This window comes from Cajanus cajan, chromosome 7 (assembly GCF_000230855.2).
Source record: "Cajanus cajan strain Asha chromosome 7, NIPB_CcT2T_4, whole genome shotgun sequence".
In the NCBI taxonomy this organism is placed as follows: Eukaryota; Viridiplantae; Streptophyta; class Magnoliopsida; order Fabales; family Fabaceae; genus Cajanus; species Cajanus cajan.
The window spans coordinates 53,931,124-54,075,302 of record NC_138523.1 but is presented as its reverse complement, the minus strand read 5'-3'; the positions used below and the strand labels follow the sequence as shown (position 1 = coordinate 54,075,302).

The following is a 144,179-nucleotide window of genomic DNA, read 5'->3' as shown; positions in this document are numbered from 1 at the left end:
CCAACTTTCTCACATTAGATTTGGATCAAACCCGTCCATAAATTCTAACAATAAAAGTGAAAAATGTAAAATAAAATTAAGAATGACAAAAATATTTGTATTTCTAATTATCCGTAGATAAAATCTGCCACAAATAATAAATAAAATATCCTAAATAAATACTTGCAAAACACAAGTATGAGTATTATTTTAACCGTTTATAAATGAGAAGGGACAGGTACGGTAGTATAATATCCGTGAATAATTGTTACTATGTTTACTATTCTACTCAATTGTCATAATTATATCATGATCTAATGACACCAATTATGTTACTCGTTCATTCTTATCAGCATTAGCAGAATCATTGAGAAGTATCGTCAATGCTGCTTCGACATGTCTCAAACTGGCGACATAGCTGAACATCGATCGCAGCAGGTTTTCTCTTCTCTCTATCCAGTAATATTGTGTTCTGAATACGTTGAGAGGGGAAAAGTATTAGATATCGTGAAGCTAGCTAATTTCCAGTTACTCAAGATAGAGATTCATAATAAGTAACAATTGCGCATTGCATTGCTTATACCAGGAGCTTTTAATATTAAGAAGCAAATACGAATCACTCCAACGAACGCAAAGGTAAAGATTAATTCTAATGAGATGATACGAAGAAAGAAAGAGAAAAATCTTGTCAAGTCCAAGTTAGATGATACTTATCTATTTCGTTTCTCTTTGTGTTTGAAGGAATCTTACGGGAGAAGAACTTGAGCCACTTAGCATGAAAGAATTGCATAGTTTAGAGAAACAACTTGATAGAACGCTTGCACAAGCTCGGAAGCACCTAGTACTAATTTGCACTTATTTTGAGTATCTTATTAATGAACATACATAAACTCTAATTAACACGGATGCATGAAATAATTAAGACTAACTAGTGTTCTTGATAAACAACTAGACTACACTTAAGGATTTTTAATTAAGATTACATTCTCCTTCAACTCACTTTGATCAAATGGAGGGATATAAATAAGTTGCACACTACTTCCAACCTTTTTACACATTTTTGTAGCTTCAATGTTCGTATTTTTTTCCTTAAAATATTACAAAAGCATTACACCTATGTTATATGCAATATCCATGATCCTGCCTTATAAATGCAGACGCAGAAGTTGACGTCACGAATTGATGAATTACACGGAAAGGTATGTTATTATTAAATTAAACACAGTAATTGAAGGTTGCTAAAGTATTGATGAATTTAATTTGATCCATGTGAACCCTTTCAATATTGTATTGGCTTAGTTTCTCATCTTTCTTGACCAATTTCTTGCTCAACGCATTGTAATTTTAGAGAGCATAGAAAGCACATATATGAAAAATACATAACTTTTATTTGAAGCTAAAATAACACTTTTTATTTCAGAAAGTTAATCTCGCTTAATGTTTTCTCTTGTCACTTAATGTTATTTCATTGTCTCTATAAATCACTTTTCTAAAGGGATTCTTGTTTAGTGTGGCCAAGGTCTCACTTTAGCAAGACATACAACGTCTCACGCTTTCTTCTAGAAAGGGATTTTTCCTAAGCATGGCGAAAGACTAAAGACTAAAAGTTTAAACTTCATAGATTTCCCTTTCGCTTAGTGCATCTCATGTGTGTTTAGTGAAAGACTAACACCCTCTCTCTATCCACTCTCGCTTAATGCGACCTCATATTTAGCATAATTCCAACTATCTTTATATTCTCAATTTTGTTTAGTGAGATTATTTGTGTCTTTCTCTACTCCTCATGTATTAATTAGCATACACTTGGTGAGATTTCAATAAAAAGAAAAAATATTCTTATAAAATACTTTTTAAATGGATAAAAGATATCACATACAATCATAATTTGAATTCAAAACTTAGATAAAGTATAAAACGCAAATAAAAGCTTAACACTCCAATCCAAAAGCTATATAAAAGTTTAAATCTAAAAACTATATGAAAAATAAAGACATCTAAAAGTTTCAACATATGTTTAAAGTAAATTCTATGTTACGATGTCACTTCTTATTTAAGACCAACCTAAAATAACAACATTAATCTAAGTCATAAGTCTATCATTTTACATCTTTATGTAATCAGTCCTATATTGAACTCAAAAAACAAATAATATGATCACAAAGGAGTGAGATTTGTCTCACCGCATGTTTTCAATGTGAAATTGAAGGTCACGCAACACATGCATTCATAGCAAGAAAACATTTATTATTCAATACACATCTCAATATGTATCTCTAGATTCTAATAATGCATTTATGCAAGTAGCACCAGTTCCAAGTCTCATATCTTAAATAAAAGTAACTTTAGAGCACATGATAGTCATGAAACACCAAATAAAGGAAGCCAAAATGATATCTCCCAGTGGCTCATCAGAGTTACAAAGTTTAACTTTGACCTCATAGGATCAACATGGATCATCCATAGATCCCAAATCAAGTACACCCCTTGTGTTGTGTTGGGAACCAAAAACTCTCATTTCACATCTCTTAGAACACTTATGCTTAACACAAAGAACCTCTCACTTAATGTGGGGGGGTTATAGAGGAAGGATTTCTCTTTAGCACTTTATCGCTTAGCACTCTCACATCCTTGCCTTTTGCTTAATTAGTGCCAAGAGTATAGAGAACAAAGGTCACTTTCAAGAACTCTCACAGTTAGCGCGAACCATCTCGCGCTTAGCGCCAAAACCATTGTTTCTTATTGTCGTTTTCTTGCTTAGGAAAAGCTTGGTCTTGCTAAGCATCAAAATACACTATATGCTCTTTGTGACTCATGGTCTCGGTGAAAAGAGGTCTCACTTTGTGCCAACTTAATTAGGGATCACTAGCATTCTAAAACAACCATAGGAACTACATAATTGCATTGCATGCATGTCAAATTGAAAAGGAAAATTTCCCAACTTTTTTCCCAATTGTTAGTTGGCCAAATTAAACAAACAATTCTTTGTAAAAAGAAGGTATCGCAAAAAAGAAACTAATTCAAGCAAACTTTATAACCCAAATCTGATTAGAGAAGAAGCTGGCCATGGATAAAACCAAGTGATTTGTATCTTCTTGTTCAGAACTGCAAAACGGACACAATAACCCCAAACCATCCAGATTTATCCCACAGTAGAAGTACACACGTATATGTAAATTAATGACCAACTGTCAAGCCTAGAATTTTAGGTATATATTGTCCCAAAGATGCGCCACATTTTAAATTATAGGATGAAAGAAAAATAAACAAAGGCCACATTTTATCAAATTATGATTTACCCTAAAATTAATCTATAGTCATAAAGGATAAGAAAGTAGAAACGTTGATGAGAAGCAACATATTTGTTCTGTGTTTAACTGTGATTCATGTTTTTGTTGAGATTTCCGTTGAAACTACTTTTGTTATCATTGTAAATCATTTTAATTCTATCAACGGTCTCAAACACGCTAAGTATACTGGCTGTTCAAGTAGTAAATTATATCGTATCCACAAGGACTAGTAGGTGAAATAAGCATTTATTGATTATTTGCGACTAAAGAATAATTCAATTTTTCATAGTTTGTCATGCAAATTTGGATTAAAGGTTATGACTATTGGAATGTTAAACTATAAAAGTATTTGTTTTGTGTGTGGAAAAGGTAGAAATGATATTATGGTTTTGTGAGATTGTGGGGTCAAATATCACCGAATGTCACACTAATGAATCTTTAATCTCTTGTTACATCCATTGCTTAGTCAACCCATAAGTTTACTCAAACCTAATCCCTTAGAGCACGAGCCTAGGTGCGGATAGTGAATATCAATTCCTTGAGTATCCAATACCTACACTCGCATTACGAGTTAGGGTTTAAGACTACTAATGGGCCAAGCTCCATTCCTAAATACATTTCCCACTAGGCATTTGTTTCAGAGCTAGTTTCAAAGGTTATTTTCCAATATCCAATGGAACCTATATCATGCAAGGAGAATCAATCCAAAGCAAGCATTAAGAATAGAAACATACACAACAATGAATGGAACAACATGTATATATCATTAAAAACGTAAGGATTACAATAGAGTATCGTTGGTTACATCTAACCCCATAAAATAATGGGTAGAACCACTCAAAACAATGAGGGGAAAGCAAAAATAGAGATGGAAGAGAGAATAAAGAACCGAAGGAAAGACCCACACACGAACGGTCCCAAGCTCCAGGAATCCCTTCCTCAGCTCCTAGAATTCACCCAATGTGTGAATGAAGGAAAAGACCTCGAACAATTTCTCAAATACGAACTTGGGAAGTCAGATTAGGGTTACCACGCCCGACGCATTAATCTTTGCACCCGGCGCACGGCCTTCCAGAGAGTTTGGTTACTCTCTGTCTCGAGCACGCCCGACGCAATTTTCTTTTAAGTCGGGCGCAACATCTTCCAGAGAGTTTGAGTTGCTCTCTATCTCGAGCGCGCCTGGCGCGTCTTCTTGCGCCCGGGGCATTTTTGCATTGCAGAGAGAGTGGCTCTCTGTTCTTCTCAAGCCCGGCGCGGGTAGTCTTGCTCCCAACTCAAATGCAACCTTTTAACTTTTTTTTAAGCACGCATGCGCCGGGCACAGTTCTTCGTGCTCAACATGAGTTTGAACAAGGACATAAAAATGCCCACTTTTCTACCCAGAATCCCAAATGTAGGCATTAGCAACCAGAAGAACACCCTAAAAACAAAAAAAAACCAAGAAAAAGGGCACCAAAGGACAGAAAAAAAATAAAGAATCAGGGAACCTACTTGAGTGCGAAGTGCGTTGAAAAGAAAGAAAGGCAGGTGCGAATGCTTGGCCTTGAGATGGAGAACCATGGACCGAGATGGAGGGATGAGAGATTGGAGAAAAGAGAGCGTGAAGGGGTTGTCAGATGAGATTGGGAGGGTTTTGAGAGAAAATGGGAGTTGGAGAAGGGGGGAGAGTGAGCGTGAGACAGAGAAGGGTTGTAGAGAAAATGGGATGAAGGGAGTTGAGAGGTTGAGAGAGATTTTGGGAGATGAGGTTGAGAGAGTGAGAGGTTTTGGGAGATGAGGTTGAGAGAGTGAGAGGGTGAAGTGAGAGTGGGAGACATGGGAGAATGGTTAAGGGGCAGCCGAGGGGTCACGCCGGGCGCGAAATTCATGCGTCGGGCTTAATATCAGTGGAAACCCAAGGGTTACCCTTATTTGGTATCGTGTCGGGCGCTGCCGTGTCGCACCGGGCGTGTTTATGGTGAAACATAAGCATGCATTCAATGCGCCGGGCTTGACAGATACGCGCCCGGTGTATTTAAGGTAGAGGCCTTCCAGTGATTAATGTGTCGGGCGCATTCATGAGTGCCCTGGGCTTGCTACCCCCTGTAGCCTCCTGCTTTTAATGCGCCCGACGTGCCAATAAATGCGCCCGGCATGGTCGTTCCAGGGCTCTCTAATGAATGCTTGGCCGGGTGCAATAGAATTACGCCCGGCATGAAGCTTGGCAGAGAGCAAATGGCTCTAATTGCGCCGGGCGTGACTATGTCGCGCCCGGCGTGGTCTTGGCAGAGAGTGTCCACCACCTTTTGTGCTGGGCATCTGATAAATGCGCCTGGCGTGATCAGGGCTATGAAGGTTTTAACCTGAAATTTCCTTTCCTCACACTCCTAAACAAGATTTAACCTATATCTACCCACTCAAGCATGATTCACACAATTACATACAACACAAACAGTCATAATGCAAGTCACATAAACAATTATAACACACATTAACAATCAAAGCTAAGAACACACAACAACTGAAAAACACATGAATTAGAGTTCAGATCTCTGGGTTATCTCCCAGGAAGTGCTTGTTTACTGTCCCGAGCCTGACTAGAAGAGACCTCAAGGGTCTCTGAAAGAAAGGATACAGCAGAGTCTTTCAACTTCTCCTCCCAAGTAGGGTTTCAGTCGCTGTCCATTCACAACCCAGCTTCTTTGTGCCTCCGGATCTTCAATTTCTATGGCTTAAAGGGCCAGACCACTTAGATCTTAGTTTTCTAGGGAAAAGTTTGAGCCTGGAATTGAACAATAACACTGACTGGCCTGACCTGAACTCTCTCTTGAGAATCTTCTTGTCATGATAGCTCTTGACTTTTTCCTTGTAAAGCTTGGATGATTCATAGGCTTGTAGCCTCAATTCATCAAGAGCATGCAACTCTAACTTCCTCTTCTCACCAGTACTGAAAGGATCAAAATTCAACATCTTCAAAGTCCAATACGCTTTGTACTCCAGTTCTACAGGAAGATGGCAAGCTTTCCCATACACCAATTGAAATGGAGTGAGACCAATTGGAGACTTGAAGGCGGTTCTATAAGCCCATAGAGCTTCATCAAGCTTTGTAGACCAATCCTTCCTTGAAGATGACACAGTTTTCTCCAAAATCCTCTTGATCTCTCTGTTAGAAACCTCAGCTTGACCATTGGTTTGAGGGTGATAGGCGGTGGCAACCTTATGATGGACTCCATAGTGTTCTAGAGCCATCTCCAACTGAGCATTACAGAAGTGTGAACCTCCATCACTGATAAGTTCCCTGGGGGTGCCAAATCTACTGAAGATGTGCTTCTTGAGGAACTTCACCACTGTTTTGCCATCCGCCTTGGGTGTAGCAATAGCTTCAACCCATTTTGAGACATAATCCACTGCCACAAGGATGTACTCATTTGTGAAAGAAGAAGACAATGGTCCAACAAAGTCTATGCCCCAATAATCAAACACCTCAACTTCCTGCATATTCTGCAAGGGCATCTCATGCTTCCTCGTGATTCCCCCGGCCCTCTGACAACTATCACACTACTTGGCCTGACTGTGGGCATCTTTGAAGAGTGTCAGCCAGTAAAAACCAGATTGAAGCACCTTGGTAGTTGTCCTCTCTCCGTTGAAATGTCCTCCATAAGGGGAGTTGTGATAGTGCCACAAAATACTCTTGGCCTACTCTTTAGAAACACACTTCCTCAGCGAGCCGTCTGATCCAATCTTGAACAAGTGAGGGTTATCCCACACATAGTAGGTCGCATCACAGAGGAACTTCTTTTTTTGGTGCCATGTGAAATCTTCAGGTATGACTCCGGCTGCCTTGAAGTTTGCTAGGTCAACAAACCAAGGCCGCTCTTGCACCATAAGCAGTTTTTCATCAGGGAACTCCTCCAGGATCTCCCTCTCCTTCATGGTCACCTCATCATTTACAAGCTTTGAGAGGTGGTTAGCAACCAGATTTTCCTTGCCACTCTTGTCCTTGATCTCCAAATCAAATTCTTGAAGCAGAAGAATCCACCTAATGAGTCTTGGCTTGGAATTCGGCTTGGTGAGTAAATACTTAATGGCTGCATGATTTGTGAACACAACCACTTTGGAACCAATCAGATAGGACCAAAACTTTTCCAATGCAAACACTATGGCTAGCAACTCTTTTCAGTGGTGGCATAATTAATTTGTGCCTCATTTAAAACCTTGCTAGCATAGTGAATAGCATGACAAGTTTTAGCCCTCCTTTAGCCTAAGACAGCCCCAACCGCATAATCACTAGCATCACACATGAGTTCAAAATCAAGTTTCCAATTCGGTGCAATGATTATGGGTGCAGAGGTAAGTCTAGCCTTCAAAGCTTCAAAAGCTTTCAAACAAGAATCATTAAAACAGAAGGGAGTGTCTTTGTTTAGGAGATTACTTAGGGGTCTGGCTATCATTGAAAAGTCTTTAATAAATCTCCTGTAAAAGCTAGCATGCCCCAAGAAACTCCTAATACCTTTGACATTCATGCAAGGAGAATCAATCCAAAGCAAGCATTAAGAATAGAATCATACACAACAATGAATGGAACAACATGTATATATCATTAAAAACGTAAGGATTATAAAAGAGTATCGTTGGTTACATCTAACCCCACAAAATAATGGTAGAACCACTCAAAACAATGAAGGGAAAGCAAAAATAGAGATGGAAGAGAGAATGAAGAACCGAAGGAAAGACCCACACACGAACGGTCCCAAGCTCCGGGAATCCCTTCCTCAGCTCCTAGAATTCATCCAATGTGTGAATGAGGGGAAAGACCTCGAAGATTTTCTCAAATACGAGCTTGGGGAGTTAGATTAGGGTTACCACGCCCGGCGCATTAGTCTTTGCACCCGGCGCAGGGCCTTCCAGAGAGTTTGGTTACTCTCTATCTCGAGCACGCCCGACGCAATTTTCTTTTAAGCCAAGCGCAACATCTTCTAGAGAGTTGGAGTTTCTCTCTGTCTCGAGCGCGCTCGGCACGTTTTCTTGCGCCCGGTGCATTTCTGCATTGCAGAGAGAGTGACTCTCTGTTCTTCTCAAGCCCGGCGCGGGTAGTCTTGCGCCCGGCGTAGTCACTCTTCTCTTGCTCCTTAGCTCCTTTAATTTCCAATCTAGTGGATCTTCAACTTTCAACTCTTCCCTCAATACCTGCACAAAAAATGAGGTGTATCAAGGTATTGTTAGATGAAATTGGGTTAGCTATATCTGTACAAAAATTGGACCAAAAAGAGAACAATTATCTTGTAATGGTGCATAGGATGAGTGGAATTGTTTAATAAGTCTTGTCCTTTCCCACAAACCAGTAATTAGACTAATATGCAAGTAGGTTAATTTTATATTCAGTATATCAAATTTGATAGTGCTTGTGTTTAACCCCTTTTTTGTTGTTGAAATTGGTGTACACTGTTCCTTTATTAATTTCTATGTTGTGAGGCATCTTCTTTTGTGTTCTTTTTTAATGATATGAAAGGAAAATATCGGAATATGATAAAAAGAAAAGAAAATAAGAGAAAGAAGTTGTTGAACCGGTAGTTTCACACACCTATTTTCATAATAATATGATATTGTTCATTTTAAGTCTTAACTTATGAATTTAATTTTGACCATCACTCAAAAGATCTCTTATTAATAAAGACTTTGTATGTGCTTATAAATTCATAATATTCCTCTTGTTTTATTAATGTGAGACTATCCCAACAATCCATTTCTCAAATAAATCACCATGATTTAACCTTTCCATACAATGAAAATCATCTTTTTCAGTCTACGAGTATCCAATGATGGCCCATATATAAAGCTTAGTCATGCTCTAAATACTTGCATCACTGCTCCATTATCAGCTCACGATAGCGGGACATATCATACATGGATCCATTGAGAAAACTTTCAATGCAAGGAGTCCTATACTTAGATCTACCAACCATGAAAAACCTTTTGACATAAGGGATCTTATACTTAGATTCACTTTTCTATTCCATCATACTCACCTAGTCGATCACTTGTTCGATGTTCGAAATCATCAATTCTGATACCACTTGTTGTATATCAGATCCTACACACATTTGTCTCCACATTGATATGATCGATATTGTTTATTTTACGCCTAATCCCTCATTGATTTATTTTTAATCATCACTTAAAAGGTCTCTTACCAATGGAAGCTTTATGTATGCTTAGAAATCCATATTTCTCCTCTTATTTTATTGATGTGAGACTTTGATTGTATCATGACAAAAATGAATAATTCATCCTTCGTTTCATCGATGGAAAAAGAATCAAAAATGTTTTTTTTGTTTGGTTTAATTTGTGGGGAAAATGAATGGATGTGCATATAAATGAATGAAAGTATGTCATCATGAGTTGAAACAAATGATCCAAGATTTTGTCTGAATGTGCATTCTCCATGACATAACTTTGACACTCTTTATAGTCATTAAAATCTTACTTTAGTAGACATACTTAAGAAGATTCTTTAACGTAAGTGGTTCCTTTGATATGTTTCTTTTGATCCTCAACTCAACAAGTAAAGGCTTGGGTTAAATTAGACACTACTAAACTTCGACTAACTTATAAGTAAACAATGGTACTTACTTTAAGAATCTCCAACGTGTGATTAACTTCCTGTTTGATAGTTTTGGGGGTGTTATCCTCTTTCTACCAGTTTTATGTGTAAAAAAAATTGAATGAAAGTGTATATGCATGTATATGATTTTTTTTCTTCTTTCCTGCATTTTTTTTACGGAATGGCATGACTCTTTTATTAAATTTAAAATATTATCCTCCGTCACTTCTAATCAATTGATTACAAATGCATAGCAAGACAAATATAAGTGCAATTACTTTTATTTATTTATTTATTTATGTGATACACTTACTTCTAATTGCATAACTATTCAATAATTTTTATTATCTACATATTGACAGGTGCACAACCTAGAGCAGGTTAACAAGCAATTGGAATCTAAGGTATTTCCTCACATAATTAATCATGTCAATATAATACTATAAATTGGAATAGTTTATGATATGACTTTTTTTTTTAATATGCATTTTCAAACTCTCTGCTCCAGGAGAGAGGTAAATGCACCCAGATTTGTGAAAGTTCAGCAAATAACGATATTTGGCTGCACGATGCACATGTCAATCAATTTGAATATGGAACAACAAGGTGTGTGCTTCTTTTTACTTTAGTCTTATTGCTTTTTTAAATACATAAATTATGACCCATTCATCATATACGCTGTGTACATAAGCAAATTGTGCAAGAATGCATGCATTTTTTTATTTTTTATTTTTATATAGGTAAAGACTTAATTTAGAGATCCAAGGAATTAGGGCAAAAGAAGAGGAGATTAAAATTAAACTCAATTGATGAGAAATGTTCCATGGTAAAAATGACATGAGAACTATATTAGAAATTAAAATCACCAATCTTAAGTTAGCTTAAATTAAGAGAGAAATTAAGTTACCTAAGTTTTATAAGTAATACTTTAACTCTCTTTCTATTTATATATATATATATATATATATATATATATATATATATATATATATTAATCGTAACAAATTTGTTATATAACGATCTGTAAGGCTATAATTTATTGATTGGTACGTGATCATAGGTATAAGTTTCCTTATAAGGATGATATATGAACGTTTATTTATATTACTGAAGTTAATTTATTTATTAAAGTTTATATGATTTAGTACTTCTATATATCATTTTAATTCGTTCAAAGTAAAACGAAAAGACAATAAACATTATAACACAAAGAACTTATAGCAACATTTAAAAAATGTTTCTTAATTATGCATAAATGTTATTAATTTAGTTTTGCGACATTTTTAAATGTTGTATATAATCCATGCTATTAAAGATTTTTAATAATATTTTTATACAATTAGAGAATATTTTTTAAATGTTATTAATGTGATATTTTTGTTACATTTTAATGATGTTGCTAAATTTTTGTTAAATTTATAAAATGATAATTAATTTTAATTTAAATATTGCTATCAATTATTATATTTTTATACCTCCTAAATTCCTAAGAGTTCTTTAGTAGTGTGTTTGAATAGTGAATTTAAATGGAGTAATTCATTTTTTTGAAGAATTTTAAATTTTTTGAGGTGAAATATCTTGTTTGGATGAAAAATTTAGAAAGAATTTGAAATTCAAATATTTGTGAAATTTCTTAAAATAGTAGAATTTTAAATTCTCCCAAAAAAGTAAGAATTTGAAAGTTTTCATATTTTTTTCTTCTTATTTCACTTATATATTTTATTTTATCTCTTATCTCTTCATGCTTTTAATTATTGAATATTCAAAAATATTTTTAAAATTATTAAATATTATATAATATTAATTTTTAAAATTATTAAATATTTAAAAATTAGCTAATATTTGTTTTTTTAAAATTTAATTTAAAAACCCTAACATATAAATATATATTTAAAATCAATTTTACCATGGTAGAATCAAATTATCATATCCAACCTAACAATTTAAAATTTAAGAAATTTGAATTGACTTATCCAAACAAAATATTTTAAGAATGATAGAAATTGAAATTAAAGTAATTCAAATATCAATAATTTAAATTTTCTTGAATTTGTAAAATTTTTGATCCAAACATACCTAGGAGAAGATTGAAGACATTCTTAATTAGTTACTACTAATTATATATCAAATATCAAAGTTAATTTATTTTAAGTATAATTATATAAATATATATATTCTTTATGAGTCATTCATTTATATGATATGAGACTTTAATTATGGGTAACAATTAGAGATGAGAGAAATATTTTTTTTATATACAATATAAAACTTTGATTTTAAAAGCAATTAGAAAGGATAATGTTGAGATGAAAAGATATTATTTATCTATAGGAACATTTTTCAAAAAATGTTGCTAAATAACCTATGTGACATTTTTCTTTATTGGATATGAGACTTTGACTTTTAAAATGATTGAAAAAAATAATATAAAAATAAAAGATGTTACTTTATTTATAGCAACATTTTTTAAAAAAAATATTGTAAAATAATCTATTTATTTAATATAAAGTAATATTTTAATAAATATAAAAAAAATGGTTAAAAAATTAAAATGCAGTAGTGAAAACAGCCTAACTATGCTTGATTTATAAAAAAAGATATATATTTTTTGTTGCAGTTCATTTCAGCTTCAACAAACTACCAGTTCAAAGGAAAATAAATAGATACGAGGACTGATCGAGATCAAAGCAGTCGATCACGATAAGAATAATTCATTAATGACATCTTTGAATGTTCATGGTTAATGATTGCTCCTGATTGTTTATCTCCCTCTATATTGTTCCAAATCTCAAAAATCAAGTTACTTGATGACACTTTTGATTTAGCATAAATTTGATCGAAGTCATTTTTATTTATTTATAGAAATTAGAAAGACAGTAATATGACCAAAAAACCTAGATGGTGTTGATAATATTTTAATAATAATTTATTTATTATGGAAATTTCATAAGAAAATTAAATTTTAATAAAGAAATATTTTATAATTTAAACTGAGTTAAGCATGTAATTAATACGTTGATTTATATTGTTCTATGTCTCAAAAATCTAGTTAGTGTTGATGACACTTTTGATTTAGCGTAAATTTGATCGGTCATTTTTTTTTTAATCTATAGAAGTTATAAAAATGGCAACAAAATTTAAACATATGATTTTATGCACACTATATTAATAATAGTTTGTTTTTATAGAAGTTTCATAAAAAAATTAGTTTTCAATAAATAAATATTTTTATAATTTAAATCGTTTAAAACATGTTATTAATGCGTTGTCATTTTAGCGAGCATAGAAAGCACATGCATGAATATATATATATATATATATATATATATATATATATATATATATATATATATATATATATATATATATATATATATATATATATATATATATATATATATATATATATATATATATATATGACTTTTACCTGAAGATGGGATAACACTATTATTTCAAAATGTCTCGCTTAACGCGTACTCCTGACACTTATTATTACTTCCTTGTCTAGAAGGAGTATAGTTTTCGCTTCGTGTGGTTAAAGTCATGCTTATCGAGAGAGACTAAAACCCTAGTTCTTTTATTTCCTGCCATTAATTTCAAATTACATATTATTTAATCAAAACATTAAAATATCACAGACATATATGATCTAAAATCTAGGCGTTACAATATTTCTTACTTAATCTAATTATTAATTATGAGTTATCACTAATATCTTGTGCGATTCTCACTTGGTGTATCTTTACTGTTCTTAGTTAAATTATCACTTAACTCAAAAAATTATACCAGTTTAACGAGGATTTTCTTTCTATAAAGAATCGTGATATCTACAAATTGTGAGGGTAACTTATTTTCATTCCTTGGAGTCATTCATATCCCCAACCACTCTCAAATCATACCTATTGCATCTCTAAATTCTCAAGCAACTCCATAAACTCCTCAATTTCTCAAAATCATTCAAAATCCTTTTTTGGGGCCAAAAATAGGGAAAACAGAAAAAAAACACGATAATCAAAGGAGTAATGGAGGAAAAGGACGAGGCACTCACCTCTAGGAAAGATGCATAGGCGAGTTTTGGAGCTTAATGTCTTTAATCAATACCTTTTTTTTTCTTTTTCTTTTCTTTCTCTTCTTTTTTCTCTCATCTTGTCCTTCTTTCTTTTTCTCTTTTAGCCATCAGAGTAGGGGTGTGAAAAAAATCCAAATTGATTCGAACCGATCCATATTAAAAAATTCGATCAATTTTGAAAAAAAATCTGAACTGAACCATTTTATAATACCGGTTCAGTTATCCGATCTATTTTTACAAAGTGGATCGGTTTGATTCGGTTTGATTTTCTAAAAAAACGATCCATATATGAGTAAAAAAGTGGATAATTGCACCGCACCGAACCGATCCAATTTCAAAAAAACCAATTCATATTTTAAGAAAACCAAACCGATCCACTTTATAAAAAATGGATCAGTTAACCGATCCATTTTTATAAAACGGTTCGGTTCGGTTTGGATCGGTTTTTAAAAAAAACCAATCCATGAACACCCCTACATCAGAGAGCTTAGTGTGCTTTGATCCACTCTAGGCCTCAAGCAGATTTTCACAAAATCATTAACAATGGCTTTAACATTTGGCATTTTCCCTTTTCGTTTTCTTTTTTCGAAGAATGGTAACCCTAGGCCTTAAGTAACATAATTGATACCCTTGTTGGACTGAATCTAGCATACTATTTGTTCAACATTCTTCATGGAATTTCAATTCTTTATAACCCGCTTAGTAAGATAACACAACTGGTTAATTTCCTTTGGTTTTCCGGACTAGAACTTAGGATTAAATTTGGTTATTCTTGTGTACTTTATATCCTTTTATACATACTTACCTTGAGAACATAATAAACAATTTGTAATTTCATTAAAAATTCTTAAAGAAATTAGTGATTGATTTTTGTCTTGTATAGAGTCACACTTTATTCATGAAATTATTTTAAATTTAAATTTAAATTCAAAATAACTATTTTATTAATTACTTGTATTAGTATTAGTTTTATAATAATTTGAATGTTATAATTTTAATGATTAAATATTTTAAAATTAATTAATTTTAATTTTCATAATTAATTAAAGGTACCACGGTATTGAAATTTAGTAAGAGTCAGAAACATGAAGCACCGATCCTGTTGTATACTAATAATAGATCTTGTTGTATCTTAAAAACTTGTATAAGAATATGTAGATAAGATCTAGTACCGAAAAGATCTTATTATCTCACAAATTTGTAAAAGTCAACAAATAAATCCACAGTGCTTAAGTCTGACGAGTTCATATTCATTTTCAACATTCATAAACAATAATCTAAAGATTTACTATTGTCTATATATCGTGGTGGTAGCTCGACTCAAGGTGAATCAATCGGAAGAACTAAGATGATGGATGCATTGGAACCATCGTGAAGTTGTACAACGTGGTGAAAGTGTCATCCGACTGGGCCACCTTTGGGAATGTGTCCGTCGAGCAATTGTTGTGGTGGAGTTGGATTGGAGTAAATTTGATCATGAACGGCTCAGCCAAGATTTGTGCTTTATGATGACTGTGGTAAATTCTTGCTTCAAGATTGAGACCGCTCCTGAACATCATCTAATAGAGGCTTTCACCTTCTTGAAATAGAAATATTAATATCAAATTAATGCATATGTCATGGGTCAGGGAGAGTTTCGTGCTCAATGCAGGTATGTTTTCTTTCTAGTATTTTTTTTTCTTGGGTATATTACCGAAAGGTTGGTTGTCTTAATGAGTAATTGTTGTAACTTTTCATTTATAAAAAAAAAAAAAAGAAGAGAAGAATGAAATTCTTGTCAACCTTTCATTCATGGAGATAATACTAGTTGCAACTTGGCACAATTTTTCCTCGATCTTGCACAAATCCTCTTCCATTTTTATCAAATTTCCTTTTCATCCGTTTATGGTTTCTTTTGTCAATATCTCAAAGATGAAAAAATTACATCGATAGATTTATTTCGGTCCTTTTTGTGCTATGCAGGTTAATTTTCTACCTATCTAGTTGTATGATGAGTGTAAAAATGGGATATAATCCTAATATGAATTTAAGATAACTCTTATACTATTTTAAGAAAATGTGTTGTAAGTCTAACTTGGAAAAAATTGTTCAGCACTTATATTTTCTATAATGGACATATCTCTAATAGAGGATCTCTAACATGTTTTATAAAAGAAAAAAAAAACATGAATCTTTAATCAATTAATCTACGTAAGCAAAACAAAACAAAAAATAAGTGCAATTTCTTTTCGTACTTTTCACTCAATGATAAAATGAATCAAACTTTGTGAAAGTTAAGGAATGATAGAAGAAAATAAAAAAGAAATAAAAAAAATAGGTAAATAAAAATGCAGTAGAAAAGTCGCGATTCCAAACTCAAAAATTCAAACTTGATTGAAAAAATCTTTAATTCTCATTATCTGTATATTGGCTGGCAGGTGCACCACCTGGAGCAGGTTAGCAAACATTTGGAACTTAAGGTCTGCCCTTACCCAAATTTGTGATTTTCTACTGAGAAAACCATGATTCGCTATACCATGCACAAGCCAGTCGGTTTGAATTTGGAACAATAAGGTGCTGGCAACAAAAATATCTTTTTATATATATAATACTAATGAGAGATACATTAAAACAACACTATAATAATAATTAAATAAAAAAAATTACACAAATTTATTTATGTTTATAAGAATGTGCATTATCTATTAAAATGTATTACAAATATATATAAAATCCTTCCTAAGTTTTGTGAAGCTTGAAAATTCCTCCTTCATAAATTCTATGAGTGAAACTTAGAAATTCTCATTCATAAAAGAGAAAATAAATATAATATATTTTGATTGTGAACAATATCTTAAAAGAATCAATATCTCTTAAAATTTAGATAGTATCTCATAAAATTGCATTTAAAAATTTGAATTATTTTTTTAACACAGTGCATTTTTTTCTTTAATTTATTTTTTTAAACACATAAATTATGACTTATTTAACATATACGCAATACATACAGAAATTGAGCAAGAATGCATGCAAAATTTTATTTTATTTCATGTAAAGACTTTTTTTTATATCTTTTCTGAGTAATAAGGGAAATAAGACTTAATTTAGATATATAAGGAATAAGGACAATAAAAAAGAGGAGATCAAAATTAAACTCAATTATGATGACAAGTACTGTTCCATGGTAAAACTTTGGTAAACTTTCATCCGAAATATATGTTGAAAAAATAATTTAAATTTTTAAATTTAAATATTTAAGATATCATTTAGATTTTAAAAAATTAATTTTTTTAAGATGTTTAGAATTAAAATATATTATATTTATTTTAAAAGAATTATCTTATCTATAGAGGGGATCACCACCTTAAATGAAAGAAGAAGTTATGTAAATGAAAATTTTTAAGTTTTGTTTCTTGTGAGGAAGGATTTTTAAGTTTCTAATCACAAAGCTTGAAGGAAGGATATATATATATATATATATATATATATATATATATATATATATATATATATATATATATATATATAATCTATTTTGATAGATAATGAATATCCTTTGAACATAAATATGAGAGAATCACGTTAAATAAATTTGTAAGACTTTCTTTTTCTTTCTATTTTTTAATAATATTATTTTAATATATTTTTTTTATTATTATTATACGTAAAAAAAAAATTCCCAACCCTATATTGAAAATAGCCAACCTTAGTTAATTTCGCTTAAAAGTACTTTAACTATATTAGTCCTAACAAATTTGTGATATCTTAACAATCTATATAAGACTATACTGTAAAAAAAATAAATTATATGACTATAATTTATCAAGATACAAGTTTCTTTATAACGATGATATATGAATTTTCATTAAAATTACTGGACTCAATTTTTTATTTATTATTAAAGCTTATATGATTTTAGTATCTATCATTCAAATATCATTCATTCTCCATCCCGGTGTTGATTTAATTAAACAAATTTTTCTTAAATTTTTTTTAATGACAATTACCAACATAAATCAGAACAGTAACAACATTAAATAACTTTTTAAATCTCAAATTAAATAACTTCAATTTTATGTATTTTTTATAATTTTTTTCTCCTCTTCGATTTATTTTAAATCTTATGTTTTATTTGAGTTATTTATTTCTTCTCATTGGGCTTTCAATTGTAAAATTTTACGAATAATTTAACAATCTAAAAATTCAGGTAAAGACAAAACAAATGAAACTATTACATCACAAACGCATCTAATCTAAGTTATGCACATGAGAGCCAAAAATGCTTTCTCTTACTCTTTCTTCTGCTTGCAATCTTTATGATGAAGGAGACAGAATTTGATCTCCGGCTGCGTCTTTTTGTTTAACTAACTTGATTAATTAGTTTGTTGTCAAAAACACTTTCAGATTTCATTTTTCTTAATATATAGCCCTTAATGTTAAATTTATAATTAATTTAAACACATTTTTTATCTGTAATAATTATAATGATAGTTATTTTGTTTGAACTTATAATTTATATACGTATTATAAAGGGGATATATTTTGGTAACCAATTTTTTTAATGAATCATTATACTCCTTGGATATAATTTTTTATTTATATATTTTCTTCAATTAACTATTTGTAACTTCTAATATTTGTCTGTATCTAATTATTAGAAGTACAAAGTGTCTTTATCCCTCTTGTTATAATTATGTATATATTACTTTAACACTTATTAATTCCAATAGTTCAAGATACATATTTTAATTGAATTTAATGCTTTAAAATTAATTTTACCTAATTTTAAAACAAAAGAATCAAATATCATTGGTCAACTATTGACCATAATTTTAGAGGGTTTTTGTCACCAGCAGGTTTCATCATGATACTATTTTTTCTCTTTTAGACATGTTTTGCATATTTCACTTGTATAAAATGACAATTTAATTATTAAAGAGACTGATCGAAGTTCAATCACATTAATCTTTTAAACATGAAAATGACTTCTTCTTCGATTTACTAAAAAAAAGTTGATTAATTTTTTTAATACTAATTTAGTTTCAAAAATAAATAAATGAATCGGAACTTTTATTTAAAAAAAAAAATTTCATCTTGTAGAAATTAATATAGTCAATCTCAAAATTTTAAAGTATCAAACCAATATTAATTTAATTAATTATAGTTGAAATGGGATTCCTACTTCAGATCTTCCTATCTCTATACTGACTAAGATTCCTACAATTGCAAGAGCACAAGGGAAAAGATTTCTGCTCCCAAGTTTAGTGGCTTCAACTCGATCGATATATATGTGATGAAGGTTTTCGTAAACACACCACTTGGCAAGTGAACCAAATTTCGAAGTAGTATTCAAATATCGTCCTCAGGGATTTGAGTGTTTAGTAATTCTTTCTCTAATGATTTAAATGAGAATGTTGTTATGATTGTAACTGAGTGAAAATAGGGTAGAACCACACAATAAACTAAAAGTAGTAAAAACAATAGTTAAGAAACAATGATTGGTTCAAATTAAAGCACTTGCTAACTCAGATCTTCTTAAAATACATGCGATTCTAATTCCATTATTTTCACGTTCATTAAGTAATCCAACAAGATTCCTCAAGGTTGAATCCTAAAGTCATTAAGCTCAAAACATGATTCTTCTATGTTTTGAGTTTAACACTTTGCATTAAGAACAATGACTTGAACAATGTGACTAACCAAATCAAGTCTATTCCTAGAACAAGAAATGATTAGGTGCAAGATTCAGTTCGGGTTTTCAAAAATGTTTTCCAATTGGATTCAAAAACCAAAGATCATACAACGGGTGATCAAGCCGATATAAGCATTAAGGGAAGAATCAAGCACAAATAATGAGATCAAAATGCATATATTTAAGAAGAAGAAGAGTTAGTAGTTACATCCAACCAATCCTTAAGGAGTTTAGCCACACATGGCCTTTACAAGAGCTAAGAAGTAAAAGAAGAGATTACAAAGATGGAGATGAAAACAAGGGGTTGGGCTTCATTCCCAAATGACCCAGCTGCCCAAGTAGTAGTTCCTCCTCTGGTTCTCTCTTCAAGTCCTCCTTACTCTGTTCTTTCTCCTCTGTTCGTGATGTCCCTCCTTACTCTCCGTTTTCCCCTTTTATATTGGCTTCAAAACAGGGGAGAAGTTGCACACTTTAAGCCCATAGTTGTAGCTGTGGAACCAACGCTATAGCTGTGGAGACTCCTTCATGGTTAAGTAATTTCTGACGCTCTAGCTATGGAACCATAACTATGGCTGTGAGTTTCTGTAACTTTTCTTGATCTCCAATGCCTCATCGCTCTAGTTGTGGAACTACAGCTATGGCTATAACTCTTTGGAGTTCCAATTTTACACTGTAGGTTTCCACAACTATGGTTGCAGAACCACAGCCATGGCTGCAACTTTCTGACTTCTAGAATTTCCTTCCATATTTTCACAGCTATAGCTACAGAACCAGAGCTATGGCTGCAAAATTCTTTTCCTCAATTTTTGCTGCAATTAAGAGAGAAAATCAACATTAACTCTTCTACTACTCTTCTATCTTCTAATATAACTTTTAAAGAGTAAATTAGCATAAATATGTAACGACCCGGCTGGTCACTACACACGGCATAGCACACTAGAAACACCAGACAGATAGAACAAGTATATAAATATAGGATCTAGAATATATAAATATACAAAGTTCCAGTCTGACTAGAGTTAAAGTGTACCAAAGAAGTTTACAACCAAATGCTACTATCCCAAGTAGCCACAAGCAAAACAACCACACAAGCAAAATAGCTGCAAGGTCCGCCGGAGACTCACCACAAGACGCCCACCTATTCCTGCCCTGCTCCCACACATAGTATGATCATCGCAGTCCAAAAGCATGGAAAACAGCAAAAGGGTAAGCTAGTGAAATTAAAATTCAACATACAATTATATGAATATCAATATGAATAACCACAGATACAGTTATCACACACTTGTACAGCTTACACCACTCAACGTTTTCAGCACCGCAATATGGCAATATCAGCACTGCTAAGCAGCAACAACAGCACCACTCAAGTGGCTATAACGGCACCGCGCAGCGGCAACAACAGCACCGCTTTAGCGGTTAGAATCAGCACCACAAGTGTGGCTAACCCCAGCACCGACTTAGCGGCTATAATATCACCCAAACTCAACACAGCTCAGCACAGCACAGCATAGCACAACATGGGATAACACAGCACGACAATTCAACAAAATTATTATTTTCTACAATTCAGCCCAACAGTCTATAATTCCGCTATACTATAAAATTTCTCTTATTAATCCATTGATTTCAGCTCAACAATACACCTCTAATACAGCTAACATATTTATCTCAGCTTTATCCCCTAGTCATCACAGCATATTCATCAAATTCAACTTAGTTCAGCGTATAACATCATTGATTAACAATTTCGGCACAACTCAACAGCCAACATCATATAGATCGTTATCTCCTTGCGCGCCCGGCGCACTCGAGGTTGCGCCCAGCGCGGCTCAACCCGAGAGCACCAAGGCTCTCCCGCGCCTGGCACAATTCCCAATTGCGCCCAGCGCCTGCCTGGCAGAGACTCAAGGAATCTCGTGCGCTCAGCGGGGCCTAACCCGCGCCCAGCGTGGGGAAGGCAGAGACCTACCAAGGTCTCGCGCCCAGCGCAATTCGTAATTGCGTCCGGCGTGCTCTTGGCAGAGACTCCTAAGGAGCCTCCGCGCCCAGCGAGTTCAAGGTGCGCCTAGCGCGACCCAAGTATCCCAAAAAAACATGTTACTCTTGATATCGCACCCAGCGCAGCTCGAGTCACGCCCGGCGCGGGCCAACCAGAGACTCCCATTTACAAGCTCGCCCAGTGCACACAGCCTTGTGCCCGGCGGGCTTGCCTAAACAGAGTCTCCTGGTGGTCGCGCGCCCGGCGCGAAGAACAACGCCCAGCGCGAACTCATCAGTAACTCTCCCAAGTTCGAAAAATTCCCAAAACCTGCAAAATTTCACAGCAAACTCACATGCAAACGGTTCAAAATGCCACATTTTCATCAAGGAGCTTGAAAGTTCCAGCTTTGTACGCATGCAACAACAGATCAAAGAAATCCCAAATTTTTACTCCAAACCATAAAACTCCAAAACCCCAATTTTTCCAGCAACCCAGCCAAAACACAATCAATCACCAGCAGCCAGATGGGTTCCTACACCCATTTTTCAGTCAAAAACGCAGCCAAAATACTAACTTCCCTTACCTCAGTTTTGAAGAAAATCTGAGTTTCGGGTCTGCGGAGATTGGAGAAGAAGAGAAACTTGAATGAAGAAATGAGGAAATCTTCAGCTAGCCCTTGCCTAAGCTTGATCAGCACCTTCAGCTGCCAAGTATCACCACAAGCAAGAGGAAGAAAAGGAGAAGTGAGAGCCTTGAGAGGGGAAGAGAGAATTTTTCTAGTGAGAGTTGGGAGGGAAAATGTGTATATACCAGCCACGGGTCTCACAAAATATATTTACAATTCATATAAAAAGAGTGCCAAAAATTGAGTGAATATATGAATAAAAGACACTCAACAATATGGTGCCACAGATTAGTTGTTTCTAGTTCCTATCGATAATGACAAACATAAAAGAAACGTTTATATGGACCAATGTGATATGATCATAATTTTTAACCATTTTCTGCCACGATTCCATTTATGCCTTTTATATTATTAGTTTTCTTTGCATTCCGATCGAACAAAGGCTTAAAATACAAAGAGAGGAAGGTTAGGTAAAAAGTAGTTTTGCTTAAAATATATTATTTTTTTTAATTTAATTTATACACAATATTCGGTACAAAACACACACATATATATATATATATATATATATATATATATATATATATATATATATATATAATAAAATTTGATTGTTTTATGACATCATCCTATTCACTTATATGATGTTGGGATATGGCATCGATTATATCTTACTTAAAAAAGTTATGCGTATTTTTCTTTTAATCTTTATCATTTAAATATAATCAAATGATTTTACACAATAAAAATTCTATTGTTTTAATTTATATAACATTTAAGTATTTAGTTTTGAATCCTTATAAATTCAAAATTATAGGAATCGGTTACTAGTGATTTTATTTTGAAACTATACGGACTCCAAGTAAAAAAAAATTATTGTATAAGAAGCAAAACTGAAATCGGGAAAATCTATAATGATTAAAATATGTTTAAACCTATAGGTGTCAAGTGGAGAGGTTACTTTTAGACAATTAAAAAAAAAGAGTAAATCGTAAGGATCTTATTATGAATAATCAAAATTAAGAAATAAGGTACATAATATTAACATTTTCAAATATTGTGTAACCTTTATATATAAGCAATCATGTAATTTTAATTGACTTTTAAATTTGATATATAATTATATAATATTAATACTTTTTATTTTCATATAAGAATGAATCTCTTATTGTGTAACTTGACTTCTTGATTAAAAAGTTATAAATTTTATTATATTAATATTTTTCTTCCTACAAGGATTTATTTGAATTAAAGTATAAAATCACATAGTATAATTGTGTTAAAATTTAATGTTAATTTATTTAATTAATAAATAAAATGTCAAAAAATTTGACTACTTAACTAGTTGTAAAAAAAATATCATACCACGTTAAAGATAAGTGATTTTAAAAGTACACAAATATTTAACTATCTCTATAGAAGTTAACAACATATTATTTAATATACTTATTCTAATACATTCTCTATTATATATAAAAATTGAAAAATCTAAAATAAAGTAAAAATTATTAAATAAAAAGTAATTAAGATGCATCAAATTTTTTTGACTTGCAAAAATCAATAATAAAAAAGCGTGTTATAAAATGTAATATTAAATTTTGTTATTATATATGAACTGAGTAAGATCCTGATGTTTGAAATGAGTAAGATCTTGATGTTTGAAATGTCTCTAACTTCTTCAGATTTCCTTTTTTTTTTTGTTTAATATTATGTATTTACCTTCTTTTATGTTTCTCCATAACTAATGAGATAATTTTTCAACCTTCTAACCGAGTTTAACTGCTTGAATTAGTATCACTAAGAATAATCAGCAAGGTAACTTCTCAAGTTTAAATAAATTGATGAGTTTATATATAAACTACCAAACTTATATAAACTACCGATTTATATTAGCTAGGTTAGTACAATTATTTTGTTTTTCTTTCTTTTTTGACAGCATAGGTACATTAGTTTTAAGGTTATACATAATCGATTCTTATACAAAATATTATTCCTCCTTCTTCTTTATAAATATTCTTCTGAATTCTTTAGATGCAAGGCTGCAAGCTTTAAAGAGAATGTTAGGCCTTAAAATTTGTGCGATTAAGATTTAGATAAGGGTAGCTTAGTGACTTATATTAAATAACGTGAATCTCTTTCCTAGTTTAATAATAATATCGTAGTGTTACAATCTTCCTCAAGCCATAGACAAATACTATGAAAGCATTTCTTCTTCTTCTTAATTTTGTGAACAAGTATTTAGATAAATAAAAAATCAAATGCGTACCATTGTCGTGATATTTTTTTTATATAAATTTTTATATCAGTTAAAATATAAGTAATGTAGAAATTCAATTATTTTCTTTACTTCGATGACATCTATATTGATTACATAACCAATATAGAATGTTTTTCTTACCGATATAAAAACCACTTTGTGTAGTCGTGATTGTATGATCCACCAATAATTACTAACATTATGTAAATATATAAAAAAAATGATTGTTAATTTCATGCATTTGATAGCCCCACAATAATTAAATTCTAAACTAGAGTCCACCTAAATCCAATTAATTACTAATACTCAACATTCTGTTGATATTATTTAATTATAATTTATAATTTATACAGGTTAATATCACTGATTAGCATACGGCGAGATATTCCGAAAAGTGCATTTTAATTTTATGTCAAGATTTTTGTTCAGGAGAAAAGTTTCACAAGTGTGTTATTCACTGTGAATATTTCTATTATTACTTGAAATTACGAGGAGGAAATTAGAAGGAAGAAAAATGAGAAAGGATATTAACTGAAAAGGAAATAAAATATAAAAGACGCGTTGTTTTAATGAATAAAAATAAAAAATACATAAACTTTTTTAGACGAGTATAAACGGTTTCGTTAGCTGCATTTAAGGGTATTAATTATTAAACTTATAATATAATCTATAAATATTTAACAAATAAAAATTCGTAAAAATGAATTGTTATTAATTATTATTAGATTTGACAGGATTTAGTTTCGGATCAATATCAAAACCTATTTCAAACTAATTTTTTCTTATAAACTAGTCAATTGTTTTAATTTAACTAATAATGATAAATAATTAAATACTTACAGTTTTTTTTCTAAAAAAATCTCTTCACAGTATACTAATTACTAGTGTATGAATTATTATTATTATTATTATTATTTCAATTGAATTGATTAGTTTTTTAGCTGGTGACTTTAAAATATTGCGTGTATTACTTCAATGTAAAAAATAAAAAATAAACTTATACATATAATTCTCCCTTCGTTTATATAATTATATATCTATATGTATGGGCTTCCGATACTCATTTTTTTTTTCAAAATTACATTTTTTTAGATGAAAAATTACAATTTTCTTATAGATATACATTTTAATTTTTTATTTATAAATAATGTTTCTGGTCGTCGTGTTCTATATCGTCATGTATCACAGCGTATCATATAACCTTTGTATTAAACAGAGCAATACATCCATGCTTTTATAAATCCAACCCATTTATCTCTTCATTGCATTCCCTCTCTTCTCTGCATAAACTATAAACTTCCATAACACATTCCCTTCTTCTTCTTCTTCTTCTGCATTTACAATACTCTGTTTCTTGGTTTCAAATTCACCCCACAGCTTCATTGCTCAGAGATGGCCCAGTTTACCTCCTCAGGTTTCTCGTCTTTCCCCTCTTTCTTTCGCTGCCCGCATTTTTTTTTTGCTTGGGTGCTTATGTTTACGTAATTCGTTACTTGCAATCGTTGTTCAGTTGGCGGGGTTGTTTGTTTTCTTTCATTCAAACTGTGATTTTGAGCTAAAGATTGCATCTTTGCGTTTTTTTTATTGTGTTGGATGCCTGCTTTTATTGGATTTGTTTTGCTGAATCGGATTGGCGATCTTTTTGTTTTGTATGTGTTCTTCTGAACGTGTTGTTATCTTCTTTGTTTGCCATTGTCTGAAGTTGTTTCGCTGAATAATTAAGAGTTATCCGGGTTGTGATATCCGTGATTGCATGAAGAGAAATAGCATCATAACTGATATTAGGCATTTCCACAGTGTGCTATAAGATAGTTGATGTAAAGATCCAAATTTCTGGGTAAATTTTTAGTTTTTATTTTTCTTTCTTTCTTTCTTTCTTTATTTTTGTGTGTCTGGGATCCGTGTCTGATTTAGATCGCGCCTATTTGTTAACACTGCATTGAGGAGCAGAACTCATTGAAAAATTGAGGCCATTTTATTGGCTGGAATTTGGTTCAAGGTCATGGAAGAGCTCTAATACTCAACGAGTTGAGAGCTAACTCACAAGATGTCTTGGTTCGTTGCGAATTCTTTGATGGTTACTGTTGATATATTTTCGAGTAATATTTGAATACAAATACCCACACTTTTATCTTTGTGGATTTTGACTCTAAGGAAACAGATCTCACAACAGAAGATGGAATATCAACTTCGCCATTTAGGATTAATGTTAAACATGTTGAATGATTCTTCTGTCTCTGACTACCTAGCATGAGACTGTTTTATGGTATTCCACAATCGACATACAAATACACTTATAGAAGTCATCCTATCTCGAAGACGACATTTTCACCTTTTATAGTTTTAAGGGCTGCATCTTGGAATGTCCAACTTTTTTTTTGGTTTACTTACAGTTCATGTTGGTTACTAAGCAATTCCGTTTGTGCAGGTAAATCAGATGACCTCACAAAAGAAAACGGCAAGGAAAAAAGCCCACTCGTTGTTTGTTTTGGTGAAATGTTGATAGATTTTGTGCCAACAGTGGGTGGAGTGTCACTATGTGAAGCACCTGCTTTCAAGAAAGCTCCTGGTGGTGCTCCTGCCAATGTGGCTGTTGGCATCTCTAGGCTTGGTGGTTCATCAGCTTTCATAGGCAAGGTGTATTTTTTTATCCATGTCTGTTTATCCAGATGAATATTGGGTGTCTTGTAAGTTATTACTCTCCTCAGGCCTTGCAGCATGAATTTGTTCAAATCTACATATTTAAGATATTTGTCATATGTTATGTTGTTTAAAACTCTCTGAATAAGAATGTTCCGGTTACCTCACCCCCAAAAAAAACAGTGTGAGAGAGATATAGAGCATGCTTGCTTACTATACTGGATAAGAAAATCATAGCTTAATTCCTTGTCCTATGTGTTTTAGGTTGGAGCAGATGAATTTGGGTATATGTTGGCTGATATTTTAAAGCAGAACAATGTTGAGACATCTGGCGTGAAGTTTGACCCCAATGCAAGAACCGCATTAGCTTTTGTTACGCTTAGAGCTGATGGCGAGCGTGAGTTCTTGTTTTTCCGGAATCCTAGTGCTGATATGCTTCTTCAAGAGTCAGAGCTTGATAAAAATCTCATAAAGAAGGTGTTTTGAATTCCTACTGTACTTATAAAATGTGTCCTAAGAAGAGCTTTAGTTTATGTCCAGATACTCATGATATTTATCGCAGGCTAAAATATTCCATTATGGTTCCATCAGCTTGATTGATGAGCCGTGCAAGACGGCTCATCTTGCTGCTTTGAGAATTGCTAAAGAATCTGGTTGCATTCTTTCATATGATCCAAATTTGAGATTGGCACTCTGGCCATCAGCTGAGGCTGCAAGGGAAGGCATAAGGAGTATATGGGATCAAGCCGATGTCATAAAGGTATATTTTATGTGGCAAGAAGAATTTTATATGATCTTCTTTATAAAAGCCAATAAACATTTAAATTTGTTTTTTTATTTTCCTGTTTTATTTTTGAAAATAAGCATTCTGTCATTCCCCCCCGCCAAGCAAACCAGATGTGATGGGTTTTATGTTTGCGCAGATAAGTGAGGAAGAGATTACATTTTTGACTGGTGGTGATGATCCTTATGATGATGATGTTGTATTAAAGAAGCTTTTTCACCCTAATCTCAAGCTTTTAATTGTTACTGAAGGGTCAGAAGGTTGTAGATATTACACCAAGGTAAGTCTGTCGAAGTGATTTGACTATGATGCCAATTGTCTAATTGGTGTCGTAATCCCTCTTTTCATCATTTTCTTTGTTGTCTGACCCTCTGCCGGTGTGTGCTTGAATCAACATTTGTTACTCTAATGAGTGGGCTGAATTGATGTTTGTGACATTTGTAAATTTGAGAATGTTCCATTCCATCATGTTATAATGTACTTGATGACTACTAGTACTAGCTACATGTAAATCTGATACTTGATGACTTATTGAATTTGATGTTCAATTCACATGCTTTTTGGGAATAATGATCATTGATCAGTGTTCAGCTAATGGTAATTGCCTAATTTCTGTTCAGGAGTTTAGGGGTAGGGTTGCTGGTGTTAAAGTTAATTCTGTTGACACAACTGGCGCTGGTGATGCATTTGTTAGTGGGATTATCTATAGCTTAGCTTCTGACCAAAGTCTTTTCCAGGTAATTTTTATACTCTATGCTGTTTATCAAATAATAATTTCATTGTAATTGGTAATGATTTCAGTTTTCTGTACAAAACTTTTATTAGAATTCTGTCTGAAACATACATATGAAATTGAATTTATTGAGAGTTGATGCATTTATTTTGTGTGGCAGAATGAGGAGCGTCTACGAAAAGCTCTATATTTTGCCAATGTATGTGGTGCCATAACGGTAACAGAGAGAGGAGCAATTCCTGCACTACCTACAAAAGAAGCTGTTCTGCAATTCAGCCAAAACTGACAGTTAGTTCTTGTCACCAAACTCAAATGTAATTTTTGTTTTTAACTTTAAGCTATAGTTTGAGTCTTGCTGAGCTTCGTGTATCCTCCTTCTCATCGGGGTTGTATTTTTCTTATATATATTCAATTTACATTGCTCTCTCAAGCTATGTCTTATAGCAGTTGAGCACACAAATTAACGTTTTGGTTCAAATGTAGTAGATCTGTAATAAATCGAAGGTATAGTAGTATAAGAAAATGAAAAAAATGAGATAATATCTTCTTTTTCTATGTACATCACACTGCTGGAATGATGTGGAGTAGCCTTATGTGTGTTTTGTTGTTGAAAACTTGCAGACATATATTGAACGGGAATGATACAAGAGCTTGTTTTATATTTTGGTGACTTGGGAAGAGTGATTTTACGGTTAAAACGAATTTTCAAACATTTTCTAAGTTAAAATTGCATGACAGAAAGATTTTCAACTTATATGTTCATTGATATGGCTTGATAACTGGTCCATTCAACTGAAAAATTGGTGAATCTGGTACGTCAACAATCTGAATAATTCAAAAAACAGATGCAAATTAAGTCGTTTGAATTGGATCAGAACAAGTGAAAATTAGTGGCAATTGAGATATAATTAAAACTCCGTCAAATAATTTGTTGCCATTTATTATTTTATTATTTCTCTTTTTATTTTATTTTATTGGGTATACAATATGATTTTTATATCAATTTAATATTTTACATAATTCAATCATACTAATGTCCATGAAAAAAAAAAACTAATTTAACAAAGTGGTTTTTGCCTATTTGAAGACTTTCGTTGGAGAACCATTGCAGTCCATGACTATGACATACAATCACCAGATTCACCACTCTTGGGCTAGTGCGGAAGAATTGGACAAGATGGACAACTGCAAATGTATTACCGTCCACTAAATAGTGATTAATAAGCTACTTTTATTTATTTATTAAAACATACTCATATTATATCCAACTGAATAATGTTTTGAGAAGATAAGATCAGTGAATATGAACCAAGGGTAATTCCTAGAGTCCCTAGCAATAATATTATGGGAGACTAAATTTGCTTGTCTTCTAGTAAAGTCAACAACATAACAATGTGGGAGCAAATTTGCTTCTGTGTTACTATTTTCATGTACATTTTATTTGAGATAATTTTTTAAAATTTTAAATAAAAATAAAAAATTATTAAATGAAGATTATGAAAAATTGTAAAAAAAAATTAATATATAAGAATTGTACATTATTTTATTGATGTGAGTAGTTAAAAAAAACACATTATTATATTATTACATAAGATAAATGTGTTAACTTTTATAAAAATCATTTTAAAATTCATGCCTTAAATAGTTTTTGATTAGGTTTACATAGTAAAAAAAATATTTGAAGAGAGCTCTAATTTTATGGATCATTAATCTTCAAAGACTTTGGTTGGCCACTTTTAAAAATATTTTTTTAATAAAATTTTTTCCATTTATAATATTCAAATTCGAAATTTTGTTAGAGATAATCCTAATTTAATATTCAAACAAAATGAGAATCTAATTCTTAATTTTTTTGGATGAATTGTATAATGCGTTTATTTAAAAGAATTTAACGTAATTTTGACGAAAAAACGTGAAGGTGAGGTGAGATGCTAATCCAAACATGGTATAACGTGTTAGGCACGTGCAAACGAGTAAAAGCTCCATCCACGATAACTGTGCAACTGTAACACAGACCATTTTTGCTTTGGGTTCTTCAAACCGCTTTTTTATTTTTTTTTTCCTTGAACCGGACGTCGGTGGAGACGGTCGAACCGGGTCGAAGCCGTTGCTCGAAAATCTTAAACCGGAGGACGGCGGACGCTTGCGGTGGCACACGACGGAGTGTTGGAATGCGAGTGATCGGATTCCGAAATGGCTTCGAACCCTTCTCTTCTCCCTGAGATCGGACCCGACGGTCTCCCTAAAGAAGCTCCCGTCATCAGCTACACCGAGAAGGTTCTCTTTCTCTCCATCGCCGTAGTCCTTTCGCTTTCTCATCACTGCATTATTTCTTCATTGTTTCTCTTCTTCTTGTTGCAGATCATCGAAGCAGAACAGCTTCAATTGCAGAAGTAAATTCTCTCTCTATTTCTCTTTTTTCGGATCTCCCTATCATTTGCTCTCCATTTTTAACTGTTATTATCCGCTTTCACTTACCGCATTGCTTGGATTTAGCTTATTTTATTCTCGCGTTGAAATCGAATTTGATCATGTATATGCTGTTTTCATCTACTTATGGAGAGAGTTTTGGGAGAAATTTTAGATTCTAGAATGAATTTATGTAGTTCTGCGATTCTCTATTCAATATCATGTAACCAATGACTATGGAGTGGAAGATGTAGAGTTGATTTTCATATATACCAGGATAGAACATAGGAGATGACTTGAATGTTCTTTATTGGGATGATAGAACGAAGCAATAACATTTTTTGTGTATTATGATATTCATAAAGCTTGAAGAACCGGAAATATGTTGCTAGCAGAAGGAAGTAAAGGCGATGATTTTTGCATTAAAGTGTTGGTTGGAATGTTAAGGTGAATGGAATTCATTGCGATGTTTTGGTGATGGTAACACTTAAATCCATTTTTATGATGTGCTACAAGGTTGGTGCAGGTGTTGGCAGGACTCGTGTATACAATGGAATTTGGATAGTTGGCTCTCTTAAAAAAATATAACTGTGATTACACTGTTCTGAACTTGTAACTTAGTATAAAATATGTAGATAATGAAGTAAGAACTATGTTTTGTGTTTAAAGCCAATCAATAGGTTGAGATCACGGAAGAGAAATATTTGTTACTTTCTCAATTATGATACTGATATCTAGTTTGAACATACAAGACTTTTGGGATTTTGGTGATTAATCTTGTGAAATGTGAATAATAAGAAAGCGGTAAATTTGTTGTCTTGATAAAAACAAGATCTTGGGTAGTTTTGAATGTCCTGTGATCCCTTTTCTCCACTATTGTATGGTGGGATTGCTGGCTAACTTTAAAGATTGAATGAGGCATTTATTTAGTGCCAGTTGCCACTGAATACTTTATGTAGACAAATAAGTAACTGGACTCAATCATCTTGACCTCTAATTATTATTTTCAGATACATTCAAGAAAACTATTCTAAAATTCGTGATGTGGAGCGTGAGCTTGCAAATCTTTCACTGGAGATGAAACTTACAGCTGGGCCAAAAAAAGCAGGTTTCTACATACTATTGTTGCTCTTTCTGGCATAAATTTAAAAATGTTGTTCTTCCCTGGTTTTTTTAGTGAAATGACTTTGCTTTACTTTTTATACATGATGCATACTTTAAGCACTTGAACATTTGAGAAAGAAGATAGAGGCATCGACAGAAAAAATCCGCATGGCCAAGCTAAAGGAAGAACAGGCACGAAAGGTCTGTTACTCTTATAATTTAATATTCTCCATTTTTCTCCTGCAATTTCATAATATCAAAATTTTAGTGGTATTGGTGCTATATACTGCATCATGCCAGCACCAGACCTGCTTAATTTAGCTTCTGATCTTGAATTCACTATTAATGAAGTTGCTGGAATAGATAATGAGGATACATATGTTAATGAAAACCCGTGATGTTTAGAATTGTCCATAGTGTACTGAATAGGCTTATAGTTTAAAGTGCATTGGAGATATATTGATTTCTTACTCATTAAGGATCACATAAATATATGTTAATGAACACCCGTGATGTTTAGAATTGTCCATAGTGTACTGAATAGGCTTATAGGTTAAAGTGCGTTGGAGATATATTGATTTCTTAGTAAGTATCACATAAATTGGAGATAATATCGTTTAAGCACTTTACCCAGCAAATGCAAATAAATTTGTAATAAAAAAATCATTCAATAGTAGTAAATAAAATGAAGGCTTAATTGTATTTTTGATCCCTCCAATATTGCAATTGTGCAATTTTGGTTTTCAAGATTTTAATTGAGTAATTTTAGTCCATCAATTATCGCAATTGTATGATTTTGGTCTTTTAAATTTTAATTGAGCAATTTTAGTCTCTTAAATATTGCAATTGTATGATTTTAGTATTTTTCATTAAAAATTTAATAATTTTTGTTGATACGGTACTAATGGGTGACATGATTTTTCGGTATTTTTAATTAATTTTCTTCTAATATATTTATCTTATCAAATATAATTATATTTTTGTAAAAGCATATTAATATAATATAATTTATATTTATAAAAATATTAATTTATCTATAAATATACTAATAATATCATAATACTAATGATATATAAATTTTATTTATTTAGTAATAATAAATATATATGTATATATATATATATCATTTAATACATAAATAAAAATTATGGTATATGTAACTTAAATTATTAGATTTTTAATGATATGTTTTGAAATCAGACTAAAATTGTTCAATTAAAAATTTCGAAATCAAAATTATACAATTGTGATATTTGTGGAATAAAATTGTTGAAATAAAATTAAGGAAACTAAAATTGCACAATTGTGATACCTGAAGGAACAAAAACACATTTAAGCCTAAAATAAATATCGATTTAGTTTTATGTAATTAGTTTTCCCTCTATCTGTTTTTGTGTATGTTGAAAGAGGAAGAGTTTGTTTTACAAGATATCTGCAGTCTGAACCATTATTTGTGCGAACAACACAAATGAATTGATTGTTATTCTTTTAATTTTGCTCTTAATAATATTGTCTGTATGGATATGGATAAGGGTAGGTGATTTGAATCATTTGATCTACAATATCAATTGGTATGCTAAGTACCTTGTCAAATATAATTGACATCTTAAATAATTGTGCTCTAGGTGTGGGAATCAGCATCAAAAGTAGTAAGAGACGAGGAATCCATAAAGCAAAAGCTATGTGAAGACTTGAGTAATCTGGTAAATAGTGTTAAAAGAAGACATAATATGCTACTGTTTAGCTGGTTGTTTGACACTAATCTTATACAGGTTCAAGAAAGCAGTAACTCTCAGTTTGCTCGGCTGGAAGAATTAAAAAGAAGATTGGAAGCTCTGAATCCTAGTCGCGCATCAACTAATCTTTATCATGTATGTTTTTTCCTCACTTTATTCAACATTATTACATCTGTATAGTTACTAGTTAGTGATGGCTTCTAAGCTACCCACCTAATTTTGGTTTATATTTCTTTTTGGAACTCTGTACCAGAGTGTACAATAACTTGCGCTTTCTGCCCAACCAAATGAGCTGATTTTGGAGTATATGATACTTAATGCCCTTAATGAATTAACTGTTTTTTAGAACTTCTAACCATATGTCTCGAGCTTCATCTATAATAAGTCTCTCTGCTACGAAACTGGTAATATTCCATTTGGAATTGTGGACATGAGTTGTTGCCTTGTTGGACGAAGGGGAACCTGCTTGCATGTTCCGACTTTTTTAACTGAAAATATTGCATTTTACTTCACGGTTTCACCATGTTGATGGCTAGATGCTCTACATTTAAACGGACTCTCATGCACAATGCATGCTTTTGCATATGCATTTTCATACTTCATCAGTAATGTTAAAATAGTGCACTTGAATTATATTAGGATGGGAGATCAGGAGGTTCTTCTCTGGATAGTATAGCCCAACATGGTTCCTCTGTTCCCAATGCAAAGGAATCAAATGAGGGATCAACCGAGAGTGTTCCCAACCAAAGTAATGGTCAGAAAGTCGCAGTGACAAATGAGCCTAATCAGCAGCCTCAAAATGAAGGCGAAGGAAGAAGTAAAAAGAAAGTGAACTACCAATTAAAAGGAAAGGGAATCGGTGCTGTGGCCAAGGGTAGGTCTTCTACTCCTGGATGGACTGGGGCTGGCTTCGATGTTGATGGTAGAACCTGAGAATATTATAGTAAGATATTACTGCTCTAAATTCATTTTGGGTGAGAACTCCGTACTTTCTGTGCAAGTTATGTATATCCTTTTTGTTCTTGTTTAGTTGTTACAATTATTAACTTGGAAGTGTAATCTCTTTCCCCAATTATATTGTTTCCGTGACGGTTGACGCAGACTAATATTTTAAAAATCTGGCGTGATCTTTAATCAGAAAGGAAGAATATCACCTGGAATTTATAATTAAATACGCAATTTAAGCCATCAAATTTAATTTAATAACTGTATTTAGATGTTTTCATTTTCCACGACAATCAAGACTTCTTATATATATATATATATATATATATATATATATATATATATATATATATATATATATATATATATATATATATATATATATAAAAGAAAAAGCAGTGTTATTAAAATCAGCATGGGCCGACTGGTCTAATTGATTGGACCAGGAACAGGTAGTGCTACTGGTCCAAGTCCAAGCTGATAACTGAATCTCGGGGCATGCAATTGAAATGGAGAAAATGAGGTTAATCGGTGGTTCTTCGGTTAAATCCACAAACTGGTTGCCTCCTCTCGGGCCGGTTCTTACACTTAGAGACACATCCACTTTTTTTTTTTTTTTTTTTTCTGCACTGCACGATTTGCGAGACCCACGTTCTAATTTCTGATTACAGGCTATTATAGCTATTATAATTTTATGCTGTTGCATGCTCAAACTATATGCTCATAATCACGTTTTCAAATAATAACTTTTTAGTAAAATAATAATTTTTTTATAAAGTTACTCTATTAAATAATTCATAGTTTATAATGAATTAAATTTTGACAATCTAATTTTTAAATTAAAAGATTTTAATAAATAGATGAAGTTTATAGTTTTTTATAATTTAAAAAAATTATTTGATATTTTATTATATTTATTCACATTGTCTATATTCACGAAAATACATTAGGTTAATTTAAATATATATAACAAAATATTATACTATTTTCAAATTTTGTAAAAGTTTGTAGAGTTCTATTTTTGTTAAAAAAAATTAAGGTTAAAATATTTTTTAATTTATATAGTTTCATTTTATCTTTTAATCCTTATAATTTAAAAAAATTAAAGTTAAAATATTTTTTAATTCATATAATTTTTTTTTGTTTTTAGTCTCTATAATTTAAAATATATATATATATATATATAGTTCTTATACTTGTTTTTTTTCAATTATCTTTACTCTCTATAGTTTAAAGTAATTCTTTTTATATAGTTTTTATACTTCTAGTTTTGTAAGCATTTTAGTTTATATTAATTTTTTTTTGTAACGTTTTGTTTTATGTTGATATCCTATAAGTTTTCAATTTTGTTTGAATAAAATAAATTATGTCTCAACAATGGATATTGTAAGGGAAAGTATAAAAAAGACACAAATCTTAATTTAGAGTAATTTTAACAAAATAAATTTGATATCAAACACATAAGGTTAAATTAATACTTATTTTTGTTACGACAATACAAAATAAAATTTACAAAAAAAAATGGCAATGATGATTAAAATAATTAAAAATTTACAAATATAGAATTAAAAAGATTTATTTTAAAGTATAGAGATTTAAGAAGATTAAAAATGATTAGTATAATTACTACAAATGTTTATTTTAAACTATAAGGTAAAATAAGTAAAATTATAAATATTAAAAATGTAACATCCTAAATTTTATACAATAGTTAATTATTATAGGCTTAAATATGTTTTTAATCCCTCAAATTTAAGGTAAATCTGTTTTTGGTCCCTCAAATTAAAATTTTTATTTTTAATCCCTGTAATTTCAAAAAATCTTATTTTAGTCCTTATATTCAAATTTTGTTAAGAAATTTATCAAATATTATTATATAAAATCTACTTATCGGTATCCCTATTAGTGAAAATATCATATTAAATCTGATTAATATCTCATAACTGTCTTAATTAGTCACTTTCAAATATGTTATTGGTGATTTAAGGGACTAAAACAAGATTTTTAAAATTTATAAGAACTAAAAACAACAGTTTTAAATTTGAGGGACCAAAAACAAATTTACCTTAAATTTGAGAGACTAAAAACATATTTAAGCCATTATTATATTTATGAAAATTATTTTCTTATAGTTATTAATTAATAAAAAGGTTTACTTTATAGAACATTTTAGATATTTCAAATAATTGATTATTATTTATTTTTTTATATTTATGAAGATTATTAAATGAGTTTATAATTAAATAATAAATATTATTTATTATTATTATTATTATTTTGGTATTTTAAAAGGCCCGGAACCGCCCGTTCAACTTTTTACGACCCTTTCCAATTATGGTTGTTCTCAAAAGTGGAACAGGCCGTTCCAAATCTTTAAAGAGACCTATTTTTGTTAGCCCAAAACGAGCCGTTCCCAAACTGGAACGGGACGTTCCAAGCTACGAAAAGTGCCTGAAGACCATAGTTGAGAACGAACTGTTTCAATTATGGTCGTTATGAGTAAAATTTAAGCCCAGAACGGTGCGTTTTGGTTTAAGAACGGGTCGTTTGGGTCTTGAGAACGGGCCGTTCCAGTGCTAAATATTTCACAAAACGAATGGGTCCAGAACGGGTCGTTTCGGATTCAGAACGAGCCTTTCTGGCCACTCCAGACTTCTATAAATACGAGGGAGAGACTGTGAAAAATTATAACGGAGGTGAAAAAGAGAGAAAGAAAGAGAGAGAGAGAGAGAGAAAGAGGGAAAGAGAGAAAAAGTGAGTAGAATGTAGAAATAGGATCTTGAAGATTTTTTCGCAGATAAGTCGATGTTTTAAGGTAGGGGGAGGAAAACTTTATCTTTTTTAAAATTTTAATACTATTTTGTTTACTTAATTATGTTATTTTATTTTGTATTTGTTTAGTGAGGTATTCTTAACCTCGTTTATTTGTTTAACTTATGATATTTATTTTTATCCATAATAATTAATAAGGTGTTCATATTTTATGTTTTTAATTATTTAATAATGATTATCATTTTCATTTATATGATTGGGACTCTTAATATATTCTTCTTACGTAAATATTATTCAAATTTATTTAATGTAAATATATTTTATAATCAACTATAATATAGTTTTGATATCTTGGACTTGTCTTGTTGTTATTTCTTTATGTATTTATGAAGATAAATATTATTTTATGGTCATAAAAGATAAAGTTTGAATTATTTATAGCCGAAAGTTTGTCCTTGAAGATTTAAATGAGTAATGAATGAAGGTAAAATATCTTTTTGTTGGTTAAGGTAAAATATCTAAAGATTATATATAAACTAATGTAAACCAAACTTGCACTGAGTCTTAAAGAGCATCAGGTGAACTTTTCCGGCCATTTAGCTTTTTAAGTTAAAAAAGAAAAAACCAATACTAGCAATTAAATATTCGAAAATTTAATACAATAACTTGTATGAATATATTCGTCAATAGCAAAAACTTTGTATATTTTTTTGTTTCATTGATTTAAACATATTTAGTTACAGAAAACCGAATCAAACCGTTGAAATAGCACCTTAAATTTTACGAAAAATAATTTAGATACGTGAAACAAAAGAAAGCAATGGGGTTAGGGCATACTATTTTCTGAAAAGTATTAACGGAAACGTGAATAAAATAATCAGGAGCGTTAGAAGCATCAAGTAACAGACGTGAATCATTATATAAATGCCAAATATAGAGAGTAAATTAAATATAGTATTGAAACTTTGGTGAGTAGCTTTAGTAGGTAGCAATAGCATTGGTCACGAAGGTAAGTTTTTCAATTTTGATGGTTAGAAAGTAAGCATCGATTGCTAGAATGAAAAAGAAAAGAGGGCAATGGTACAAAAAATAGGTCTGCAGTTGTGGCAAGTACCAAGTTGTGGTGGGACAGAGCTTTTATGTCATAAAAAATTTGCACTGCTCAGAAATTAACTCCCAATTTCTACTCTGCTTCTTGCTATTAAGATGGTCTGTGTTAGAGTGTCAGCCTGCACTGCACCATCATACTCTAATTGTAACAACAGACTCTCTGCTACAACGAGTTATTTCATGATAGTACCTCTGCTTTTAGTTTATAGTAATCAGACTCACTCTCTTCAAATTACAACTTTTTTCACATATTACCTTCTTTTTCTATTTTCTACTCACTCACTTCGCAAGACTTCATCAATTTCAGACCTTGCCACTTTTTTACAATTGAGTAAAATTTGAAACACATATTGCATTACAAAAGGAAGCTCTTGCATAAACAATAATTATTTTAAAAAACTGAATTTCCAAATCATGAATATCATTAATTAAAATCATGACCATGCTAGAATCCTTAAAAATATAATGAATTGAATATATAAAAAGGGATGTCTTTTAATGTATTTTAAATAATCTAGTTTCTATGCACTACTTGTGTATAGAGATATGCCAATGGGGCCGTAGTAGTCCTGTCTCCCGTTTTGTTTAGTGTAAATATTTATATATTTTTTATATTATATATTTTTTAGTATTTTTTTATATTTGATCAAATGTAAGATTTTAAATAAAATAAAAATAAAAATCAATTCAAAATAAATAAATAATTTTAAAACATATATTTATATTAAAAAAATTGTAACATATAAAAAATAAATAATTTTGACATATATATATATATATATATCTAATAAAAATAAATTAAATCAAATTTTTATATATAATTAAAAGTATTTTTAATAATTTTAAAATATGAGTACTTGTGAATACGAATATTTTATTATTCATTTTTGTCTCGTTATTAAGTGAATACTCACTTAATTACTAATTTATAATTTATATCATATATTTATGGGTACGAGTTTTTTTTTTTATCTCTAATTATGTAACAGTACTACGGAGTTTGAGTGCTATACATATAGTTTTAGATTTGAATATTGTTGTAATCATTGTAATTCCTGTGGATAAAAAGAAATATTATAATGCCTGATTATAAATTTGTAATTGATATTTTTCTATTATTTAGTAATAATTCCATGAATTTTGACATCTTTCCATAATACTATTTCAATTATATAATCATCATTAATTCAGTTGTTATTACTTTTAATTGAAAGAATTATATAGCTGTGCTTTTGCCAGTTATTGATTTTATTATATAATTATAAATTAATTATACAATTGATAATAACGTATTAATAATTTCAATAATAGTATTACTATGCAGGCATATAGTAATATATATTAGAATTATATTAATTTTTAAGCTTAATATTTTAAAATGATTCACTTGTTATTTTATTTAAAAACTTAAATATGTTGATCAATATATAAAGTGAGGTTCATTAACTTATTTAAAATTATTTTTAACATATTTTAAAAGGACTTACTACAAAATAAAATTTGAAATAGACACACAGATCATATACTAGAATTTTAAAAACTTCAGGTTATGCCTTAAAAGAAGGCCGGCCGGCCTTTAATATAGGTTAAGATCATATTCATAAAGTCTTAAATTTGAAAATTAAGTAATACTTAGACCATATATAGAACTTAATATAATCTAATCAATTTCTGTCTTATGCTTAAGTTATTTTAAATTTAACATTGTATTTGTGTACCCAAAAAAAAAAACAGTGTACCAAAAAATTTTAACATTGTATTTAGTAATTGTAGTTTAATTTACATTATTGCCATCGAAGGGAGGGAGGGGAGTCACATGCCTACGGTTGTGTAACGACCCGCCACGGTCTCTACACTTAGTGGAATCGCACTACAACTAGTTAACTAAGAGAATATTAAACTGGATAACACATACATACAGGCATAAATATAAAGATCGAAATAATTAAGTTTCTGTATATAAAATATAGCACCATATATATACAGTCATCCCAAAATATTCCTTAGTGCCGGTCAAGCACTGACAAAAAAAATGTTACCCAGAATGGTAACTAAAAACACGAGACTCAGCTCCTCGTCTCACAACGATCATCTCTACTCCCAAGCTATCCCTGACCTGCTCCCATACCAAGTATGATCATCGCAGTTCCACCACATGGAAAACAGAAGGGTAAGCTAGAATTCAAAGATCAATAATACAAGTACAGAATAAAAATTCTATACTACACATGCATCCCAAATCCTGTCCCTAAGGAACCTTTCATCTCAATCAATCATTCATTCACCAAACATGAAGTCAAACACCACACTTCATCATATTAAAAATCATGCAATGAATGCAACTCATGACAGGTATGCATACATATCAATCATCTAATGCGTCGTCACGCATACACCTAGGAGATCTCCATAACAATAGAGCTGTATAAGTGACATTCCATCCTACCGAAACCACCCCAACCGTTTTCACGCCCAAAGCGCCCGCTCGGTCACAGCTAAACAGGATATAATCCTCCCTCGGGTTTACTCGGATGATGTCACTTACACACTTGGAAGTCCAGATCCACCGTCAGGTATAGCACAGCTGGGTACGGGCTTACCACGACCTTGGCATGCATTAACCAAGTCAATAGTGGAGTTCGCCCACCGACTATCCGCAAGGATCCACGCACCTTCCCGAGTACTTGGTTAAGGGAATAACCCTCGACCTCATACCCCGCTCCAACACTAGCTAAGGACTTAGAGGAGACTCACCCAACCTAGTGGCCTATCTGAGCACCACTCTCCCAAATCCAGTGGCCTCCCAGAGCACCACTCTCATATATCAGTGGCCTATCCAAGCACCACTCTCAAGAGACTCTATGTGAGCTCTTCTAGTTCGAAAATATTTTTCCTCTCCTCAAGTCCTAGGCTAGACTCATACCATAGGCATCACATGCAATCATGCATCATACATCATAATGGTCTGCCCACCATCATGATCAACAACCATACACATGTCATAAGACATCACATGCAATAATGCATCATACATCATAAATGGTCTACCTACCATTATGATCAATACATACCATATGAACGTATCATATTCAAACATTCATATATATCATCACAAAGCATACATATGAATCACACCTCACCATACATCATATATCATACATACATGATCTAAAACTTCAACTTTAAACATGCATAAGCATCAATTCATTCATAAATATATTCAAGCACAGTGCCGTCAACTCGCGCCTGGCCTAACACCAACCCAAGAGCTCTAAGCTCTTCCACGCCTGACACGCTCAACCTGCGCCCGGCCTAAAACTATTCAGAGAGTTCAAAACTCTCATCCAAACTAACAAATTCAGCCACATGCAAACAATCTAGCTTCCCTTACCTGAAGATTGGCTCAAATAGCCAAAGACTGAACAAAAGTAGAATTTCCCCTCGAGGCTCAACTCGAAACTTCAATCCTCCCAAAACAAGCTTTCTAATCTGAATTTCAAGAAAAGACAGAAGGAGTTATTGATCTAGAGGAGAAAAGGAGTTAAACAGAGAAATTTGGGAGAGAAAGGAGCTCACTGACCCAGAGACCTTCTCTCTAAAACTTCTCTCTAGAACCAGAACTCCTCACGGCCCCCCCTTCACCCCTATTTATAGGCAATCCGGAGTGGCCAGAACGGCCCGTACCGATACCGGAACGGCCCGTTCTGAACTCCCAGATCACGCACAAAATCCACGCCCAGAACGGCCCGTTCTGAAAACAGAACGGCCCGTTCCGGGACTCATCCAGAACGGCCCGTTCTCCCTCAGGAACAGCCCGTTCTCCCTCCGGAACGGCCCATTCTCCCTCCGGAACGGCCCGTTCTCCTTCCTAGAACGGCCCGTTCTCCTTGCCGGAACGGCCCGTTCTCAACTACAATATGTAGTTCAATTCAGTAGTGTGGAACGGCCCGTTCCAGTTTGGGAACGGCCCGTTCCAGTTTGGGAACGGCCCGTTCTGGGCTACTGAATCAGCCTCTTTTTTTTTTTTTTTTTTTTTTTTACAATGTTACAATACTCCCCAACAAATAAGAATTTTCGTCCCCGAAAATAGGCTTACCTGAAAAGAGGAATGGATACTGTTCCTTGAACCGACTCTCTTCTTCTCAGGTTGCCTCACTAGTAGCTGCATCCCAAAGAATCTTCACTAAGCTAATAGACTTGCCTCGAAGCTCTTTCAACTTGTGATCAATTACAGCTACCGGTCTCTTCTCGTAAGTCAAGTTTTCTCTAACTTGCACCTCATCCATCTCTATCACGTGACTCGGGTCTCTGATGTACTTCCTCAACTGTGAAACGTGAAACACATCATGCAGGTTGGATAGAATCGGAGGTAACGCCAACTGATAAGCTACTGGACCTACACGACGAAGGATCTGATAAGGACCAATGAACTTCGGTGTGAGTTTCTTGGCCCTTACAGCCCTTCCCACTCCAGTAGTGGGTGTCACCCTGAGAAACACATGCTCTCCCTCCTCAAACTCTAGAGGTCTCCTCCTCTTATCAGCATAAGACTTTTGTCGATTCTGAGTAGCTCTCAACCTCTCCTGAATCTGTCTCACCATCTCAGTAGTCTGAAGAACTAACTCTGGACCAACCACTACTGACTCACCCTCCTGATACCAACATAATGGAGTCCTACACCTCCTGCCATATAGAGCCTCAAAAGGTGCCATGCCAATACTCGCATGATAACTATTATTATAGGTAAACTCTACCAATGGCAACACCTCCTCCCAGCTACCCAGATGGTCCAACACACAAGCTCTCAGAAGATCCTCTAGTGACTGAATTGTCCTTTCCGACTGACCATCTGTCTGTGGATGATAGGCAGAACTCAACCTCAATCTCGTTCCCAACGCCTGATGTAGAGTCTGCCAAAACCTTGAAGTAAACCTTGGATCTCTGTCAGAAATAATACTGGAAGGCACTCCATGCAGCCGTACTATCTCTCGGATATATAACTGTGCAAGCCTCTCCAAGGACCACCTCTTGTTGACAGGAAGAAAATGAGCACACTTTGTCAACCTATCAACAATCACCCAGATAGAGTCACTGTTCCTAGTTGTCCTAGGCAATCCAACCACAAAGTCCATAGTGACACTATCCCACTTCCACTCAGGAATCTCCATCAACTGTAAAACCCCTCCGGGTCTCTGATGCTCAATCTTTGCCTTCTGACAAGTCAAACAAGCGGCTACAAACTCTGCTATCTCCTTCTTCATACTAGGCCACCAAAAACTTTTCTTGATGTCTTGATACATCTTAGTCATACCAGGATGTATGCTAAGACGACTCATGTGTCCCTCCTCTAGAACAGCTCTCCTCAACTCTGAATCACAAGGCAGACAAATCCGACCTCTGAATCTCAGAATCCCATCAGTACCAAGCTCAAAACCAGCTGCCCTCTCAGTACCAAGTAATCCCAAAGTCCTTAACAACTCTGGGTCCTGTAACTGTTTAGTTCCCACCTGCTTCAAGAACTCATTAGTTATGGTGATCATACCACAGCTAATGTGATCCTGAACAACCTCCACCTCTAGTCTCAAATCTCGGAACTGCTCAATCAACTCCAACTCCCTAATCATCATAGCCGACATGTGAATGGATTTCCTACTCAATGCATCAGCTACCACATTCGCCTTTCCAGGATGATACATCAACTAGAAATCGAAGTCCTTTAGAAATTCCATCCACCTCCTCTGCCTCATATTCAACTCTTTCTGATCAAACAGATATTTCAAACTCTTGTGATCACTGTATACACTGAATCTCGCACCATACAGATAGTGCCTCCACGACTTCAAGGCAAATACCACAGCTGCAAGCTCCAAATCATGAGTAGGATAATTTCTCTCATGGGTCTTCAGTTGCCTCGAAGCATATGCCACTACTCTCCCTCCCTGCATCAACACACAACCTAACCCCTGGTGAGAAGCATCACAGAACACATCAAAATGCTCACCAGTGTTAGGTAACACCAAAATTGGAGAAGTGGTTAACCGTCTCTTTAGTTCCTGAAAACTCTGCTCACAAGCGTCCGTCCAAACAAAAGGTTGATCTTTTCGAGTCAGTTGAGTCAAAGGCATTACTATTCGAGAAAAACCCTCAATGAACCTCCGATAGTAACCCGCCAACCCAAGAAAACTCCTAATCTCTGTAGCAGTCATCGGACGCTCCCACTGAATCACAGCCTCCACCTTGGCTGGATCTACTGCAATCCCCTCTGCCGATATCACATGCCCCAAAAATCTCACCTCGGACAACCAAAACTCACTTGGACAGTTTGGCATACAACTGTCTCTCTCTTAACACCTCCAAAACCGACCTCAAATGCTCACGGTGATCCTCCAATGATCTAGAATACACCAAAATATCATCAATGAAAACCACTACAAATCTGTCCAAGAACGGTCTAAAGATCCTGTTCATGTAATCCATGAACACGGCTGGAGCATTAGTGACACCAAAAGGCATCACCACATACTCATAGTGACCATACCTAGTCCTAAAGGCAGTCTTCGGTATGTCACTCTCCTTCACCCTAATCTGGTGATATCCGGATCTCAAATCAATCTTTGAAAACACTGAAGCTCCCCTCAGCTGATCCATCAAATCATCAATCCTTGGAAGGGGATATTTATTCTTTATCGTTAATTTATTCAGCTGCCGATAATCAACACACAAACGGGCCCCACCATCTTTCTTCTTCACTAACAGTACCGGAGCACCCCAAGGAGAAACACTGGGCCTCACCATCTGTTTCTCCAACAAATCCTCAATTTGTGTCTTCAGCTCTACCAACTCAGCTGGAGCCATCCTATAAGGAGCCACTGATACCGGTCCTGCACCTGGTACCAGATCAATGCTAAACTCAACATCACGCCTGGGTGGCAATCCTGGCACATCATCTGGAAACACCTCAGGAAATTCACTGACAATCTCGATCCCAGCGATAGTTCTCTCTGTCTCAATACTCAAAGTTGCAAACAACATGAAGCACTCAGCTCCATCCCTCATCAACTGCTCAGCCTGACTCGCTGATACCAACACCTCATCCTCCAACTGAGGAAACATCAACTCTCTCCGAGCACAATCTATAAGGATGTGATGGGCAGATAACCAATCCATCCCTAAGATTATGTCGATATCCACCATGGGCAACACAATCAGGTTCACTCGGAACCTCCTACCAGACACCTCTATCGGGCATCTCACACACACCTCCGACGTCACCACAGAAACTGAAGCCGGAGTAGACACAAACAAATCAACATGCAAGGAAGATACTGACAAACCCAATCTCTTCACACAATCAACAGAAATAAAAGAATGCGTGGCTCCAGAATCGAATAAAAATAAAACATCCTCACCTGCTGCCTTCCCCTTTCCCTTCACTAAGTCTGATGTAGTAGAAGCCTCTGCACCTGACAATGCAAACACTCTCCCCGCAGCTGTAGGTCTGGGTGGCCTCGGGGCACTCCCAGATGAAGTCGCCGGTGTCTGACAATCTCTAGAGATGTGGCCTGGCCTACCACATCTGAAGCAAACATTCCCCGGAAGGGAACAATCTCTCACCATATGTGCTCCTCCACATCGATAACACCGGATCGACTGTGCTCCGCCCTGAGGAGTAACAGGTCGAGGACCCCTACTAACAGCTCCTCTCTGAGACTGTACAGGTCTGTCATAAGGTCCCCTCTGCTGGCCTCCCCTCCTGGACCCAGATGATCCCTCCTGAACTCTAGCAGCCTTACCGCTGCTACCACCACTCTCCAAACTCTCAACAGTCTTTGCCTTCTCAACCAAGGCAGGAAACTCTACTATGGACATGGGGACTATAACCCTCTTCAGCTCGTGCCTCAATCCCTCCGCAAACTTTCTACATCTCCAAGCCTCAGATATGGCCTGAGAGTAGAAACGAGCTAGATGCTCAAACCTCATAGCATACTCAGAAACAGACAAGCTCCCCTGATGTAATCTCATGAACTCTGCCTCCTTAGCGTATCTAACGCTATCCGGGAAATATTTCTCCAAAAAGACCCTCCTGAAGCAATCCCAGTCAACAGGCACACCCCTGCTCTCTAACATCTGCCTGGTGCCTCTCCACCAGTACTCAGCCTCGCCCCCCAGCATGTAAACTGCATAAGCCAACTTTCTCTCATCAGAAGATCCTAAAACACTAAAGATCTTCTCCATATCCCTCAACCACTGATCCGCCACATCAGGATCTGAATCCCCTCTGAACTGAGGAGGCTGACATCCCCTGAACTCTGCTAAATCTCTCCCCTCCTGAGAGACCACCGGTCTAGCTGCATCAGCCGCAGCTCTAGCTGCCTCAGCCGCAGCTCTACCTACCTCCATATGAGCAAAGTGAGCACTCTGCTGCTGCATCGCCATGGCTATCATCTCCATGGCCCTAGCAATCTGGTCATACTGGGGTCTCACCATACTACAAGAATTCAAACATCCTATTAGTAACATAATACCCCCACAATTCACCAAAGGCTAACACATATCAGAGATATGACACAACAGAAACCTAGAAGGATCACTCCCCACATAGTATCCTAAAAGACTTGACCGGCTCTGATACCATAAAAGTGTAACGACCCGCCACGGTCTCTACACTTAGTGGAATCGCACTACAACTAGTTAACTAAGAGAATATTAAACTGGATAACACATACATACAGGCATAAATATAAAGATCGAAATAATTAAGTTTCTGTATATAAAATATAGCACCATATATATACAGTCATCCCAAAATATTCCTTAGTGCCGGTCAAGCACTGACAAAAAAAATGTTACCCAGAATGGTAACTAAAAACACGAGACTCAGCTCCTCGTCTCACAACGATCATCTCTACTCCCAAGCTATCCCTGACCTGCTCCCATACCAAGTATGATCATCGCAGTTCCACCACATGGAAAACAGAAGGGTAAGCTAGAATTCAAAGATCAATAATACAAGTACAGAATAAAAATTCTATACTACACATGCATCCCAAATCCTGTCCCTAAGGAACCTTTCATCTCAATCAATCATTCATTCACCAAACATGAAGTCAAACACCACACTTCATCATATTAGAAATCATGCAATGAATGCAACTCATGACAGGTATGCATACATATCAATCATCTAATGCGTCGTCACGCATACACCTAGGAGATCTCCATAACAATAGAGCTGTATAAGTGACATTCCATCCTACCGAAACCACCCCAACCGTTTTCACGCCCAAAGCGCCCGCTCGGTCACAGCTAAACAGGATATAATCCTCCCTCGGGTTTACTCGGATGATGTCACTTACACACTTGGAAGTCCAGATCCACCGTCAGGTATAGCACAGCTGGGTACGGGCTTACCACGACCTTGGCATGCATTAACCAAGTCAATAGTGGAGTTCGCCCACCGACTATCCGCAAGGATCCACGCACCTTCCCGAGTACTTGGTTAAGGGAATAACCCTCGACCTCATACCCCGCTCCAACACTAGCTAAGGACTTAGAGGAGACTCACCCAACCTAGTGGCCTATCTGAGCACCACTCTCCCAAATCCAGTGGCCTCCCAGAGCACCACTCTCATATATCAGTGGCCTATCCAAGCACCACTCTCAAGAGACTCTATGTGAGCTCTTCTAGTTCGAAAATATTTTTCCTCTCCTCAAGTCCTAGGCTAGACTCATACCATAGGCATCACATGCAATCATGCATCATACATCATAATGGTCTGCCCACCATCATGATCAACAACCATACACATGTCATAAGACATCACATGCAATAATGCATCATACATCATAAATGGTCTACCTACCATTATGATCAATACATACCATATGAACGTATCATATTCAAACATTCATATATATCATCACAAAGCATACATATGAATCACACCTCACCATACATCATATATCATACATACATGATCTAAAACTTCAACTTTAAACATGCATAAGCATCAATTCATTCATAAATATATTCAAGCACAGTGCCGTCAACTCGCGCCTGGCCTAACACCAACCCAAGAGCTCTAAGCTCTTCCACGCCTGACACGCTCAACCTGCGCCCGGCCTAAAACTATTCAGAGAGTTCAAAACTCTCATCCAAACTAACAAATTCAGCCACATGCAAACAATCTAGCTTCCCTTACCTGAAGATTGGCTCAAATAGCCAAAGACTGAACAAAAGTAGAATTTCCCCTCGAGGCTCAACTCGAAACTTCAATCCTCCCAAAACAAGCTTTCTAATCTGAATTTCAAGAAAAGACAGAAGGAGTTATTGATCTAGAGGAGAAAAGGAGTTAAACAGAGAAATTTGGGAGAGAAAGGAGCTCACTGACCCAGAGACCTTCTCTCTAAAACTTCTCTCTAGAACCAGAACTCCTCACGGCCCCCCCTTCACCCCTATTTATAGGCAATCCGGAGTGGCCAGAACGGCCCGTACCGATACCGGAACGGCCCGTTCTGAACTCCCAGATCACGCACAAAATCCACGCCCAGAACGGCCCGTTCTGAAAACAGAACGGCCCGTTCCGGGACTCATCCAGAACGGCCCGTTCTCCCTCAGGAACAGCCCGTTCTCCCTCCGGAACGGCCCATTCTCCCTCCGGAACGGCCCGTTCTCCTTCCTAGAACGGCCCGTTCTCCTTGCCGGAACGGCCCGTTCTCAACTACAATATGTAGTTCAATTCAGTAGTGTGGAACGGCCCGTTCCAGTTTGGGAACGGCCCGTTCTAGACTATTGAATCAGCCTCTTTTTTTTTTTTTTTTTTTTTTTTTTTTTTTTTTTTACAATGTTACAGTGATATTTGTACGATTTAACTAAGGATACATTTATAAAGATTAGCTATTAATTAATTGATCATTGTTATTTGAATTTTGTGTGATCCCCAAACAACGTTGGATCTAATTAACCACCAACATTAATGATTGTTGGAGAATGTAAAATGAATTATATCATCTAAACTTTGCTTGGATATCTTTAAAATAATAAAGTATGTTATTTAATTTTACTACAACAATAATTTATTGTTTGCAATTTAGCGTGAAATTGAATTTGATTTTCCTTTACCTATCCGTTCCTAACACCCACCCAAACACGTTATTAAACTTTAATGGTATATTTTATTAAAGGGAATGGATCTTCAATAATATAAAAAAAAATGAGATATTTTTTTATAACCATATTATTAGTATAAAATATTTATCAATTTTGTGATAACTTATTTTTTTTATATTTTTTTATCATGTCTTTTTTATTTATAAGATTCAAACTTGAAGTTTATTTAAGTGAATTATTACTCAAATTGTTGTAAAAAAAATATATTAAGATAGTAAAATGTGTTTATCACACCCATAATTTTTAAAATTTTCACTTTATAGCGAAAATATATTATATTAAAAATTTGATTAAATAGATATAGGATGTTATCCGTGATAACATTAATATTATCATATTAAATCCAATCCAAACTAGTTGGCAATTGCAAAAGAATTAATGTGATATTGGGAAGTAAGGTTGCTATTAAACCTAAAGTCTATAGATAGCCTAATGAACAATCCGTACACATTTATATGATGCAATCTTAACGAAAACCGAACAAAATCACCATATGAGATGTTGCAATTTATGTTTTCGAAAAACATGGAAAGATTCCCCTCCCTCCTAACCCCTTTTTCTTTATAATTTTTTGTCTGGGCCAGGGCAGGTGCTAAAGTTTTGAGTAGAGTGATAAATGAAATGCATTTGGCCTTAACAAAAAGTTGTTCTCTTTTTGTGTTAAATGGTTGTCAGCTTTCCCTATATGAGTCTTCTCTCCCAATCAATGAGTCATTATTATTGAATGCACAATCATCATCTCAGCAAAGTTCAGTTCATGTTGGGAAAAATAATTGATAATGAAGTACCATACCAAACAATCACCAACTTAGATCACAAAGCCTTGAACTGTTGAACATGCAGAAACAAACAGATCCATAAGCGAACCATATGTTTCTCTAAACTGCTAAACATTAAATTGGAAACCGTCAGCTATCTCCAGTCTCAGTCCCCTTACCTGTTTTCACCATTTACGATCAGACATATATAGTTAAATCCACATGTCACCTATTAATTAAGTATTTAATGTTTTCTTGTTTGAATTTCCCGCTAATTTTCTTTCTGCTGTTATTAATACTTTAGCTTTTTCACTTCTCATATTATTATTTTTTACTAACTGTAATGTCATCAGCTACACCAAAACAATCTCATATTATTTTAACCCATCAAGGTCATCAGTTTAAAAATATGTTCCATGCAGATAAGATAACTATATATAATAAAAATTTTCTTTCGAATATTTAAGTTAACTATTTATTTGAGACTCCATATATACTTTGAATGTTAAATTAGAACAGTTTTACACTAATTTTTTAACCGTTTTATTTTATTTTATTTTTATCTATAACAGCGAAATGGTTCAAATATAAGTGAGAAGTTATAGAGAGAAAAAAAAAAGTTCAAATTTTTAATTTCCATTTCTTCTTCTCTACCCTAACTTGTAATCGTATCAATTTTTATAAGTATTGGTTTTAAATAAAATAACCTAAAAAAAAGCAGGAACCTTTATATAATAATTAACTCCAGCTTTTGGACGTAGTTCTTCAACATTGGAAATGTTGATTGTTTGGGGTTTCCTTTTTAACATTTCACTTTTTAAAGAAAAGAAAAGGAAAAATATTTGCATTATAAGTTGCATTGAAGTTCACGAACGTTTTCATGCAAAATCTCTATTTTTATATATTTTTTAAACTATTGCAATCTTGCGCGCTAGATACAATCTCAAACTTCCATGGAGTAAGGAACAAATAGAATATGATTCTCTGAGCATATTCCACCTTTTTATCCTATTGTTCAAAATGTGATGTATCCTTTTTATAATCTTCCCTTTTCTTCTTTGTAGGTACGAAAACAGTATCTGAGCGCTAAAACTATTATTCCATCCACTTTATATTTAAGTAAAAAAGTATAGTGCTTATGTACCAATAGATGTTTAAAAAACAAAATAAATTATATTATTAAATAAAGGAAAATGAAAGATTTTATTGGCATATATATGATGGTAAGAAAGAGAATATCTTAGTTTTTGTAGCTAGCCAATGTATTTAAGATGGCAAAAATTATTCGTATATATCTTACGGTATAAAATTTGACATGGAAAGAAATTATGAATGACTTGTTTTTCTTCTCATAGAATGGAATTGTAAGTTGAATTTTGTTTACACACATTTATTAAATAGTATTAGGCCGGATTGCATATTCGAAGCTGGAATACTTTTTAACGACTAAACCAATTATCCTAAGTAATAAAAAAGATTAAAAGTATCAAATCTATATCAGTTTATAATTATTTAATATAATTTTGATGCAGGTGAATAAAAAAATTAAAATTATTTAAAATGAAATACAAAAATTTGTAGAAAAACATATATCAAAGTAATAAAAAAAATTGAATTTATATAATGACAAGAATAATCGAAGATTAGTTTCCCCATATAAACATTTCTTAATTTTCATTCAACGTTGCAATTATATAGTTAATTCTAAAATCCATAATTATATTTAAACTTTATTTTTTTAAGCGAGAAATTCTAGGTTGTTTAATAGAAATTTTAATTCTTTGGTAATTTTTGTTAAATAATTTTACTTTAAGGTCAAAGGCTAAAAGTTGATTGATAAGGTTTATCTCAATTCTTTGATAATAAATGTTATCAACGTTTTATCTAAGATCATAAGTTTAAAAGAGTTTTTCAAATTCAATTAAAATTATAAAATTATGCATTGGTCAAAACATGCATTAAGTATACAGTAAGTGATTACTTGAATAAAAATAATATATTGAATGAGTACATGAGTACAACTATACATCAATTTTCAACAAATTAGCCACTCATGCCTAAAGATTACAAAATAGAAAAAAAAACTTTTGAGCTATATGTGATTATAAGAATAACTTCAAAGAAACTCTTTAATCTCTTTAGAACTATGTTAAGTAAGAACGGATACAGAGACCTCTTAAAAACATTATTTTTATAATATTTTCTAATAAAATTTTAGGTAAGACAGAGTGCCCATGTGACTCACTTTAAGCAAGTGTACATGCATACTCCAGTGAAGCTCTTTATTTTGCCTTGCTCAAGTAGCTCGTTCTAAGTGAGTTGGTGTGATCCTCTAGGGGCACTCTCCATTGTTGCTAGCTTCAAGCAATATTTTAGTCGCTTTGAGTGAATTTTGCTAATTCATAGTGGTCTTCTATGTAACTCGGAGCTATAGTTTCCCTTTAAAATTTGAAGCTTCCAAATTATTTTTCCCTTTGTTATTTCTAACAAAAAAGACATTAAAAATAGCTAACATTTAAATAATTAAATCATAAAATTGAAATGAATTATTGATTAAGTATTTAATCAAAAACAAGATTTATAAGCATAGAATATATTACTAATTTCCTAAATTAAATAAAATATGTATGCATATTTAACAATTATCAATTCATTAGTGTAAAAATAAGATTTTCTGATGTATTTTTTTATGTTAAATGTTATCCACACGACATAAAAAGTGACGCGGTAACATTTTTGTAAATATGTCAAAATATTCTATGATAGTTGTTGATTTATCCATTATAGAATGTTCTTTTTATGACAGGTAAGTCAACACCTATTATGGAATGAATTGGTCAACCTTTGATTCCAACTTTTTTATGATGGGTGTTGACTTACTCATCATAGAAAGAAATATTTTATGATGGATAAATCGTCACTTGCCATATAATGTCTTTTTATTATTTACACTAAGAGCACGAATTGAGTTCGTACTCCTCTATTTCATTTTCTTCTTTGTTTAGGCGATATAGACAATTTTGACGACAAACAGTTGTACATTGTTAAGGCAATTTCTGGTGATACTAATGACTGTTGAGATGATTTTCGACAAAACTCTCTGTTTGTTCTCATACTCTTCTCCTTTTTGTTTTCGTTCTCACAATTGTTTGATCGTTCTCATGCTCCCAAGTTCGTTCTTTTTATTTTCTCTTTTTGATGTATTTTGTGTATGGTGTTGGTATTGTTTGATGTTGTTGATCCAACAAGAGAGAAAGAGATGTGGTAGGAGAGAAAAAATATGATGACAAAACGCGACGAGAGAAAAAAAAATATAACAAAATTTATAAAATAAATATTGTTCATCCATCTTAAAATAAACAATAAAAATAAATTAAAATATATTTAAGCCTAGTATTTATTTTCATTATATATGATTTATTTTGTAGTAATAAATTTTTAATATATATATATATATAATTATTAAATACCTATTAAATAAATATTTGCATTAATGAGACGGGTGATATAATTACTAGTTGCACGCATCCTTATCATCCTTTGACCTAACTTGTGAATATTTTGCACTCATAATATAGTAACAAAAATAAATTAAACAACTTAACTTTTATTTCTTTTTGTTGTATTCTTTCTCTTTAATTTTTCTCTTACATCTTAAAAGCATTAAGATATAAATCTCATCGCATTAAAATAAATTTAACTGAAATTAATTTTATTTTTTTATCAGTGAAATTAATTTCATTTAAAAATAATTTTATCAACGTTTATCTAAACACGCATTACATTGTAAAAAAAAACACACACACATTACAAGAATCATGCATGTATATGCTCTTTGATTTTGACCTCGATCCCTTGAGCCAAAATTTTGTCTTTGGCCCCAAAGGTAGTATATCTTAGTCCAAAGATTATACATGTAAGCAAAGTGTTTAATATAGTGAATACCGTACACCTGCTTCAACTACTATAAAATTGTTTTAACTTAATCAATAATTTTAAGTTGAATTTGTTTTCTTTAATGATAGATGTCGTTCATATACAATTTTTTTTAATATATAAGAGTGCGTGTCAATGTATCATTATTCTTTAAAAGTACATCATTACTAAAAGGCAAAAAAAATTATGTAAACAAATTACTCATTGAACTACGGGTAGACTTAATGGTGAAACTTAAGATAGATGCATGAAAATTTGTAACACTTTGTAACACTAATAATATTTTTTCTATGGCCGATTGCAAATGATAAATTTTAGAAGGTTGTATATCTAATCGACGTTACTCTTTCATGAATAACGTTGAAAGGAAGAGAGGCAACACAGTAAAGCAAAATTCCTTAACTTTGTTAAATTTCCTGAAGCTATCCACTAATAATATGAATAAGAAGGAAGGAATTTTACAATATACACAACCTAGAAGAGCGAGAGGGTGCAAGAAAGAAAAAATGTCGAGTTATATAAAATAAAAGCACGTGTGAGGTGAAAAGTAGTGGGAGCCACGACCATGATCACGTGACCCCCATTTTCGTCTACGTAGCGACCATAACGGTAAACGTTTCATGTAGCAGCGTCTCCGCTATGTTCCTTTCAATCTCCGCCACCAACCCCTCCCCTTCCTCTTCCTCCCTCATCTCCTCCATCTCTATCAGCGCGTCAATGTCCTCCAAAACCTCGCACTTCGCACGTGGGAACCTCCGAACCCTCTCCCACACGCTCTCCGACAGCGTCCCTCTGTAACGCTTGGGCCGAGCCAGAATCTCCGACAGCAACTCGTCGACCAAATCGAAGAGCAATCTGCGGTTGCAGCGTGGACCCAGAGGCTGTTTCTGCGCAAAGACGCAATCTTTGTTGTCGCCGGGGAAGGAAACAAAGGAATTGGGTGTTGGGTAGTGCTCAAGACGGTGAAAAACTGAAGGGTCCAAAGGGTGGGTGGGAGAGAACCATTGAAATTGGAGGTGGGGTAGCGTCGCCTGGGCCCCAGTAGTACGTGTGAGAATGGTTGTGATGTAATGATATTCTGCTCCTTGGTCGTGTGCGGCGGTGGTGGTGGCGGCGAAGGTGCCGTGAGATTTGTCGTCATCGATGGTGGCTCCTCCTCGGGTTCGGTGTGTTTGTGGCGCTTCCTGCTTGTACGTGGGGCGCGAACAACTAAATAACTGTGTGCTGCGCTTTGCAATTGCATCACCTACCTGTAACTTTTATTTTTACCGTATTACACACGCAAAAATTAAACCAAATCGTCAGAAACTCAGAACAAATAAGACCAACATTTGTTGTACAACAAATTTAAAACATGTCTCCTTCACTTTTTATTATTATTTTAAATATATACTGAGAGATGGTTTAATTTTTATGAAATTGTCCGTAAAAAAATTACATTTGTCAATTAAGTAAAAATTATGATAAATATTAAATATAATGCATGAATTATTTTATCTTATTTCTATACAGATTAAATTATTAATTAATTATTTTTATTTTAAATATATAATACTAATTTAATTATGAATAAGTTTTAAAATAAATATTGAAATTTAATTTAAAGGTAGACGCTAAAAAATCAAATATATGAATAATGGTAAAAAAAAATTGGGTTTTTATTTTTTATCTATAGAAATTTAGAGATTTTTTTTGTTAACTATTGGGATATTTTATGAAATACAAATTAAAAAGAGGAAAAAAGAAGAATATTATTTAAAAGGTCTAACTTAGCCAAATTGTGTATTTTAATCTATAATCTACAAAATAGAAGTATATATGGGGTGAATGAGAAAATCTTTGAATATTGTAAAAAAGAATAAAATTATAAATCTTAGTTATATAATCAATGATGATTGAAATTAAAAGTTATGAACATTTTAAAAAGTTAACTGGTTTGTTTTTTAATAGTCATTATTCAAATATTATATGATTTGTATGTATTAAACTTTCTTGATTCTTAAAAAAAAAAAAAATCTTACTTGATACGATGTTAAATATGATATTCAAATAAGGAAAATTCAACAATTAAAGTATTGTTTCTGATGAGAATGTGGAAAAAGAAATGCTTGTATTGTGAAATTCAATGGAGGGGTACCTACCTGTTTTTGAGGAGAAGAGCCTGTTTTGACAGGGAGAAGATTTGGGACCGTATTGAGGTTATCAAGAAGATTGGTTGAAAGTGGATGAGTTCTCTTGCTTTTGGTTTTGATGTCATTGGCTTTAGTGGCTGATGTGGGACGAATAATAAATGACTCTTCTTGCTTGTTTCTGATTGATGTCTGTGGTGGTTTGTTCACTCGGGAACTCATTTTTCCGGGGGTACTTTTCTTGCATTTTGTGACTGATTTTTGGTTCTCGGCCAATGCTTGAGGCTTTGGTTTTGTAGAAACTCTTGAAAGCTGCGTTTCAATGTTGACCACAGGTGGAGGTGATGGTGGTTTCACCACTGTGTGTGTGTTTTGATTTTTTGGAGTAATTGGTGATGATTGTGTAACGGTGGTGCTTGGCTTGTGTTTGGCATCAATAAATCTGCTTAGCCTTGGGGAGTAAGATGTGTTTGAGTGTTTTCCAGGGCTGGATTCATTCACTGATGTTTTGGGGTGTTTCTTCAGTTTGAATTGGCCAACAAATTCTTCTCTTCCTTGTTCTCTGTTCTTGACAGTGTTGGTGATGTCAAGTCCAACCTTCCTGCTCACACTTTCCTTAACCTGTTTCACAATTTGCCTGGCGTAGTGGCTTGGACTCCTGCTATTGTTCTCATCATAGTATTTCCTCTTTGAAAATGAGAACCGAGGAGCCTCAAAATCCTCCCAAGGGAGTGTGTTCTCCTTGTTGATTTGGAGAGAGAGTCGATGCTCAACATCTGATCTTCTGGCAGAGGACATTCTAGGAGTCTCAGGCAAGTTGTCACTGCCTGTGCTGTTTCTGTGTTTGATTATTTTGATGTGTTGGCGTGGCCTATGACCTTGTTGGTTTGGAGTGGAAAGGGTTGGGGAAGAAGAGGAATGTGCATCCGGAAGAAGATCAAGACCCATTAGTCTTGCAACCAAAGTTGGTGTCTTGGTCCCCGGAGAAGCACTGATTTCTGATGAAAGATCACTAAAGCTTCCTGTTCTTGATCTTGTGCTCGCACTTGTTTTGATTCGAATGTTCTTCTGGATTTCAAGAATGAATAAAACTTGTTGTCATCATTACTCACTTTACAGATTAAACAAGCCCAGATATAAGTATGTGAAAGTGAAAGTCATAAAAATTGGTGAAAAGTTGGAGGTACTGTTACTTAATCAACTTACAGGTATTTTAAAGTTTTCTTCTTTTGAGATTGATGACAGCGTACCATCTTCTGATTCCAAGCTATTCCTTTGTGCTTCAACTCCTGAAGAATACAAAACTTAAAATGAACCATAGTTTCCAGAGTAGTTGTGTGTGTTTGAGATTTGTAGAAAAGGGATAGTTTTAAGAGAGAATGTACCTTTGGGGAGAGTGTGGTCTTGTGAGGTGCGAGAGGGTTGTTGGTGGTTTATGGAAAAGTGAAATGGATGAAAATCAAAGGCCTGAAAGAGTGCACACATGCAACCAGAAGAGATTTGTGTTTCAGCTTGTGCACCTCTCTTGGAGGACCTTCCACCCCAATTCCACTCCTTGCCCATAATTGGTATACTGAAGTTTGGAAATAAGAAAGATGATATGTATAAAGGGGTGGTGAAAGTGATAAAATCAGAATGAAAATGACATATATAACAATAAGTCTCAGACACTCACACACTCGCACACACTTTTTGTGTAGTGTTTGAGGTCTTGGCAAGATAATCTAAAAAGGCTCGTGGGATAGGATATATGCAGGTGAAGAAGCGAGAAAAGCGGATCCTTATAAAACGGTCACATTACATGAAAGGAATTAAAGTACACTTGAATTTGTGCTGATGTAATAATGCAAGTAGTTTTTTTTTCCCCTCTTTTCTTTTTTACCATCTTTGAATTTTTTAACCTTTTGAGAAGAATATTACACACACACACTCTCTCTCTAATATGTTGTTATCTTAATCGCACTCACTCCCAAGCCTGCTGGGAGAGAACCAAAACCAAAGAGAAGAGGACCAAACCTGTTGCTAGCTTATTATTGGGAACTGAGATAGGTAAAGGAATTAAGAATTGAGGAAAGATGCGATGTGACCACGCACCTCTCTTTCTACTTCCTAACCATGACTCTCGCTGTCTGTCACTCTCTTCATTTGTCACATTACATATATGCATATGAAAAGTTATCGTTATACCTTTTCGTTTTGCAATTAAAAAAAGATAAAATAATTTATCTCACAAAAATAAATAAAAAGTTATATATATGAGTATTATTTTATAACATTTAAATTTTATTGATCTAAGTCTAATTACTCAATTACATCTATATAAATAAGATATCAAATAAATTTAAATTAATATAAAATTTTATAAATATAATTTATACACAAGAAACTTTGGTTTTGACATGAATTTTGAGATAAAATTATCTAATTAAGTTATTAAATTAAATTGTGTTGGTAAATTTCACAAATATTTATTAAATACACTTACTCGTATTTTAGTTGGAGTATAATAATCATAATAAAATATGTATGTTTTAAAATAGTTTTAATTATAATTTACTAATTTATTCTAAGGTGGGCGTACGTAAGTTAAGGAAATTATATATATATTCCCGTGGCATATAATAGGCAAATGAACAGTTGGCTCTGGCTGATGAGCTCGTGTGATTCTTACATTAATACTCCAAGGTCCATTACTCATTAGGGGTCTGTGAGATTTTTTTTTTTTATTCGTCCTGGAGTATCCACCGCCGACAGCAGTGACTAATCTCCTCGCTACGTTGGAGGTACCTCAAAGAGTGGGATAGCTGACCCAAAAATTTAACGCGACTGCATACACGAGACAGGATTCGAACCCCTAACGTTGCGATTTCAAAACCTACCCTACAATAGTTTTAATGACTATTTTTGGTAGTTTTTATTTATTAGTGGTGATGGAAATTCATTTACTAATAAAATATTTGGTTTATATATAATGTTGTACATAGGGGATCCACTATGGACTTATTTATATCCTAATCAAGTATCAATCGTGAACATTTATGACTTTCAGATCTGTTTCTGTTGACCTTGGAATTGAATGTTCAACCTAATTGGAAAGAATCTTCTTCCAACGGAAAGAAAGAAACTCTGTGATGAGCGGTTTTCAGTTTTTTCTTTTTTTCCGCCAAATGCATCCAAATTGAAAAATTACCCACTTTCATATATTTTTGTGATAATTTCCTTTTTTTTCGTCACTTATTATCTTACTTTATACTTGTATTTTTTTTTCTATTATTATTATTCTCCTAATTATTAAACAAAAAACTTATAAAAACACTCGACCAGGAATATAATTTCTCTTCGTAATGTGGTGTCCCTGCAAACCTTCATCCTCCCCGATACATTGTGATTATTTAGATCTAAGCGCTATATACTAACTATAATGATCAATGATTTGATAACTTGAGAGTCTAACTAATTTTTTTTTTATTTTTTTATTAATATAACTAAATTTACGTTATAATGTATAGTTGAACACCACAATTTTACAAACATTTTATCAACACTTACCATTTTTATTATCACACCATATTACTTACTATAACTTTACAACTCTCTCTTTCTCTCCTTATGTATATGCAACATTTTTTTATTTTAACTTTAAAAAATAAAATGCAATAATAATCATTATTTAAAAATCGATAATAAATATTATAATTAATTTTATATTTTATTTTGTAAGAATTTGATTTTATCATAATTTTTAATTATTGATTTTATAATTAACAATTGAGAGTGTACTTTATTTTCTAAAGTACATTTCTCTCACTTAAATTTATATTTGATATTATACTTTTGTTGGTCAGTTTTCAATGTGACCAAGTTAACCTTTAAGTTTTTATATATCTTTATGCTCGAAATTGGGAGATTATGTATAAAGACTTCATGAGGAATTTTTTTTTATAATGTTTGAACTTAGATAACTTCTTGGAGATCCTACATTTTTCATACCAATATAGATGCATAAAAATTTTATAATTGTTTCACATACTCTTTCATAAAATATTAAACTTTTCAAATATTGTGAATGCTCTTTTTTCCTTTTTAAATTTTTGAAGGGATCAAGTTACATTAGAATAAATTTTATCAATTATTATATCCTTTAATAATTTTTAATTTGATAATTTTTAATCCATCATTAGATTAAAATTTCATTTCACTTAGATTTCATTATTTTAATTTATAGTATATAATAATCTCAACAATTTTAGTGACTATTAGCTAGAAAAATTAAAAATATTTTTCAAAATTGATAATAGAATGTTATCCAAAAAGTAATGACGTCTTAAAAAATTAAATAAATTAGTTTTATATCAATTAAAAATGTTGAATAAAACCAATTAAGATAAATTATATCCCTGAAACTTACAGATAAATTTAAAATAAAGTTATCAGAATTTAATTGAATTAAATTTTTTTAAAAAAAAAGTTGGTGTTTTGGCTTTATATATAGTTAGGCTAGGGGTGTCCTGCTTTGTGCAGAGAAGGATCAATGATGAATGGTTAGATGGAGTGTAGGGTAGTCGAAAGCTGTCTAAGCAGTAAAATACCCTTAAAACGGGTGGATCCAAGCCAAGGAGAATGACGGCTACCAAATTAAGGATAGAACAAAAATTCTACCTTCTAGGACACTCCTAAAGTTTGACGTTGAGATAAGTTAAATGATTGGAGTTACAACTTACAATATATAGTTAGTTCAACAGTTCATTGCTGTGCTTCCTATTTTAAGCTAGCAATCAACGACCCCCCTAATCGCAACACGCCAAAATCATTTAAACAGTAAATTAACTCAATTAACAAAAAGATACATGAATCTGCAGTGTAATTTGAATGCTACTTTTATGTAATTTCAATTTTTACATTATACAATTTAATCCCAAATTAATTAATAGGTGTAGAATGAGAATTAAAATGAAAAGCAAAGTAATATAATAAGCAATGAATTATGGAGTAAATTTGTGGATGTAAGAAATGACCACCTGATTTGAAGCTTGTTCTCCAATGCATCTCTTACAACACCTAACAAAATGCAATGCCATTGAATATATTTTTCAATTGCTAGCAAGATGAAATGGAGCAAGAACATTTAAATCATCTCGATGAGTAGCTCTCTCACTCTGCCCCCAATCGAATCCAATTCAGTTAGAAACATAATTGATGTCTGCATCAACTCGTGTTGAACTTAAAAGGAGTCATGAATAGCTCAGACTCAGGCAGGGAAATGAAGATGGACCCCCGAGTCCCTAAACTTTCGTACACCATGTGCCCACAATGTGTATGCACCTTTGCCGACACTTTTTTAATTTTTCATGTCAATCAAAATATAGTACCCGGAAACTAGCAACACTTGCCAGATGATTGATCACTTCGTTTACCATTTTAACTTGTGTTTGATTTTCTCCTAGAGCAATGCCGTAGATCATCTTCCCAATTAATAATCAAATGACATTTCTTAAAACTTTTTTAATATAATATTTACGATCCATTTTTCGGCTACTCCTTTCCAAGCCATCACCATTTTTGTTTCTCATAATGTATATGGAGATAACTTTATTCAAAGACAAAAAAATATATTTTTTAGTAATCTTTACACTTAAAAAAGAATTAATCTTCGACTATTGATTAAAAATAATTTAAATATATATCCATTTAATTCCTACTGTTTCATTAACTTTATTTGATAGTTCCTGGTTGAAAAATACTATTTGAATTCATCTATATCTTTTACTTATTCTTTTTAGTTTCTGCTGCAATAAAATTTATTATGAAACTATAAAAATTTTAAAAAATAAAATATTATATATATATATATACACATATATATATATACATATCATCATCATCATCAAATATAGTGATCTAACAAAGCTAGACCAAGAAAGTTTGAATACTTAAAAAATGCATAAACAAAAAATAAGAGTTTTAAAAGTCATGACAATTTGCATAAACGAAAAACACTACTGACCCCCCTCCCCCCGAAAAAAAAAACCCGTTTGGCAATCTCTACTGAGATTTTTTCTTAGTTTAAATACTAATTGGTTCATGTAATTTGATGAATTTTATATTATATCCCTAAACCCTAAATTCTAAACCCTAAATATATATATTAAGGAAGGTGAAATCCATGTGTTTCATGATTTGGATATGTATTGATATATAGAAAATGCTGGGATAAAAAGTGAGAGATTTTAATAGTCAGAAACAAAAATCAAGGATAGCAATTTTATTGTTGTTTTTTCAATAGAGTTTTCTTGTAGGCATGATTACGGTCAAATCCTAATTAGTACATTTAAGGAACATAAATTATGTACAGGTGATTACTACCGAGAAAATTACCCACTCATGTCAGGCTCAGGCCCTATAACAGTTATGTAAAATCTTACATCACTTAGATTTTGGATGACCTTACTACTGGTAATCATGATGGTAAAAGGGTCCACAAGCCCTAGTTTTCAAATGTTTCTATTTACCTATATAGATTCGAAATTAGTTTCTTATAATTCTCTCAAAGCTGGGATGCTGAATTTGGTGTCTGTTTCGAACGTGACTAGTTCTAGAGTGGTCCCAACACCTGGCTTCAAAGTTAATTAGATGCAAATTAAGAAGCTTGATGCTCAACTTCTCCATCTTTGACCTCCAAATTAAATAACACCGATATATATATTCTATTTGCTCAGAAAAAGCTCATGAACTTCCATGCAACTCATTTAATTCAGACACACAACTTTTGTTTAACTACTATATATCATTAAGAAAAATAGTGCCTTTAAATACAATAATTGGGGTGAAAGTAATAAATATTGGGAGTTTACTCTACTTTTTACTAGCTGAGATATATATATACTTTTTGACCAAGCCAATTAATTGTCTGTATTTTATTGGTTCCGTGAGAGACTAGAAGCTAGTGAAGCCGATCGAAGAGGTACTAAATACACATTTCGTATGATAATATATTGAGATGAGATGCTTATTATTATTTAGTACAATTCATCTTCACCTACGATCTTAACGTACTAATTTCCTCAATTTCAAATCGTTGGATGTGGCATGATGACTGACATGAGAACATGACTCGTGTATTAAACTAATTTCAACCAACATCTCAATAAATAAACAATGATGTTCGTATTTTGAAAAGAACATGTTATATATATCCGTTACGTAGATCATTATGAAATGTGAACATTTAATATATTATTAAATACATAGTTTAATTGAGCACATGATGTCATCTTCAGAGAGGGGATTCAGTTTCAGCACAAAAACTTGGCAGATTCCACCCTTACATCATTCCTGCTCCTCTTAGATTCAGCTCCATAATCTATGTTATATTTATCTGAAGAGAGAGAGAGAGAGAACCCATCTTCAAAATTTGAAGTGGTCCTGTTTCGCGGGGGGATTTGAAAACTCTAAAATACATTGGAATCAATAATTTGTGGTGTCTATCATATATATTAATGACTAGCATATATATCTTCATCTCCTTATATTTTTCTTTTCTCACATTCTAAGTTGTTTATATTACTTTTTTTGTTCTTTCTATCAGGCCTTTGAGAATTGCATTTTGAAGAACGTACACGAGTGAGGCCAAAAGAGACAAAGGGTATCTAGCTATGATCAGAAGAAAATTGACACCTCTACTTGGAAGAGGGTAAGTAGGTTACTCCATGACAAGGGAAAGAAAGATAGATATGGGAAGAGGAGCGTCTATTATTATGGCTATAGCACTTTAATTAAAGGTTGGGTAGGGTCCTAATGGGGCAAGGGCAAACCCTCCTAGACAACAGGACATATTGATGCGTGACATTTACATAGCACAAAAAGATTTTAGATAAAGAATATATGTGTCTCATAATATTGTCGGGGTATATATAAAAGGTTACACTTTGAATTTTCCAGCTTTTAGAACCACCATTATTGAGTATGGGAAATAAAATGAAGTGATGGCAGCGGCCCCATCCCCTTTCATGCAAATTATCCAAAAAATTATGAGAGACAGAGGAGTGGGGCATTTACACGCATACATATATAGACTCACTAATTTACTTTGTACCATGTGGGCCTAGTAGAAATAGGCCTAGTGTGTTTCCTGATGAAATGGAAAGCAAAGCCCAAACTTGAGAACTAGTAGAGATCAGTAAAACCTATATATCTAGAAATAGACCAAACCAAAAAGTATCTAATAAACACTTCGCCATCTTGATGGATGATACAATTTAGAGATCCAACTATAATTATAATCTCAACAGTGGTCGCTTCCAATAAAATATGTTGTTTAGATAGATTAAAAAAAAAAAGTGAAAAAAAAATCCTTTTTTTTTTTGCTGATATGCTGTTTTTAGACAGGTAGAAATAAATAAAAAAAAAGACTTCAATCTACTTTTACTTTTTATAATTTTATAATGTACAATTTTGATTTCTGAAATATTTATTATAAATTTGATCCTCATAGTTTTTAAAATTAATGAATGTTGATATATTCATTAACATGTCATCCAAACTTAAACAAAAAATATTGATGTGTTCATAAAAGATATTATTTGATTGATAGTTAATTAGCCACGTAAAAATTAATGGTATTACAAATTTTAAAAATTATTTGTATAGATTATAATTTTAATTGAAATAAAAAATAACATAGACATAAAAGTTAATGTTAAGTAATTACTAGACAATGTCATTCACAGACATGTTAACATATTTTGTTTAAACTAATTTAGATAATATATTAATGAATGAATTAATATTATTTAATCTTGAAAACTAGGAGCCGAATTTGCAATAGAAAAAATTTGAGAACCAAAATTACAAGTCTGTAAAACTATAGGATAAAAATATATTTAAGAAAAAAAACTGTTTACTTGTTCAATTCATTTACGGAAACAACATTTATTTATTGATTAAACAAAGTTAGTTGTTACAAGGAACTTTCACTCTTCGATCATGAATGCTAGGGAAAAAAATGTTTAAGAGGAATAAAAACATAAGCCACTGTGGTCATCAAACATAATTACAGTTATCATATCTTTTGTTCAGATCAATTTATAGAAGCAAGCCCATATCCTTTTAAATTTATTATATGTACTATTTTGTAGCAACAAAGTAGTTTTATTATTTTAAATTTATACGAAGTAAGATATTTTTTTTAACTATTTTAAAAATATGATTAAACATTTAAATCCTTTAAAATTTATTTATTTACATGATTTTCATTAGAGTATCCATAATCTAATAGTACAACTATTAATAAGTATAAATGGTGCCATATTCCAAACAGTTTTTGTTGGACATCTATTCCTCAGGTACACTACTGTATTAACAACCTTTGGCCAAAATTCTCTAAGCATTCCTTTTTCAAACAACATGAATTTTGTCATCTCCATCATAGTTTGGTTCTTCATTTCTGATACACCATTTTGTTGAGGTGTATAACCAACAATCAACTTTCTATTTAATTCTTCATCTTCACAAAACTTTTGAAATTCATTGGAGATATACCCCTTTCCCCTATCACTTCTTAAGATTTTTATAAACCTACTACTTTGTTTCTTAACAAGTGATTTAAACTTTTTAAATACATCAAATACTTCATATTTTTTATTCTCATTAAACACACCCATGTCATGCAAGTCAACTCATCAATAAATAAGATAAAGTACCTATTTTGAGCATGAGAAGGGGTACTCATATGGCCACTTACATGTGTGCACCAATTCTAACACTTCTTTGACCCTTCTTGCTCCTTCCTTTGGGGATGTTTGGTGACGATGTTTGCCAAGGCATACATCCTCCACATACTCCATTTTTCTTCTCAATTTTTGGTAGTCCAAGCACCATGTTCTTTTTAGAAAGCAGCATAAGACCATTGTAATTTAAGTGCATAAATCTCTTGTGCTATAGATAAGAGTTATTCTCTTCTCTGACCAGTTGAGTTTTCTCTAATAATTAAGAGAAAGTGAAAAAATTTTATTATTTATCATTTTTACCACAACAATAATTCTTCCTTTTGAATAAAAAATTATAAACTTTCGACTCTCAAATCAAAAGTTGTCCAATACTCAACAAATTTTTATCTAATTTTGGAACATAAAAAGTATCATGAATCACCTTACCTCCTTGCTTTGTTGTAACTCCAATGCTGCCTTTGCCTTCTACTTCAACATACTCTTCATTGCCTAATTTAACTCTTGAGGCAAATGAAGAATCCATGTTAACAAAAACTTCTTTATCTCTGATCATATGATTTTGCATCTGTCGTCCAAATATCATATGTTCTTATGCTCTTGAGTTGTCTTTTGACAAGCAAACAACAAGTTCCCTTCACCATTTTTTGCTTTAGCAAATGAATTGTGTTACTAATTGCCAAAATTGCATCTTTTTGGATATGCCCAAATTAACCTTTTGCAACATTACATTGTGGCTTGCCTTTGTTCCAACAACCTTTTTCTTCATGATTGTTCTTCTTGTAGATTTCACACCACTTGTTTGATCCTCCATTATTTCCTCTTCCGCCATAATAGTCTCTTCCGCTTCCACGTGAGCTTCTTCTATTGATCAAGCTCATGATGAAAACAGTTTATATTTTGATGATTAAAAGAGTGTTTCTCATAGTTAAGAGAGTGCAAATTGTATTGATTTGTTTTTATGCTTTGGTATGCATGTCTGTTTTGTGCATTGTGAGTAACTTAGTCATATATCTCTTGTTAGATAAAGATTGATGATGAAAAAGTTTTAAAATTGGTTTTGAACTAGAAAATTTGAGAATTTGAGTCAGTCACTCAAAATAATCAATTATCCACTTAAAATAATCAATTATTTACTATGTTTTTCTCCTTGTCAAAAGCACACTGTTCTAATCTATTATCATTATGCAATAATTAATTATTTCAGAGTCAGTGCTTTATAATAATCGATTATCTCGGCAAATAATCAATAAAGTGTTCTTGCTTGATTTGTAAATTTACTAAGAACAAAATAATTGATTATCCATGTAAATAATCAATTATTTCAATCAAAGAGTTCTATAAAATCAATTTTCAAACTCAAATCTTTTAAGAACCAAAACATTTGTATCTTTGTGATAATTAATCCTTGCAAAAAAGACTCTCTGAAAATTGTGTTTTCTTTGTCAAATAATTTTTTAATCCTTTGTGAAAAATTTTAAGAAAGAATTCAAGAATCATCATCATCCAACTTGAGAGAAAGGCTAAACTACTAATATTGATTCACCTCTTTGATTGATTTTGTATCCAAGTGAATTCGTTCTAAAACTCTCTTGATTATTTTTCTTGAGTAGGTTTCTCAAGATTAGGAGTTTGTGTAGTGGGTGACTAAAAGGGATATTTCTTGGGACAAGAAATAGGTGTATCTTTAGAATTTAGGAGTTTATTGCATGTGTGTGTGATTGTAATACTCTGAATCTAAAGATAGTGAAAAAATCTCAACCGAATTGATTAGGGATTGAATGTAGGTCATAATGATAGTGGTTGAACCAGTAAAAATCTTGTGTTTAATTTTTCTCTATTCTTATACTCTTTATTTGAATTCTTGCTTATATTGATTGAATGTATTGAGTCTATCATATATGAATATTTGCATATCATATAGGATTTATAGCCTATTCTTAAATATAGAAATCAATCTCAACATCCTATTCTATATCAATTGAAATAAACTTCCTTAGAAAAGTTTTTGAAAAATAAAGATTTAGAAAATAATTTTTCAAATATCCAATTCACCTTCATCTTTTCTAACATCTTCCTCTTGCTTTTCTAAATCTGCCACCCCTAAGACTCCATTAATTGATTTATCATTTTGAGATGATACCATGAGTTTGGATTGAAACATGCTTTCAACTAATTTTTTAATACAACGTAGCAATCTTTGCTCATAGCGACCCTATCAGCCCTTGAACAACTATGGTTGACAAGTCCTTAGTTTCTACAACTATCATATGATTAAATTTTTCAGTCAAACTAATAAGAATTTTATAACAATTATTCGATCATCTATTGTATCTCTATGGGACTTCATTTGATTCACCAATTCAAATAATCTATTGAAGTATTCATTTAAACTTTCCTTTTCTATCATTTTTTCATTCCTAAAATCTCTTTTAAGAGATTAAAGTTTGACTATCCTCACCTTTGAATCTCCTTCGAACTCTTGTTGAAGAATTTTCCATGCTTCCTTTATTTTTTCCCTCATGATCCTTGGAAAATATATGGCCAGTAAGACTCCTTTTTGAATCATCCCAAGAACTCCAGCATTTGTGAATTTCTTTTTCTTCAATGTTGCATGTTTGTGTTGCCCATGGATGCTGAGAACGTGAACAAATTTGAACTCCTGAGACGTGTAATGCATTATTTTAAAGGACTTATCCATAGACTCCCATGCAAGTCCCTAGGATACAACAAGATCTTTACAGTAATAGACTAAGGATATAGAACTATAGCAAGTTCTTAACTTAAAAAAGATAGAATAGAGAAGAAAGCAACGCTCAGGCCACTTGACTCCTACTAAATCTCAATATTTATAAGAGCAAAATATTGATCGTTGTGACTATAATTAATAACAATGATTAAATCAATTAATTTTGAAATATTTTATCCTTAAAATTAATTAAAACTACAATAGTCAAGTTATTCCAGAGGTAATGTTGATATCGAACACTCTAGGAATTTACTTTCTGCAAATTGTGCATAGAAAATTTAATAAAAGGAAGATAATTTGAATCTAAATTGTTCTAAGTTTTATTATATTTTTTTGCTCTATTTCTACGGTGCATTCTTAGACATTTATAGACAGAAAATAACCCTTAAAATGTTATAACAGTTACAAATGTAAAAGGTCATATGAATACCATATGAGAACACATTTAATGTCATAATATTACATTATGACAACACATAACTCAACAAATATATATATATATATAGTATAGTATAGTTGGATCATGACTCCATGATTCCATGATGGTATCCTGGTCTGAAGCTACATATATACACACCCAAAGAGTTAGAGATAGAAGATGAACATCACTATGATATAGTAAACAAATACAGATATCTGGAGTGAATGTTGAAAAGACTCCATTACATGTGTCTTCTCTATTCATACATACTACATTTTCTCTTAATTAATGTCCTTATTTATTTCAAATTCTAATGAATAAGAACAAACAAAGCGGCCCATATTATAATAAAGAATTATATGAACATTAATTGATGAGCTTGAGAAGGTTGGAGATTTATATTTTATAGGATTATATACTGAGGAAGGGGTATATATTTTGTGAGACATTGAGATTTGTCATTTTGCAAAATGATTATTAGATTGATATATATATGTGCACATTATATAATCAGCAATGCTGCTTTGGCAGTCCAATAAATAATTCTGTATCGACTTCAAAAGCGTGGCTACTTGCTGCTTCGGCTTCTGCTCCCCATTGCTGCTTCTGGGATGTCTTTTTTTCCCTCTGCCACTGCCATCCACAAGAAAAGCTTAGTAAAGGTAGTGTCCCTTTCCACGAGTACAGATTCCATATTCCCATTATACACAAAGGGATAAGCGGTTACGTAATGTAACTATTATTTAATTTGTAAGAGGATCATATATGCCACTCTTATATTATTTTTATCTCACACCATTTTGCAATTCCACTAATAATCATTGAAAGAGAAAATACATGTGTTGAAGGAACGAGAATCCCACAAAATCTCTAAAAAAGAGTGAATAGTAGAAGCAAATCGTATGGACTAGATGATCACGAGAATCAGAGGCAGTTGTTTGTTTCTTTTGTAAGAAATCTGGCTAATAAAAGAAAGAAATGTGTGAAAAGAAAAATGGGACAAGTTTGATTAGTCAGGTTATTTTGAGATAATGTTTAGGTTGAATATTACCATAATAAATAATAATATTGACAATTCTATTGTGATTTGAAACAGAATATTTGGAATATGTTTAGATAAATTAAAGAACATGATGAAGTTTGACTTAATTCCAAAGATACAGCTAAGTAAAGGATTAAATTATAAATGAAGTAATCTCAATTATATAAGGTCAGAATCAAAATCTGAAAAATCAGCCATCAAGGAGGACTTTTATTAGTTTAAAAGTGGAATTGAATAGTCACAGATTAATTCCAATGATACTGTTGTTTTAGGTACTGTCAAAGAAAGGTACCTACTCAAAATATTTGCTATTTTCAAATAATTTTAATATTGTCCACTTTTAAATTTTATTAGGGATTACCTTTCTTAGTTAGAAGCTACAGACAATCAGACATAAAAAAAATGACAATATATATCATTTTTTCAGTTATGGAAACTAGACCAAGCTACACCACTTATCCTAATTCACCCCTTAACTACTTGATCAAGCCATGTGAGGATGAGAATTTGTTCATTGATCAACTGTAACCAGAATATAGCCATATTAATAATTAGCCCTAAATCACTTAACTTTCACTTTACTATTACATATGTGCTCAGCTATCTAGAATATTTAGGTAGAATTTCAATTTTAAGAGTGCTGCTATTTAGAAATGATTTTTGACCTCTACAATTGGTTGTAAGTTGTAACTCCTTTTTGAGAGTTAAAAATAAAAATGCATAACTGTATATATTCTCCCATTATAAGAAAAAGTGTGTCATTATTCTCCTTATATATATATATATTTATTTATTTAAAGAGAGATTGTAATTTTTTTTTATTTAGTGAAAATATTTCTCTAATTTTATCCTTTATTTTTCTTATATCAGTTGAGGATTTTTCATGTAAAAATAGTGTTAATTCCTATTTTTTTCATCTCTAATTTTAGTTGAAAGTTATTATTATACTGAACAATTTTTAACTTTTCAACCTTATTTTAATTGTTTAGTCTAAATCACAATTTCTTTCCAGAAAATAATCCTACCCATGGTCTCTCCTCACTACACAATAGTGGCTAAAGGATCAAGAACATCCAAAAATATTATTCAACTTAGAAATATTTATAATATGGTAAGTTTAATTCTCCCTCCCAACAATTTCTTTTATGTACAAGATTCGAATTCAGCATAATTAGATATGTACCAGTTGAATCAATTACCTGGCTTTTTTTCTTCTAAGAAAGCATCTTAAATCAAACCTACAGTCACATGAATGTTGAAGTTGTCTATCCTAATTATAGTCTGAGGATAGCATTTACCTCCACATTATATGATATTATGATAAAAAAATTATAATTTAGTTGAAATGAAATCACCTGCCTCTTTCTTTATCTCCTTTATTGTCTCTCCTAACTAAAAAAAAATTATTTTAAAATAAAATAGAATGTTATGTTTTCAAATGTGTCATTTTTAAATTAAGGGCAGGAAAGGAGGCAAGTATAGCCAAGACAAATTACCTAAATTAGTAATACTTGTCACATTATTTGACAAGTTTAATATATTATTGTACTAACATAATCAAACTCGTTACATTTTTTTTTTAATAAATTCAATAAATAAAATTTTAACATTAGATTGGATATGATATATATATATATATATATATATATATATATATATAAATTAAATATTTGTAAACTGAGTGATTGATGTGGGAAAGAAATTAAGTTGCTTCCAACTAATATTTTTGTACCAATTTAATATATCTATTTTCTTAGTCGATAAAAAAAAAAAAAGTTACTTCCAACAAAAGCATAGTAGATAAACACCTTTGGCTTTATATAAGGTGAATGTGTCTACAAAATATACAAAACGAGTATTAATCCTAAAATTTTAGAAAATTAACATCATGACACATTTAAAAATTAAATCCAAGATTAGTGCACTCTTTGGAAAATTTTATCCAGCAATTCAAAATATACTAGCTAACTGTTCTAGAATAGACACCCTAATTTCATACGGTAAAAATGCCAATGCCTCAGCAACTAACAAAAAGTCAAAACTTTACCGTTATCAAAATTAAATGGATCTATTTATTTCATATTTTTGTTTGGCAGATAAAAGATAAGTGATATACAACTATATGGGTCAAAAACCAGGGAAAGACCAAGATCTCACCATTGCACTTAATTTTGCATTCTCTTTGACCAAGCTACTCTCCTAAATTCAGTGGGAAAAATGTGTCAGACGTAAGGGATTTCTATACAGTAGTAAGCGTTTCCATGTAAATACATAGCACTGAAGCTAGGTTACCTGGGATTGTAGTTGCTCAATCTGTTCCTTATATAGTTGATCCTGATTAAACAATATCAAAATCTCTCAGTTCTGCCTTTTTTTCTTAACTTATTTAATTAAAAGACAACTAGAGTGCTTAATTTGTGTTATCTCAATTCAGGTTGTTACTTAATTACCTTTCTCTGCCTGATTCTTTGCAAACTTATCTGCAGCTGCTCCTCAATTCCTTTCAGTTCATTATAAGAACAAGAACTCACGTTTTGTTCCAGCAGCTGCCTAAAGACATTCAAATAATTAATGAACCAAAAAACTGTACCAGTGCAGCGCATTTCAGGCAAAAACACAAATGTAAAGTCATTAGGGATTAAATATATTTTTAATTCTTAAATTTTTTTCGATTCTCACTTTTAGTCTGTGAACAAATTTTTTATTTGTTTTAGTCTATAAACTTTTTTTTGATTTTCACTTTTTATTTCTTATTGGTATCAAGATTTTTTATTTATGGAAGAAAATTGTAGAGACCAAAACAAAACCAAAAGAAAATTGTTCATAGACTAAAAGTAAAAATTGACAATAATTCAGAAACTAAAAATATATTTAATCCAGTAAGCAATATATAGATAAAAAAATATGTTAGCTAAAATTCCAAAAAGAAAAAAATAAAGTAACTAACATGGCAGCAGCACTAAAACCTCAGCTACTATTCGGAATAATTGAAATATCAACAACCATGCATGCGCTGGCGCACACACAGTGAGACAGAATTATTTGAGTATGTTGAACTAGAGGTAGGATAATTGAGCTATAATTTTGAAATAAGGAGTGACCTTTTAGAAAGTTCAAGAAGCTCAATGTTCTTTGCCATGCTTGCGCAGTCAAACTTCAGTTGCTGCATGTTTAAGATGACAAAAAGCAAGTAATATATATGACTTGCTATCATAAAAACAATTAGTAAATAATGTGCAGTTAGTTATTGTCAATAATGTTTAGAGGAATATTTAGCAGAGAGTTGTGGCTCTTTGAGATTGTAATTATTTTAGTAATTTAAGAGTAATTTGTCAATCTACATATTGGAAACGAGGACGAAGCTTGAGCAAACAAGCGAGATGTGTCTTTATTGGCTATAGTCTCGTGTCAAAGGGAGCTACACAGCTTGAAAGCTAAAAAGGTGATCATCATTTGGGATGTAGTATTTGATAAGGAGGAAAAGGTGAGGAGAAAATAGATCCAACAACTATTTTGCAGCAGAGTTTAACAGCTGAAAATGAGCAGCCAACCCTAAATACATCAAGTTTCTCATCCTTATCAAGTCTCCAAGTACACCAAGTTCAAGTTCATCATCTCCCTCAACTCCTAGAAAAATAAGGAGTTTGAGTGGTGTTTATGTAAAGTGAAATTATTGTATTGTACAACCAGAAAATTCTGAAAACAATCAAAGATGTTTGGAAGAATGCCTTCCAAGAAGAAAAGGAAAAAATTGAGAAGATAAATGACAAAGAGACTATATATTGGAGTGAAATAAGTGTAGAAATTGAAGCATCATATCCGGATGGTTCAGTTCAAAAAGTCACAACTACTTAGAATCGACTACGATGAGACTTATTGCTCTAATTGCCTACTTGGACACTGTTAGAGTAAACATTGCATTGATCATGGTTGAAAACTATACTAACTTGGTGTGAAGTCAATCTTTTTAAATGGAGAATTAAAATAAGAGGTGTATGTTCAACAATCTCATGGCTTTATGACGAAAGACCAAGAGAAAAAGTCTACATGATGAGGAAAATTATTTATGGATTAAAAGGGTGTATAGGATTGGAATTTCATAAGATTTTTTAATATAAAAAAGTTTTATGTATTTTAAAAAAAAAATTAAGATTTTTTTAAAAGACTTTTAAAAATGTAATGACTTTTGAGATTTTTTTAATTAAGATTTTGTAATGTAGATTTGTATTTTAAGAATTTATAAGATTTGAAAAGATTTTATTAAATTTTAAAGGATAATATAAATTTTCAAAAAAATAATACATTTCTCAAAATAAATGACATAAATGACGATGTTTGAAATTAATAAATTTTTTAATCTTTTAATAAATAATTAATTCTGGTTTCATGTCCTTTTAAATAATAATTCTCTACATATAGTCATTTATGCATTTATATTTTTTCATTCATATTAATGAATTTGAACAATATGTTCAAATTTATAATATTCATTAATTGATAAAATTGTTAAAATATATTTTAGTATATGTTTAAAAATTAGATATATCAATATTAAATTTTATTAAAAATAAACATTTGTTAAATTTTAAAAATTTAACCATATATAATATTTAATAATTAAAAAAAATGTAATGATTCAAAAACAAATACTGATAACTTATATATTACTATTGATAGATAAAAATGTAACAAAAAAATATTGATAGATAAAAGAAAAAGATAAGAGAAAAAATAGAGAGAAAAAGAAAAAGAAGAAGAAGAAATAAATAAGAGAGATGAACAAAAAAGAAAGAGAATATGAGATAAAAAGACATGAGAAGAGATGGGGAGAGAGAGAAGAGAAAGAGAAAAGATGAAATAGAAAATAGAGAGAGATGAGACGAGAGGATGAGTGATCTTGACTTCTTACATTCAAAACTTTCTTTGTATTAAGGTTTTTCATGATGAAAATGTTGTATTTGTTAATCAAGAGAGTTTAGTAGCTGAAAATATGTTGAAGAAGTTTGATATGTTTGGTTGCAAACCTGTTGATATCCTTTTGGTAGTGAATGAAAAATTAAGAGAAAATGGTGAAAGATTGGTGGATGTAAATATGTATTGATGTTTGCCACCCACTTTACTCTTTAAATTCATAAGTAAATTAAGTCATTTACATCATAAAGTTGCTAAAAAGATTCCCAAGGTATGTCGTGGGAACTATGGAGGTATGGTATCATATTTGAAAACACGTCAGGCTATGTATTTTCTCTCGGATGATTTCTTTGTTTCAAAGAAGCAACAAACAAGGGCCCAATCTTCAACTGATGTTGATTATTTAGCAGTTGAATTGGCTATACAAGAGAAAATTTTGTTGAGAAGAATATTGAAACACATTAGTGAGGAACAAACTAATAAATAACTACTCTAATTCCCTTTATTGTATGTCTTAATTAATAAAAGGTATTCAACTATGTATGTCATAATTAAACTAAAAACATTAACATAAAACATTTTTTTAATTAGGATAATATTAACTTTAGTCCTAATTATAAGTAATATAAGACAAATTATTTGTCTAGAAATTTTATTTAAATATTTTTTCTACATAATGTTTTATTAAATCAATTTGTGTTTTGATATTTTTTAATTACTTTTAGTTAACGTTTTAATAGGATTGAGTGATTATATGTTTTTAATCTTTTATTTAATCCTTTTAATAAATTTCACTAGTCTTGTTTTGTGGTTATAAATATATCTCTCGGTCATTAAATAAAAGCATCCATGGAAGACATACTACTATGAAATTTATCTCTCTCTTGAAGAATTATTTTTTATTGCTAAATATATTTTTGAAGCGATATTCTTTGATTTAGAGATCTTTCGCTGATTGATCTACGGGTTGTCATATCTTAGTAAAGAAGTGCATTACAAATTAATATACTTTTGCAATGAGATGTTTTCTCTCTAAGGATAACACTTAACATGCTTCAACTCAATCTTCTCTAAATTATCTTATTTATTTTAGTCTTTGTTAATTTAATTTGTCATTTGTTAATATTCATCTTAATGTAATTTATTTTATTTTCTATTTTAGTGTTCAAACAATCTTAAAGAGAAAAACATGATTCTAAAAAATTAAAATCTTTTTTTATAAAAAAAATATTTATCATGAAAATAAATAATATACTTTAGATGTCGCTTACATGAGGTTGAAGAATTATTTACTAAACTTTGTGTTATTTTGGTAGAAGATGAACACTAGTGGTCATGGGTAAAGATAATAAACTGACTTGGAGAAGTCAATAAATTGTGCAACCATGTGAAAATATGGAAATGATGATAGAGAATAACAATCTAATCAAAGTGATTGGTCATATGGTTTCAATAATGATGAAAAATTGTAAAATTTAAATATTTTATTTTTTAATTTTTTATTAATCTTTTGATTCAAACATTAGTAGCATTTTTTTTAGTGCTTTAACCATGTTTTTTTTTTCACATAAAATGTGTTAGAACTATCAAAGTTGAAATTGACATGGGTAGTGGATAGCGTAATTGCAACGCACCGGTGGCATGACTATGAGATAAGGTTAGTGTTTTTATAATCTTTAGTTGTGTAAGCATGTCTCAGTATAAACAAAAATAATTAATTCAAAATTTTATTTATCAAATTATTTGCTATAGTAATCAAAAATATTTATTTTGAGATATAATTATATTCTTTTCGTTTCTAAAACTTGAAAGAACTTTTTTAAAGTTTTCATCTTTATAACATAAACATTATATTATATGTTTTTCTAGAAGCACAAAAGTTTATATTTTACTTTTGGTTAGTTATATAATTTTGAAACTTCTAAGTACAATGTGTACTAGTATTAGTTAAATCATATTGCATTTATAATTTGATACATTCATTGATATGTAACTAATGGAAGGATGATTGCTAATAGTTCATGGCTTAATGTTTGTAGCATAAGAAAGTTGGACAATGAAATTGAAACCCATATATACTTCATGAGTTTCATCCTTAGAAAGAGGAAAAGATCCACAATTTTTTTGTGAAAAATAAAGAGAATGTTGATAAATCAATTAATATTGTTATTTTTTTATCTTCTCATACATTTTCACTACAATTAAGGTGTGTTCCTGTCAGTCATGACTGACATTCATACTATAGTAGTGACAAATATCACTTCATGAAGTGTGGCATTATTTCTTAGAATTTGTTCCTATCATGATTATTTAAAAATTTCTCATGGGTGTCAATTGTTGACTAGACATGTGAAAGGTCACAAAGAAATCATGCATATCTACTTACAAGAAAAAAGTTGTGTCAACAATACTTAAATTGTTGAGGAGAATAGGATTAAAGTTCATTAATTAATCACAACGATGGATACCCAACTTCATGTGAATGACGATTCCTGGAATGGAATTCAACAGGTAACAATGAAGTTGTTTATTGGTTAAAATATACCAAAATTATTTATTATATGAAAATGTTTTGATTTTTATTCTTATGCAAGGTGTATTTTTTTTTAAAATTACGATAATTACAAGATTAAGGTATATATAAATTTTTATGTTTAGTAAAAACAAATTAAAATACTTCTTAATGAACCTGAGGACAGTAATTGTGAGGGTGAGCATCACATATCACTCTTTGAAAGGTTCACCTAATGAGTGTAGTGGTAGAGTTGTCACTATGAGATATGGACAAATCTATAAATGACACTCATGAAACAAGATACCATGCAAGATCGTAATGTGCACCACTAATTAAAACTCAAAATGAACACTTATATTATTTGTGTTATATTTCAAAGTATGATTAAAAGTAATATGGCTGAAGACAATCAAGTCTTCTTATTTTTCTTAGTTGAAGTTCATATAAGATTCAAACTTGGAATGTTCCTTATATTAAAAAACTAATATGACATGCTCCATTAAAAATGTTTTTTTTTTAAGATTTCAAAATATATTTTGATATTCTATTTAAATTTTAAATTAGAGGGAGATTGTTGGAGAATTTTATTATAATTTAAAATTTAATTAAATTTTTTTATGTAATTAATTTTTTTGTTACATAATATTTTATTAAATCAGTTTGTGTTTTAATATATTTTAATTATTTTTAACTAACATTTTAATATAATTGAGTAATTATATTTTAAATCTTTTATTTAATCATTTTAACATATTTGATCAAGTCTTATTTTGTGGTTATAAATATATCTCTTGATTTTTATATAGAAACAATCATGGAAGATATACTATTGTAAAAATTTTATCTCCCTCTTAGAGAATTATTTCTTATTATCAAATATATTTTTGATCAGTAGTATTATTTAGTTTGAAAATCCTTTGTTGTACATAATCAATCTAATGGATTGTCGTATCTTTTGAGAGAAATACATTACAAATTAATCTACCAATATAGTGGGACATTTTTCCTCTAAGAATAAAGCCTAGCATACTTAAATCCAATTTTCTCTAAACTTTTATCTTACTTATCCTTTGTTAATTTAATTTGTCATTTGTTGATGCTCATCTTTATGTAATTTATTGATAAATAATATATCTTTTATTTCACATTTTTCATGTTCTAACATCATCAAGACCAAGAAAAGTATTACCTTTGTTCTTATATATAGTACCCAATTACCTAATTCGCAAAGATTAAGAAAAATATTTAATTTAGTTAATAATAATAAATTTATCTTATTTATATATATATATTTTTTAAAACTACTCTTATACTACTCATCTTTTTTAATTAATACTCATTTATCCTCCTAACCAATTAAAGCGCATGCTTTATAATATTTCTATATCATAATTAATATCACCTTACTCCTGACTAATTAGAGTGCATATTTTTTTAAAAAAATTATAATTTATTTATTTTACTAAATTAAGAGAATACATTTTAAATAGAGATATTTTAGTCTAAAAATAATTAATATATGATACAATTTGAATTTAGTCTTATATAAAAGAATAAATAATTATTTTAAGTTGAATCTTGTAAATAGAACCAAAGATAGTAATTAATATAGTTACTTTTAACTAATTCCACCATAAATTCAAGTTTTATTTTGAATATACTATTTATTTTAAATGATTGTTATATTTCATGTTAGTTATAAGTAAATATATAGAAAATAGTTAATAATGAATGAAAGACGTGAAAGAAATTTAATCATAATCAACTTTATTGTTGCTTATAATTACGACGAAAGAAAAATCTCATTTATTGTTTATAATTAAGAATAAAGGTAGTATTAACCAATATCATAAGCTATTAGTTAAAAAAATCAAAAGTGAAAAGTTTTTCATATGAAAGTTGAATTTTCAATATAGATAACTATAATTTAGAAACTTTATATATACTTATTGATTTTTTAACCAGATAATCTAAATACATAATGCGGTATACAAGTCCATATGTACTTTTCCAATTTATACAAGATGGGTATAAATAACACCTAGGAATCACCTCTATAATTCATTAGGGTTAGATTTCTACAAGATTCATGATAAATAAATAAATAATGGGAAAATTTTCGTTTTTACAGATGAAACCTGTTGGAAAACACAAAGAGGGTAAAAATCACTAGAGAAATCTTTATCAATGATTTGCCAAACAAACACATAAATGAATTTAACGTTATAACCAATCTAAAACCGTAAAGTTTTATATGTTTGTGAGTCACTCACTTATATGTTGTTTAATTTTTCTGTTTTATAAAAAAAAAATATTCATTTTTATTTAATATAAGACTTCTTATTCACATTTTCACTTTATTAATCATATAAATATGAGAAAATTTTAATAGATATTTGTCTATTAGAAGAAAACTATAAATAAATAAAAAACAAAGATAACTAAATTAAACTGTCTAATACATGTAAGGCTTTTTCATATTTTATTTTTGCAATACAAGTAATAAGGATTTTTTATACTTTATTTTATAAATTTTTTAAACATATAGAAATAGATGTTCTCCATCAAAATTTATTTTCACTGCTAATAAAGATACCTTTTAAAAATAAGAAATATGGAGAAACATATTTGATTAGTCAAACAAAACATTAAAATTATACAATATTGATAATTCCTTCCATAATTGTAACGTGTTCTAAATTTGTAAGATGAGAGTAAAACCTGGATATAATCCTCTCCAAACTTATTGGCTGGAACACCTTTCGTACATTCATGGTATCGCTCCAAAATCTTAGTCATGCTGAAACATTTAAAACAAATTGCTGTTAAAATTAAGAATTTGATTAAAAATTTAAAATACGAATTAATATTTATAAATATTTTTTACAGAATTTAGTTGTAAATTATCTAATATAGTGAAATTATTAATTTTTGTAATAATTGTTTTAAAATTCATGTTAAGAATAAATTCTGGCTGTTAGTGTGTAGAAATATTTACAGTCTCAGATCAAAACTAAACTCTAAATTCATTATAGAACTATGAAAAAATAACTTTTTGTAAAACTCAGTCAGCGAGCAGTCAACATATGTACTCAATGACTAAGCTGTAAAGTATAATAACTAGATATCTAATTAAGGTTGTCTATATTTTGTTTTCTGTTTTTTTTTTTCAATTGATAAGTTCTACTAATAATTATAAAATTGTCTCATTAATTACCTTATACCTTTTTTAAAAAAAATCTGAAGAAAAAGATAAAAATTAACAAAGTGACATTTTATAATTATTAGTCAAAATATATCCACTGAAAGTGAAAATAAAAGCAAATCAAACACACCCTAGTAAATAATGGCTCTTGAACTTTTTTTCGCACTTTAATTGGGTTTAACGTGCAGTTTACGAAAGAATTTCTCTTAATTTAAAATTTAAACTATGCAGAAGTATAATACAAATATCATTTTCTTTTCTCAGCTAAATTAGATTAAACATATGTATCTTCCATGTATATTAGAAAAAAAGAAATATATTTTTAATCAGTGTACACATTCTGTTATATAAGTAACGAAGAGTATGTTTGACAAGTCAATCTAATTTTGACAAATTTATATGGTTATTTAATTAAAAAAATTGTTTGGTGCACAAACTTATTTATAGAAGCTACTTCAAATACCTTTTAACTTATATATGTCTATAAAAAAAATCAACCAATCAAAAATTATCATTAGTAAGGTTTTCAAAGTAATTATTATAAAAAAAATTAATAAGTTTGACTATGTATGACAATTTGTTAGGGAAAAAAGTTATCCAATAACACTATAAAATAGTTTTACATATTTTGTATAATAACTTATTTACTTTAACAATAATTACCTTAAAAGACTTACTATTAGAGATTCTTGATTGATAGATTATGTAAGAGTCTGTTTAGATATAAGTTTAAAATATTTTTATTTTTATTTTTTTTACTAAAAATAAAAAAGTATTTTTTAATAAAAAAAATCTCAAAAGTACTTTTAAACTTATATTCAAATAAGTTCTAAAACTATTTTGTATGGCCATTAATCCCAATTTGTAATAAGATAATTAATAATGTAAACAAATTTTACATTTTCGATATAAACTATTTACTCATGTATAAGAGTATTCTTTATACTCTCTTTAATACTTTTTTTACAAATAAAATTTTTTTAGAAAAATAATTATGAAATTTAAGAAGAACTTAACTCTCCATAAAAATTTAAGTTTACAATTTTTTTAAAAAATTTTAAAATTATTTTATACCTTATTATATAAATTCAAATTAATATATAAAATACTTTTATGATTAACCATCAATTTGAATTAATAAAATAAAATATTAAATAATTTTTAATTTTTTTAAAAATTTACAGACTTAATTTATACATAAAAACTTTAAATTTAACAATTAAATCGATAAAATTTGATGTAAAATATAAATTATTAAGTAAAATAAATTTAAATAAACTTATTTTTAAAATAATTAAATTCCTCCTCATATATATATATATATATATATATATATATATATATATATATATATATATATATATATATATATATATATATATATATATATAAAGAAAGCATATCCCCTTCCCCTACTTCCCAATTCTGCATAATGAAAAACATGACGAAGGCAATAATTTATCCACGCACCTCCTCCACTCTACAGTGCATGTACTGAATTAATTAACTTCTTGAGACATTTTAAAAGAAAAACCAAAATGTAGCCACAATGATTAAGGTGTATACCATTCAAGACACAAGAAATGCATAAACACAACTTTTCTAACACAGCATTTTGGATGCATTGAACTTATTCAACATAATTGTGTGCATCAATTCAAATGTAACAAATTATAAAGAGACCTTCTTTCTCACGTAAGCATCCACCAGGATTAGAGATCCCAAATTCTTCTAAACACTTAGTAATCGTACTCAATTCAAGGACATGATCACCATGCTTCATCAAATGGACAGCATAGCAGCCAGATGGAGAATCTAATTCGCAAATAATGTTATTATTGGAACCACTAACGTGATAAGATTTATGTGGCGTTAACTATTGGGAAAAACCCAAGTCTCGCCTATCCTAGATCATTAAAAAGGGTCACCCACCATTTATCTACGTACCAAGCCTAATAGTGTTGGACGTGAGGGGGTGTATTGGGAAAAATCCAAGTCTCACATCGACTAGAGATTAGGCAATTGAATAGTATATAAGTGGAAAACAACCCTCACCTTACAAGCCGGTTTTGTAGGGTTGAGTTAGGCTTAATCCACTATTATAACATGGTATTAGAGCCATTTAGATCCACTTTAAAAATGGGCCACCTACCATTGATGCATGCCTCGTAGGCATGAGGGGGTGTATTGGAAAAAACCCAAGTCCCGCCTATCCTAGATCATTAAAAAGGGTCACCCACCATTTATCCACGTACGTACCAAGCCCAATAGTGTTGGACGTGAGGGGGTGTATTGGGAAAAACCCAAGTCCCACATCGACTAGAGATTAGGCAATTGAATAGTATATAAGTGAAAAACAACTCTCACCTTACAAGCTGGTTTTGTAGGGTTGAGTTAGGCTTAATCCACTATTCTAACATTAACCACCAGGCACCGCCGTGGCAGCAACCTGCGTCCACCGTAGTTTTCTCTATGATTAATTCGCTCATGGATATATCCCTCAGAGATTCAACTCCCTCGCATGCCACCTTCTCCGTGATCAACGATGGAGCATGTTCCCACCTTGGCCAAAATCTCCACTAGCAACTCCTTTGGAATGCTTTTTATTGTTCGTTGTTTCTTATCGCTTTCTTTCTGCACTCTCAAATGACCCATTCATAAACTTTGAAACGCCCCGTTCGACGTGGCCTTTACGGTGCTGGCCATTCGTTGCCATTGTGCTTTTTTCTGAGAAGAGCGTGATGTGCCCGTGAGGTGTTCAACAAAAGGCCATTCTCGACCTCTCCTTCTCTGTCCAGTTAAGGTCCACAAACGAGACTTCCTATCCCTCTCCTACAATTACCTCATCATCTTTATTAGCTACCACGGCCGCTAGCTCGCCTTCAACCTCGCTGGTGCTACCCGGTAAATAAACTCTTCTCCCCCTCTACTTCTTCTCCATAGGGCTTCAAAAAGGGGAAATGGGTGGTGCCCAAGGAGATTTTGGAGGACACCATAGAAAGATTTTGAATAATTCTTCGTCTTTCTTCTTCACTAATGTGGCGGAGAATCAGGAGATATCAGTGCTGTGGAAAATTTTTTAAAAATGGGGGACGGTAGTAGACACGTGTTTATCCCGAAAAAATGTGAGAAGCAAGGACGGAGGTTTGGGTTCGTACGATTTTCTAGTGTCTGTGATGTGGAGGGTTTGGAAAGGAGTCTTAACTCTATTGTTATTGGAGCACGAAGGCTAAAGGTCAACCTCACTCGTCACTCTCGGACGATGAGGAGCATAGGTCATGTTGCCACTCGGGTGCAAGTTAATAGGCAATGTGTGCCTGGGAGGGCAATGCTTATTCATGGAGCATCGTATGCAGATAAATTGAAAGGAACGACGAGGTTTAGCACTACGAAGTCGAAGGGAAATATGGAGGTACCGGATACGGGGGTTAAACAGTGGGTGCGAAAAAGGAACCTTGGGGTCATCTTCATTTCAAGGTTGATGGTCAGGTAATTGAGGAATGTCAGCGATCTTTGGTGGGTCGGCGTCATCGTCATCTCCAGTTGACTACGATTCGTCAAGATTTACTATAAGAGGGTCTCCTGGATATCAAGGTGACAACGATGGGTGATGATATGGTACTAGTGGAATCAGATGCTGGTGTAAATCTTGAGGATACGGTGTCACTGAATAAAAAGCTTTGGGAGAGGTGGTTTTCTGAGTTAGTTGAGTGGCATCCGAGGATGGTCTGTGTACGATGTGAGACATGGGTATGTTGTTATGACATCCCCCTTCACGCATGGTCAGGTGAATTTTTTATTAAAATGGTTTCTTCGATGGGGGATTTCGTCCAAGTTGATGATGTTACACGGGAAAGAAGGCGTCTCGATTATGCCCGAATTCAAATGAGTACAACGTATAAGGTGATGATCAATGAGGAAACACGGGTGTTGGTGAATGACTTATGCTTTTCGGTGCGTATCGTGGAGGAACATGGAGGACAATTTATGACAAAAGAATGGGCTAGCGATGATAGCACCTCAGAGGATGTCTCGTTGATCAATCACTTGATTTGGAGGATTTGGAAAATTATTCCTCTAATGAGGACAGAGGGGTGGAGGAGGGGCAACTGGAGACAATGAATAAAGAACGAAGTAGTGGTGAGGCCTCATCGAGGACTGGCAATGACGATAGTGGTGGGAATTGCGTTGAGGGGGTAGAGAAAACAGTGGAATAGATGGTGGAAGGGGCAACAGAATCTGCTATGGTGGTTGCTAAAATTACAGATTTGGTAATGGAAGGTTTTTAAGCAATTGATGGGGCTGTTAACGAAATCTCTAAGAATATTCAAAATTGGGCAGAGGGGAATATGCATAATGATATGGTGAGCCCTATGAGGGAGGTAGGCGATGATCACTATGTGACATTGGATGATGGTGGTGGTTTGATTAGCAATGGGAGTAGGGCAAGTAGTAAAAAGAAAGGAGTGTTTAGTAAAGGGGGTGGTGTGGAGGGTGATGAGGGAGGGGTGCGAATAGAGGTGGAAATGGAGGTTTTAAATGTGGTGACTATTGATGGTGTTGATCCAGATCCTCCCAAAGATGTGACTAAAGGGGGGGTGTGAATTCTAAAACAATAGAGGGCCTGAATTGGGATGGGTGTGCATGGCTAGATGAGGAATTGAGGCTAGTATCCCAGAAGGACCTTCTTGGGTTTAACAAAATACTTTGGCTAGATAAAGTGGAGAGGTGTATTGAGCCTAGGGAGGGGGTGGTGTCAATAGACTCCCTTCAAGCCAAAAGTGATGAGCCTATTGTCAGAAATAATATGAGAAGTGTACTAAAAAAAGCCAGAAAGAAAAAGCAGAACAAAGGAGTTTCCCAAGATTCGGTGTCAATGTTGGAAGATTTTGTGTCTGCAGCGACTGTTGTAGATGGTGGGACCTCAACGGTAGTCTCGTCGATTGAGACTAAAGGTGTTAATTCAGGTGCAGAGTTAGAACGGTGTTGTGATGAAGCCATGGTTGATCGTATTCTCTCTATCTACAAAGAGTGTTGGAATGGAGGTGCATGGGAATGAAGACGAGGTGTAACACAAACTTATTTCCTTATAGTGGAGGGATCGTATGGTGGCGATTGATAATAAGGGTTCCTCAGATATGCAATGAGAATTGGTACATTCAATTGTCGTGGACTAAGGGGTGATGTGAAAAGGCGTCGTATATCTGAGCTTATTCAATCTGAGGAGCTAGATTTTATTGCGATACAGGAGTCTAAATTGGAGAGGTGTGATCGTGCTTTTTGTGCTCACTTATGGGGATCTACAGAGTTTAAGTGGTTTGCTTCTCCTTCTCAAGGTAGGAGTGGCGGTCTACTTTCTATTTGGAACTCCAACCGAGGTAAATTGGTGTTTACATTTTCTAGTTTTGGTTTCCATGGTGTTTGCTTGAGATGGGGTGTGAATGCGAATAGGTGTGTGGTGGTGAATGTCTATTCTCCTTGTCAGTTGGTGGATAAGCGGCGGTTGTGGGAAGAGATAATCATGTCTAAGCGTGGTTTTGGGAGTTGTTTATGGTGTATAGTTGGGGATTTCAACACGGTGAGAAGACAAGATGAGAGAAAAAGGGTGATTGGTGAATACGGTGCACGGGATATGGAAGAATTCAATTTGTTTATAAGAGATATGGAGTTGATTGATATACCACTAGTTGGGAAGCGATTTACTTGGTTTAAAAGTGATGATTCTATGATGAGTAGGTTGGATAGGGTGTTGGTCTCAGAAAGTTGGAGTGCTCAATGGGGCGTAGGATATGTGGAGGTGATCCCACGTGATGTATCTGATCATTGTCCATTGATTTTGAACCACAAGGTACTAAACTGGGGTCCTAAACCGTTTCGCTTTAATAATTATTGGCTTTCACATAGTGGTATTGAGGGTGTGGTGGGGTCTGCATGGGAGAAACAGGTCCAAGGTACATGGGTCGCACAGAGATTAAGAGGAAAGCTCTTGAATGTTAAAAATGCTCTAAAGAAGTGGAACGTCAACGTGTTTGGTAATGTGGATACCAAGATAAAAAGTTTGACCAAGGAATTAAAGGAGATGGATGCAAAGAATGAGGATTACTTTCTTGCAGAATCAAAAAGGAGTAGGCAAAAGTAGCTAGTGGATGGTATTTAGTGTGCTTGGAGGAACAAACTAAGCTTGTTAGCTCAAAAGGCGCGAGTTTGTTGGGGTAAATATGGTGATTTAAATTCCAAATACTTTCATGCTTGTATCAGGGGAATGCAGCAACGTAACCAGATTATTGCTTTGAAGATAAGTGAGCGAATGGTAGAGGAGGTTTATGAGATCAAAGAGGTTGTGAGGTCATATTTTGAGGAGCATTTCAAAGCTAGAAGTTGGCTTAGACCACGATTGTCACTTGTTGGTTTTCCTGTGTTGTCTAATGCGCAAAATGCAAGGTTGGTTGGTGACTTTACTGAGGAGGAGGTGAGTTGTTTGATTAGGGAGAGTGGTGGAGACAAAAGCCCAGGACTTGATGGGTTTAATTTTGCTTTCTTGAAGAGATTTTGGCCTCTTATAAAGGTGGATGTGATGGATTTGCTTGCTGAGTTTCATACTAACTTGAAGGTTCCAAAGGCTCTTTTGTCTTATTTTGTGACTTTGGTCCCCAAGGTTCCCTGCCCTCAAGGTATGACTGATTTTCATCCTATTTCGTTGCTTAGGTGCTTGTATAAAATTATTTCTAAGGTATTGGCAAATAAATTGCGTGGTATTCTTCCATCAATTATCTTAGAGAACCAGTCTGCTTTTATTCCTGGTAGACATATGTTGGATAGTGTTCTAGTTGCGGCCGAGGCTATTGATTATGCTCAGAAATATAAGAAGCCGATTTTTGTTATGAAGATTTATTATGAGAAGGCATATGACTCTGTGGAATGAGATTACTTGTTGTTCATGCTCCGAGGGTGTGGTTTTAATGAGAGATGGGTCCGGCAGATGGAAGGTTGTGTATGTGGGGGTAGTCTATCAGCCCTTGTGAATGGGAGTCCCACGGCGGAAGTAGCTATTGGTAGGGGATTAAAGCAGGGAGATCCATTAGCACCGTCTTTGTTCCTAATTGTTGCAGAAGGTCTCAGATTGTTGATGACTAGGGCTTTAGATATGAATCTATTTACGGGATTACACTTGGGGGGTGAAAGTCTGCCAATTTCTCTTTTGCAATTCGCTGATGATACTTTGATAATTGGAGAAGCTACTATGTAGAATTTGTGGTGCTTAAAGGCCATATTGCGTTGTTTTGAGTTAATTTCAGGTATATATGAAAATTAATTTTCACATGAGTTGCGTTATTGGCATTCACTCAGGGGTAGATTTTATTGATTTGGCGGCTTCTTTTTTACATTGTAAGGTGGGTCAACTATCGTTTAAGCATTTGAGCTTACCTCTTGGTGCAAATCCTAGGAAGTTGTCTACTTGGAGACCAGTGCTTGATGGCTTACGTAAGCGTCTACCCTCTTGGAAGCATAGACATTTGTCCATTGGGGGGAGGGTGACCTTAATTAATTCAGTTTTGAATGCAATGCCCATCCATTTTCTGTCATTTTTTAAAGCACCGAACTCGGTGATTAAGGAAATTGTGGCCATCTAACGTGATTTCTTGTGGAGAGGTGTCAAGGATGGCTCAAAGATTCCTTGGGTAAAATGGGAAACGGTGTGTAAGTCAAAGGATGAAGGTGGACTAGGAATCAAGAATGTCAGATTGTTCAATTAGGCACTACTAGGGAAATGGGTGTGGAGGTGTATGCTCTCTCCAGGTATGATGTGGGCTAAGGTTCTTCATGGTAGGTATGGGCGCATTGAGTCCTTTTCTAAGTGCTCAAATGTGGATAGGAGGGCTTCTTGGTGGTGGAAGGATATAGTGTAGGTGCTACAACAAGGAAATTTTTGGTTGGATGAAAAGATTGAACGTTGTATTGGCGATGGCATTATGACCTGATTTTGGGAGGATAAGTGGATAGGTGGTTTGCGCTTGTCGGATGTCTTTCCTCGTTTGTACTCCTTTGCCTTTGATCCGTTGTCAATGGTGGGGCATAATGGAACTTGGGAGGGATCTAGGTGGGTGTGACAGGTTAATTGGAGAAGAGAACCTTTTGTCCATGAAGTAAGGAGTGTGAATACCTTGTTGGAAATGCTTCAGGGTCTGCAAATTTTCTCTTTTAAGCAAGATCATTGGAGATGGATTTGTGATAAGGATGGTGTATTCTCAGTGAAAAGTGCGTACCTTTGGCTGCAGCGTTCGCTGGGTGGAGAACTTAGATATTCCTTAGATTTTCATCTAGTCATAAAAAGTCTTTGAAAATGCAAGGCTCCGATCAAGTACTTGGTATTCTGTTGGCAGGTGTTCATGAATGCATTCCCGTGCAAATCATTGTTACAAGTACGTGTGTAGAGTTGGATAACAATTTATGTTCTCTTTACTCTCTGTTTGTTGAAGACCCTCTTCATCTCTTTCTAATGTGTCCAATGACTTTTAATACTTGGTTAGTTTTTGCTAATTGGTTGGAGATTGTGGTGGTCACTATGGCTTCATCGGAATGTTATTATCTTTCAGCAAGGTGTCACGGATTGCAAGGAAGTGTTGGACAACATTAAACTACGTTCATGGAAGTGAATTACTAGTTCTGTCCCCGGTTGTTCTTTTAGTTACATTAGTTGGTATTATAACCCGGGTTTGTGTATCTCATAATCTTTGCTTTGATTTTAAATTCTATTGTAACGGGTTAGAGTACCCCTTGTACTCCCAATAATTTAAATCTTTTTGCTTATAAAAATAAAATGTAACAAAACATAAAAGAATAGAACGAAACATATTCTAAGAATTTGACTTGTTAAGTATAACTAATAATCCCTATATTTACGGTCATCTAGCACGTAGGTTGACCACATTTCTACATTATTGATCTAGAATAGAATAACGAGATGGCTTGCTATAATCTGGTCCAAGGTGAAGATAGTGAAATATTACTGCATAAGTTTTAAACCCTAGGATTGGAAAGTTTTCTGTTGTTATTGCCTTCCGAAGCATCCATCGTTGTTCTCATCAACTCCCGTAATTGGACGAGTCAATCAAATTAATCCCGATGGCCTACACTGCACCATGTTATTGAACATAGGAACAAACCTACATATTATCCCCTCCCCCAAAATAAAATGAAGAAATTAACCTATAACTACCCGGCCATATTTTATTAATTCGACACACATCCTATGCATATAAAATTGTTGCTGTAGTCCTCAAACCAATACTATTGACATTTTCAAGAAATGGTGTAATTAAGAAATGTGTACGGAATGCACTAAATAAAACTGTTCGTAAATACTAGGTAAAATCCCTCTTTCCAAGATGGGGAAAAAAGATATATACTGTATTCCCCTCAGCGCTGCTTATTGGAGAACCGCTTACATAAACACATGCCTGCACTGCACTTGAAAATGTCCACATGTTGTTCCGCAAAAGCCAAAAACTTCCACGCCTCACGGTTCGGAAAAAGTAAGAAGGAAGTTTCTTATGGGGGAGAGCCTGAATTTAAGTTGAGTGAAGTTGCTTTAACATTTTAACTTTAAGTGATGATTTTAGTACAAGATCATGTCAATAAATCGTCCTAGAAGATATTGCAAATCACTCTACATAGGTTCTCGCGATCTATATTAACTGTTAAGGGGTAGACTGGCCGGAATGGCATCCAATATTGCAGGGCTTCATCTGACATCTTAAATTAACTAAGCTTTGAGATAATTGATTGACCCAGATACATTGATTTTATATCTAAAAAAACGCCAACCATCGGAACAAACAACAGTATTAGTGCCTAGGTTTTGAACTTCAAATCCAACCAGGCACTCACGTATTCTGGAAGAACATTACCAAATTAGACTTGTTATCACTTGAGAATATTGAAATGACCAAGACCAGAATTCAGAAGACTTGAGAATATTGAAATGAATGACCTAGACCAAAATTCAGAAGGGTACCAAACTTACTAAGGGACTTCCATTTTATTCAGCCAAGGGGGTATGAATATTACCATCTCTTTTTTATGTTTTTTTCTTCTTTTATGGGCTAAAGAAAATTATTGAATTTGAGTACAAGGTACTCAAAACCAGTACAATGAGTAGTCTTTACAAAGAAATAAATTAATTGAATTTATAAGTATTGCCATTTCAGTAGTCATTAGTCACTATTCACAAACAATGTAGAAGAAAACTTATCAAACGAATTAAGCCACACAGACTCGTTTGTTTATTTCTGCAGATTGCACCAAACCTCAAAACGTAAGGTAGAGAAACAAATTAACAAAGACTACCCTTACAACCAGCAAAGCAAGTAAGCAACCATCTGCACTTTTTTTTTTCTTTTCCAAATCAGTATAACAGGTACATATGTATCTCTGAGCAATCATAGCATATCTATTGAAGTACTAATTCTTAAGCAGAACATGAATTTGGAAAAGTGAAGGAAAACGTACTCAGAACTTGAGAACTCATAGAGCCTTCCGTTCTGTGAGAAGACTATCACAGCTACTTGTGCATCACAAAGAACCGATAGCTCGTTAGCTTTCTTTACAAGACCAGTTCGACGCTTTGAAAAGGTCACTTGACGGCTTGTTGCATCCTCAATTTTCTTCATTTGAACCTTTCCCCTCACCATCTCCTACACATAATCAAGAAGAGGTTAAAATTCTATTCAAGCCCTAGATGGAACAAAATAGAGTAAGAAGAACTAATAAACGAGATAGTACCAAAAAAAAAGAAGGTTAAGGGAGAAAATATTACCAAAAATTAGAAACAGACGTCTTCAAGAAACGCTTCACTCTAATTTGTATTCTTTCTAAAGCAGGAAAGTATAAGATTTTTAACAAACAGTTAAAACCCACAATCTAAAACTTCAAAGGATTCAGTGTTATCAGAATTAATTGATCCGCGAGCTCGAAAATGGATCTTACAGAAAAATAATTGGTTTAGCTTATTGTATACAACATGAACCAAATTAAATTATTAATGTGGTGGAAAATTTAATTTGACCACTCAGAATGACAAATCCTTTGTGTGCAGAGAGACAAAGAGTTCGTGGAGCTTTCAGCATAGGTCAAGGAACATGGAGAAAAGCAAAACTCACAAAAAAATTTTGAGGTTAAAGTAAAAGAAGTGAAGAGAAAGTGTAGGTATAGTGGTATAAAGAAGTGGCTAATATTCGTGAAACCCTAGCTAGAAGAACCGCACTTCCAGCAAAGTCGCATTTATTGTAGCTGTTTCTGAGACCACAGAAGAGGGTATTCCCTTATTCTGTTCATTTTTGTCATCCTTCCAGAGATTCCATATCCCAACAGTTAACCTGAAACCGATCAGAAAAAGAAATGGGGAACCATTTTTCCAATTCTAATGCTTCTTATCTCCTAATTTGTCTGTCTTGTTACGGCAAAATTCCAATAACTATTTAATGCAGAAAGTTTTTCTAAAAAATTAACTTCCCCTACCTATTTGAATAAAAGTTCTGAAGAATAATGATAATTTAAATATTTCACTATTAAAAAAAATTAAACATAACTTAATGTGATGTATGTAATAAAAATTAATTATTATTTTTTTACAAATAAAATTAATTATTAATTAAATAATTGTAAGTTTGTCGTCAAAATTTATTTGGGCACTAGTGTGAACAGTCATCGCGGAAGATTTCAAATTTTCAGATTATGTGTTGCCAAAATAACTTGACAAATTGATTAATTGACCATTTTACGTATCAAACCAGCAAAAACAAAGAACGTGTAGTAAAGAAGCAACTAAACGTACATAAACTAGTTGGGAATAAAGATGACCAACAGAATACTTTGACTAATGAAAAAATAAATAATGGAGTTTGAAGGGAAACTAAACCAACGATTCGGATTGACAAAAGGTACGAAAGGTATAAATATAACACAGAAGACTAAATTAAATGACATAGCAAGTTCTCTGTAAAAAATGACATAGCAAGCAATATATAATTAAAAGAAATTTTATAGCACCTTTAAAATTCAAGGGTTTTTGGATATGTAAAAAAAAAAATTAAAGATTTTCTGTTTTGGTGTGTCAAAACTTATTCAACTATTACCTTAAAAAAACAGTTGTATCAAAATTTAGATTTGACGGACTGCTAGAAAGTGCAATGCAAGTGAGTAAGAAACTTTGAACTATGCTAAAGAAAACTTGAAGTCAAGAAGCCAAAGAAATCACAGAAAGAATGAACCATAAAATTTTTGAAAATAATCTGTTTTAAAATCTAAAAGGAAATTACAAGGAAATTGAAGGGATGGCAGAATTTGAATGGAACCTCATTCTTTGTTCTTTTGGAGGATTTAATTATCAGTTTTTTCTTTTTATTTTCTATTTTGTTCTACCTCCGAAAAATGGTGGACTTGGAAATAATTTTCTTTTCAAACCTTGAAAAAACTCATCGAGCATTTAACAAAAGATGTTGTAGTAAGTGTGAATGAGAGTTTTATGTATGATGTGATGTTAAACTCTATTATATGTATGATTTACTATTACACACCCATGGAGTGCTCTTAACAATGGAATTGGTAAGATTATATTATGTCAAAAGTCTTTTTCAAGTATGGAAGATGTATTATGTTGATGAGACAGATAATTTAAGATTTTGAATTATGATGTCAAATTTATTTATGCATGTTTAATGTTTAGGGTTTAGGATTTAGGATTTAGGGTTTAACCTGGACAACAAGTGAATATAGTATCTCAACATTAAATGTAAATGATATACAACATTTCAAAAATTTATTTCATATACAATCCGCCTGAATGTTCGTTTGACGTAAACCCCAATTTGGATTCTTTCCATTTGTGCGGGAATAATACAATGACTGGTTGCGGATGTTTTTATTGCTATGTATGCCCTCAGTTTGGAGGAGTGAAAATAAAGCAATATGGCATCTATGTCTTTTTGGTCTTCCTTTCTTGGAATTGACCATTTCTCTGCACTTCTATTATTGATGCCATTTTTATCAACTCTCCTGTTTCCCCACCTATACTGTCTTTAATTTATGTTCGATTTCGTCAAAAGAGCAATATTATTCCTACTTCACATCTTTTTTTTTTTTACGACCTATGATTGTAAAAAAAAAAAAAAAATGACAACAGCTATTTATTAGTTACATATGAATTCTTACATTTTTATATTCAATTATTTAATTTTTAAAATAAAGTAGTTTAAAGTATTTATTCTATCATATGTTACATTCTCTATGATTTCAACATAAAAATGCTAAGTTTTATATTCATAAAGGTAAAATGGATTATTTTATGATAGTGTTACTGTATATAATGTATTCATAAATTAATTTTGACAAGTTTATTGACTTGTATACTACCAAGATTTACTAAAAACATTTCACCAACATGGCTAGCCAATTGGATATACGGTTTTTTATGGGCCGAGTGAGGTCCAAAAAGCTGGTATAAGCCATGGGCTGGACAGAATTGGGCCGAAGACGCAAACATAAACTGAAGAAAAAGAGAGAAACGTTTGTGGCGATGTAATGACAGAGGAGAGGCGAACGAGGAAGAGAAAAATGGGAGACACAAAGGAGACAGCTTCGGCAAGATGGCCTCTCATCAAACCCAAAAAGGATCTTCAGATTACCCGTCTCCGAGATTTCGATCTCTTCACGGTTACAATTCCATCTTCTTCTTACAATTTCAAGCATTCATATTTTATATGATTCCTTCAAATTCTGTTGAAATTTTAATGTTCCAAAACAAATTAAACAGTGCCACAATGGGAGATGCCTGCTAATTTGAAATGTATGCATGTGCTTGGTGCTAATTATTTTCTCTAATTAATTCTTATTTAACTATTTTTATTTTTTGTTTAGGTCCAGAATTTTTTCTCCTCTGCTGAATCGAAGTCATTCGTTAAAATTGCTGAGTCAATTGGTTTTTCTCATCAAGGGAGTTTAGGTCCAACTAAAGGCGAAGCTTATCGAGATAATGATCGAATCTCAGTGAATGATCCTGTCCTTGCAGATACTATTTGGGAGTCTGGACTTAACAAACTATTTTCTGATATAAAAATTAGAGGAAAGGTTGCTGTAGGACTGAATCCAAATATCAGATTCTATAGGTTAGTTTATTTTGTGAGGCAAAAGTTTCTTGTGGAGAAGTTAGTATAAGTTTTCAGTTTGCTAAAGCTTTCTTTGGGACAAAGCATTTTCATTTATGATTCTATTATTTTAACAGAAAAAATACGGCACTACATATGACACCATCCAAAATATCCAAAAGTTGTCCCACTTTGATTTTCATCAAATGTTTTCCTTTCGTTGATGCAATTCTCTTCGTGAATTGAGAACACCAGTGATCTCTATAAATTTCATCCCGAGATAAATGTTGATAATTTAAATGCATTACCTTCACTAATGATCATACGTTACTGCATTCAGGTACAATGTTGGACAACGATTTGGACGGCATATTGATGAAAGTGTTAATCTTGGAGATGGAAACCGCACTTATTATACTCTGTTAGTGTATTTGAGTGGTGGACTTAGTGAACATAAATCAAAGCCCAAAAAGGATCCCAGAAATACCGCAGTTTCATCTTTTGATCCTTTAGTTGGAGGAGAAACAGTCTTTTATGGTCCTAGAAATAACACTGTGGCTGAGGTAAAGTATTAATTTTCTCTTCATGAAATGTGGGTTGGTATGGTAATATTTCCGTTACACTTTTGGTTAATGCAAATTTTGGAATATGACTATGTTTTGGGTGTTGATAGAATGTTGATATCACAGGTGGCTCCTACTGAAGGGACAGCACTCCTGCACCTTCACGGAGATAAATGTTTGTTGCATGAAGCCAGAAATGTTACCAAGGGTGTCAAGTATGTCTTTCGTTCAGATGTAGTATTTGCTTGAAGAGTGGTTCATGTCTTGTACCAAATAACCTGGTATATTCATCTCCTGAAGGCTTTTTCTTTGTCAGCCTATTGATCAAAATATCTGTTATCTTGATTCAGTGTTGGTAATATTGTTCTGTATGAAAATTTATTCAACAGATAATTTACTTTTATGTGTAAGCAAAATAAGGAAGTCCTTCTAAAAATATCATATAGTAGGGCAAATCAGGTTAATTAAACCAGCTAACTACTCAGAACATTATTTAAAAAAAATGGCAGCTGGTTAGTGTAATATAAAGCTCCCATTACTCAGAACATTATGAGTATTTTTTCCTGAAATTAGGAATAATTTTTTTGGATACACGATGTTGAATTTCATGGAAATTGTCTTATATTTCTTCATTATAGAATTATGATGATATTTTCTGATTTCTGTATATCTGTCTGCAGTAATGTCTGTAGCTTCTGTTGACACATCCAATCCACAGTTTGTTTATTGGGCTTGGATGAAAATTTTGTTGACTTGTGAGATGTTTAGGTGAAATTTCTAATAATGAGGCCTCTTTTGTTCTGTATAGGTTAAAGTATACTAGTATATAGCACTCATTTATGTTAACTTATCATGAACACAAAACATTTCCAACATGAAATTCCTATAAAATTTTAAACCATTGCAAATGTTTTTTAATTAGACTTTTTAAGTGTAAGGCATCATTAAGCTGAGCCTTAACTAGTACTTCTTATAATGTTAATTGCAGAGTGAAATTAACATATTGTATGATTGTTGCATATCCTTCTAGTTTTAGGACTAAAAGTCTGTACATTGTTGGCCTTAACCATTCATCAATTGTTTGTAATAGTCATTGTCAAACACTCTTGCGGTTGAATCCACAAAAAGTGATTGATCTGAAAAAAACACCTTTCCTAGCCAGCAATTGTTTGTGATAGTCATTGTCAAACACTGATGTGGTTTCATCCAGGAACTGTCCTGCTTTGTGATTGTGGTTTGGTTTTGGACGTTTCTTTCTTAGGTCTAAAGCAAACTCGGTGTTAATACTTGGATCAGTGATGCAATGAACTAAAATTATGAAGATGTGCCTCAAAGGAAGAACAATGTGAAAAGCCTAGAGTGTGACCCCCAGATAAAGTTACTAAATATTTAACTGTCAAACCTCTCTTTGAAAAAGCTCTGAATTAGCTGGCTCACATTGAAGGTTGGAGCGGGTAAGTTGATGGTATCAGATGCCTTCGAGACTCTTCCATCTTTCCTTCCCTTTAGTACATTCCAATATGGACCTCCAGATTATTAAAGTAAATAAGAAATATGGACATTGAAATAAGTAACTTCCTTTCACCTGCCTCAAGATATGTTAATGTTCCATGGGGGGTCATTATGGAAATGTAGAGATCAATATCCAACATACTATATATCCTGTATAATCATTTATATGTTATTCAAAATCCTCAGGAATGAGTGATCACTGTGTATAGAAATTTTAAATATATATCTAGAATGTATTTAGGCATTATCCAAACATATGTGATTTGGAGCCTTTTAATGAAATATTTTGAGATCATTAAATGTGTCTAATAAAAAGTTCCAAGATTTTAGCAGGTCTAAGGTAGTTTGGAGACTTGATAATACCATGGCTACACATCTCTAGCTGAAATGGCAATTATATCAGCACAAAAAACAGTGCGTGGGCCAGCTAATTCAAGTTTTGCTTTTGCTTCATCAATCACATAGAAGTTAGAACCATCGAACTGAGAGATTAGGAGGGCCATCTTTCTCAGCTTGGTTAGTGGCTGTTGAGTCCAGCAATATTGATGCATCACACCCCTATCATTTAACATCAGTCAATAATCATATCGTTACACACAACTGATACAAACACACATTAGCCACTTTAGTCATTCATCAATATGAATATTGTGTGCATATGTCCGTGCATGTGCGTGTTTTATGATATATTTTTTCCTGAGTGAAAGATCATACCCTTATGAAACAGTCATGGAAGAACATTCTCAAGTGCGTGTTTTATGATATATTTTTTCCTGAGTGAAAGATCATACCCTTATGAAACAGTCATGGAAGAACATTCTCAAGATACGAGCTGGGACTTTTGGATCATGCTTAGAAGCTTTGAGAACAGTCTCTGAAATTATTTTTTCCAATTGTGGACATGTTTGGTCATAGTAATGAGCATGAAGCCGAGCTTTGGATACTGAAAATATTAAGGGAAGGAATATAATTGTAAAGATGTTTTCTGCTGGCAGAGGGGCCATCTGATAAATCAGAATTATTGTATCTTGAAGATGAGGCTTGGATGAGAACTTCGTGAAAAAGATGCATTTCGGTATATATATATATATATATATATATAAGTGTACGATTTAGCAAAAACATGCTTAATTTTGAATCACTGTACTTCAAAAGTTGGAATATTAGCCTGGAAGTACAGATTTTGACCTCCCTTTATCAAACCACCTACACGCACCTTCTGTTACCAACAGAAGTACAGAGAGCAAGTTAATATCGTACATATTATTGATTATCGTTGAGAAAGGCTTTAAGGGGAGGTTAGAAGTTTTAGTCATGTAATTTAGAAAAAGCTTTTTCCATCAATCAACGTTGTTAGGTGATGTTACTTCATAAGTTCTCAGGTTAGTTTAGTTTTGCTGTAAAGTTGACGAGAGGAGTGCCAGATTATGCCCTAACAAATTGCCTCCATTGTGCGGAAGGTTCCTTTTATCTAATGCTTGAGTAATTTATAAAGGATATCAAAAGTAATCAACAGGAATATAGTTTGGACCAAAAAGAAAATGAAAATGGAATATTGTTCAAACATTCATTTTTCTGGTTGAATCCAATGTTATAAAATTTAGTCGGTTATGGAACTAGCAGGTGAACTGGCTAATAAGTAATAACCAGTGCTGGTGGCTTTTTAGGCCAATTATGCATGCAATCTGATGAGACGGGTTAAATCAATCGAAACCGTTGCCAACTTTTGTAGTTCTTCCGGTTTCTGAAAAAAAAATGTAGTATAAATGAAATTTGAATCATCTCATGTAGTGGGTGTTTGCTTTTCATTTTGAAAACGCAATTCTTTCGTCTCTCCACGTTTACACACGGATTTACGTAAAAGCAGCTATTCATTGCTTCAAGTTGAACGAGAAAAACCACGTTAAAACGCGGATGCAAACACACGAGTAATATTCTCTCTCCAGCAATATTAATAATCATTAGATATATATAATGGCTCAAATTTAATTTTATAAAAATTATTTAAGAAGTTACATTAATTATAAGATTAAATTTGAGTCATTAGATATATTTAATGATTATTAATGTTGCTAGAGAGAGACCGGAGAGAAAATTTTGTAAGAGAGGATCCAAATTCAAAAATAATAGACAAATTTATAAATACTTTAAAAAAATTTCCTGCTGAAAAAAAAAATATAGATATATATATATTATTTTTAATAGATAAATTCTAAAAACTATTTTTAATTTGTATCCAAACATACACATGATCTATTACATACTTAAAACAAAGACTTAAATTCTAAACAATTTCATTAAAAAACACAAATGACTATCATTATGTCAATCAATATTGATCGGTATGTTTGTGTTTAACAGAGTTTTAATATATATATATAAAAAATTAGACTGATTTCTTTTAAGGTTTAATTTAATTATACTCGATATTTTATCTTAAAAAAATATTTTTTTTTCCAAAAAAATTACTTATCCTTCTTTGAGTTTTAATTAAGATTATTCGTCTTCTACAGGAGGTAAATGGAGTTATTCTACCGACCTCCCTTAAATGGAGTTAGAGCAAATTTTTAAAAAATTATATAAAGTATAATTAAGTCATTTCGTCCTCAAACAAAAAATATTAAGTCAAATTTCAAGAAAAGTACTGTAATCTTCCTTTCGAAAATGTATAATTAATTCATTTCATGTCACCAAATACAACAGCAAACAGTTATGGTCAAAAGTGAAGTGACAGATTTAAAATAATGCAAAAAGTCTATTTCATTAAATGATTAATATTATAAGTTAATAGATATTCATTTCGTGTTTGAAAGTTTTTATATTAATTAATTGAAAACATTTTTTTATGACTAACAGAAAGTCGAGAAATAAACATTACTCTGTCAATACATGTATTATTTATTTTTAATTTTATTTGTACAGGTTTTTATACAATTTTTTTGTTGTAATTTTCACTATTTGAAGGGAATTTAGAACTTTTTGGTTCGACCGCAGTTACTAAACTTAGTTAGACCGTGACTCAACCAAGGTGTTAAGTCATTAAATCATGGGTTCAAGTTCAACAGTCACTAATCAAACCAGTTGCACTTTTGGTGGAGTTGGTTGCTATTATTTTAAGCATTCAATAGGTCTCAAATTACTGACATTTATACGAATTTGGGTGATACAAAATTCTATCTTCAATCTCTTTCCAGCAACATTAATAATCATTAAATATATCTAATAACTCAAATTTAATTTTATAATTGATGTAACTTTTTAAATAATTTTTATAAAATTAAATTTAAGTCATTATATATATTTAATAATTATTAATATTGCTAGAAAGAGATTAGAAAAAGAATATTACGAGAGAGAATTTAATTTCATTATTTTTTAAGTAATCACGGTTTCCGAAACGGGGTATTGCATTACAATAACACGGTAAAACAGCGGTCTCAACCATTTCCAGCACCTAACCTACATATAATCGGAGAAGCAAATCACATTACGAAACCCATCACTCCAACAAACTGCAGCAGAGCCCAGATCTCGGCATGCATAATAATGCAAATACCAACTGAACCGTAGTAGCTGAACAAATTGTACTATAATAAGTAGAGCAACGGGTGGGTTTGGTCGAGTTCGGGTGAAAAATGTTCAACCCGTTATAAACCGACTTTGAAAAAATGTGACTCATATCCGACCGACTGAGCTTTCGATTTGAGGCGGTTCGGGTTGAAACGGATTCGGATTTAAGCGGGTGGGTATAATCGGGTTTGAATTTTTTTGTAGACCAATTTATCTTAACGAAGGTGAAGCTTAAAACGATAAAAAATATTTTTAAAATAGTGTATAAAAATAGAATGAAGGTGAAAATAGATGGTGTAAATAGATTCGTAGTTGAAACATTTACAAACTAAAGAAGCAAAAATAAAAGATAACAAAATTCATAGTTGTTACATGGAAAAGAAATATAAAGTTAGATTACAAAACCATAAGAAATCACAGTCACACAAAATGTATTCAAAATGGAGATAAGAAGATGGAAAAGAAAGACAAAGAAAGAAGCAAAAAGATAACTCTAAAAATGGACTAGTGTGTTGAGAAGTTGAATGAGGAAGGAGAAGACAAAATAAATATCTAAGTTATGAGAAAAAGGAAAAAAATAAGTTACAAATTGATAGTTATATTATACTTGAAATAAAGACTTTTAAATTTGAACCATTGTTGTTTAGTTATACAAAAATAATAAAAATTTAAACTTATCTTATTTTCGGTTAGGTTCGATTTTTAGCGGGTTTAAAAATTCAAAACCGAACCCGCCCAATATAACCCGTATAAAATCAAAATTTTAACCTGATTTACCCATAAAACCCTCCCGAACCCACCCAAAAACAATATTTTTCTTCGGGTTTTTCGAGTTCGGTTCGGGTGTCGGTTTAATGTTCACCCCTAATAATAAGTACAAATATTTAAGTTGCTTTTATAATCGAACGAAAAGTAAGATTAAACTATTTTATATAAATTATAAGTTGTTTTTATGAGTTATCCCAAAAAAACAACTTATTGAAATAAATTTAAATTAATTTATCAACATATCACAAGTTATTTTCATAAGTTTTTCAAATACGTATTCAAATATTTATGTCACAAGATAAGTTTTAAAAAAAAGTGTCTTGAGATAAGACTAAAATAATTGTAGATAAACTCTTTTAAACAAGATCATAATATTCAAAAAGTATGAAATAATTACTTATTCAATTGAACTTACATGATTATTAGATGAAAATATTGAATTTATAAATATGTTTTTTTTTAATTGTGTATATTTATCTTTCAAATTATATTTGGTTATTATATTACATATATAATTATTCTTCCGGATACTTTTATAGAGACTCATCATCTAATTCACTATTATTAAAAAAAATTATTAGTTTAGTTATTACTATTAAATTTATCATATATTTATAACAAGACTCTTATTTTAATAACTACTTATTAAATTAAGAAAAATAATTTTAATTAATGGTATTTCATGTAAAATAACTAATTCAAAAATAACTATTTTATAATTATTCTTATAAAAAAGACCGAATGTCATTTTTTATTTTGGCCTTAAAAATTTACCAGAAAGAGTATTAGTCTTAATTAAGTTATATATCCATTAAAAAAACCGTAATTTTTTTTATGTGCTGCATCTCATTTTTTTTATGTTTCTAAACGCATCTTCCATAGAACACTTCTTTTACCAAATAGTTCCTTTTATTTCTTTTTTTCACTTTTTCATTAGTTTTCTCTATACTTCTGGACTTTTTTTTTCCCTTGGTACTTCTAGATGGAGACCAAATGGAAATTTCGTAACAAAAAAGAGGATAAATGTGAAATTCGTGATATTTAAAGACTTAAAAAATAATATTTATAATATTTACAGGGATCAAATGGGAAATAAAAACTACACAAGAACCATTTCTCAAGGTAAAATTTTTCTAATGCCTCATTTGAAGAAAAAAATAGACTTATCTTGATTTTGAATAAAGTCTAAAAAAGTTAGAATACTTATCTTAAACAAAATTGTTTCTCAGAGATTTTTTTTTAGGTAAAGTGAAATATATTAAAAGGGGTACTCCAACCCATAAATAGTTAAAAAAATAATCAAAATGAAATTGTTTTCTTAGAGATTATTATGTAACAAGAATGATTTTAGTTTTTTTTTTTCAACATGAATATTTTTAGATACTCTTTAATTCTTTATCTATTTATTATTTTGTTATTTCTAAATTAAAATTTAATATTTGTTTAAAATTTATTAATGGATAAAATAATTATTTAATTTATTTATCATAAATTCTTAGTATTATTATTACAATTAAATCCTCTCTTTAAATATAAATTAGAATAATTCTTTAAATAAGAATTTTTTTATAAATTATTTTTAATAAGAGTGATTTTAGTTATTTTTCTTAAAATGAGATGATTTAATATATATATATATATATATATATATATATATATATATATTTGTGTCAAAAAATATTTTTATATCTTTTTATTTATATTTATATTTTAAATTGATGGATTGAGTTACGTTTAGATTTTTTTTACCAATTATGAGTTTTTTTTTAACCCAACCTAACATAATTTCAAGGTGGATCGAATTGATCTACAAAGATTGAAATTCACTTTACTAACCCTTTTATATTTATTTACTATCTCATTATGCTCAATTTGTTATATTAGTCCATTTTATTAAGAATTATCTCTTTTAAAGTAAAAGATTTTACATTAAAAATAAAGTATAATAATAATTATTAACTATAGTATTAATGATAAATATTATAATTAATTTTAATTTTTATGACACGCATTTAATTTTATCATAATTTTTATCATCAATTTTTTAATTAAGATATTATTAGATTTATCTTTTAAAGTACATCCTTTATTATAAAATCCAAATCTTTTTATTAAATGTTAAATAAATAATAATAAAAAAGAATCTTGAAGAATTGAATTGACATAACTAAGATCAGATGAACCAAAATCATACAATCAAAATAATAATACAAAGACACTAAAAATGTTACCTCCTTAAGAAAAAGTAATACTGAGAGTAGAAATGGCAGTAAAGGGAGTTTCTTTTTCTTGGTTAACTTTAATTTCTGTGACCTTTGCTATTTTTTCATATAAATAGAACTCGTGTCCCAAAGTATAGGGCACCTAGTCTAGGGAAGGGCGCAGTGTGGCCAGTGAAGCAGGGGTCCACGTGTGAACCAGCTACGTACTCCCTCCTTACTCGACACGTGTGTAGAGAGGGCCAGGCTGGTTCCACCCACGAGCGGGGCCCACCAAATCATAGGGACACGTGCCGAAAACTAGCAATCACATGACCAAATCTCGTGGCCCAACTTCAACCACTCACCACGCTCCACGGACCACCTCACTTTCCCCACCCACACACTGGGCCCCACCACCCAACACGTGCGCGACCTCACGTGACCCCACCTCTCTCGTTGACGCACCTATCAGAGTCAGCCCCCAGTTCCCCACAACGCTATCCTCACACCGTCTCACCAGTCACCACTTATCCAATAACCCCACCTCCCACGTGCCAACGCACGGCTCAGAGTGGGACCATACCCCTAGTGCTTTCCCAATAACATAAAATTAAATTAAAAAAACAATAAACAGCCTTTTAAGATTTAAAATAACAAAATTTGTTCCCAAATCCTAAGTCCTAAGTCCTAACCATTAACCAAAATTAAACAAAGCCCAAATTGACAAAAAGAAAAATTGTTTAAATGTCTACTACTAGTGGTAAACAATTTGATTTATTTATTCCTTTGAAGAGGGTGGCGGTTGACCCAAAAACTGAAGCTCTTTCTTGTCATAAATTTCCAAAGAGAAATCCCTGAGCATTTGGGTGGTTGTTGCAGCGGAAGAAGAGGAGCCAGAAGTGGAAGTAGAAGCAGAAGCTGCACTAGTAACACTTACTGAGCTCATAGTATGAGCCACGGTGGAGGAAGAGTTAGCAGAATCCGAGGAGTGGTTATTATCATGTTGAATCTGCATGGCCGAAACGAAACCCGAAATGGGCCGGGCTTGGACGTTGAAAAACGGGGTCGCGCTTGCGGGAATGGCCCAATACTGAGGCGGGTTCGAACTGTTAGGGAACATGAAGAAAGGCCCCGAAGCGTTCGACCCGTGCCACACCGGAACGAGTCCACCACCACCGCTGCCACCGCCGTACGCGGTTTGCGCGATCGGTGCCAGCCCTGAAGACACCGACACCTGGCTTTCGTTCACGTCGATGAATTCGCTGTTCGACGCTCTCCTCCTTCGCTTCCTCGGCGTGTCTTCTCCCTCGGGCCTCGCCGCCGAGGACGTCGGAATCTTCAGAGCGCCGCCGACCGACACCGCGATCGCCGGGATGGTGCCGGTGCCGGTGGCCTCGATGATTGCGGGCTCAGCGTGCTCCAGGAGCCACCGGATTGTTTCTCCGTCGGACTTGTGTCCCAGCTCGCGCGTCAGCTGGAAGATCCTCGCCGCGCACGTCGCCGGCATGCGGATTCGCCGCCCGCGCCCCTCCACCTTCGTGTGCCTGTCCTTCGACGGCCGCTTCGCCGCCGCCGTCGACATCGGAATAACGCTCATCGGAAGAGCCACGTCCTCGCCTTGCTCCGCCTCCGACACCTCTTCCTTCAGTGGCATCGCCGCCGGCGGAGACTCCGGCTGGTCCACCATTGGCGGCGTCGGCGTCTCTTCGCCGTCGTGGGTATGATTTGCATTCGCTTCCATCCTGAACAAGAAAAGGAAATTTAACAAGAATTACGAGAGACCCAGAAAAATATGATGAAAACCCAGACAAGAAACAAGAGAAAAGATTGCAAATTTGAAATTTTCAGGAGTGAAAAAGTGAAATTGATGTTGCGTACAGTGTGTTGTTCGACGGGCGAATAGAGAGAAGTGTGTTTTGAAACGTTGACTGTGGTTTGAAGCTTTGTGGCGCTGCGGAGGATTAGATTAGAGAGACTAATTCAGAATTGGGAGAGGGGTTTTCGTAATTAAAAAATTGTAAATGTAAAAAAAAAGAAAATAAAAATTGAGACAACAAAAAACGCAGAGAGAAACAAACCCTAACAATGGAAGAGAGAGTGTCCCACTTATCCGTATGGAAGAGAGGGACCCCCACGCTCAGTTCTGTATTTATTTACACAGTGAAATGGAATGGATGGCTGGATACACTCTTCGTGTCAAGTGGGCCTCTAGGATGATGCCACGTACTGAGCCTATGTTCTACAGTGAATTTACTGTGCCTCTTTCAGTTTTGTGCCTAATTCATGACTATTTGCGATTTTCCATTACATACGTGAAAAAAAATAAATAAATAACTTTCCGTATGTGGCGCTGGGTATCAGGAAAGTTATTAAAGTTTTTAAATATAATTAGTTATTATTACTCATTAATTCAATATTTTGAATATTAATGAAAGCATTCATATCCCCTTTCTGTGTGATAAATAGGAAAGAAATAAGTCAGAAATAAATTTTAAAAATGAAGAAAAGAGAAATAAATAAATATATATATATATATAAAATAAAGTGAAATTTTGATTGGTTGATTGAAGAAAAATAGATGAAAAATACGTAAAAAAAAATATTATTATATATGTAAAAGAGAAAGAAATAGATGAAAAATAAAGTATATGAAATAATTTTATTGTTGATATTAATACTTATTTTAATTATTATTTTAATAATTTTTTTATCTTGATTTTTTTTCTATCGCTGAAACACTACTTTAGTTAAAGTTGTCACAATGGGATTTGTAATTTTTTCTTATTTTAGCCTTTTTTTCTATAAAAAAAAAAAAAGTTTTGATTAAGGACATTTTTAACGAGGTACCTTGAGACAATGTATAACTACTCAAATGACTCGTCAATATAATCGCAAAAACATTTTTAGTAAGTATATATGGTCATCCTCACCACAACACTCTAAAAATCCACACTTTACAATTTTACAAGTGATTTTCGAGTAAATGAACTCGTACGTCTTAACAATTTTATAATTTCATATGCGATGTTTGAGAAAATAAGCTTTCACGTCTTTACAATTTCATATGCAATTTTTGAGCAAACGAGCCTCACCTACACCGCCCGTACCCTTCTCACCAAAAGTCGAGGTCGTACCAACTAATGTACCACCAACCTCACACAAGCCACAAACACATCTTCCTACTTATTGGATGACTCCTCCGCATCATCCTTGTTAAGAAGATCATTATCCTTCAACAACTCACCATCAATAACATCAAGGTCAACACTCAACATACTACAAGGGAAATCAAATGCAAGAAACGCCATTTTATGCATAACTCTTTGAAAATTGCACATATATTTCTCGATCACAACAGCCTCCAACATCATCACACGAGTCTAAAACCTTCTAATATGTGACATCATCAAAGCACGCTCTAATGATAAATTTTCCACCTCCCCAACATACTTTGTCAAACGCACACAAGGTTGCGTTCTTTTCAATAACTTCGTTACCAAGTACACCAAGAAATCACCCCCTCCTCAAAATGTTCCTTATATGGCTCAGCTTCTCCTTTTTGGCCTCCAAACGCACAAAAGTCATCGCCAATGCCGCCTTCTTAAATCGACTACTATATAAATCAAATCGTAGAATGTTAACCTCCACCTTCAAAGCCACAAACTCCTCATGATTCAAACCATCATCTTACAAGACAACATTGTTAGCCACGATCCTAAAACCACTACTTTTGACGTCATATGCAAGCACCTACACCCAACAACGATTGAAAATCATCACAAGCAATAAACACCAACATAGGTGACACTACACATAAACATACCTCATAATAACAAAATACAAGAAACAACCCACTGAGCCAATAATGTCAAAAACTGTGGAATAAAACAAAAACTCCCACCTTATATAACATAGGAACCATTGCTTAATTACCGAGTACAAAATCAAAGGCAATACATCACATTTATTACCCATTAAAGCACATGAAAACTATCAACAACCACACATTAAATGTAGCATAAATGACAAAGATAGAACGAACATCAAAGTGCTCTTACCCCAACGATAAGAGCTCAGAGAGCCCTCATACTACCTATACCGATCAACCTGACCGAACCAAACTACTCTTCACTCGTTCATCTTGCCATTAGTGGATGAAGGACCAATCCACCCATAATGGCCTCACTTAGAACTCCTTTGTCATAACGGACTCAAAGCTCGAGGGACTTATGTGCTACCCACCTCGACCAAACTAAAGCTGAGATGACCCCCTCTAGCTCGTCCACGCTTGGCCTCTCACCCATCATCATGAGATAAAATCTTAGGCAATTAACTTATAACGACTATCAACATATTTAAGCACGAGTATCTTATGGAATATCATAATCAAGCACATTATATTCACCTAACAAAATATCTTCACCTATCATGAACAATATTTTTATTAATTAATAATAATATTTTCGCCCAATCACTTAAATATATCTTTAAGATATCATATAACATTATCCCTAAACTTAGAGATAAGATCAATCACATATGGAGCACCAAGTATCATTCTATCATAATCTCATTATTAACCTAGACTTTCCTCTAACTTGAGCATCAGAATGTCTTTATAGGTATCCTACCCTGTTGCGAACATTAGCACAACGGGAACATCATCTCATTGTCAGAGCACTAGTGGGATTCTGGTAATAACACTTATATCTTCTACAAAATTATTTTTATGGGATAGTTGAAAATCTAACATCCTCAAGTTAAATGAAAAGTTTTTATCCGATAAAATATCATGTTATCATATCATATCTAACATATATAAATATTTTATTACATTTATGACCAACTAAAGGTTTCATAAAAAATTAAAAATTTAGAATGGAGGAAATATCAATATATTTTATGAAATTTATATTTACAAAAAGATTAAATAAAATATATAATTTTTTCAATAAAAAATTAACATGTTATTGTATCAAGATTATCTTATTACCATCACTATTATCATTATTGTTGTTGTCACTACCATCGTCATCGTTACGGTTGTCGTTGTTGTCATTATCATCATCACCAATGATAACTATGGTAGTGGTGATTGTGACAATTGGTGGTGGTGATGTTGACAATTATGAAAGAAATAATAGTAATAATCTTGTAAAAGAGTATTTATAATTGAATTTTACTTTTAACCATTATATTCTAAAGAATATGATTTACTAGTCATCTCTCATGATAAAACATATTTTCATTGATATGCTCTCTCTCTCCCCTCCTCTCTCTCTCTTTATATATATATATATATATATATATATATATATATATATATATATATATATATATATATATATATGGGCAAAGTTACCCACTTAATAACTCACAGTGAATATTGAATTTCAGTAATCCAATCATTACATTAAAAGTTTTTAATGCATATATCAAACATACAATTTTTTAAATTTTTAAAAATTATTTGATATTTTATTTCATTAATTCAAATTGACAAATAAGAATAAAAATATTTTATATATTGATTTGAATTTAGCTAACGAAGTAACACATGATTTTCAAATTTTTAAAAAATTAACTTGTATATTTGATTTATACATTAATAACTTTTAATTTAACGTTTGAATCGTTGAAATTCAACTTATATCACAAGTTATTGAGTTGAATAATTTTACTAAGAGGAATCCAACGTATACCATATAAAAATGTCTTTGAAAATCAAATTTTGAGTTTGAAAGTGACTTACGTGTAGAGAATATATTAACACTTTATGATGTTTATGATAATATATTCATAAAATATTTTATACGTTGATTTAAATTAATAAAATAAAGTATCAAATAATTTTTAAATTTTTTAAAAATTTGTAAACGTGATATATGTATTAAGAATTTCTAATTCAATTATTAGATTGTTAATACTTGATGTAAAACATGCGTTATCGAGTAAAATAAATCTAGGTAAACTTACACTTAGACAAAATGGATCCCTTCTCAAATAGATTTATCCATTAATTTGAATTAATGAAACAAAGTATTATATGATTTTTAATTTTCTTAAAAATTTATAAATTTAATATATACATTAAGAACTTTTAATTTAATAGTTGCATCATTGAAATTTGATATAAAATATAAATTATTAAACGGAATAAACGAATCCCTTCTCTCTCCCCCAAATCTCTCTCTCTCTCTCTCTCTCTATATATATATATATATATATATATATATATATATATATATATATATATATATATATATATATATATATACTCCTTTACTCCAAAAATTAACTTTTATTAAAATTACTTTATTTAATAACTCATTATATATATTCATCTCCTCCAAAAATAATTTTTATTAAAATTACTTTATTAATAAGTCATTATTTACATTCTTAATTATGTATATATAATTTATATATTTGGGTTGGAAGACAATGTGAGAGTCGAGAATGGTGGACCCTTCTTTATTTGAGGCGAGCTATCCTTTTGTTGACTAATTAACAAATTGTGGAGAGGATATTATTAATATCATTTGGTATATTCTTTGTCTAGCTCCATAGATGGTGGAGGAAGCTAGTGGGGAGCAACGAAACAATTGCTCTATATGATAGTTTTAAAAATCGGACCGGTCATCGAACCGGTTAAGGTACTGGGTCAATAGGTCAAAGGTTGAACCGGTGAATTATTAGTTGAACCGCATGATTCGGTTTTTATTTATTTTTATTAAAAAAAAATATTCATATTAAATATATTTTATACTTATAATATTTAATAAATTCATATCTTATTTTAAATTTCAAATTTTCTATCTTATTTAAAATTATTTTTATTTTTATTTTGTAAAAAAATACATAAAAAGTTACATGTTAAACGGTATATTAATACAAATTAAAAATATAAATAATATGTACATATATAATATGCTTGCAATTAATATCACAATAATATATGTAATATTTACATAAATATTATATTATTAAATATATAATTTAAATTTAATAATATACTATAAAAGTTATTTAAGTTGTATATATTGCAAACAAATATATTAGAACACGTAGTCATTGTTATATTTAATAAGACTCCTTGCTTTTCCATTAAGAGATTCAATTTTCATTATTATTTTTTGTGGTTTATGGTCCCTTAAAAAATAAAAAATAAAAAAATGGTTGAACCGGTTTGACCCACCGGTTCACCGGTTGAACCGGAAAATTGACCGGTTCAATTCGATTTGAAACGAGTCGACTACATAACCGATCCAACTTAAGATTCAGACCGGCTGGATCACCGGTTCCTAGTCCAACCGGTCCAACCGGCCGGTTCGGTCCGATTTTTAAATCACTGCTCTATATAGTGGGAATGAGTACTATATGACATGGGGTGAAGAAACAAATTCAATTCTATCACTGGATCATAGCCCAGTCTCATGATTATCTTGATATATACCGAAATATTTAAACTGTATACATTAATTTTGTTATATGACTCAACGAAAATATTGGATATTCTTATTAACATATAAGACTGCAGCGAGAAAAAAAATATAAAAAACATATTTGTAATATAAATGTTAGGTTAACTAGAACAAAGAAATCTTTTGTGTATATTCATCCAATAATAAAATAAAATAAAATATAAATATATATATATATATATATATATATATATATTATTGTTCTTACTAGCTAACCTAACATTTATATTATAAAAATTAATCATTATTTTTAATGATATAAATAAAAAAATCTTATGTCATCCCTTATTTTTATCCTATTGGGGTAATACTTTTCTTATTCCCAACGAGGAGTTGGATTCGTAACATATAAGTTCTCTGTATATTTGTGAGAATTTGTTCACATATTTTCACTTGTTTTTTTAGTTAAAGTAGTTCAAGAACCGGAAATAGTTCCTCCAGTAGTAGTAAGTGGTAGTAGGTTCAGATTCTTAACCACTTGGGACAATCACGTTACAAACACTTGGTTATTAGAATACATAGATTATTTAAAAATAAAGAGTTCGCCTAAAATATATAACGAGACATGATGGCTGATTATTATCGATACAAGGCAGGCTCAAATTTAATGGGTTTGCCGAATTAAACAAGTCAAAGCTGGACCAAAACTTTGTGAAACCCGAATGAATATATTGGACCAGTAAGGCCCACTAGACCTTTTAATACTTCAACAGAAAGGAGGGGAACTCAACACTATTAATTATGGCTCTTTTACGAGCATGGTTGAATAAGTGTTTTTGTTATTTTCTTTTATTGAAAAAAGTTATTTAGTTTTATTAAAAAAATACTTTAAAAAATAAACTATTTTAAGTTTTTATCTAGATAAATTTACAATACAACATAGATAAATATTAAATATTAAAACACCAGAATCGATTTAATGGTGAAAAACAAAATTGAGATAAAATATACAAAATTTTATATTCAAATATAGTAATCATTTTTGTAGTATTTTATATTTATTAAAAATGTCAAACATATTGAATAAATATTTTTTTACCAACTTTTCTAATATCAATATGTAATTTTTAGTATATATATATATGTTCCGGCCAAAGGGTGGATTAGGGATTTTTCCTAGGTCAAGCCTCAAAGTCAGAGCATTCAAAAGTGTCAATCTGCCTTCTTAGCTTTAGGGTTTTAGGTTTTATACTTTCTCGCTCATGGGCCTCGTGGGCTCCGTGAATGTGGGGATTTTCTTAACCGTTATTATTTGGGTAACACTTGGCGAACGCAAGGATCTTCGATCAGGTCCCGACCGACAAGACCCATACCGAGAGACTGGTCGGGTACTGGCCGAGCGGGGTCTTAAAGGCGAGGGGGATCGGAATGGGGCCGATCTAGCTTACGCAAATAGCCAACTCGGTCCTAGGCCGAGTGACCCCAAGAAAAGGGGGGGGGGGGGGTCGGCCGAGGTCGTAGTCGACTCATCGCCAGGGAGAGGGTAAGATCGGATACCGATCAGCCTGTGAAGGTAAGCAAATCGAAAATCGGTCGAGACGGTACAATATATATATATATATATATATATATATATATATATATATATATATATATATATATATATATATATATATATATATATATATATATATATAATATGAAAAACAAGTGATTGGTATGAGTGAAATTGAAATCATTTTTTTAAATAAGATCTTAAATTTAAATTTTGTGTATGAAAAAAATATAATTAAATTTTTTTTCTTCTAAAAATTAACCATAAACAAGTTGTTGAATAAATATTAATCATCAACGAATTTAAGTGATACTTCATAGTAACAAAATGCTTAAAAAAATATGTTTTAAAAATAAGATTATAAGTTAATCGAAGTACCGAAGTAAAACCTATTCCAAATTTGAAGACTTCAAAACATAAGACCGAGTTTAAGAAATAAAAATACTATTTTTGTGAAGAACATGAATGTTGGAAATTGGCTGAGTTTTATAGACGTGCCAATAAGCGTGGCTATGTCCACAAATAATGTAATAAACAGAAAGCGAAAGATTTTGCATGGATTTTTGAGCATTGATGACTAGCATGATTAAGGCCGGGCAATCTCTGAAATGGGTTCTCTTGAATTTGATTAACAAGTGCAACGACTTGAGATCTTTCAAGCAAATCCATGCGCATCTATTGACTTCTGCCCTTGTTGCCAATGACTTGGTTGTCACAAAAGCTGCAAGCTTTTTCGGAAAACGTGTGACTGATGTTCATTACCCTTGCAATTTCCTGAAGCAATTTGATTGGAGCTTGAGCTCGTTCCCTTGCAATTTGATGATTTCTGGGTATGCTTCTGGCCAATTACCCTGGGTTGCAATCCTGATTTTTAGATGGGCTGTTAGGAATGGGTTTGTGCCTGATGTGTACACTGTCCCTGCAGTTTTGAAATCTTGTGCCAAGTTTTCTGGGATTGGAGAGGTTAGACAGTTTCATTCAGTAGCTGTTAAGACTGGCTTGTGGTGTGATATCTATGTGCAAAACACTCTTGTCCATGTTTATAGCATTTGTGGGCACACTGTTGGTGCTGGCAAGGTGTTTGATGACATGCTTGTGAGAGATGTGGTATCTTGGACTGGTTTGATATCTGGGTATGTGAAGGCTGGGTTGTTTAATGATGCCATTGCATTGTTTTTGAGAATGGATGTGGAGCCTAATGTGGCAACCTTTGTTAGCATACTTGGGGCTTGTGGGAAATTGGGTTGTTTAAATTTGGGGAAGGGGATTCATGGGTTGGTTTTCAAGTGTCTGTGTGGGGAGGAGTTGGTGGTATCCAATGCTGTGTTGGATATGTATATGAAGTGTGAATCTGTGGCTGATGCAAGGCAAATGTTTGATGAGATACCTGAAAAAGATATTATTTCTTGGACTAGCATGATAGGCGGGTTAGTGCAATGGCAGTGTCCCAGGGAATCACTGGATTTGTTCAGTCAAATGCAGGATTCAGGTTTTGAGCCTGATGGGGTTATACTGACTAGTGTGCTTTCTGCTTGTGCCAGTCTCGGGCTTCTTGATTATGGCAGATGGGTTCATGAATACATCGATCGCTGCCATATCAAGTGGGATGTTCATATTGGAACAGCATTGGTTGACATGTATGCAAAATGTGGTTGTATAGAGATGGCACAGCGTATCTTCAATGGAATGCATTCTAAGAATATTCGTACTTGGAATGCTTATATAGGTGGTCTAGCAATAAATGGATATGGGAAGGAAGCATTAAAACAATTTGAAGATTTGATTGATTCTGGCACAAGGCCTAATGAGGTGACATTTCTAGCAGTTTTTACAGCTTGCTGCCATTCTGGTTTGGTAGATGAAGGCCGGAAGTATTTCAATAAGATGACAAGTCCCCACTTCAATCTTTCTCCCTGGTTAGAACACTATGGATGCATGGTTGATTTGCTCTGCAGGGCTGGACTGGTGGGGGAAGCTGTGGAGTTAATAAAGACAATGCCCATGCCCCCTGATGTACAGATCCTAGGAGCTCTTTTGAGTGCCTGCAATACATATGGAAATGTTGGATTCACCCATGAAATGTTGAAATCACTGAAGAATTTTGAATTCCAAGATAGTGGCATATATGTGCTTCTTTCTAATCTGTATGCAACTGATAAAAAATGGGCTGAAGTGAGAAGCGTTAGGAGACTGATGAAGCAGAAAGGAATAAGCAAGGCTCCAGGTTCTAGCCTTATAAGGGTGGATGGTAAGAGTCATGAATTTTTTGTTGGAGATAATAGCCATCCTCAAAGTGAGGATATTTACGTACTATTGAACATCCTTGCCAATCAAATCTACCTTGAGGGGCATATTATTACCATATCTTGATCAAGCAGACATGCCTAACCTTGGAGCTCAAGCTTTTGATTTTGAATTTAAACAAATTCTAATGGCCAGATTGGGACTGGTTATGGAAGTTCATAATAGTTGCATGAGACCATGACATTTATGGTAAAGATCCGGGGTCACCCTTTGTCAAATTAAACTTAGCTTATGCATTGAGAAACAGTTCGGGAGCAAGGTGGATATGTAGGTGCCCTATTTTAGGGGTCAGGGGGAAATTTATGTTGCATCTGTGCAACACTAATAACGTTTCATGTTTATGATTGTGAGGGATTGGTCATGTGAATTTTGATGAGAGTAGTTACCGTGCCTCAAGCTCTGGCATTGTGACTAAAACAGAGAAATAGATGACACTTAGATAAAGTTCAGGTAGCGAAGGCGTCAACTCATTAGCAAGCATGTGGTCAACAAAAGATCTCCATTCTCCACCCTTCATTCTAGGAGATCTTCCAGAGGCATAAGCATGATAGATTTTTTCCAACGTCAGATTTAAATATTTAAGGTGAGAAATTATTGAATAAATTTATGTACACGAGTTGTGTAAATTAAAGTAGTTGTTTGACCAAGTACTAACAGTTATTTAAGAAGCGGGTTCCATAAGGGTTTTTGTCATTTCCGGATGTCTCGCTTTCTATGAAAAGGTTTGAACAAGAAAAATACAATTACATGTATATATTATGAGACTGAGCTTATGTATAACCAAAAAAATATTATGAGTTTATGACTATTACTCATATTGCAATGAAACAAGGACTAAGAGACTCTTCAGATGTATTCGCGAGAATAAATAAAATACATCAATGATGTGAACTTAAGCGGAGAAATACGACTTGTTTGAATAAACTTCTTAGTCGGCTGCATTCCATAGAGGTCGTGTATAATGGGAATAAGAAGGCTAGACTTGAAACACTGTCAAATCGTTTAGGCATCAAATTCCTAGTCAACAAAAATAGAAAAAGAAGAAAGAGTTAAGATATCATCAAGTCAAAGTCAATCTTAATCCCTTATTGGTTTTTTCAAAATAGAAATTTGTTCTTATTATGGTTTTTGAAGTGACAAAAGTACAAAACAATTTCTGGCTTTATGCTTCATTTATTTATTTATTTAATTTTATATTTAATTCTCATTTACTAGCGCTTGCAATGTGTCCAAGACGAAAGGTGTTGAAATTAATTTACATACATATAATTCTGATGCTTTCAATTTAAAAAAAAAAAATTCCGATTGTCACTTTAAATCCAAACATTTCAAATAGGACATGTATGTAATGCGTTTATAGAACATTGGCTTGAATTTTGTTTCTTAACTGGTCCATTCAAATCTCCTTTTCGAACAAATATGTTTTCCCTTGCATAACTATAGATTTTTCGGGAGCTTCCAATACAACATTGACCTCAAACCTCCTATTGTGTGATGGCTTGATCCTTAACCCACATTTTTCGTGATCAATGGAGTAAGATACATTCTTCTCGGTTACTGCAACCTATACCATTTTCAAAAGATACTAGTTTGAGTACAGTGAAAAACTCGCCTTCGTCTCAGAATTGGGCTATCAAAATACGTAATATTTTACGATTAGCAAGGATTCCAGTACAGTTTGGTAAAAGTTGAAAGTCATACCAGAACTTTGTTAAGAAAGCCTATTTATTATTTAGAAACTAAAGGAATGTTATCGTGCTTCTATTCCACTTAAAAGGTTGAAATATATAAAAATAATTAATACCAACTGTTTTTCACTATTACCAATGACTTTTAGCCGTAGATAATATCGCAGTTTTTTTTAGTGAACAACTTGGTAAGTAAGAAAACAACAATGCTATTTGATACTGTTCCTGTGTTAGGATACACACTCCAATTATCCTTGTTGTAGTAGGTCTGGTCTTGGGTCTCGGTCTTCTCGTTCAATCCGGGCGGTCCGAAGCGAGAGGGGGGGTGCCTGCAAAGACACTCCAACGCTCAAGTAAGTTCTCGACGTAATAAATGCGGTAGGTCAAAAGTAGTTACGTACCTCTCAGGAGTTCTATTTATAGGTGTTCGTGTTGGGCCGTGATTATGGGTTGGGCCCCGGGAAATTAGGGGACTGATCCGAAGTTTATGCTAATTAATTTACTTGTAATTAAGCCGGTAATGACGTTGACCTTGGCCGACCGTACCGATAAGTTCCGTACGTTCGTGTGGGGTCGGCGGTGTCGGGTACTCGGCGTGTTCGGGTACACAAAGCGTTCGGATTGCTCGTCCTGTTCGGCACCATACGGTATACAACCCCCTCAGCGTCGAGGATAGAAAAGACGAAGATGATAAAGAAAACTTAGCCATTGAACGCCTGGCGTTCGGGTAGCTCGGCCTTATTTCTCGCGAGTCTTGAATTCGGGGGGGGGGGGGTTTAATCTCCTGAAGTAACGCTGCACCGAGCTGTGTCGACGAGCCGAACCCTCCTTGGATTACGCGTTGTGAAATCGACGCGTGGACTCCGGTGGAGGGCTCCTAGAGTTGACAAGGTGGCCTGGAAATCATGCCGAGATTTCTGATAGAAGCGACCTGAACATGCTCAAATTTGAGGTCGTGCCGTGGCCTTTTTAGATGTTGGGGGTCGATACCGAGACCGCCGAGATGAGTGGGCCTCAAATGTTGGAATTAATTGTTGTGCCGAGGTCTTTTTAGATGTTGGGAGCCGATACCGAGACCGCCGAGATGAGTGGGCCTCAAATGTTGGAATTAATTGTTGTGCCGAGGTCTTTTTAGATGTTGGGAGCCGATACCGAGACCGCCGAGATGAGTGGGCCTCAAATGTTGGAATTAATTGTTGTGCCGAGACCTCATTATGTGTTGAAGGTCATGCCGAGGTTGAAACGAGTGTGACTTGCCACATGGGCCTTGGCAGTTATGGGCCCAACGGTTATTTAATCTGGACCGTTGGATGTTCTAGATCGAACGGTCCCGGTCTTGCTGAGGCTTTTCACCTTCCCCGTTTACCTCACCTATAAATAGGGGGGAGGGGGGTGTGAGAATTTACTTGCTGTAAATTCTCCGAGCTCTCTCGCAATCAGATTCGACCGAGCTAACCGAGTAAGGTAAATTTTGTATTCGTTATTTTTTAGCAATAAATGGATAGGGGATATTCCTCGGCAATGAGTTGGACGTCCTCGGAGAGTTCGGACACTAATTCAAGTAGAGGGGGGTCGGGGTCAAGTGAGATATCTAGGCTGCCGCCTCTGCAGTGCGAGGTAGTGTTTCCTTCCGACTGCCCCGAGCCAGAAGATAGTGGGGATGAGGTGGTTGAGATCTCGGCACCGCCGAATCTAGGTATAGCCCTGGCGCGAGCTGTCGAAGTTGACAAGAGGGGGGTGAGCTTGGTCGGGGTAGAGCCTGCCGACGTGGAGATTCAGGGGGGTGTAAGGGAAGTGATCGGTGGTGGTCGAGGTAAACGTAAGGTCACCTCGAGACCTAAGCCGAGAGCGAGGATTGATTATGGCTCTCTGGAGATGTCGGGGTATGAATGGGTAGACGGAGAGGTCGGCATATATTTCTCTAAGTGGTCTGACCAAGCCATGCTAGACACCTTTGTTTCCTTGGAGAAGTGTTTTGGCAGTGGAGACGGAGAATTTCCTTTGCTTGCCGAGGCGTGCGAGGACGATGGGCCGAACACTGATTTCGTCTTTCTGGAACCAGGTGACGACGAGGCCGACTACTTCTACGCCTACATGTGCTGGTTCGAAGATCTCGGGGTCCAATTGCCATTTGATGATTTCCAGATGGGTGTGCTCCGAGTGCTAAATGTTGCGCCGACCCAATTACATCCGAATGCCTGGGCGGCAATGCAGGCATTCTGAAACCTCTGTCTATGCTTAGGACTCAAGCCTCGGCCGTTGGCTTTTCTATATTTTTATACGTGTCGGCCGAGTAAACCGGTGAAGTGGGTATCGTTGTCTCGGGTGCCGAAGCGTGGGTTTCTTCAAGCCTTCACCTCGTCCTACAAAGGGTTTAAGAGTGGGTTTTTTAAGGTTCGTTGGGGGTCGGACATGAGAGATTGTTTCTATGATCGCGAAAACACTCCCCTACTCCCCTTCTACTGGACGAGGCGTCCGACTCGTTACGAGGCTATATCAAAATCAAAACTCCCTGCCGAGGACATAGAGATTGTAGAACTCCTCGACCAACTGCCGAAGGAACTACCCGTCCGAAGCCTCCTGGATATTTTCGAGACGTCTCATTTTGAGATGGTCTTGCTAGGTATGTACCTTAGGCTTCGGTAATGTAGCACCGTTTTTAATTGATGTTAAAATTTGCTTTGTTGTAGGATTGATGGCCGGAGGCAAACTTGACGTGGTCGCGATGCTCGCCAAGAGGGCGAAGGAAGCAAAGGAGAGCGGAAAGGTGCCGCCGGCAAGATCGGCCCTCAAGGCTCAACGAGACAAGCCTCCTCACGTCCTGATTCCAGCGTCCGATCCCAAAAAGAAAGGGGGGTCGTCTAGGGTTCGGGCGGCCGAACAAAACCTTGAGTCGGAACGACCGAGCACTTCCTCCAAGCGGCCGAAGCAGCTATCACTGGATCAAACAGGGTGTGGGGCCTTCGCCATTCCTGCTGTTGTTGCGGGGTCCAACTTCCTAGCTTCGGACGTGCAGGTCGAGAACTTGGTCAGTCTCGACGTTACTACCGGGGGAGGACTTCAATACTTGGAGGGGATGTCAACGGAGGCCGAGTACAAGCTATTCTGTGAGCTTGATGCTCGGACTTCCCTTGTGGCCAAGCATGTGATGATGAGGTCGGCTGTCTCGGCCGAGAGGCTCCAAAGCCGTTTGAAAGATGCTGAGGCGACGGTGAAAGATGCCTTGAGTGCTAATGCCAAGGCCACTGAATCGGCTGAGGAATTGAAGAAAGCCGCCGATGCGTAGCGCAGGGAGGCCGATGACTTGAAGTTGACCGTGCAAAAGATGAAGGTCGACGCCGCCGCTGCTGCAAACGAGATCGCCCGGCTTAAGGAGTCGGCTGCGCAGTTCGAGGCCGAGGCCACCGAGCAAATTCTCTCCCAACGTGACGCCGGCTTCCATCATGCTATTCGGCAGGCTTATCACTTTTGCGACGTGCCGGCTGACTTTCAGTTTGATGTTAGTCGGGACTTCTTGGGTGGCAAGTTTATGAGCTACGCCGAGTTCCCCCAAGGAGCCGAGCCAGATGCCGAGGCCCCGCGCCAGAATATGTCTAGTCGGGCCCCGGTGCAATCAACTGGGGAAGATGACCAAATAATTGATGTCGTCGGAGACGGGACCCCGGTGGAGCCGGCGGTTGAATAGGATCGGCTTGTATAGCCTGCTAGGTTTAGGGATTACTTGTAATTTGGCCGGTAGCGCCTTTTGTTAGCTCGGCCTTAGGTGTCGGGGGTGTAGGCTGATTTAATTTTTTGTAAGTAGCCATTTTGATCGGCACTGATTAATAGAAATTTATTTCAAGTTAAGATGAACCGAACGCGCCTCAACCGAGGGTTTTTTCACAACGCGATAGAAATGAAACCTGTGCGAGCGACCGACTCAATCTGCCATTATTAATAATGAGACTGCATTTGAATGCTAAGTTAAAATGAGCCTCGGCTTAACCGAGGGTTTTCCCTTTTTCAACTCGGTGGAAATGAAACCTTTTCGAGAGGTCGGCTTAATCGGCCATAATTAATAATGGGACTTCATTTGGATGCTAAGTTAAAATGAATCGGCCTCGGGGTTAACCGAGGGTTTTCTTTGTGAGAGGTCGGTTAGGTCGGCCATAAGTGATGCCACCGCCATGTATGGTGCGTAGCGGGTTCTTGTTCTACTTACGCGAGTAGGAGGTAGCTCGGCCAAATCGTGATGGGCCCGACCCATTGGGAGTCAGGGCGTTATGTTGGGTTTGAATATTGGTGGTATGCTACTCGGCCTAGATGCGTTCTTAACCGAGGGGGTACTCGGCAGGAAAACCTGTCGGGCTCGGTAGAACATCGAAGTGGTCGGCTGAGGGATGCTCGGCGTTGGTGCGTGAGTAACGTTTGGCCCAGGTGCATCCTTAGCCGAGGAGGGTACTCGGCAGGGAAACCTGTCGGGCTCGGTGGAACGTCGAAGTGGTCGGCCGAGGATTGCTCGGCGTTGGTACGTGAGTAACGTTCGGCCTAGGTGCATCCTTAGCCGAGGAGGGTACTCGGCAGGGAAACCTGTCGGGCTCGGTGGAACGTCGAAGTGGTCGGCCGAGGCGTTGGTACGTGTAACGTTCGGCCTAGGTGCATCCTTAGCCGAGGAGGGTACTCGGCAGGGAAACCTGTCGGGCTCGGTGGAACGTCGAAGTGGTCGGCCGAGGATTGCTCGGCGTTGGTACGTGAGTAACGTTCGGCCTAGGTGCATCCTTAGCCGAGGAGGGTACTCGGCAGGGAAACCTGTCGGGCTCGGTAGAACGTCGAAGTGGTCGGCCGAGGATTGCTCGGCGTTTGTACGTGACGAGATCGAATTCCGCATCATTGTGGTCTACATATGCATAATATTGGATGAGGAAAGATAATGAAATAAGTTTTTTATTAATTAAGTGCCTCGTTAAAAACCTTGCCGACCCAAAACCCTCCTTAGGGACAAAAGAGTCGGTCAAGGAAAAGAGTGCACTAGTACATCAACTGTAATACATCTTTAGGTGAGTTGAGTTCCAAGTTCTAGGGATAGGCTTTCCGGACAGGTGCTCCAGCTTGAATGCTCCGTTATTCAGGTTGTGTCGGACTCGGAAGGGCCCATCCCAGTTTGGGGCGAGCTTCCCTTGCTTCGGATCTTTCCTCGCTTCGCCCGTGGCTCTCCAAACGAGATCTCCTTCTCGGAATGCTCGAGGCTTCACCTTGCTGTCGAACCTTCTCTTGTATCGTTGTTTGGTGGCCTCGGCCACAACCAGTGCTCGGTCTCGAACCTCCTCTATCGCGTCTAGGTTTGTTCGGAGTTCGGCTTCGTTGTTTGCCTCATCAAAGTGGGTTCGGCGGAATGACGGTTCCCCGATTTCCACTGGGATCATCGCATCGGACCCATAAGCCATGCGAAAAGGGGTCTCCTGCGTAGTCGATTGGGGGGTACATCGGTATGCCCAGAGCACCTCGGGTAGTTGCTCGGCCCATGCTCCCTTTGCCTCCCCTAGCCGTTTCTTTAATTCTGCCAGGATGACCTTGTTGGCCGACTCGGCCTGCCCATTTGTTTGTGGGTGTTCCACCGAGGTAAACTTGTGTTGTACTCCTAGGCCAGCCAGGAACTCGTTGAGTTTTCGATCGGTGAATTGAAGGCCGTTGTCGGTCACTAATGTGTGAGGGACGCCGAAGCGGGTGATGACGTTTTTCCATAGGAATTTTTGAACCTGGAGGGCGGAGATGCATGCCAGGGGTTCGGCCTCAATCCACTTGGTAAACAAATCCACGGCTACGATGAAGAACTTGCATTGCCCCTTGGCGATCGGAAATGGTCCTAGTATGTCGGCTCCCCAGGTAGCGAATGGCCATGCGGGGGGGATGCAATGTAGTTGCTCGGCCGGCTGGTGGATTAGGTTCCCATGCTTCTGACACGGTAGACACTTCTTCACAAACGCTGCACAGTCGGTGCTCATGGTCGGCCAGTAGTATCCGGCCCGTAAGAGCTTGGAGACAGTTGTCCTTGCTCCTGAGTGCAGGCCGCAGATTCCCTCGTGCACCTCTCTCGTCACATAATCGGCTTCATGGAGGTCGAGACATTTTAGCAGCGGGGTAGAGAAACCACGTTTGTACAGTTGCCCGGCAATGATAGTATATCTACTGGCTTGGGTTCGCAAACGTTTGGCCTCGGCAAGATCGTCTGGTGTGACCCCGTCAATGATGAAAGCTTTGATTTCGGCTCGCCAGTCTGGGGGATCTTTCGGTGCGGTGTGGTCGGCATTGACATTTGCTATCAACTCCGTGTCAACACTGGGGTGGTCGATCTCCTGTTGGATGATGGTTCTCAAGTGACCTGGTTTTTTGGTTGTGGCTAGCCTAGCCAACCGGTCGGCTCGAGTGTTGTTCTCTCGTGGGATGTGCTCAACCGACACCTCCTGGAAGTTTGACTTCAGCCCTTGATAAGTGTGGTAGTATTTCATCATCACGTGGTCCTTGACCTGGAAATTACCACCTACTTGTTCGGCCACAACCTTAGAATCGGTCAGACATTTGATTCTCGTCGCGCCCATGTCTTCGGCTAATCTGAGCCCGGCTATCAGGGCTTCGTATTCGGCCTGATTGTTGGAGGCTTTGAATCGAAAACGCAGGGATTGCTCCAAAGTAATGCCCTTCGGCCCCTCTAAGATTACACCTGCTCCGCTCCCCTGGCTGTTTGAGGAGCCGTCCACGTGGAGGGTCTACCATTGTTCTTCGAAGTGGCCGTGGGGGTGTAACTCGTTCACGAAGTCGGCCAGACATTGCGCTTTGATCGGCCCTCTCGACTTGTATGCAATGTCAAATTGCGAGAGTTCGACAGCCCATGCCATCATTCTCCCAGCGAGTTCGGGTTTTCCTAGGACTTTGGAAACCGGGCAATCGGTGTGCACGACCATTCGGTGGCTCTGAAAGTAGTGTCTCAAACGTCGGGAGGTATGTACCAATCCGAGAGCGACTTTTTCAATAAGTTGGTATCGGGTCTCGGAATCCTGAAGAAGTCGGCTAACGAAATAGACGGGAACCTGAGAGCCTCCTTTTTCTTGTACCAGAACCGAGCTGATTGCTTCGTCTGATACGGCTAAGTATACCAACAGCGGATTCGAACGGTCCGGTCTCGTCAGGGTCGGAGGGGTCGCCAAAGCTGTTTTCAATGCCGCGAAGGCCTCTTCGCATGATTCGTTCCAGGCGAAAGTCGACGCCTTTTTCAAGAGCTTCGTCATCGGACTGATTTTGTCGCCTAGCCGAGGGAGGAATCGGGACAGGGCAACCAGTCTTCCAGAGAGGCGTTGCAATTCCTTCAGGCTGCTCGGGCTCCGCATATCTATTACAGCTTGGCATTTGTCTCGGTTAGCTTCTATGCCTCTCGATGATAGCATAAAGCCGAGAAATTTACCTCCCTTAACCCCGAAAGTGCACTTCTCGGGGTTGAGTCGCATGTTATGTTTACGCAATGCTCCGAATGCTTCGGCGAGGTCGGTCGCGTGATCTTCCATGGAGTTAGATTTCACCACCATATCGTCCACATAAATCTCGATGTTGCGGCCGATTTGATCTCGGAATACCTTGTCCATCAACCTCTGATAGGTTGCCCCAGCATTCTTCAACCCGAACGGCATTACCTTGTAACAAAAATTGGCGCTTTCGGTGATGAACGCCGTTTTTTCCTCGTCGGCCGGGTGCATTTTTATTTGGTTATAACCCGAATATGCATCCAAGAAGCTGAAGATTGCGTGCCCTGACGCACCGTCTACAAGCCGATCAATACAAGGGAGCGGGTACGCATCCTTCGGGCAGGCTTTATTGAGGTCGGTGTAGTCGGTACACATTCTCCATTTGCCATTTGACTTCTTGACCAGAACTACATTTGCCAGCCAAGTGGTGTAGGTAACCTCTCAGATGAACTTTGCTTGCAATAGTTTTTGCACCTCAACATTTGCAGCCCTTCGCTTCTCGTCTCCCATTTTCCTTTTCTTTTGGGCTATCGGTCGGGCGTCTCGGCACACTGCTAACCGGTGACACAAGAAACCAGGGTCTATCCCAGGCATGTCTGACGCCGTCCAAGCAAACAAGTCTTTGTTGTCTCGGACAGTTTGCCTGACTCGGTTTGCATCAGTTTCGCTCAACTGGGATCCTATTTGGGTGATTTGTTCGGGTGATCGGCCGAGCTGGAAAGGGATGAGGTCTTCGGCGGCCTCAATTCGTTCCACTTCCCCTAAACGAGGATCGAGATCGATGCTCTCGGCTGTCTCCTGTCTAACCACGTTTACCCCTCTTGCTGTTGCGGGTGGGTCGGCCAGAGGCTGCACCTTTAGGCTAGAGAGGTAACACTCCCTTGCAGTTTTTTGGTCGGCATGCACGGTGATCACCTCCTGCTTATCCCTCGATGGAAATTTCATGCACAGGTGGGGGGTCGAAACAATGGCCCCCAACGTGTTGATCGAGGGTCGGCCCAGTAGAACATTGTACGACGTGTTGGCGTGTACCACGATGTATCGGATCTTGATCTCTCGGAAAGTCTTTTGGTCGAACCCGAAACGGGTATACAGGTCGATGCACCCTCTCGTCATCACTCTTTCGCCAGAAAAACCGACCAGGGGTTCGTGATATGGCTCTAAGCTCTCCTCGAGAATCCCTAGCTGCACAAAAGTATTCCAGTACAGGATGTCGGCGGAACTCCCTTGGTCGACCAGGGTTTTCTTCACGATGCAGTTGTGCATCTCGACTGAAATCACCATAGGGTCGTCTTGGATGGGGTCGACAACACGAAAATCTCGGTCCGAGAACGTGATGGTCGGTATGCTCGGTGCTTTCTGTTGGTTCACGGTATTCACATCTCGGACTGCCCGGAGGTGCCGCCTTCTAGCCGAAGAGGTGGAACCTCCTCCGGCGAAACCCCCGGCGATCGTGTTTATTATCTTTCTCGGCCGAGTGTTGTCTTCTCTTGAATTTCGTGAATGGTCTTTCCTTTCGGCCGAACGGGACCTGTGACGTCGATCCCTTGGTGGTGACGTTCGCCGACTGTATTCTTCGTCTCTCCCTCTTGGTCGGTGGTCTTGCGGTGAGACAAAGTTCTTCAGGTGACCTTGCTTGATAAGGTCCTCAAGCTTGTCCTTTAGCGCCGAGCATTCTTCCGTCGAGTGCCCCCGGTTTCGGTGAAATCGGCATGCTTTCGCCTTGTCCGCTCTTGGGGGCGTGTTCGCTCTTTTCGGAATTATCAAGATTTCCGACGAGAGGGCTTGCTCCAATACCTTAGCCCTGCTAGCGTTGAAGGGAGTGTAAGTTGTGTATCGAGGTCCTCTCGGGGGGCGGGAATTTGAGGGGTCGGCATTGATCTTTTTTGTTGGTTCCCGGCTAGATTCCTTCCGGTTCTAATTCTCCTCGGCTCTAGCTTGATTTCTTGTTTCGGCCAACTCTTCCATTTGCATGTATTTTTCAGCTCGGCGTCGGAGATCATTCATGTCCACAGGTGGCTTTTTGCATAAGCTATTGACGAATGGTCCCGGCCTGAGGGCGGTGCTCAACCGGTCCAGCGCCACGGCTGGGTTGAGATCACCGATCTCCATGGCAATCCTGTTGAACCGGTCCATGAAACATCTCAGACTCTCTTTCTTCTCCTGACGCACTCCCGCTAAAGCCAACGAGGTCGTCCTGTACGGCTTGCTCGTCGCAAATTGCAAAGTGAACTGGGATGACAACTCGCCAAACGAGTCGATGGAAGAGTTCGGCAACCTGGTGAACCAGTTTAGAGCTCTTCCTTTCAGTGAGGTGGGAAATATTCGGCACAGGGCCGAGTCGTCTTGGGTGGAGAGAGTTGCCTGCGTCAGGAAAACATTTAGGTGTTCGTCGGGGTCGGAAGTTCCGTCATATTTCTCAATTGGGAGGTTTTTCCAATGATCCATGAGGGTTGTTTCCATTATTCTCCGTGAAAAGGGATGTCTTAGGGAATGGACGGTGGTTTCGGCCCTGTTGGCTATCAATGAGGTGCTCGGCATTCGAGTTACCGGCTCAGTCGGGGCGTGATAGGCAGATTCTTCCACGGCTGTGGGGGTGGACGGCACACAAGTTTGGTTCAGGTTCCGGAGTTCGGCATTCTGCCGCCGTAACTCGGCTAGCTCCCGGGCGTCGGCTTCTCTTTGCCTGCGTATGGTGGCCATTTCTTCCCGCAACGCGCGGAGGTCGTCTTGTAAATTTGGTTGGGTTTGATGAGTATTCGGCTGGACCGGCTGTATCACGGGTTCCGGTTGAGTTTGGGGCATTCCGTACGGGTAACGCTCTTGGTTAGTCATGGAGGGATTGGCTTCGGTATTAACGTTGTGAGTCGGTTGGGTCGTTGTTGATTGTCCTTTGCGGGTCACTACCATATCTCGGTCTCAGTCGTAGAGTTAAGAAAGGGGCTGAAAACGTCTCTTCGGCCCCACGGTGGGCGCCAAATGTTCCTGTGTTAGGATACACACTCCAATTATCCTTGTTGTAGTAGGTCTGGTCTTGCGTCTCGGTCTTCTCGTTCAATCCGGGCGGTCCGAAGCGAGAGGGGGGGTGCCTGCAAAGACACTCCAACGCTCAAGTAAGTTCTCGGCGTAATAAATGCGGTAGGTCAAAAGTAGTTACGTACCTCTCAGGAGTTCTATTTATAGGTGTTCGTGTTGGGCCGTGATTATGGGTTGGGCCCTGGGAAATTAGGAGACTGATCCGAAGTTTATGCTAATTAATTTACTTGTAATTAAGCCGGTAATGACGTTGACCTTGGCCGACCGTACCGATAAGTTCCGTACGTTCGTGTGGGGTCGGCAGTGTCGGGTACTCGGCGTGTTCGGGTACACAAAGCGTTCGGATTGCTCGTCCTGTTCGGCACCATACGGTATAGATACAATTACTTTTCATAAACCAAAGTGTTTAGAATGACTTTATCAATCAAAAGAGGCGTATATATGATTTTTTTTTTTTTTGCAGTGAACAGTTTGGTAAGTTAAGAAACAGTAATGCTATTTGATACACTTTTCGTAAAAGAAAGTGTTAAGAATGGCTTTATCAATCAAAAGAGGGGTATATATGAATGGAGAGAGAAAAATATTGTGTAGAGAGAATGTTGTTTCCAAGAGTTTCGTACCTTTTAGCATTTTCTGTAAAAAGAAAAGTACCTATTGTGAAGGACCATAATCAAATAATCAAACTACTAATTTCAGTTACCAAATTCTAGTTTGTTCATTGGTCTTCAGCAAAATAAATTTGACTTATCGGCCCACAAATGTAATCATGCCTTCAATATTCGATCAAAGACAGTGTAGTGACAAGAAAATTGAGGAAGAACCAACCTTGCCTATTATTGAATTTGAGTTTTGTTAAACTAACATGCATATCACTAAAGAACAGTTACTCAATATAGTACTGCTGGAACTTACACTTTTTTCAGTTTGGGAGTAATTAGAAGGGTATTACTTTCTCATTGAATTAGATAGTATATTCAATTTTCTAGCCGTGATTTCTTTCAATCTCCAGTGGAGTGGTGGAGCTGCCTGAATGTGCATGCAAGGACAAAATACAAGAAGCAAGTAAAATGAAATATATTTGACTTATGAATTGTCTATATGACTTATGATCTCATCATTAAAATGATTGGACAAGTAAACTATTCCTCAACTTGAAATCCTTATCCAAATCCCCACTCTTGAGTCTTCTGTGTTCTACAATCCAGAAGAATAAATGAAATTTATTGTATTAAACTTCAATTGTTTTCTGATTGAGAGCTGTGTATCTCCATCTCTCCTTCTCCACAAAATCAGCATCAAGGAACCTGGCAACAAAAGTCCAAAGTTTATATACATCTTCAAAATTAGCCAGGAAGCTTAATGCAGCAGTAACCACAGTTACTCCTAGCTTATCCCTATCATTCTTCTTGTTGGTAGTTACTCCCTGGCCTCTTCCTTCTTTGGTCTGTAGAACTTTTCCCTTGTCTTCTGCATACTTATCTGCAAACCAAATATGATGTAGAAATCCATAGCTGAGAGATATATTGTTTCTATCAGCAAGCTTCTGTACAAGGACAGGCTCAACCTTTTCACCTTTCCAATCAAACACATTGAATGCCAAAGCAGGTCCCCTATCAAATTTCACCTTTGGCCCATAAATCTTGACTAGGGGAACCCCTTCTGCATTAGGGTGCTTCAGCTTCATCAAGGAGTTCACCAACCAATTTATCAGGTACCTTGTTCTATTGGTCATCAGTATCAATCCCAAAGAGTCCACGTGATCCAAACACCTGCACTCAATGTTAAATCCCCCATTCTCACCACCTTGTGCTTTCTTCTGTTGAATGCTCTCAACTAGTCCTTTTGCTTCCACAGTTCCAGAACCTTCTTTTGTTTCTGCGGGTGCCACTATGATCTGAAGCTCAGATGATTCTTCCGCAACTTTCGCAACTTGTGTGGTTTCTATCCGGCCAGAGAAAGAACTCAAGGAAGATAAATCTTGTTCTTGTAAGCTAGATAACGGTTTTTGCTTGCAGTTTCCAGAAGAATCCTTATCCTCTGATGGCTGAAGTAGCAACCTATCTGGCACAAGGTTCACAATCCCTGCACAAGATGAGGATTCAAGAGTGGTGATAGCAGATTTCTTGACAAAAAGGCATCCAAACCCTGATGGGTTTTCTCCAAAAACCTTGTAGAAGGAACAAATGAGGAAGTCAGGTTGAAAGAGAGAGAGGCCAAAGCTGTCCATGTCTTTGGGTCCCAATGCACAAGCATCAATCAACACATGCCACCCATTCTCCTGTGCTATGCTCATCCACAGGTAAGGATATCTTGCTCCTGTTACCCTGGAGTGAAGAGGGAACACAAAGAGACCCCTCTTCTTCTTCTTCTTCCTCTTGCTAACAATCATCTTCCTCAGTTTTGTTGACTGAATCCTAAGCCTTGGCCATGAGAACTCTGCTGACATGGCCCTGGCTCCTCTCTTCTCTGAGCAGCTAATCATTGCTTCCACTGCCTCACTCTCATAATCATAAACTGTCAGAAGCTTCTTGCAAGATTGAAAGGGGTACGAGTCTGCCACAAGTTTGAAAGCTGATGTTCTGTTTGCTGTGAAAACCATGAAGTAGTCATTTTCCGAAATGTTGAGGAACTTCATAATTCTTCTCTTCATTGCAGACTCAAACTCTGACCCCTGCCCCCCATGTTGCAAAAGTGTCTTTAGATTCCCAGTCTTGTAGGATATACTAAAGAAGGGAATATCAGAATATTGGGGTGGGGATTGAGTTGTTGAAGAAGAGGCAAGTTGGGATTTTGAGGTGTGGTGATGGTGTTGGCGTTGGTAATAGGAGAAGAGTCCAATACCGATGTAGTCAAGGCATGATTGGTTGGAGAAAGAGAGGTGGTAATATTCTTTGGCTCTCACATGGTCCACTTGGTCAGTTTCTGCGTATTGAGGGTATACTTTCTTGAATTCACTGAATGATTCATGAAGAGATGGAAGGGACTCATGGTTGGTGAATTTGGTGTTTGGGAAGATAGAGGATGCTGTGGTGGCTGCAAAGCTGTGGCGACACTCTGCAGAACTGTTTCTGGGTTTGGTTGTTGTATTCTGAGATTGTGGTGGTGGGGGATTGAACAATAGTGAAGTAGGGCAGCACCCTTGAGGGCATGCTAGGGAGGCATCATTTTGACCAAGGGAATGCATCTTTTTCTTTCTTGTTTGCACTCAGACAATTCCGGTGGTTTATATATACCTGTTTGACAGTTGGATATATTGATGATTTAATTGCTCCATAAGAAACACACATAGAGAAAATTACAGAATATTTGTGTTGGTTTGTTTGTAGTTATGTGGATGATAGGGGGACTGTGTGAACACATTGAAAAGGTCATGTAGCACAATTTGGACTGTTTCTTGGGTAGTTTTTTCAAGTTGACCTCTTAATAAATCTGAGTCCCACACCAATCAGTATCTAGTCGTAGTAGTGGTGGTGATGTTTGCTTTGGGAGATTTCCTAACACGTTATAGAAAAAGAAAAAGTAAAAACGTTTCTTGTTGCACCTAACTAAATTATTTTGCTTATTTGTACTGAGTAGTGAGTCATTTCCATTCTCAATTTCTTTTTTCTTCTGTCCAATCCAACCTGTCCTTTTTTAAAGCGATTATTCACAGTACCAGAAAATTACATGATTCTACATAAAAAGTGAAGGAAGATAAGTGATGGTCAATTGGTCATGCACACATAAAATAAAAGAACAATGATGGTAATGTAATTTTGTTTTCATGAATTCAGAGCAATGAGTACAGCATATGCGATAAATGTTGCTTAATATAAAACCAAAGGTTTAATTTCCTTTGAGAATGGTAACAAAAAATGTTCACTATAAGTAGGGGTGAGCATAAAATCGAGACCCGAACCGAACCTGAAAAACCCGATAAAAAATATTACTTTTGGGTGGGTTCGGGCGGGTTTTACGGGTAAATCGGGTTAAAATTTTGATTTTATACGGGTTATATTGGGCGGGTTCGGTTTTAAATTTTTAAACCCGCTAAAAACCGAACCTAACCGAAAATGAGATAAGTTTATATTTTTATTATTTTTGTATAACTAAACAACAATGGTCCAAACTCAAAAGTCTTTATTTCAAGTATAATATAGCCATCAATTTGTAACTTTTTTTTTCTTTTTCTCATAACCTAGATATTTCTTTTGTCTTCTCCTTCCTCATTCAATTTCTCAATACACTAGTCTATTTTTATATTTTTCTTTTTGTTTCTTTCTTTATCTTTTTTTTCCATCTTCCTATCTCCATTTTGAGTACAACTTGTGTGACAGTGGTTTCTTATAGATTTTGTAATCTAACTTTAGATTTCTTTTGCATGTAACAATTATGAATTTTGTTATCTTTTATTTTTGCTTCTTTAGTTTGTAAATGTTTTATTTACGAATATACTTACATCATCTATTGTTACCATCATTCTATTTTTGTTAACTGTTTTAAAAATATTTTTTTACCGTTTTAAGCTTCACCTTCGTTAAAATAACTTGGTCCACAAAAAATCTCAAACCCGATTGTACCCACCCGCCCAAATCCGAATCCGTTGCAACCCGAACCGCCTTAAACCGAAAGCTCAGTCGGTCGGATATGGATCACATTTTTCCAAAGTCGATTTACAACGGGTTGAACATTTTTCACCCGAACCCGACCAAACCCACCCGTTGCTCACCCCTAACTATAAGGCAAGAGACAAGGATCACCAATAAGATTATCTAAATGGGCAGACATAGTGTATAACATGTTACGGTAGCTTGGAAGCATGTTTGCAAGCCACTTAAGGTGGGGGTTGGACATAAGATCTATCAGTTCCTTAAATGAAACAATTACTCTAAAGTTTTCTCGAGGATTTTTTGCATTCTAATGATCAGCGAGCTTTGCTCATGCGTGCTAGATTTTTAAAGTAATGTACTCTTATGTTGAGTTATAAATCTTCTTATATTTAGTCTTTCATATCACGTCATTGGTTGTCTATCAATGATAATACTAAATGGATTATTGATAGTAAGAAGGATGCCAATTTTTGAATTGATTCATTAGACACATTTATTACTAATGCTCTTGACATTACTGTTAGGTTACAATGTCATCTAATGCATCGGTTTCTTGTTTTGTTCAACACTTGCTTGGATTATTCCACAATTAATCCTTAATATATTTTTTGTTATGAGTTATGCCTTGTCGCATCTTTGTATTCCTTGTGAACATGGGAAAGATCGACCAATTTGGCATCCTGCTAGTAATAGGGTCCTCTCTCTAAAGTCTATTTTTCACTATGTTAGGTCATCAGAGTAGCAAGTCTTTTGGACTCAATTCATTTGGTTTAATATCATCCTCTCCTCACGGTTTAGCATTTTATGGCGATTGTTGTATAGAAAATTGCTAACTAATGAGAATCTCATATCTTAGGACATTATCATGGTTTTTATGTGTAGTTATTGTAGGTTTTCAGATGAGGGCATAAATCATTTGTTTCTTCAATGCAGCTTTGCTAAAGCTTTATGGTCTTGGCTACAAGACATGATACAAATTGCCATTAATTTGTTATTCACCATCTTGATTTTCAATTTCCTAAAAAGAAGTTGGAGTAGTCAAGGTATGGATGTTTTGGCCTCTATGGTAGTGCATGCCATTTGAATCATCTGGTTAGGGAGAAATTGTTTGTGCTTCAACAATAAAACCTTTTCATTTCGACACTTGATTTCAGTGGTTGTCTCGATCGTTTCTTTGACAGGTAAATTTTCAACTGGTTGGATTCTTGTTCCATGGAGGAATTCAATAACTTGAAATGCCTTATGGTCCCAATTCATCTGTTGAAGCCCACTTTGATCAAATAGGTCAATTGGTACCCTTTAGCTCGCAACTTTAGAAAATTTAACACAAATGGTAACATTCAAGGCTCCCCTAGTCATGATGCTTGTGGTGGTCTTTATAGAGATAATGGTGAAGCTTTTTTGGGTTGATTTGTATCTTACATTGGTGTTAAAACCGCTTTGTATATTGAACTTATTGTTGTTATGTGTGATATTGAACATGCACATGATGTTGGGTGGCACAAACTTTAGTTAGAGTGATTCTAAGCTTGTTTTGAATGCTTTTGGAGACATCCAAAATGTTCCTTAGGACATCCATGATAGATGACAATATCGTCTCTCACTTTATTTGTATATATATTTTTTTCATTATCATATTTATAAGGAGGAAAATTAACGTGTAAACAAATTAATTGGTTTTAATTTTGGTTTTCATTCTCATATTTATAAGTGATGACTTGTTCTACCTTCTTTTATTCGAGAGTTTTTATTTTTATTTTTGTGGTTTACTTTCTTTTCATTTTTGTTAGTTCCTACATGAATTTTGGTATAATTTTTCATGTTATTGTTACTATTTTCATTTTTTTAATATATTTTTTAGTGTGTTGCATATGAATGATAGGTTTTAGAATGACAATCTTATCAAGATATCTTAATTCTATAGTGATGCTAAATGAAGAAAAAAAAGTGCAGTGAGTTCTAACAGCCAGTAAGAAAGTTAGTTAGCTATTAAGTTTGGTCTAATGATAAATTTTGTACAAAAATGTTTGGTACATGCGTGAAGAATGGACACGTTTGTGAGAGTAAAATGATAAGCATGAAAAGGTGGAGCCAGGCACTTAAAAGCAATAGTAAGTGGTGGACAGAATGGTCGTTATCTAAGCCGGCATTATCGATCAGGTCCTAAAGAAAAGTCTCTTTAAAGTTGTTCTAAGTACTTGCGGACAATGCTTGCTTAAGGTTTAAGTGTTACAAAATAAATCCAAAGAAAGCTTCATGATTGTGGGTGCATCATTATTTGGCCTTCCAAGATTGTGCTGAGGTGGAATGAAGGGTTTTCTCAGTTGAATTTATTGAGTGAACTTGCTAGCCCATTATATTAAAATAATTTTCCAATCCAATATAATAGAACGAAGGTTATAAATATGTTGATATAATGTGTGAGGAGAGTGGGCTGGGCTCAGCAATCAATATAAATGTGAGGCATGCATTGCTATTTTGTTATGTTATGATGCCTTATTAAAAAAAAAAAAGAACAAAGTGAGTTTGACTGTCATTAAAGTGACTTGCAATTAATCAAAAAGAAAAGGCAAAGCTGCATGCTACAGCGCAAAGAAACAATGTTTGGTGTGTTTTGCGAGGAACCGGAAAAAAGAAGAGTGCAAAATTAGTTGCGAAATTAGGGGTTATCTTCCAGGGTGTACCAATCATAATTTGATACATATAGTTAAAAATGTAATGATAATAATAATAAGAGTTAATTACTTATACACTATTAATATAAAGTTTTTTTACATTAACAACTAATTATATCTCTTAATTATATCATGTTACTGTTAAAAATAAATGTGTTTATAATGACATGATATAATTAAAAGATATAATTAGTTGTTAATGTAAAAAAACTTTATATTGATAGTGTATAGGTGATTAACTTTAATAATAATTGTACCGTGGTGGTCTTCCATGAGCCGACCCGAAGTAGGTCGGCAAAATATTGATCTAATATGCTCTTCGCACCTTAGTGCTCGAGCATGGAGGGCTATGTACCGTGGTGGTCTCCCATTGGCCGACCCGAGGCATATCGGCAAAATGATGAGCCCATAATAGGGACCCAAATATGGGAAGATTCACTGGCTCACTCAGACAATCAATAAGATCTCACAATCCGTGGGAACGATAATAAATACTGAGAGTTACGAGTCCATAATAAAGCGTGATTTATGGGATCATAAAGAGGAGTGTGCGATTCATGTCTGTAACACTATACCATTATATATAGTAATGATTAGGTCTAAGAGGGCAGGTTACTCTCATCAAATGTTCTAGGTCAAGACTGCTGTCAAGTTCTTTTAACTTAATATCGCTAAGGGTTCTTCGGCGGCGGTCTCCAATACCGGAACAATAATAATAGCTTTTTAGTTTGCACTCACAAATTGTGTAATAAAAAATAAAATTATTGATGTATTTGTTAGGAAAACTAACCGACTGAGTTAATAGTAGACCCGTTTTTTTAAAACACACGAATGAGTTTTATTTACCGAAGTTTAAACGTTAAGTTATTTTTAGAAAACCTTAAAGTTTCACGTAGATGCACCAATAAAGAGTACTGCAAAAATAATGCTCTGAACGGTAGATGGACATTGGACAGCTTGTGCTTACTTTTGGAAATTATTTTGATTCCGTTTCTTTTGATCCAATTATTTTCATTTCCTGCTGTAGTTTTGTTTGGTGGAATTATAATACAACCCCAATTTTAAAAAGATGCAGCTAGCACTGGTTTTCTTCTCAAAACGTTTCAAGGTACACTTAAAGGTGTTAATCAGTAGTTTCTGTAAAAGCATCAAAGATGACGATTGTAAAAGAAAATTGGTCGAAAATCTTTTTTTTTTTTTTTTTTTTTGAATAAGCTAGGTCCACCTTGAAGGGTTGAAGTCCCCAACCCCCCAGAACGATAGTTGGGAGGAACTATTCTTCTTCCTAATTTTAATTAGAAAAGAAAGAAAGAACGAAATGGTGAACAGTCTCTAAACCATAAACTGGTGAACAGTTGTTAAAGTGTCTTTTGTAGTATTAATTATATTATTAACTATGATTAACTCACCCTAAAGTAAAGATTGAGGCCTGTACCGAAACAAAAGTGTGTTTTGTGACTATTAAGCCAAAAGTTAACTTTAATTAATTAGTCATATTCTTGAATGATTTGAACGAGAGATACAAGGACATGTTTGAATGCATATTAAGGATTTACATTCACACCAAAATCACATCAATCGGGGAAAAAACTATTCTTTATTACTCTAGTTAGATGTAGGAAAAGAGTGTTGCTTCACAATTTGATTTGGTTCTATAAATACACTAAAACAATATTAACCTTAAAAAAAAAAAACTCATACCAATCAAATAAGGAAACTGTTTGTCAGTACAAATTTGAAAATCTTACCGGATTTTCTAATCTGATTGTTTAATGATTTCTCTTTTTGTTCGTATCCATATTAATCACCTTTGATTGGTTATTTTGTCTATTGTTATAAATTGTATTAATTATATTTGCGACAACAACGCTCATAAAAAAAAAAATCAATCAAACAAGGTCAAAAATAAAAAATATTTTTCTTATTTTTTTTTGGGTATATTGATTAATAGAAATAAATAAAGAGAACTACATGAAATTTAAACCAATTTCATGCAAAATAAAATTTGAAAGACTTCTCTATTTAACAAATGTCAAACTAAATCGAATTTTTCATTTGGTCAACCCATAAGTAACAACATTATTTTCTCTAAGAATATTTTCGTAATACACTTATCAATCGGAATCAAGAACTTCCTGATATTGAGAATAATATATACATGTTTATGCTAAGAAAAGTCATATTGCGGGTACTCACGAATAGAAATGCTTCACGCATTGTCCTCTAAAGTTTGTCAGCCACAATGTGCCAATATTGTTTATAAAAGAAGGGTTGAAATCCATCCGACCCAAGGGTCTTAAAAGATTTCATGCTCATAACAGTCATTCTAACCTTTTCTTTAGATAGTGGAGCTTAGAGGGTGACCACTAGGGATGTCAACGGGGCGGGGCGGGGCGGGTACGGGTTTCATGATACCCGTCCCCGTCCCCGCAAGTTAAACTCATCCTCATCCCCGTCTCCATACCCGTCGGGTATAGATTTTCATCCTCATCCCCGTCCCCGTCGGGTATCGGGTATACCCGTACCCGTCAATTTTTTTTATTTTTTATTTTTTTTGAAAAAAAAATGATATTTTTAAATTATTTTTTTATTATATTATAATTATAATTAAGTTATTTCTTTATCTCATATTATAATAAATAATCACACATAAAAAATATTAAATTTTTTTAATATAATTAAATTGAAAGTGAATATTAAATTAAAAATGAGAATGGGGACGGGTACGGGTACGGGGCGGGTAAGTACATACCCGTACCCGTACCCGTACCCGATTTAATGTATCGGGTTTTACCCGTACTCGTACCCGTACCCGGTCAAACCGGGTATTCCTCGTCAAAGTCGGGACGGGTTCGGGTATTACCCGCGGGTATGGGTATATTTGTCATCCCTAGTGACCACAACCTCTTCTTCCAAAACTGAAGGAACATCAAGATGCATGTCCACAAAACACCATGTGATTCCTTCCTAAAAAGTTCCTGATAAAAGTGAAAAGCTTCATTGCTAAGGACATCCGGATCTGTATGTCATATGTCATCTGGTATAAACAAGCCCCAAATCTTGTTTTTTCTTCTCCGAGAAGGGTTTGAGCATTAGTTAGTATTCTTATCACCAAACCTCACCCTTTTCTCTCTAGACTTTTGAAATCACAAAAATTCTTTTTGCAATAAAACCTCATCCAACTCAACTTGGAGAGTACCTTCTAGCAAAGAAAGGCTCTCAGACTCCCCCTACTCGAGCTCCAATTGAACCCCTCATAACCTTGCTTCTACAACTTTTTATGGGTTGTAATATTGTAAAACACACGAGTGTTAAACTCTAATGCATCAGTCCTAACAACTTTCAATCATTTAGCAAGGGTAGGGGTGCTCCTAATCCAAGCCTTGCAGACCATCTTTTTAAACTCCTTATGCGTGGACCAAGCAACCTGGAAACGGAATGGGCGATCCCTTCGCTTATCTTTCAAACCACCACACCACACAAGGATGAGAAAATGATTTGAATAAGTTCGACACAAAACCTTTGCAAAAGCTTTTAAAAAGGGAGATTGTCATGATGCGTCACAAACCACTTTATCAAGTCTTTTAGTGATTGTTGTGCCTAGTTGCTTCCAATACTAGGTGTATCTAAGACCTTTATAGCCAAGGTCCATCAAGGAACAATCATTCATGAGCTGAGCCAACTGGGAGGCACGAGAAAGAGAGAAGCGGCATCCTCAAATCTCCAAACTAGAGATGACCTCGTTGAAATCTCCTAATACGAGTCAATGCACCACCAATTGGCTTCTAAGACTCCTGATATGAACCCACACCTCCATTCTCTAACTGAAGTTAGGACTTGCATACATAATCGTGCATCCCCACTCTTTGCAACTTTGCTTGATTAAAACCATAGTTTCTTGAGGGAAAGAAAACAACTTAAACATTGATATTTAACTATCTTTCTCAACCAAGATCCATATGTATATCTAGCATGTCCTCTGGCCCTCACTCCATGATTGTAACTTATAGTTCAGATTGATCCAAAATGAGGAAACTGATGAGAATGAGCAATGAGTTTCTAGCACCATGAAATAAAAGGTTTGTGCAACTTAACTAGCTCACGAACCCTTCTTTTTCCTTTCGCATTCACTACACCTCTAATTTTCCAACAAATAATATTCTGGTTATCTAACATAAGAAACATGTTAGAGTGGTAACTAGAAGCTCTCCTCAAGCGAGCATGTCATCACAAGTTATATTCTCAACATTGGGCTTCCCCTCACGATCACCATAATTTCCATACTACACCACACTCTAGACCTTCTCCATGAGATTCTCATCATAATACGCATATTGGGTACCCTCAACATGCTCGATGGGGAGAGTAGACTTAAACTCTACAATTCAAAGAGTAATACTCTAAGTATGCCCTGACTTTGAGTTAGCCTCCTCAACATTAATCATGTCCACATGCATGTATGAATCGCCTACGTCAACACGACCCCATTTCTTCTCTTTCCTCATCCCTTTATTAGGCCCAATCCTATTTGCCAACTTAATTTGAACATTGGGCCTCACATGATTATTCATATGTTTAGATAATGTTAGGGTTTATCTTTCCTCATGTGCCTATATATCTTGCCAAAAATTTTATCCCTCCTTAATCCATGCATGAATTGTGTTGTAAATAATTTGCTTCTATTCTATTTATGTGATTTCCATTTCACATTCAACCAATCCCCATGCGGTTGCAACAAATTCACCAAGACATTCGAAATCTCATGATCACTCTTTTCCTTTGTCTTCTCATCAATGTTTCCATCTCCACTCAATGTTGACGAATCGCCACCCTTTTCCATTGACTCATTACCTTGGACACACTTCTTTGTCGCTGTAAGAGGACTTGTGCAAACATGGGCAACATGGTCACAACAACCACAAGTGGTACAAAGTAAATGCAAGCCTTTGTATTCTACTTTGTATCATACATTGTTGAGATTAAACTTGCCTAACACCAATTTATGGAGATCAATTTCAATATAGACTCTGGCGAACCTCCTTCGAGTCATACTAAGGGTGCTGAGATCCACCTTAATAGGTCTTTCTATCATTGAGATTATGGTAAGAAGAATGCTCTCGTCATAAAGCACCATGCCTAGCTTCAAAAAACGAACCTAGACAAGGGTTTTATCTTCCTCTACCTCAAATGCCACAAACTTTGTGATCATTGTTTAACAGTCAATTAATGATCAAAGAGAATCCATGGGCCTCGCTCCTTGCATTACACACTCCCTATCGACATCAAAATCAAATTTCACCATGAAATAGCCATGTGATATATTCATTACCTCAAAACCTCCTTTGTAATTTCCAAAGCGTTTGCAGCCTGCTCTGCATAGTAATGAAACCAATGCTTTTACCCAACAACTTCACCACCAGACATTGCTTTCATGGTTCGCATAACTTAACAAAGGTTGAGTCAACAATAGCTCACTTAGGAAGGAGATGATCACCATTCTCATACTTTAAAGACATAACACCCTTCTTGAGGAGATCACCTACCAGAAAGACATTGAGGCCTCCCATAACCTTTTCCATGAATGTTTCACCTGATCGATTAGTGTTTCCCCCTCCATCTAGAGATTCCAATGAATTCCCAGTATTTCTTGGCATAGAAAAAACTTTAGCACTCGTTCTAACTTGTATTTGAAATTTCTTATTGATTTTAAGTTATATTTAATTTGAATATATTAATATTTTGATAGTATAAATTTTTTAACATTAACATTTAATTATGAATTGCTATACACTTGTACTAGTAAAAAAAAATTATGAATTATTGCTATAATATTAATACTCAAAGTAGCTACTAATCGTAATTTTTTTACAATTACTTTTTTTTTATTATTCATTTTCACGAGTGATTTACTTACAAGTAAGGATGATAATGAGTAGGTAATGGACCATAATTATTGTCTAGAGAATTTTGTAAAATCTTTGAAACCAATCACACTCTTATTTAGAGATTTTTTTTTAAACTAAGGTATCCCTTAGTCGAAAGTTAAAAATTAACCTTTTAAAATATTGAAATTTATTTAAAAAAATTGACATTCTTTTAACAAATATTTTTTCATAGTCACTAATTAGTGCTTGAATCTTACAATGAGTAATGAATTGATGACTATCTACGTAAAATTATTCCTAATAAATAGGATAATTATGCATTAATTTTTAATGAGAATGAATATTTTTTAATCTGACTCAAATAATAATAGTAAAACTTAACATTAGAGGCAGAGTTCATAATTTTGTTATTATAAAAATTTATCATATATAACTTTTTTTTTATTATGATTATGTTTTGTAAAATATCTTTTAATTGATCTTAATTTTTGTGACGTTTTATGATAACAGTAATGTTTTATATTTTTTTATTATTTATTTTAATTATGGTCATATTTTAATTAATATTTTAATTTTTATAATTGATTATAACGCAAGTAATGAGTACATATATAAATACTTAAGTGCCGAATAGAAAAATTAACATATAGCTGTTAAAGTTGCTAAATGCACATGTACAAACAATTTTTATAAAGTGGATATGTGAGAATGAGTATTATAATGCCTTACCTAAATCTTATACATTTGCAAGTACCTTATCCATTTGTAAGTTGTGAAATTACTATAGTGTAATAAGGAAAGAAAGAAAATTAAAAAAAGATTATTTGAAATAATAAGTAGCATGAAAATTTTTTCACATAACAAGAAAATAAATAAAAGGAAGATTTTTTTCTTTTCTTTCAAAAGTCAAAAGTGAGTATTTAATATCTGAATCAAAGCCAAGCTTTCTATGTTGAGAAAAGATCAGAAAAGCTCAGAGGAAAAAAGAGATTAGTCATCGACTACAAACCCCTCAATCATTTCTTGAAGGATAATAAGTTTCCTCTCTCAAAGACTTCTTCTTCGCCTGTTTTACTAAAAGAATCCAACATCTTCTCCAACATCTTCTAAAGTAAAATAGAATCATATTTGTATTAAAATAATTTTTAATTGTCAATTTTAAAATATTGCATAGATCATATTAAAAAAAAACTCAATTATCAATATATTTCACAAATTAAAAGAAATAAGTAACTTCAACCTTTTTTTTTACACATGCACATAGAAAAGAAGTGTAAACATGCATTTCAATCGTAAAACTCCAAACAAGCACCAAATCAATCAAATATAATCTTTTGTCATTTAACTTATTTGGTTGCTTTAGTTTTTGCCTTTTTTATATTTTTTTTTCAAAGGACAACGCTTTTATTTATTTTGTTGCTAACAAACAAATGAAAGTTCTTTAATCATCCTTTATGAAAAATATTATATAGTCATTTTCCTTAAAATAAAAAATTTGGATTACACATGATATAATTTTTTAAATGTGGGACAAAAGGAAACTATTTTTTTTGTGACTAAAACAATATTACTTTATTTGCCAGCATTTAGTGCTTAAAAAAAAAAAAAAGCACACCAGAGTTTAATTAGAAAAAAAACAAAAAAAATCTTACTGTTTTGGAGGTGAATGCAAAATCCCCTGAAAACACATTGAAGAAACTCACATTCTCAAGCATATCTTTCCTAACAGGTTAGCCTTCATATGACTCAAGGAAAATGTTGTAGACGAACCGATTCTACCTTAAACTCATAAGGATGTCAAGCTAAACACATGCATTTCCTTTTAACCTTGGATTATTGTCTGCTACCACATGAAATTAAGCTAAAGCAGCCACAGGGCAACTCTCCCTTGGCATGTTGCTAACTGATTTTTGGTAGGTAACTACCAAAACATTGTCTGTTTAAAGCCAGGAGAGAGGTGCCCTATTGCTGATTTGCTCACTAAAACAGTTTTGGTGCTTCTACTCTTTCATGAGATACTTGAACCTTGAGCAGTCTTTATAGCTTAGAAGAAGGAATAAACCACTAAAACATTGGCATATGCTTGAGGTTTATGCCATGAATATCCACTCACCGCTGCTTTTATTAGATCATATTCGTTCATGTTTGAGGCTCATAATTTGTAGATTCCTCACACACACGGGTCGAAAACCATTATTGATATACTTTAAATGAGAGAAGTGGAGAAAAGAAACTGACATCAAGATTCTTGTGTCATTTCTTTTATTTTGCTTTCAATGCTTCCTAGTTCAGCAAGTGTGGGAATTGGGACTTCTATTTTTATGTCACGCACTTTGCTTTAAACACATTCCGTGTTTATAGTATAGATTTGATGAACTTGTACAAGATTTGGCAAAGTTGATTTTTCTTGCACTTGTGTCTCTTTTTTTGCAGTACACAGATAGCTAGCTAAGGCAACTATTTTCCCCCCATCGTTATCATCCATGATTCATTATCTTTCATACCATGTGGCTCAGGAAAAAAGAACTCTAAAATATTTAAATCTTTCAAAAAAAAAAAAAAAAAAAAAAACTCACATTTTGTCATACAAACATGATTGACAACAAAACCCGGATCGTACTGCAAATTGGGCCTAGCACCGAATTTTAGGCATTGCATGGGAGAGACATAAAATAGGAAAATTTGCCACTATTCTAACAACATCTTTTATTCGATTAATGTGCATGAAGGCAATCAGTTATTCAGTTGTGTTGTTATACATTGGCTACTACAAGTGAGGAAGACTTATTTTGGCTTAACGTGCTCATGAAATCTTTGTAGGAAAACTTGATTTCCAATTTTTCTTTACTTTCTGCCTCTGATCAATTATTCGATAATCTTTCTGTGAAGTTTCTTTTCTAGTTTGTCTAATTTTCCAGATGAATAAACATAAAATTTAGCCGACCACTTTGGATGACAATTCATGTATCTATTAATTTATTCCTTTAGCAAAAATAAATGTGTTAGAAGTGCTGAAGCTTCGAAAATTATTTACTAGATTGAGCATAAAGTGTGAACTCATACTTGGTTGGAAACAGCCAAACTGGTTGATTCAAGAATGTGTGACTTGTACATGACATGTATTTTTTTTAACAAGATTTGTCTGCAATTTGAAATCAACTAATGTCTCTAATTTGTAACTTAAAAAATTATTTAGGGAAACTCTCTATGGCAAGTCAACATAGCTATTAATTTGCTTTGTAAATGAATGCATTTCTTGCTAGTTTGGACTGATTTTGCAGGAGAACTTAGCTGTATAGACACTTCAGGCTGTACTAGAAATGGTATAATCCAGTAGAGCAATTGCCAATTAGCATATACTTTAGAATTATGCTATGGATACCCTGGGAGTTGATTCTCATTGGCTTGTCCTTGTTCTTAATTCCTTTTCTTTTGTTTTGTAGAAGGAGATCTCATAAAAGTACTCACTCAATGATATTTAGCTTTCCCAATATCTAGAAATTTAAATGGAAAACCATTTCCAATCCTA

At 34.1% G+C, this 144,179-nt stretch overlaps 11 protein-coding genes, 1 long non-coding RNA gene and 1 pseudogene across 20 annotated transcripts in view; 5 read left to right on the top strand and 8 right to left on the bottom strand.

Moving 5' to 3' along the window:
• LOC109816890 (MADS-box transcription factor 17) overlaps window positions 1-12,687 on the top strand; it is a 21,806-nt gene extending 9,119 nt beyond the window's left edge. Inside the window, exons 2-8 of one of the 2 annotated variants that reach the window (XM_020382043.3) lie at window positions 333-417; window positions 566-615; window positions 721-820; window positions 1,137-1,178; window positions 10,209-10,250; window positions 10,355-10,452; window positions 12,464-12,687. In XM_020382043.3, coding sequence (XP_020237632.1) covers window positions 333-417; window positions 566-615; window positions 721-820; window positions 1,137-1,178; window positions 10,209-10,250; window positions 10,355-10,452; window positions 12,464-12,509 — 463 coding nt within the window. In that variant the 3' untranslated portion in view covers window positions 12,510-12,687. The remainder of the gene's footprint in view (window positions 1-332; window positions 418-565; window positions 616-720; window positions 821-1,136; window positions 1,179-10,208; window positions 10,251-10,354; window positions 10,453-12,463) is intronic. The other variant, XM_020382050.3, reaches the window with a different exon arrangement.
• A 12,956-nt stretch (window positions 12,688-25,643) lies between these two features.
• LOC109795244 (pfkB-like carbohydrate kinase family protein) lies at window positions 25,644-29,271 on the top strand. Its single transcript, XM_020354687.3, has 7 exons — window positions 25,644-25,869; window positions 26,884-27,092; window positions 27,360-27,572; window positions 27,658-27,855; window positions 28,019-28,159; window positions 28,500-28,616; window positions 28,773-29,271. Exons 1-7 carry the CDS (start codon window positions 25,848-25,850, stop codon window positions 28,896-28,898), a joined length of 1,026 nt encoding a protein of 341 aa, XP_020210276.1. The 5' UTR covers window positions 25,644-25,847; the 3' UTR covers window positions 28,899-29,271.
• Window positions 29,272-30,580: 1,309 nt separating this feature from the next.
• LOC109795245 (junctophilin-like protein) lies at window positions 30,581-34,978 on the top strand. The gene is made up of 7 exons (XM_020354688.3): window positions 30,581-30,889; window positions 30,974-31,005; window positions 32,032-32,129; window positions 32,244-32,326; window positions 33,751-33,828; window positions 33,898-33,996; window positions 34,501-34,978. Exons 1-7 carry the CDS (start codon window positions 30,806-30,808, stop codon window positions 34,792-34,794), a joined length of 768 nt encoding a protein of 255 aa, XP_020210277.1. The 5' UTR covers window positions 30,581-30,805; the 3' UTR covers window positions 34,795-34,978.
• A 5,549-nt stretch (window positions 34,979-40,527) lies between these two features.
• LOC145949472 (uncharacterized) lies at window positions 40,528-42,300 on the bottom strand. Its single transcript, XR_014427679.1, has 3 exons — window positions 42,269-42,300; window positions 42,080-42,177; window positions 40,528-40,804 (listed from the first exon to the last, which is right to left on the bottom strand). It is a non-coding gene; the product is annotated as an uncharacterized LOC145949472 (long non-coding RNA).
• A 732-nt stretch (window positions 42,301-43,032) lies between these two features.
• Window positions 43,033-49,111, bottom strand: LOC145950083 (uncharacterized). Its single transcript, XM_083061012.1, has 7 exons — window positions 49,080-49,111; window positions 48,891-48,988; window positions 45,170-47,615; window positions 45,002-45,082; window positions 44,256-44,304; window positions 43,827-44,195; window positions 43,033-43,176 (listed from the first exon to the last, which is right to left on the bottom strand). The coding sequence occupies exons 3-7, from the start codon at window positions 47,206-47,208 to the stop codon at window positions 43,033-43,035; spliced, it is 2,682 nt and encodes an 893-aa protein (XP_082917138.1). The 5' UTR covers window positions 47,209-47,615; window positions 48,891-48,988; window positions 49,080-49,111.
• A 5,746-nt stretch (window positions 49,112-54,857) lies between these two features.
• Window positions 54,858-58,739, bottom strand: LOC109790646 (uncharacterized). 2 transcript variants are annotated; one of them, XM_020349838.3, is made up of 4 exons: window positions 58,067-58,739; window positions 57,888-57,985; window positions 56,694-57,749; window positions 54,858-55,808 (listed from the first exon to the last, which is right to left on the bottom strand). In XM_020349838.3, the coding sequence occupies exons 1-4, from the start codon at window positions 58,242-58,244 to the stop codon at window positions 55,143-55,145; spliced, it is 1,998 nt and encodes a 665-aa protein (XP_020205427.1). In that variant the 5' UTR covers window positions 58,245-58,739; the 3' UTR covers window positions 54,858-55,142. The 2 variants fall into 2 exon arrangements, with proteins under 2 accessions (XP_020205427.1, XP_020205433.1); XM_020349844.3 differs by having other exon boundaries at window positions 57,888-57,970; window positions 58,067-58,723.
• A 10,962-nt stretch (window positions 58,740-69,701) lies between these two features.
• LOC109812762 (MADS-box protein AGL42) lies at window positions 69,702-94,494 on the bottom strand. The gene is made up of 8 exons (XM_029270635.2): window positions 92,063-94,494; window positions 91,756-91,940; window positions 80,763-80,841; window positions 73,717-73,778; window positions 73,066-73,165; window positions 72,908-72,949; window positions 72,773-72,814; window positions 69,702-70,206 (listed from the first exon to the last, which is right to left on the bottom strand). The coding sequence occupies exons 2-8, from the start codon at window positions 91,935-91,937 to the stop codon at window positions 70,084-70,086; spliced, it is 630 nt and encodes a 209-aa protein (XP_029126468.1). The 5' UTR covers window positions 91,938-91,940; window positions 92,063-94,494; the 3' UTR covers window positions 69,702-70,083.
• A 300-nt stretch (window positions 94,495-94,794) lies between these two features.
• Window positions 94,795-98,932, top strand: LOC109793659 (2-oxoglutarate (2OG) and Fe(II)-dependent oxygenase superfamily protein). Of its 6 annotated transcripts, none has more exons than XM_020353129.3 (5): window positions 94,798-94,956; window positions 95,161-95,408; window positions 95,728-95,950; window positions 96,077-96,231; window positions 98,267-98,932. In XM_020353129.3, exons 1-4 carry the CDS (start codon window positions 94,825-94,827, stop codon window positions 96,197-96,199), a joined length of 726 nt encoding a protein of 241 aa, XP_020208718.1. In that variant the 5' UTR covers window positions 94,798-94,824; the 3' UTR covers window positions 96,200-96,231; window positions 98,267-98,932. The 6 variants fall into 6 exon arrangements, with proteins under 6 accessions (XP_029126467.1, XP_020208718.1, XP_029126466.1 ...); XM_029270633.2 differs by having other exon boundaries at window positions 98,190-98,932; XM_020353125.2 differs by lacking the exon at window positions 98,267-98,932 and adding an exon at window positions 97,212-97,694.
• On the bottom strand, window positions 97,831-98,778 carry LOC114916430 (peroxidase 66 pseudogene; annotated as a pseudogene).
• Window positions 98,933-104,616: 5,684 nt separating the features above from the next.
• Window positions 104,617-106,201, bottom strand: LOC109793344 (TCP family transcription factor). 2 transcript variants are annotated; one of them, XM_020352812.2, is made up of 3 exons: window positions 106,080-106,200; window positions 105,880-105,952; window positions 104,617-105,743 (listed from the first exon to the last, which is right to left on the bottom strand). In XM_020352812.2, exon 3 carries the CDS (start codon window positions 105,740-105,742, stop codon window positions 104,780-104,782), a length of 963 nt encoding a protein of 320 aa, XP_020208401.2. In that variant the 5' UTR covers window position 105,743; window positions 105,880-105,952; window positions 106,080-106,200; the 3' UTR covers window positions 104,617-104,779. The 2 variants fall into 2 exon arrangements, with proteins under 2 accessions (XP_020208401.2, XP_082916232.1); XM_083060106.1 differs by having other exon boundaries at window positions 104,617-105,952; window positions 106,080-106,201.
• Window positions 106,202-113,386: 7,185 nt separating this feature from the next.
• LOC109794299 (Pentatricopeptide repeat (PPR-like) superfamily protein) lies at window positions 113,387-116,115 on the top strand. The gene has a single exon (XM_020353757.3). The coding sequence runs from the start codon at window positions 113,554-113,556 to the stop codon at window positions 115,348-115,350; it is 1,797 nt and encodes a 598-aa protein (XP_020209346.1). The 5' UTR covers window positions 113,387-113,553; the 3' UTR covers window positions 115,351-116,115.
• Window positions 116,116-124,906: 8,791 nt separating this feature from the next.
• LOC145950082 (uncharacterized) lies at window positions 124,907-125,731 on the bottom strand. Its single transcript, XM_083061011.1, has one exon. It carries the CDS (start codon window positions 125,729-125,731, stop codon window positions 124,907-124,909), a length of 825 nt encoding a protein of 274 aa, XP_082917137.1.
• Window positions 125,732-128,551: 2,820 nt separating this feature from the next.
• LOC109817901 (Pyridoxal phosphate (PLP)-dependent transferases superfamily protein) lies at window positions 128,552-130,949 on the bottom strand. The gene has a single exon (XM_020383258.3). It carries the CDS (start codon window positions 130,683-130,685, stop codon window positions 128,730-128,732), a length of 1,956 nt encoding a protein of 651 aa, XP_020238847.2. The 5' UTR covers window positions 130,686-130,949; the 3' UTR covers window positions 128,552-128,729.
• Between the last annotated feature and the right edge of the window lie 13,230 nt (window positions 130,950-144,179).

Coding starts and splice junctions, on each gene's coding strand:
- LOC145950083 (XM_083061012.1), bottom strand. CDS start 47,208: ATGTTACTAATAGGATGTTTGAATTCTTGTAGTATGGTGAGACCCCAG. Junction 44,305..45,001: donor TTGTATGCCAAACTGTCCAA/GTGAGTTTTGGT, acceptor TATGATGATTAG/GGAGTTGGAGTTGATTGAGC. Junction 43,177..43,826: donor CTGAGTGGAAGTGGGATAGT/GTCACTATGGAC, acceptor TGTGTTTCTCAG/GGTGACACCCACTACTGGAG.
- LOC109812762 (XM_029270635.2), bottom strand. CDS start 91,937: ATGGTGAGGGGAAAGGTTCAAATGAAGAAAATTGAGGATGCAACAAGC. Junction 73,166..73,716: donor CTTCTTGAACTTTCTAAAAG/GTCACTCCTTAT, acceptor GAATGTCTTTAG/GCAGCTGCTGGAACAAAACG. Junction 70,207..72,772: donor ATGCAAAATTAAGTGCAATG/GTGAGATCTTGG, acceptor TGTGGATGGCAG/TGGCAGAGGGAAAAAAAGAC.
- LOC109793344 (XM_083060106.1), bottom strand. CDS start 105,742: ATGGAAGCGAATGCAAATCATACCCACGACGGCGAAGAGACGCCGACG.
- LOC109817901 (XM_020383258.3), bottom strand. CDS start 130,685: ATGCATTCCCTTGGTCAAAATGATGCCTCCCTAGCATGCCCTCAAGGG.
- LOC109794299 (XM_020353757.3), top strand. CDS start 113,554: ATGACTAGCATGATTAAGGCCGGGCAATCTCTGAAATGGGTTCTCTTG.
- LOC109790646 (XM_020349838.3), bottom strand. CDS start 58,244: ATGGGCAAGGAGTGGAATTGGGGTGGAAGGTCCTCCAAGAGAGGTGCA. Junction 57,986..58,066: donor AGACCACACTCTCCCCAAAG/GTACATTCTCTC, acceptor GTTCATTTTAAG/TTTTGTATTCTTCAGGAGTT. Junction 57,750..57,887: donor AAGAAAACTTTAAAATACCT/GTAAGTTGATTA, acceptor CTTGAAATCCAG/AAGAACATTCGAATCAAAAC.
- LOC145950082 (XM_083061011.1), bottom strand. CDS start 125,731: ATGCACAACTGCATCGTGAAGAAAACCCTGGTCGACCAAGGGAGTTCC.
- LOC109795244 (XM_020354687.3), top strand. CDS start 25,848: ATGGCCCAGTTTACCTCCTCAG. Junction 27,093..27,359: donor CATCAGCTTTCATAGGCAAG/GTGTATTTTTTT, acceptor TATGTGTTTTAG/GTTGGAGCAGATGAATTTGG. Junction 27,856..28,018: donor ATCAAGCCGATGTCATAAAG/GTATATTTTATG, acceptor ATGTTTGCGCAG/ATAAGTGAGGAAGAGATTAC.
- LOC109795245 (XM_020354688.3), top strand. CDS start 30,806: ATGGCTTCGAACCCTTCTCTTCTCCCTGAGATCGGACCCGACGGTCTC. Junction 31,006..32,031: donor GAACAGCTTCAATTGCAGAA/GTAAATTCTCTC, acceptor TATTATTTTCAG/ATACATTCAAGAAAACTATT. Junction 32,327..33,750: donor AGGAAGAACAGGCACGAAAG/GTCTGTTACTCT, acceptor ATTGTGCTCTAG/GTGTGGGAATCAGCATCAAA.
- LOC109793659 (XM_020353129.3), top strand. CDS start 94,825: ATGACAGAGGAGAGGCGAACGAGGAAGAGAAAAATGGGAGACACAAAG. Junction 95,409..95,727: donor CCAAATATCAGATTCTATAG/GTTAGTTTATTT, acceptor TACTGCATTCAG/GTACAATGTTGGACAACGAT. Junction 95,951..96,076: donor GAAATAACACTGTGGCTGAG/GTAAAGTATTAA, acceptor TTGATATCACAG/GTGGCTCCTACTGAAGGGAC.